Source organism: Acanthochromis polyacanthus, chromosome 15, assembly GCF_021347895.1.
Source record: "Acanthochromis polyacanthus isolate Apoly-LR-REF ecotype Palm Island chromosome 15, KAUST_Apoly_ChrSc, whole genome shotgun sequence".
Taxonomy (NCBI): Eukaryota; Metazoa; Chordata; class Actinopteri; family Pomacentridae; genus Acanthochromis; species Acanthochromis polyacanthus.
Window position 1 is genome coordinate 15,119,426 of NC_067127.1, and position 144,179 is coordinate 15,263,604.

A 144,179-nucleotide genomic window follows, 5' to 3' on the forward strand; every position below is an offset into this window, starting at 1 on the left:
AAGCCAGCCTTAAGATCTGCAATCACGTAGAAGATGATGTGATTTTTAGCATTGCATTGCTGTAGTATCAACAGTGTTACTACACTTTCCTTTAATCATAAAGTTGCTGTCATGAAGTGAAAAACCACGTGTATCCAAAAAGTCAGCTTTCATTTACTAAGAAGAGCATCCTTGTATCCAACCCTCTGAAGAGTCTTTCTTTTCAGCCATGTAATATTTTGGTTTTTATTGCCGGCCCTTAAAAGATCACCTAATACCAGTATGTACTAACAAATGAACATTATATACCGATAAACCACCTGCTGAATATTGTATAGGTCCCTCTCATGCCACCACACCAGTCTTGACCCATCGGGACATGGACATGGAACCTGTGGATCCTCATGTATGTGCTGTAGGTTGCAGGACGAGGCCTCCATGGATTGAGATTGTTCTGGGAAGCTTGACACCTTGGGCTCTTAGTCGTGTTCCTCAAGTTGTTCCTGAACAGTTTTAAAGGTGTGGTGGGATGATTTGTCCTGCTGGGGGAGGATGCTGCTGTCAGAGAATGCTGTCACTGTGGGGCAGGTCTGCAGTCCTCAGCAATGTTTGGGTAACTGTAGTGTGTCAAAGTATCGTGCACTAAGGCCAGGGTTCATAATTTCCCAGTAGAATATTGGATTGGAACGGTATCATCAATGTGATACACTTTACCTGTGGGTGGTTTTGATATTCAATTCAATTTTGTTTATATAGAGCCAATTACAGTTCAAATTGCCCCAAGACGCTTTACAGAACCCACATGCCTGAACCCCCACAGCAAGCCCAAAGGCAACAATGGCTAGAAAAAAAAAAGTCCCTTTTAACAGGAAGAAACCTTGAGCAGAATCTGGGACTTTATGTGGGGGGACCCATCTGCCACTGGCCACTGGGTTGAGAGGGGTGGGGAGCAAGGAATATATAGCACAATTGGATACATGTATGATAAGCTAGTTGATACATACAAAGTACAAGCTAACAATTTAACTGTTTTCAGTGTTAATACAGAAAAAGCTTTAGTTCCTCTATTCTCAGAAAGTCAGTGAAAGCCCCGGTGGGCCTCAGTGCCTTCACAGGCTGCAGCTTACAGCCTCCAAATGGAGGCATGGAGTCTCTCAACCACAGTTGAATCTGCTCTGAAAAATTGCCCAGTAGCAGCTCTACAGTAACCACTCTGCACCCCCCAGCTTCTCAACAGCTCATCCATGTAAACCTCGAGCAAAGCGCGCCCTGTCAAGTTTCTCTGCTTGGTGAGCACTGAAGCGACGCTCACTGGTTAACTGTTGTCAGAGATGGCAGAGAGGCTCTATCTGGAGTGACTGCAGACCTCCCTCCTAAGTCAACAGCTCTTTCTGTGTAATCAGTTCATGTATAATCAGACATGTTCGCTACATTTCCACAGTGTATATGCATATGCACATGAACAGTACGGACAATGCATGCGTAGGCCTTATGCTTTTTGTCAGACTGAAAGCAGTGAGTGAATGCTTCGTTAGGTCATCTTTGATGTGCCATCTGATAGGTGTTATAAATTTCAGATAAATAGAGTTTTGCTAGTCAGCGTTAGATTGCGTCCAAATTATACAGCCTCTGAATCACCTCGCCCACTTGACCAGAAAGGGTTGAGAGGATAAAATTTCAAAATAATTCAAGCACTATGAAGCTACTAAATGTGGTGTACTGTTGTATCTGCCAGTCCAAGCCACTGCAATCTGTAGGCACTAAAAGCAAGTAACTGACTTTCCACTAAGGCCTGCTTAAAGGGAATCAGAGGGGGGGAAAGGGGAATAAAGTGTGTCATTTGTGATAGAGTCCACCAATCTTTTACAAGCCAACATCAAAAAAACAACTGCTTATGTTTTGTAAGAACAGAGTGGCAAAAGCTACCAAAATAATTTCAAATGTATCACTGCTGTGCTGTAAAATGCTCAAATACATCTAGAATCTGTTTGGACTGAGGTTTTGGTGAGAAGAATAGCTGAGTGTGGCCAAAATAACTGGAGAGGTTACAGACTAATGAGGCCTACTGAGAATGTGTAGTTAATAATACATGCTAGTAATATCTGATCACAGTGAACATTTAATTTGAGGTGACTCAAACTAGATGAGGTACATTAACACAGAATCTTAATAAACCATGGGACTAAAATACAGATTTAGTCACTAATTTGAAGCTTTATATGTCATTTAGAGCTCTGAAACAAGCTGATTACAGTGCTACTGTTTTTATATATAAATAATTTGGTCCAAAAACCTTCAGATAAGTCTGAGGTGGGTTAACACAAAAAAAGGTGTACGTCTAGAATAATTGGTTAAGTTAAAAAAGACGCTTGTACAGCCCTATTTTCTATACTTCTAAAAATTCCAGAAAATAACCCTGGCAATATCGTGATGTAAACTTCAACGCTACATGAGGAGTGGAGCATCCTGGCTTTTTGGAGGTTAATTGAGTTTAGGGAATGTTGTTACACATCTCTCCATCTCTTTGTTTCAGAAATTTGAGAGTGCAAAAAGTGGTGGAATATCGCTTTAATAGAGCATCCTTTTACCTTTACAACTCCACCTGAGAAGCTATTAAATCTGTCGTACGTACATGTGTTCGAGACAAAACAAATAGTGAAAATGTGCTACCTGGACAAAGCAGCCACACTCATAACTGACTGTTCACATACTGTACTTTGTATTCCATATTTACAACTCAAAAACTTCACCACTGCCATCTAGTGGCCCTGATGAAACTTTCAAATCAACTTTGTGGGTGACCGCTTCGATCATCGTCTGGTCTTCATTTCCACAGAAAGCCTTTACTGCTATAGATTGTCTGCTTGCTTAAAATAACTGATGTGAAGAACTTCCTAGGACTATTACATACATTTATAATATAGCTAGTTCTGTTGGAAACAGCTTCTGCTCTGAGGACAAATTACAAGTCTCATTCTGAACAAAAGACCTCAAAACATCCTCAAACTCAACATTTAAACTGTTAAGTATTTTATTTGCTAGAATAAAAAAAATGACAGTGGTACACAGAAATCAATACAGTAAAATCAAATCACTGAAACAAACATGGCTCTCAGTTATGTTTGTGAATAATAAAGTCAATACCACCGATGATGAGGGCACCCTAACATCAAAAGAAACAATGATTTAAAAGCAACATTCATTGAAAATAATACAGAAAAGGCTCCTTAGGTCCTAAACGTTGAAATGGAATAAACATAATAAATACACAGTACAAAACTCTGCTCTGTTTAACAGTGTTTTCTTGTAATGTTAAGAGAAAAGCCCAAACACCCTTATTACATTTAAATGTGGTCAAAGAAGAGTGGACAAAACGAATAAGCATCCATGTGATCCATTAAAAATCAATAGCGTCTTCTTTCACATAAAGAACCTGTTATGATGGATGGCTGTCAGTTATACATAGATAAACGAAAATTAATGTTACAAAATAATGACAGGACATCACATCATCATCTGAGAATTAAGTCAAAACGAGCAAAAGGGCCCATCACACACACTGGCTTTTTAGCATTAGCTGATGGCCTGCAGCCACCTAGTGGCTATAAGTAATAATGTCACATGGATGTCAATCACTACGGCCTGATGTGACAGCTGGGAACATATTTTACCAGCTGCTACAGCTCCGCTAAACTGTTTCTTCAGATCAGTCTTCATTGCAGACTAACAGCACGCTAAATGAAAGTGCCAGCTCAGCTCTATGGATCCATTCTTCTGTCTCAGAGACTGTTTACAGGAGGGTGGGGGCTGACAACTGATATTCTTGACCACACGGGTACGGTATAGTTCGAGTGGGAGGGACCAGACTGAGAAGGTCACTCAGTCACTGTCAAACTTGATCGAGTTGACTGTTGTGGAGATGGCTCCACCACGGTAGCTTCCTCTCTTCTTCTTCGTCTTTTCATGGCGGAATGATTTGCCTTTTGTGAACCTGAGCACGTCGTTAGCTTTCTGGCCCCAGTCCCCATTCGCTCCAAGCTGGAATAGCAAATACAAATAGAGAGAGTAAATTATAGGGTCAACCCGCCAACCCTGATGTGCGAACACTTCAAGTGGATGCTGGACTCACCTTGGCGTCAAAAGAGTTGTCTGCAAGACGGGGATCCACATCTACTTGTTCCTCAACTATTCTGCGAAAGGGTATGTTGGAAGACTAGAAGACAAAGTAATTTCAATCAAATTCTGACAATGAGCTCATCGAGCAGTCATCAATTGTGCTTGTTTTGACATTAAATCCAACACAAAGTTAGCCTAGCCGCGCTAGACAACCCACGGCAACGAATTTAATTCTCTGCCAGGGTGGTTCTAGTTATCCCCCATAAGGCTCGAGGTTGGATGCTCCTAAAACTGGCCGGACGAATCACCATGAAGTGTAGAGTCAGAAGGCGGGCGTAACTAAGTGACGACAGAGGCGCGACGATTCTGACAGAAACAACCGGCGCACAATAAACAGTTATCTTTCGACTCAGCTTTGGCCACAGCCCTTAAAGATTTGAAACTAAAATTCAACTTGAAAGATAAACAAAGGACGGCACTTAAGTGTTTCATTGAGAAGAAAGACATATTTGGACATATGCCGACGGGATATGGCAAATCCTTAATATACCAGTTGGCTCCAACTGATTGGGAAGCTAATGGGACTTAGCCACAATCCGGCACTCTCGGAATTACGTCAGCCTATTTGTTGCACTGATTGGTTGTATACCTACCCAATTGCTGCAGAGTGATTTGAAAGACAACCTTTTAGCCCGCCTCCCTCCCTGTGGAGCGGTCCTAGACCCTTGTGTCTTAAGAGCTGGGTCTAGCGCGGCTAGGCTAACACAAAGTGGCAACTTAAGATTAGGTTTTTGTCCCTTACAGGTCTTACCTTCTTACTGGCTTTTGGGAAAGTCTGTGGTGTCGTTGTTGCTTTCTTATTTTTTGGTGTCTTTACTTCCGTCTCTTCCTCTTCGCTTTCTGATGATTCTTCATCCTTTTTTCTCTTTCCATTGGTACCTGCAACAATCAGCAGCTATAACAACTGTGTACCACTAAATCTAACAACACTGAAAACAACAGAAACGGTAATTATATTAGTAATGGTTGTTATGTACAAATATGTTCCCTGTTAGAGAGCCACGCCATGTTTAGTATGGTTGAAACTTACTATTTGTTGTGGGGGTGGTGGGTGCAGTGGCTGCTTTGCGCGGTGCTTCCTCCTCATCTGATGAGCTGTCTGAGGAGCTGCTACTGCTCTCTTTAGGTTTAGCTGCTGGGGTTGTCTTGGCTGATGCAGGAGGTTTTGGAGTACTCTTACTGGCCTCTTCCTCCTCTTCAGAGCTGCTGTCGCTGGATGACGACTCTGCCGGCTTTGCTGCAACCTTTGCTGCTGCAGTGGTCTTCTTGGGGGTTGCTGCCTTGCCGTTGGCGACAGCAGGCTTAGCAGGGGCGGTCTCCGTCTCTGAATCAGAGCTATCTGAAGAGTCAGAGCTGCTCTCCTCAGCTTTCTTTGTTGAAGCTGCAGGAGCCTTTGTGGCGCTAGCAGCTGCAGGTTTCTTGGCTGCTGCAGGGGCTTGTTTCTTGACTGCAGGTTTGGTTGGTTCATCCTCAGAGTCTGAACTGTCACTGTCAGAGCTGCTTTCTGCTGCTGCACCTGAAGCAGGCTTTGAAGCAGGAGTAGCTGGTTTAGCTGCTGCTGCCGGCTTGGCTTTCACTGGTTCTTCCTCATCCTCAGAAGAGGACTCAGAGCTGCTCTCTGCTGCAGCAGGCTTAGTTGCAGGTTTTGCAGGCTTTGAGGCTGGGGTAGCTGCTTTAACCGCAGCAGGTTTAGCCTTGACAGGTTCTTCGTCTTCGGACGAGGAATCGGACTCTGAGCTGCTTTCAGCTGCAGCCGGCTTCGCTGCAGGAGTCGCAGGCTTTGAAGCTGGGGTAGCTGGTTTGCCTGCTGCTGGCTTGGGTTTGCCTGCTGCTGGCTTGGCTTTAACTGGCTCTTCTTCATCCTCAGAGGAGTCAGATTCCGAGCTGCTTTCTGCAGCAGCAGCAGCCTTAGCTGCAGGAGTAGCCGGCTTTGAGGCAGGTTTAGCTGCTGTTGCCTTGGCCTTAGCTGGCTCTTCATCTTCAGAGGAAGAATCAGAGTCTGAGCTGCTCTCTACTGCTGCAGGAGCTTTTACAACAGGGGTAGCAGGCTTTGAAGCTGGGGTAGTGGTTTTAGCTGCTGGCTTGGCTTTCACTGGTTCCTCCTCATCCTCGGACGAGTCGTCTGAATCAGAGCTGGTTTCTGCTGCCTTGGCTGGGGCTTTAGAAGCAGCAGCTGGTGGTGGAGCTGCAGTTTTAGTGGAAGGTTTTGCTGGAGCCTCGTCTTCAGAGCTACTGTCCGAGTCTGGGATCAAACACAAATACTGTTGTTACTGAAAGTTTTGCAGACAAGAAATTACTGCAACACAGCAATGGTGAGCGTAGACATAATATTTAGGTCGTAACTGACAGTTCCTGTGACAGGTGTTGAGTACTAGCCTTGATCCCACCACAACTTGGTAGAACAGCCAAGAACAGTTCCATAAATTAAAGGAATTGAAAGTTATTACAAGAAATCTATCAGTCTTACAGAAATGCTAAGCTCAAATGCTCAAAATCTAGAACCTAGGAGTCTCCTACCTGAGCTTGAGGACTCGTCCTTCTTAGCTGGGGTAGTCTTGGCAGGCGTGGGTTTAGCAGGCGTCACTTTTGCTGCAGGTTTCTTCACCTCTTCTTCTTCCTCTGAACTTGATGAGTCTTCATCTGAGTCTTCTTCTTTAGCAGCGGCAGCCTTAGCTGGAGCAGGTTTGACTGGGGCAGCCTTTGCTGGTGCAGCCTTAGCTGGGGTGACCTTGGCTGCAGGCTTCTTGGCCTCCTCTTCATCTGAGCTTGAATCTGCACAGAAATGGGTGAAAAGAAAATATTTTTTACACATTGAGCTTTGCTTTAGACTGAGAAGAAACTGACAGGTATTCCTGATCATTACCGGAGCTCTCAGAGCTGGACTCCTGCTTCTTTGCAGCGGGTTTAGACACAGCAGGTTTGGCATTAGTCACTTTTACAGGTGTAGGTTTGGCTGAAAGGATTACAACACAATTAGATGTGCCATTAAAAACACCAAGAGTTCAAAGTGTGAAAGGTGGGAAACTCTTACCAGCTGCTTTCTTCTTCTCATCCTCATCACTGCTCTCATCACTGCTGTCTGAAGAGTCGCTCTCCTTGGCCTTGCTGGCTGCTGGTGCAGCAGGAGCTTTCTGGATTGAAGCAGGAGGTGGAACTGCACTGTACGCTCCTAACAAGACAAGTAGCGGTTTAAGCATCGCTACAAATTACACGGCATCTCAAAGCAACTATACAGCATTTTAAGCTTGGGCTGGACCAGGTGATCAGCTGATCATAATTAACCAAGCCTGACGTATGTCAGTGGGGTTACTGCATTCGCTTCGGTATCTGGCTGGGTAAGTATGTATGTGGGTATGTCCGGTCAGATATCTCTGCAAGTGCTGAAGTCAGGATACTCAAACTTGGCACTGAATATCAGTCTAAGGTCCCCTGCTCAGGTGTGGAGTCACAGGTCAGTAGATCAAGTAGGAAGGGATATACGTAGGATGATCAAAATTGATACAGAGTATCATGCATGGGCATGGTTCTGCCCTCTACTGGGCTTGTCTAGTTTAGTCTGCAGTGAGGACATACATTATAGAGAGTCATGGCCAGGACATGAATGGATGGAAAAATAATGAGTAAAGAGTGTATATACTGCAATTAATGTATTCCAATAATTCAACATATTTTTCTTGTAGCTGTTAAACTTGAGTATATCAGTAACAGGTTATAAACAAATGAAAACTTTGTTGATGACTGATGAATGTTATCAAATGCAATGAAACATCCCCTGATATTCATTGGTATCTATAATGCCTCACAGTGCTCTAATACAGTGCAGTGTCTAGCAACCACTGAGCATACAATGGTCAGGAAAAAAAAAGTACAAAACCACACCTGCTTTGGGTTTTTTGCTGGGAGGAGCCTCGTCTTCAGATGAGGACTCTTCGCTGCTTGATTCAGCAGCAGGAGTTGGAGCTGCTGCCTTCTTTACAGGGGCAGGTTTGACTGGAGCCTAACAGAAAACCGTGAGTAAGCCATTAGTCAGGGTCTCTGCAGGTTTCAACAAGCCAAATTTAAGACTTTTTAAGACCTTTTTAAGACCATAATGAATACAACTTAAGACCCATTTCACATTGATACTGGCAAAAAAGTACAAAAGACTTGAAGGAAAACTGGAGGCCTGGAATTTATTCACAGCTCTTTCACACTCGAATACAAAACACTTAACCCAACAAAAAAAAAAACAGAAACCTCTCTGTTGTGAACCAAGATTTGATAAGAAGTCAGAGTCAAAAAATATTGGTAAACTCTACAGCCAACAGCCATTGTGTGTGTGTGTGCCTGTGTATGCACACAAGAACTATCTAAGCTCTTGTCTCGTGGCTGCAATCTCCTCCACAATATTCTTGAGCTCTGCTAATTTTTCCTTGTAGCTCCTCCTCAGAGCATTTGATTTTGTGATGAGCTGGGCCATCTGAGTGCCCACCTTGCCCTCCGCCTCGTCTGCAAGCCTGTCTGCATTTCTGGCCAGACTTTCAGAAATCTCTTGGACAGTTTTCCTTTTCTTTTTTAGTTCTTCCAGGTGATCCTCTAAAGCCTTTCTCTTCTTTCCCTGTTCATCAGACGCCTTCTTCCTTCTCTCTTGATCAAGGTAGACACGGTACTTGGACCTGGCTGATGCTGCAGAAGTCAAGAGCTCTTTCGTGATGGGAATCTTGGTCACCCTGCCATGTTGAGTGACATAATTGCACACAAGCCTGTGCGCAACAACAGTGTCCTCCTGCATGTTACACGTTTCAACTTCCTTGTTTATAAGAAAAACCTCTCTCCACTGTGGCCTGTCCATGGGACAAAATGAGCAGCTTCTGGCAAAAAGACCAAAGTTCAGGATAGGGCCTTCTAAGGAAACCACTAGGACTGGCCCGAATAGTGGTTTCTGGGCTCCGAATATTCGTTCCGCCCCATAATGTCCGACGGCGGAGACGGCCCGGGGGGGCCGCGGTGGCTGCTGCTTGTGGCGGAGACGGCTCGAATATTCGGATCCGTTCGTCTGGTCTCGGATCCAAATTTTGCCTTCGTTTTGTCTTCAGTTAAACTGAAGAATTCCCGAACAGCGGAGTATTTCAGCATCTTCTCTTGTGTTTATGCAACGAAGTGAAAGGTGACCGCTGAGCATGCACAGCAATGCCTGGTGGTGTTCGATAAATTGTGGCCGGGCAGTACAGGTAGCCTACATTTAGTTCCGCTCTATAGTTGCGTTATAGCGTCCTCAAAAATCGAAACATTTCAAAGCGAGACTGAAGTTTGTGCATGTTTTACATATAAGTAACATCAATAGATTTTTAAGACCTTTCAAAATCGTATTTAAGACCTTCTATAAGATTTTAGGAGAATTTTAGACATTTTAAGGCCTTAAATTCAAATTATTGGATTTAAGACTTTTTAAAACCCCGCGGATACCCTGTTAGTGTCTGATGTACATATTTACTAGGGATGAGAATTTCGACTAATTTCCGAACCAACTAGTCGCAAATAAAATTTGCGACTAGTTGGTTCGGAAAACTTGCAATTTAACCCTTTAAGCGCCAAAGTCGCAATATTGCGACAAGCAACATTGCTGAACATAAGCCATAGCTTCAAATATACTGTCTCGTGTGCCTCATGTACTGTACGCCAGGAGATGGCAGACATCTGGAACTTCAATCTGAGCATCAGTTGTGGGCGCGTTTTCATTCAAAGTTTTGGAGTTTACAGAGTTTGAAAACCGAGGAGACGAGACTCGCCGTGGAAGCGTATCAGAGCGCAAGACGGCACATTTTAGAGTGAGAAAACTCACCGTACCGAGAGATCTGGTCAACGCTGACGAAGTGCTTTGTGAAGTAATGGCTTACTCATATTCTGAAGAGGTATATTCACCCTCTGATGAAGATGTTCAGTCATCCACTGAGACAGAAAGTGCCGCTGCGTCTGTGCACCATGACAGTCCAAGCAGCACATACTGGAGCCGATGCTTTGCTTCGGGGTGGCAGGAGGGGACGTGGTGGGTGTAGCTGGAGTGGTCAAAACACCGCTAATGATGAGGGGGATAGTGGGGGTTGAAAAAAAATGCGGAAATAGCAGCAGACGCGGGAGAAAATGCACTGATAATAACGATGGAGGCTGCAGTGGCGTTCACGGCCCCGTCGTAAATGACGATGATGATGGCTGGGTTTGCTTGACAGATGAGGAAGAGTTTCACAAGTGGATCAGACATTTTGATAAGCCTGTTGGGTATCACTGAGAGAGCGATCAAAGGAACCAAAACTGATTTAATGAGCCATTCGTAGTTTAACCGTACCGGCCGTGTGTACTTAGACTTGCATGGCTTAATCTGTGAGACAAGCATATGCTACTGGCAGGATCAACCAGGTAGCCCAGACGGACAGGCGGTGTAGGTTTGGAGAAATGAACGTGTCATCTGGAGGTCGACCGCCCCCTGCTACGTGTGCGTGGGAGGGGAGGGGAGGAGGAGCAATTCTCTCCCTGGCTGCTCAGCCTGTTTACAAAGAAGCCGATGCAGAGGCGCGAAGAACAAGGTGCATGATGCTTAATGCAGCGTTTAACCGACTAGTAAAATACTAAACGTTTAATAAATGAGTAGGCGGTTAAACGATTAAACGACTAGTCGTGCACATCCCTAATATTTACTATCTACACTTGGCACTGGACTCCAATTGTGCTACATTATTCTAAACTGTGGAGTAAATACAATCAATAACATGCTAATATAAAAACTTTTGACTCCTTGGTATACCTTGGCTGATTTTTCATCTTCAGAATCTGAGGAGCTGTCTTCACTGCTGCTGCTCTCCTGCTTCTTCTGAGCTGCACCCTTGGCAGGAGCAGCTGCTTTGGGCGTAGTGGCTGCACCGGCTTTGGGTTCTATCATTCAGAATTAGACAAGGTTAGATGACAAGCACGTTTCCATTTCAAGTTTAATTTTAGTTTATAAGAATTGTATTATGACATATGGCTATGAACTCACTTGGTGCAGCAGCTTTGGCAGGCTGTTCATCCTCAGAGTCAGACTCTTCACTGCTAGAGCTGCTGTCCTTTTTCCTTGTGCTGCCTGCTGCAGTAGCAGGAGGTTGCTTCACAGGAGCCTACATACAGAAACTACATTTTAATAGTAGCTCAACAATCAAAGTCTTGCAGCAAGGACAAGGTCTGGCAAGAATATTTTATTTGGATGTTTTCTCTTACCTTTACAGCAGCCTTTGGAGGAGCCTTCTCCTCTTCAGAGTCACTTGAGTCTTCACTGCTGCTGGATGCAGCTTTAGCAGCTGCTGCTTTAGCAGGCACTGCTTTGGCTAAAATGTACATTATAAAGACATGTTCAGTGACGATGCTGTTCAAGGTTTCTGAATGACACATTATTGGCAGAATCCAAACAGCTTTATCAGTTCTCTGTGTCCAGTATGTTGGTATTACCTGCTGGAGCTGCCGTAGCTGGTTTTGCAGGAGCTTCTTCATCCTCACTGCTTGACTCTTCACTGCTGGAGCTTTCTGGACTGGTTTTTGCTTTCTTGGCTGATGGACCGTTGGTAGCTTCAGCATTAACAGTTGCTTTTCGTTTCTTGGCTTCAGGAGACCTATTGAGTCAATTGAATTTATTTAGTCCAATTATTACAAATTTGCCCCAAGAGGATTTAACAATCTAAAGACTATGCAACACCTTCTCCCAGCAGAAACCCTTTAAAAAGTAGAAGAAAACTTTCAGAAGAGTAACAGAATTTCCCTTTTAAAGGAAGGAGAGTCATGCAATATTATGTTGTGCATACAGAACAGACCAACATACATCTTTGGAAATAATTAATAGACCACTGTTTTCTGTTTTGCTGAGTCCGAGCCAGGTAGCGAGGGGTGTCTTGCAGTATCCTCCTTTGTTAAGCACCAAGCCATTTTTGTCATAAAAGTTTTCTTTACTTAGGCAGTGCTGAGTGATCATATAGCCTAGATTGTCTGTTGACTTTACATACAAACATACTTCATGACTTACGCATCAAATGAATGGTGAAAAAAGAAAATTAAGTCATGTAGTGTAAATTTGATAATATTTACAATCTTAATAGATTATTTAAAATATAATTTATTGTGTGTAACAAACTGTTCTAAGCCTTATTTCATGCCTTTTCAGAAGGTTCACTAGCAGTTTAATAAATACAGTAAAATTCAATCTAATTTTTTTTTTTTGCTGAAGCCTGCTGAATAGATTTGGTAAAGAAAACAGCAGGTGGTTTAAAGACCATTTCCAAAGCTTTAATAAAATTACAAGACATTAAAATGATAGGTGTAAAACATATAAAGAAGATCTAGAAAAACACAGGGACATAAAGAGAATCTGCCCTAAAACAAAAATCACTTGTCATTAGCAAAATAACACTGATTATATTGTGTAATATACAGATGACCTAAACTAAGACAATGTTGATGTAAACTAGTGACAAATTCTGGAGCTAATGGGAATACTGATTTATTATTATTATTGCTGTATAAATCTGTTCTTTAGAAAGACATGCACATCGACTCATTAAGCTAACTTGACTATGTTTCCCAAGTTATATTAATATGAATTTAAAAAACACAAGCAATGAATTACAACTCACTTCACCCAGAAGTTGTAGATGTTGACGAGGCTTTCTTCATTTTGATCCTGTGGATTCTAGAGAAACGTGAAATATTTTAACCACTTACTTTCAGCAATTTCAAAGTTTGTTCAGTGTAACCTTCAGTTGAAGTAACCTACAATAGAGAATTTATAAGACTCCAATTCACGGTTTAACGTACGTAAAACATGAATTAGTACAGGAACACGCAGCAGCTTTGCACAACGTGTGCTCATACACGTGCTAACTTCACCGGTACGGTCTCTGTACGTATTTACCACGCGTGTACTCTGTCTTAACTTCATGTCATGCCAGCTGCTAAGACGCAACACCTACAACTGACCTTCAGTGTAAGCTACTTACGACTTTAGTCTGCTTCAGGAACTGCTCAGCCGCCTTGGTGAACTTGTTTTCCAGCAGAAATGAATATACACATTTAAATAGATCACTCGGTACAGACTTCTGCGCCGCCATCTTCACCACGCTCCTTCTAGAAGGGAAGGAAGCGCCCGAAATCGTCACTTGTGAGCATGCGTACAGGCACTTAATGACAACGTAAACGCGCTCTTCAGAAATGAGATGGTTGACTCCGTTTATTTTTTTTTTCATTTTTATTTTTTTAAATGGCCTACTTTCTGAACCAATTTTACAAGTTCATTTATCGAGCGGCCAAATAATTACGTTAACAATGTAGTTCAACAGAGTATCCTCGTTTGAAACAAAACGTAGTTTGAAACATGTTTGGATCCGATGGAGTCAGAAAATTGTGGTTGAGTGAGACCTCTGTCGCTAGCTCATTTTCTGGGATTTTTGGTTTATCCAAAATGAACATGTTTTGGTATAATAATTAAATAAAATATTGTAGAAATCTAATTAGATCTTCAGGGGTTTAAAAATCATTTTGAATTCACCGTGCTTCTTCTTTTTAATATTTAATTAGCCGTATTGCTGTTAAGACAGGCGCATGCTTTATACGTCATCACTAAAGACCTTTCCTGCCCCTCGTGTCATAACATGGTCGTCTTTGAATTGAACACTGTGGCAACGACAGCAACTGACTGTTAGGTGAACTGAACCTGCGACTCTAGGATAACTTTACCGGAGCCATGCCTCGGTACGAACTCTCTCTGATCTTGAAGGCGATGCAGCGGCCAGAGACGGCGGCGACTCTGCGGCGGACAATAGAGACTCTGATGGAGCGAGGAGCCGTGGTGAGAGACCTGGAGAACCTGGGGGAGAGACTGCTGCCTTACAAGATAGACAAACACAATGCAAGGCACAGCCGAGGATCTTACTTTCTGGTCGATTTCTACGCTGCTCCCAGCATCCTGACCAGCTTTCTGGATCACCTGCACCGAGATGTGGACGTGGTGAGATCCACTATACTGAAGAAGGACGAGCGGGTCTCCAGCAACAACTGCTGTGGTCCCCAACAATGACTGAATGTAAGGGAGGTCTCAGGTGGACACAGCCAAGTGTCATCAGTACAAGCCATGTATTTGGTTTAAAATCAAGCCCACATTTTGGGTCTATGAGCAGGAATTATGTTTTCAGGTTCAAGCAGACAAATGTAACTGTTTCATGCATGGATTTTTGGGCTGCTGTTGTATTTGTCATTTATTCGTATGTTGAATCAGCAAGTTAAAAAAATCCTCTAAAAAAAATGGTTATCATAATAAAACACATCTATCACTGTTGAAGAAGTGATTCCCAATCTGAAAAAATAGATGATGTATAGTATAAAAGCAAAATCATCTAACACCTCATTACATTTATGAAACCAAGGTTTTGCAGTTTATGTACATTTCTGATAAAAGTGCAGCCAAATTTAAGAAGAAGCAGTGCAAGGAAAGGGCCTGAAGCAAATCCCCCTAAAACATTTTTCTATGAGAAGCTCTTCTTTTCCATAAAGTATGAGGCAATTTGGACAGCCATAGGCTTTTCAGTAACTGATAAATCAGTCAATTTAATGTAAAACTCTCTGAAACTCCTTAATGTCCATTTAAAAACCATATTTGAGCTGCTACAAGTGTCACCGGTGCTGTTCAAAAGAACAATGAAAATGGAATTTACCTTTGAGATAGTTCTGTGCTAGGACTAATCTCAATAGTGCATCAATATTAGTGTTGGTTTACAGCGATGGGAACCTTCCTGTAGTTCTCGAATATAATTAAAATTAAAACCATGCTCTTCCTCAAACTGATATGTTTTGTCAACCAGTATGAACTTCTGGGGTGTATACACTTCCACCTTTTGAAAGAAATGAGGCAACTGCTCATTTAATTGAGCTCTTAGGCATCACGGGGCAGGGCAGCAAAAGTACTTCCTTGTAGCTGATAAGGTGAATAGTTAACAAGTTTCAAGAAGAAACAAAAGCTGGCATAGTGATTAAAAAAGACACTGTAGATCCTGACACACTTGTATTGATTTTATGACTCAGACAGCGAAAACACAAATCAGGCCAAAGACATATTTCACCACAGTGTCACGGGTGAACTCATGATTAACGCCAGTATGTCTGAACATGTGCCAAATGCAGTGTACCGTTATGCCAGAGTACTATGTTGACCTGGCACGGTGTATTGTTTTATATTTGGCTTAGTGCAGATGTGTATCATATAGGAAATTAACATAAATACAAAAAAATATTCTTCTGTTAAAAATTCATACATTCATATTAATTCATATTTCAAAAGGAATCTACAGATTTTTTATTTATTTTTACTGAACAATGTTTTTGTGTTTTTATATTACAAAGAACAATGCAAAATGCCATTTAAGTCACATACTGTACAAAGTGGATCTTTTTCTTCAACATCAGAATCACATCAAATGTAAATATAATGACAAAATGCCACACTTTGGCAAGCAGAGATATTTACTTTTTGGCAGATTTTTTGCAATTTTGAACATAGCACTTTTCGTAAGTTGAGGCTTTTTCCAAATCTCGTCGGCCCTGTTTTTTTTTTTTAACAACCGTGCAACAAAACCTTAGTCATCATTTAAGCTAAAGTGGAATTATACGGAATATTCACATGTTTATGTTCTTTGTAAAATGTTTCTTGCACAGGTCATATCTTTATTACAATTCTTGAAGACACACCTTTAGTAGATCTGAATAAAAATGCTATCGATTAAAAGCTGATATTTGACTTTACACATTTCTGAAATACTGACATTTATCAGTTGTGCTCTAAAATATTGTCAGTGCAGCCTTTCGGGGACCTCATTAAAATGTGTCCTTAACCTTCTGTTTATGGAAATCATGCTGTGTTGACTGTACAGTACGTTAACCCTATGTAACATGTGTTCCCTTTGTTTTACAGGTTCCACTGCTCATATCCAGGAGATTTGCCGTGTGATGCTTCCCCTTTTGACCCTTTTTCAAAGCTGTCGGCCTGCATTTGGATGTAATGACATATGTTGTAATAAAATACTTTTCCTGTCCTATTTGCAGGCTAGTTTTTACATTGGACTCTGCATCATGTAGTCATGCGACGGCAATTTCACTTCCTGTTTTCATTCCAGTTTTAGACTTGTTCACAGCCCTCTGACAAAACTTGGTTAATAGCTTACTATTGAGCTGTGACTTACCGTATTTGCTAAACTTTTATGATATGTCCTCATGAGATCAAATTAAACAACCTTGCATGACTTTAATATTTGAGGTTACCACGTTGTTTTTCCTTTCTTATGCTTGACGAGCTTCATTAGTTGTCTAAATCCAGGCTTGAGATGACTCAACACAACAAAAATGCCATCAATAGGATTTGTATTGTGTAAGTTAACCTTTGATTAGTCAGGCTCAATCCCAGCATATTAGGGACGGGTTTAGTTTTTAGAAACTGCAATTTAATCTTAGCCTTTTTGATTTGTGTAGAAAGTACATTTTATATTAGAAATGATCAATTGTACAGCTTAGGGTTTAGAGGTGAAAAATAAAGCTGAATATAAATCATTTTACACATTTATTTCAGATATTACAAAACAATGTAGTTTTACTTTAACTCTCACCTGTTACCAGACCTGGTAATCATATGTGTTTGAATGATAAATCGGCTTTCAAATGTTCTGACTTTATCTCAATCTTTTATACTGAGTGATCACATCGGCCGAGGGAGCAGTCACATGTCTGAGCAGTCAGCTGACAGTGAGACATCATAAAGGCACAAACACGCCTCAGTCTGCATTGCAGTGCTCTCAGTTCTCCAGTCAGGCCGCTTCATCCGCCGACGAACCAAAACAGACGAGCCGCAAACCAGCGGAGTCATGCTGCTCCTAGCCCTGCTTTTCGTGTCCTCAGGTAACAACAACGTGCCGTGAAGTTTATAAATGCTGCTTTGTACATTAAAAGCGACATGATTCGGACAGTTGTCAGCCCACAAAGAATGCTGTTTGGTTGTGTAACTAAGTGCGTTTCAACATCAAGACGCGGAAACGTTTCAAGTAGCGTTAGCTTTTCTAAACAAGTTAATTTTTAGCAGCGAACGCCGCCGTATTTTAACTATTATTTTATATAAAACATAAACCAGGTTCTTGTGTTCATTCAATTATTTAGCTAAATATGTGATAAATGTGTAAATATTCAGCGTAAGGTGACACTTCGACCGTGTGCCTTTTGAGGTTTGAAGGCGTTATTGTTGGCCCACTAGCCTCGGTTTGTGATGGCTGTGCTAACGTTAGCCTGCTAGCTAGTGCAAGTTGGCTAATTTGGCTAACTCATTGCTACTCATAGATAAGCCCTTGTTATTCTATCTGTCCAGAAACAGCACCGTGGTCTAAGTTATCTGAACAGAGAGTTAGCCTACATGTTGGAGGTAATTTGTGTTGTGTTTTCATATCGGTATCAGTTGGCGTTTATACATTAGACATGTCTTTCCACCCTTCGGGCTTTGAGCAGGTTATGTACAGTACGGCTTGTTTTGTTGACCTCTGCTTTGGTTCTTGGAGGAACTGTAGATGTGACCTGCTAATCCAAAAGCTTTCATTTCAGCCTTTCACTTAAATGCTGGTGCTTTTGAAAGCTTTGTTTCGGTTTTTGTTCCGAAGTAGTTTTTTTTGTAATGATACCTGCATTTGTCTTCATGTTCACCTTTGATATTTCTAGCTCTACAGCCCTGTTTTATGGTTGTGTTTGAACAAAAATGGGTCACTGATATGACCAAGTTATCTCTGCACTGAAGTCATGCATAACTCAAACAACTAGACTGTTTATACCGTTACATATTGCTTACTTGGTCTTGTGACAGTTGGACTATAGATCTGGAATGAATGTTTTTTTTTTGTTAATTTACCTCTTATCAGGGGGAAAGCTATATTTTAGAGCACATACTTGCAATATCATTACCTTAAAATCATCACATTTATACTTTGTGTACTCAGTCCTTATCTTCAGTTCGACTTTTGGTCAAAAATGTTTGATACAATGCAAAACATTCTTTGCACATTGTTGAATGTTTTGCTACAGACATTCCTCAGTGGTCTTTGTCTAAAGTTTAGAGCTCAGTCTTATTGTTTACTGTGCGTTCTTGTAATCTTTGGCTACTAAGTTGAATGAATGTGTAGCTGCTATATTGAAACTGTTTAATCTTGTTAAGGTGACTTGCTGTTCTTGAACAAAGCAATGTGAATCCTCTTTAAAGTCTTTAATGCTTTTCTGTGTCATGTGATGTTGATCACTCGCATAATGATTAGATTTCTGTTTCCGAATCACAAACATAGGAAATGAATCAAATGTAGGTTTCCAGATGTGACCACCATTTTTGCTGACTTCTTGTAAAAGTGGATTTTTTTTTGTCTAATTGTTTTATTTTTGTGCTGTGAATGATTATATAGAGCCCCTAAAAATATACAACATGTAGTTTCTGCTGCTGTATATTCCCTTTTTAAGCTGTAAACGGGTTGAGTCAGCCATACAGCCATGTGCAGAGATGTCCTCATTGGAACAAACGCTCTACAAGAGATCAGCTTGTTATTTTGTCTGACTGCTCATGTGACTCAAGTGTAGGGTGGGAGTGCCCCGCCTGCTCTGTGGTGGGTGATTGAAAGTTTGTCTGTACAGCCTGGCCTGCATTGTCTATTCTTGACCACAGTCACTCAAAGTCCACTCACTGACCTCGGGTTGCTCTTGCATCCTGATTAGTTCATATCCTGAGTGGGTAACTTTGTTTGTTTTTTTTAGGTTTGCTTTTATTCACTCTAGGACAACATCTTCATCTTAACAGCATTTTATCACAAGTCCAAATGTAGTTTTTGTTCTTAAATGTGGACCATTTTTCTTAACCGTAATTTGATATCTTTATATGAAAAACAGGAAGTGCTGCTCCAGACAATTAGGTGCTTTCCCACATCTCTTTTTCACTTCAGTTTTAATGGTGAACTGAATATTTACTGCTTTTTGTGCATTGATCCGAAAGACCACCATTGATACTCACTTCTGTAATTGTGATTCATGTGTGAATAACAAGTTCCCCTATATGTCTGGGCGTTTTTGACCGGTTTTGACAAGCTCTTTTTTGTTGGTTGGCAGTGGGAAATCATGCCATATTTAGAGGTATATGATAATTCAGATTGACAATTTATTTTAATAGGATTTGATGTTTTTACCCGATAGGAATTATAACTTAGAACTTTTTTTTTTTTTAATACCTTTAGAGATTTTCAGTGTCAGAATTCAGTGTTTCATGTTGAACAGACTTTAACTCTGAGGTAATGAACCAAGGCTGTGAAAAAACACTTTTTTCGTCAACAAAGTCAATTAGACAAAAAATTCAGCTTTTTCAAGAAGTCAGCAAAAATAGTGACGAGCTCTAAAACTCAAATGATGGATTTAAAGTTCCTCCTAAACAGAGCTGTTTTTAACATTTAACCTGCTGAGCAGTATTATAGTCAAAAGCAACTCCTCAGTAACTTCCTCCTTTAATGCTTTAGAAAGTCAGCCTTGAAATTCCCTATCTGGTTATGCCGGTGTCACCAGGCAAGTTTAATCAAAGATTTGTTGGACCCAAACTACAGTACTTTTAGGTGAACTAGCTTTACCAGAAAATCAAGATTGGAAAATGTTACTTCCTCTGAGTGTTATAACTCCAGCCGACATGAACATGTCTGTATGTTTTTAGGTTTTAGATTTTGAAGGTGGGTCCCCACGAAAGGACTTTAAACTGTTTCAAGGAAGGCTCAGTAAATGAAAATGGAAAAAAAACACATTAGGTATCAAATGGAAGGTACACTGAGTAGCCCAAAATATGTTATTTGATTAAAGAGAGAGTTCAGAGACCTGATAGTTTTAAGGATTTTTTGCTTTGTTGTAGTATTTAACCAAAATGCCTTAGAACAGACCTTTTTATGTATTTTGTGTAGCTATTAGTTATATCAAAAATCAATATTAGGATGTTTTGGTCAAGTTGCTGAGTGCCTATGAAGATCAAATAACATAGTCATGGTTCCATAAGCTTCCAGACATTGAGCATAAGTAAACTACTACAGGATGAGGGAGTGCCTTTTTCACATCATTTCAGACTTTGAAAAACCCTGTTCAAGATGGATTGAGAGCATGTTAATCTCTAAATATTGCCATAGTTCCCCTTAAATGAAAAAAAACAAACAAAAAAACAGAATATGTAATATCTGCATATGTCTTATTTTCCACGCAAGCAGTAGTAGCATATTCAGAAAACTATTATTGCCATTTCATTGCTATCTGAACTGTTTGTAAAGCTTTCTTAAAGGTATGAACTTTGACTTTTGTCTTCTTTGCAGCTGTCGCAACTCCTCTGCTCGGCACTGAGCAGTGTGCTCGTGGCCCCCCCTACTGGTGTCAGAATGTAAAGACAGCATCCCTGTGTGGAGCTGTGACTCACTGTCAGCAAAATGTGTGGAACAAGCCTCAGATGGTGAGAAACTATTTTTTTTTGTCTGCAAAAGTGACAAGTGCTTTTCATATACTTTTCTCATTTGTATTTTACAGTACTCTAAAAATACTTTTCTTTCACATGCCTTTTTTTCTGGCTTCAGAAAACAGTGCCATGTGAATTGTGTAAAGAGATACTGATCGTGGTTGAGCAAGCACTGAAAGACAATGCAACTGAGGTAAGACGGAAAAAAATCTATGTTGAGCTCATGTTTGATAACCAAATAAGTAAATTGCAAATAGATCAACATTTAAAAACAATGCTGGAAGACTGATATCTGCATTTTTATTATCACAGGCTGAGGTTCTTGGGTACCTGGAGAAGGCCTGCCAGTTACTTCCTGATCAAGGTTTAACTGCAGAGTGCAAGGAGATGGTTGATAACTACTTCCCCATCATCATGGGAATCATCAAAGGAGAGTTGGTGAGCATCGTCAGCTAAACCTGTGCAAGTCTTGGATGGTATTCAGTTTAAATATAGAAGGGAAACCTGTGGTGGATGTCCAGGGTTGTAACGATTGTCCAAAACCACTTTAAGTTTGGGCTGCTACAAGTTAACCTTTCAACTGCAGTGTTTGCATTTAAAAACATATCTGATGTCTCAAATATGCTGTAAATGGTTTGCAAAAGATCTTACTAAAGCGAGTTGTAGTTGAGTTTATCAAAGACTGTTAAGTAAATGGCCCATCTGCCCTTTGCTGGTGTTTTTTTTTTGTTTTTTTTTTTCTTTAAAGGAAACAGAAGTGGCTGTGTGAGCAAAGTGCAGCCAGCTGAATAAGGGCTATTGATGAGGAAGTGAGCATAGGTCTAAATGGGAACAGAGCAGTCATTGTGTAATACTGAAACTTATGACTAGGATCATTTGGTGTAGTTGTCTTTGTCTTAACTCTCACCTGCTACAGCAACTTTGGGGACCAAACAAGACAAATCTTTCTTCACAGTGGTTTTTCTAATTGAGTTATTTCTTAACTCAGTTTGATTGTGCAGGTAATACAGGCTTCAAAACTAGGTTATTTTATGTTATTTACTTCTGATATGTGTAGGATGCTTTTCAAAGTAAGGCAATGAATAAAGGGATTTTAAAAATTGGCAATTTGTGTGTTTTTAGGAGGATCCTTCTGTGGTATGCGGCGCTATCGGACTTTGCCAGTCTCAGCAGGCAGCCTTGGCTAAGGTTCACACCCAGGAGCAGCTCATGTCCAATGAAATACCTCTGGTTGACCTTTCCCAACAAGTGTCACCCTTCCTCCTCAATGTGCCTCAGCTCCTTTACCCTCAGGAGGGCGTGGAAGAGGAGGCTCCCAAGCAAGACGCTCAAAAGCAGGTATACTGTTTAACCCCTTTCTGCACCCACATAAACTGCATTGTGGTTAGTTCATGGTTTTGGATCTGCTAAACGATGCAGACTTTGAGCAGAGACAGTGGAAGTGCATGCCCGTCCATTTATACTACAAATTTAGGGCTTGCGTTTGTCTAGCGTGTGTCAAATTGCCCCTCGCATGAAGCACAGAAAAGGGGGGCACACTAGCGTTTAACCGACTAGTAAAATACTAACCGTTTAATAAATGAGTCGACAATTAACCGATTAAACGACTCGTCCGCACATCCCTAGTGTAAACATGTATAAATCATAACTACTTCAAGTGCAGCTCTTTAAATGATGAATGATAAAAATGTGGACAACCGCAAATTTTTCTGGACAGCTTCTCCTTGAAAGAGTAATATATTTTGTTTTTAACATGGTTGTCTACACAGGCACTTGTGGACTTGGGCAGATGACAAAAATAAATTGAACATATATTATTTGGTCTTTGTTCTCCACCTGGTGTTAAGTACTGTCTTCCTTCGGCCATTACTCTTACCTTTCCTCCCCGTAGGAAAGTGATGTGGTGTGCCAGGATTGCATCAAGTTCCTGACTGATGCTCAAGCAGAAGCCAAGGCTAACTCCTCATTTATTAACTCGCTTATTGCAAATATTGAGAACCAGTGTGACCTGTTGGGGCCAAGCTTGGCTGATATGGTGAGTGTCCTATAAGTATTGTAAGAAATTCCATCAAATGCACATTTTCTTTGTCAATAAAAAGACAATTCCACCATTAAAACAGTGTACATGAACTTTGTTATACCTTTTTGCAGTGCAAGCAGTACGTTGGCGAGTATGCTGAACCTCTTATTCTGCAGTTCATGTCCATGGTGAGTCCTTCGGCCCTCACCCATTAAATCCTTTACTGATTTAAACAAAGTTAAGAAACCGTTTTTTAAGTTTAAGCCACATTGTGACTTGGCTGGTCATTCTATTCTAATACTCGATGACAAGCTTTATGATCTAGTCATTGAAACTTCTGGTCCTCTGTTAATTTTTATGTGCTGGTGGTGCTAAATCCATATTCAATCTTACAACACCACCTAGCCTGCTGACTTAGGTTTTTTCCCAGCTTTAAATCACTTACCTCCTGTTTTAATTTTTTCCTCCTGATTTTTTTTTTTCTCGCCTGTGTTCCTACTTTGTTTTTCACCTCTCCATCATTCATTCCATTTCTCTGTTTTATTCCTGCTCTGGGTTTTGTATGCTGCTCCTCAGGAACAGGTAGGTCACTCTGTGTTCAGCCTGTAGCCTTTTAACCCTTAGATCTCGCTTTATGTGCTGTCCACTTGTAGCGCTACACACTGACACTGTGCATGTGAATGTGACATGATTATGAGCGAGACTATTCTACCTGAACGCTGCTTGTTTGGTTAATGACTTGACTTTTAAATAACTGTTGTAACACTGCGGAAATGGCCACATTACGATTTTCTTTTGTTGCTTCACATCAAAAGAGCATGCAGTCACTTATGGTATGCTTGGATTTTGTGACGTGTGCTTGAATCAATTCAGTTTCATTTATATAATGCCTCATAAGTTGTCTCAGGGTATTATAAGGGCAAGAACCTAACAATATTATTGAAACCCAACAATTTATTTTACATAAGTCAGCTAAGAGATGCACTAGTTTTTAGTGACACTGAACTGGCTGTAGTTTGATTAACACTGGTTGATGTTGGATGCCTCCTGTCAGCAGTACAGGAGTCTACATTTTTATCACTGTGTGTGTGTTTGGTACTGGTGGAAATCTGCACTAGGTGTTTTTTTTGTTGTTGTTTTTTTTGGTAGTATACAAAGTTCTGCATATTGCATGGGTGGCAATGTTATGAAATGGTATGCAGGTGATACACATTTTATGCTAACAGCATGCAATGTGGCATTTTTTTTTTTTTTTTTTCCAAAAATTTGTGTCTTAAAGTATATATCTTCTGTCTTCAGGATCCTAAGGATTTGTGTGCCCATGCTGGCTTTTGTAACGCTATGAAGAAGTCCATTCCCATGCTGAAGCTTGTGGCTGCCAAGACTGTGCCTGCTGCCAAAGTTTTACCTGCTGCCAAGCTTTTCCCTGCCACCAAGATGGACTCTGCTAATGAAAAGTCTACTAAGGTAAGCCATGGATTTTTATTCACTGAACTGAAAAATTGCTAAGAGGTTGTTTTTTTGTTTTTTTTGTAAATTCAGTTCTATAGCAATGTTTTACATACTCATAAGAGTGTGTCGGTTTGTGTTCCAGCCCATGGTTCGTGTTCGTGATTCCCCAGCATGTGCCATCTGTGAGTTTGTGATGAAGCAGCTTGAGAGTATGCTGGAGGATCAAGCAACAGAGGTGGGATGTGTTCCACTATACCTGTACGACCATAGAATTAATTTACAAAACTGTTTCTCTAACAGTGTTTGTGCAGTTAGTTCTGGTGTGAGGCTGACCTGTCTGTCTTGTATCAGGAGGAGGTTATTCAAGCAGTGGAGAAGGTGTGCACACTTCTGCCCTCCACGCTGACTGCCCAGTGCAAGGACCTGATTGAGACCTATGGCCAGGCCATCATTGAGCTGCTGGTGCAGCAGGCCGACCCCAAGACTGTCTGCACGGTGCTGGCACTGTGCAATGATGCCAGCCGTAAATTTGTGGGTAAGTTCTACTGACACCACTCCCTACACTTTGGACTACCCTGTCACACGGGAACCTATTGTGAATATTGGTAGTAAAATTACAGTCCATAAATGTAGATTTTAGTCTACACAACACAAATGTGCTAGGCTATTTTTTTCTGTAACAGATATTATCCTACATGAGGAACTCTAATGCCAGACTGCAGCATAATTTCCCACATTTGAACTGCAATCAGAGCTGTTATGCTATGCTATCTGCTCAGAAAATATTCTGTTAGGGCAAAGTTAAGTGAGGGATTTACATCCAAAGCAAAATGCATATTTGTATATATGGGCAATAACACTGCCAATTCTCTACAGCTGCCCTTGACCAGCCTCGCTTCAAGGCTGGAGGCTACTGTGACGTGTGTAAAATGGCAGTTAATTACATCGATGGCATTCTGGAGAAGAATGCTACTCAGGCTGAGATTGAGGAGGCAGTGAGGAAAGTATGCAGCTTCCTGCCTTCCTCTTACCGGACCGAGGTGAGGAGCTGTATTTTGTTACTTTGTGTAACCTTGTCTATCCTCATGCGACAGCTTAGCATCACCCCTGTGTGTTTGTCAACAGTGTGACCAGTTGGTTGAACAGTATGAGCCGGTTCTTGTCCAGCTGCTGCTCCAGATGCTCGACCCAGACTTTGTGTGCATGGTAAGGAGTAAATTATTTATTACCAAATATTAAACAATAATAGTAAGTAGTAGTGTCTGAGCTGGATTCCTTTGTGTGCTGCAGAAAGTGGGAGCCTGTCCTGAAGCTGTGCGCAGGCTGCTGGGAACAGAACAGTGCAGCTGGGGACCTGCATTCTGGTGCAAGAACATGGAGACAGCAACTCAGTGCAATGTGAGTACAGTAAAATTCTTCAAAAAGTTTTGGTAATATGAGTTAGCTTTAACTCTGACTCTTTAGTGACTTGACAGTAAACATCTGTGACAAAGGTTCCATCCATGCTAATACATTTTAATTTTAAAATGCGTAACTTTTGCATTTATGACTAGAATCCACACTACTACAACATCTTACAACCCCTAGTACAGAGACCCCCTTTTAATTTGAAATCTTTGGGGTTGCGTTTCAGTCTGGAACTCTATGGTCTTACTTTTCATCATTGCCATTCTTCTGTAGTATTTTCCACAACTAGCAACCAACCCCCTGCTTCACCGACACTAAAATTCCCGGTGTATGTGAATGGTTGTGATATTCCTTTTCAGGCGTGTTAGTATGCTTAGAGATTGATTTCAAAGCGAACGTGATACTGTATGCTTGTTCAGATGGGTGTTTTAAAGTGAAAATGCATTAGCGTGGATGTGGTTTAATGCCGCTGTATTGCATATCACAACTGATGCTTCCAAGTGATTGTGTAAACTCCTTTCACTCAGCGGTCCTTCCAGAAGCCTGTCTAACCAGTTGTTTGTGTCTTTCAGGCTGTGGCTCACTGCAAACGCCATGTGTGGGTATAGAGGAAGACGAGCGCACACTGACCTGGAGGGAATTAAAAGAAAATTACTGTAGTGCTGCTTTCCACTTCTAATTTTTGTCTTGTTTGCTCTTTAACAGACATACACAACTGCAATTTATGTTTAAATTAACTTTGATATTTTGAATGATGCCATGGTGGAAAGGGATTGGACCTTTGTTTTTTCCGGTGGGGTGGGGAGTGTGTGTTAGTGTTGGCAGGGGAGGAATGATTACATGTATATTGGCCTGCATTTCAGCCTGTTACTGCTTGACAGAGCAGAAGTCACAAAGCTGCATTATTGGGCTTTGCAGATTTGCATCATAAGAGCTGTACTTACCTGTGTCGCTTGCTGGTTTGATGTAAGTATGAACGCAAATTTTAGTTTCACAGTTTGAATAACGTAGACTAAGCATCAGATTTTTGTTATTCCAATGATTCTTCAACCTCCTCCCCAGCTACATTTTCATCTTCACCCTGAAGGCCTGATTGCAGATTTAGTGTATTAAAGACTGGCATTACTTTTAGCAGAATGTCTGATCCTTGAACAGATTTATATTTTGTAGACAGACTTGTTGATGTTGTTTTTATGAGCTGATATGGAGGTAACTAGTTGGACTGTACCTCCCATTGTTTGCACTCTTCCTACTGTTTGTAAATTAGTGTGTTTTTAACACACAAAGCTTCTCAAATTCAAATTCTGCTTCAAAGCCTGGGCCAACTGTCAGTTGATCTGTAAACTTTTTAACAAATAAAGTGACCCCAATCCACTCCAATTCTGTTTGTTTGTATGTTTGCATTTCCATCACAGGCTACAGTACATCATATCTTCAAAGAGGCACTTAGTTTAATTGATTTCACAATGTAAAAGCTAAAAGGCAGAGGATGCTCAGAAAGCAGATGTAAAATTGAACATTTTAAAGTGGCTTGAAGTAATGTAAATGATTCATTTGCAGTTTATCAAGGCTGTTTGAAACTGTTCAAGTGTTCAGAAGACACGGAAATCGGCAACATTTCAACAATAACAAAACTGAGTTAACATTTAACACTATGTACCACAACATATCCCAAACTGTCCTACCTAAAATCAAGAAGGCTTGTACAGCGGGTCTGTTTTACCATACAGACTTACGTTTAGACAATTAAGGAGCAACTTGAATAAATGAATGAGGCATCAACAGCTGCAGGTGCTTCCACACTAGTGCTCTGCGTGGTACAAATAACCAATTAACATCCAATCATACTCTGTTGCATTTATAAATCTAATTTCGCGTGTGATTTCAAGACCGGGTTCACTGCTGTGACACAGATGGCAGGAGCTTCAGTCACAAAGACTGCGCAACTGACCAGCATGTCAATAAGAACAGTGATTAAAGTGACATCTGCATTTAGATCTACGGGGGAAAACAGTAAACGGGGTCAGAAATTATCATTGACTGCGCACGTTTAATGACCATGATGCTTATACATTGGTGTGATGGTTTAGTAGTGTGGCCGTAAGTGACTTATTTTGGCCCAATGGGAGCACCTACCGCCACCCAACATGCACCCATGTAGTCTTAATCTTGATATAATTGTGATTATATTTGTAATTTATTAAGACTGCTACACACAGCTAAATAAGACTACTTTTACTGGACGTGGACTTTTCAATCATTGTAGCTGTGAAAATAAAAACTTCACCACAAATTATGTACAACTTTAGCAGCTCAGTGTTGTACAGTCAGTGCAGGTTTATTTCCTCGGAACACTTCTGACTCTCAGGATACATCAACAACCTGCATGGTAGTACTGCAAGGAGAAAGCCAGTGCTCTCTGTGAACAACAGTACTGCTGGACTGCACTTTGCAAAAATCACAAGGTCAAGCCAGAAAGGTATTAGAACATGTTTTTGGGCATATGACACCAAAAATAGAATGTTTAGGTCTAAATTAGAAGCACTATGTTTCGAAAAGGAACACACTAAATTTCACAAGCGCTTTAGCCCATCTGTGAAACAGTGGTGGTAGTATCATGGTTTGGGCCCATTTTGCTACATCCAGGCCAGGACAGCTTGCTATTATTGATGGAACAATGAATTTTGAATTACACCAGCAAATGTAGCTTCATCACATCAATGTAAACATAACATATTAATGTGAGGTATTCAAGAGTTAAGGCACGTTTGTAAAGTGTAAAATGAGAAACTTCTTTGGCACTTTCCCTCATAGCAACACATTGTTTTGAAGTTCTGGTACCCATCAGCATAGGATGCACTCACTATAGTGTCTTGCTCAAGTACACTGATGTACATGACTTGGTGGCTGTTCACCATCGTGATCAGATATAGTGCACGAGAAGTACAGAGAATGCAGATCCAAGAGCCAGTCCCAGAGTGAGAAAGAAAGTCATGACCACTCCTGTGGCCTCTGCCAGCTCCCTTGGTACCACTTTTGGGCCATAGATCATTGGCAGTGTGCCTAGGTAGCCATTAGAGAGACCTAGCAGGCAGTTAAACACCACAGGATAGACATCATGGCCAAACAGTACTGTGTGGAGGTGCTTCCTCGGCTGGTAGTTACAGAACATGAGAAGTGGCACAATGATAGAGCGACACAGCACCAGTGCTGGCAGGACCCGACTGGTGGGACCAGGGACCTGCAGCCAGGCTGTGGCCTGCCTGCCGCAAAAGTCAGCAAAGTTGTATAGGAGGAAGCTGGTAAGGGGCACAAAGTAAGTGGTTGTCCAAGGATTGCTACTGTCCTTTTCAACGGACTGGATCCCCGAGGATACTGCTGGGAACAGCATGATGGAGACAAAGAAGACATAGAAGACACTCAGTCCGAGCACCCATGTCTTCTGAAGGATAGGCTGCAGTGGTGGGACTGCACTTGCAGTACCTCCACCCTCATTCATCACTCCTGGATTGTTGTGTGTTGATCCCAGCATGTAGTGTCTAGAGACAGGAGAAGATGTGTTGAACCTGTCCCCTGAACTGGCAATATTAGACTGTCATAATGGCTGCTTCAAAGACAGCTTAATTTACAAATGGCTTTTAAATGTGATTCATCCATTTGTGTATAATTCATATAACAAATAATTAATTTGATTATGAGCATTGTTGACCTGAATGATATAGTAGCTGTAAAGTTAAACTGCACATACAAAATAACAGGCACAGGTTCAGAACACACGATTGTTTTACAGGGATTTAAACATTGAACTATGGTGCCATCTGGTGACTCACAACGCACACAGCTAAACTATCCGTAATCTATAGAATCTAGGTTCAATCACATGGACATTTTACTTGACAAGGGAAGGTGTTATGATATCCTACATCTGTAACTTAAAATGCAGGGTTAATAGGTAGTGTATGCATCCACAAAAGAACTACAAATCTTTGACTACTACTGACCTTGAGTATGCCAGCTGAGGCAGCAGAAAATATGAGATGATGCAGAGCAGAATGAAGACGTCAGCTGTCACGAAATAGGCCAGAGCGCTGTTTGTCACATCATTAGCTGCAGCTAGGTCCACTATTGATGCTACGGCACTCAGTGTGCCTCCCATAGCCTGACCTGAAGGAAAAACAGCGCTTTAGTTTTTCATTTCAGGAAACAAATGGCACTTGAGCTGCTAATGAAGAGGAGGAGAAGAGTGCTGAAATAAAATGAGGGAGAGATGATAATCAACAAAGTCCCAAAAATATTAGGAGTCTGAGCTTACTCCTGTTGCTTTTTCTTGTTTACACAGGACAAGAATTATAACTAATATGCTCAGTAGCTCCACAATTGAACACAATGATTAGTTTAAAAATGTATATCACTATAATGGTCTTGGACTAGAAAATGCAACAAACTTATCTTTAAGGCATTAAAGATTTACAATATTATCAGCAAGCCCAGTGTTTATATATTAATTTCCAAATATACTCAACATGTCCAAAATGAGGTCCTAAATTGGGACCATCTCTTCTGTAAGGAGAAACTATTGTGTTTTAATGACAGTTCTGTTCTGTATTCTGTCTCCTCTTTGTGTTCATAGACTGTGCCCACACACTTAATATTTCCCACACAGTGTGGTGGTGGAAAAAGGAATAAAAAGAGTGACAATAAAACTTTGTCAGATAAATAAACTTTTACATTAAGCAGCTAAACACTAAGCATTCTATGTATTTCAAGACTTCAGAAAATTTATTTCTAACTAGTAATATATAATGTGACAGCCCCCGTGTGTCTGTCTATTAGATGAACTAATGACATCTGTTCTCTTTAAGGTGCTGGGATTGGCCAGGTGTAATCATTAAGATGTGGAGCACCTGGGCCCGCTGCTCCACCTCAGCTATATATACTTGCTTCCTGTGATCTGTCTGGGCTCTCTCTGCTCCCGGTTCCAGTCGTCTGAGCCATATGCATCATTTATTTAGTTCCTTTTGTTAGTGCACCTTTCAACACCTTGCACCACATCATTTCCACACAGCCAACTACACACTACTGATATTACAGACAAGACACACTCCATGCTTACAGTTATTCTTGTTTTTCTTATCTTAATTTGTAATATATTATTTGATTACTTTTGGAAAGCGGACTCCTCCTGTTCCTTTGTCATGGCCGTTGAGCCGGGTTGTGACAATATGCAAAGACATTCGTCTGAATAAGGACTCTACCTGATATGAGGGCCTGAGAGATCCTCATGGGAAACTGTCCACTGATACCAAACATACTGCCAGAGAAGATGTTGGAGGCTCCACTGACGACAGCCACGCTGACCAGTGTTCCAGTAAAGAACTCCATCCTGCAGTCCGACACGTCCACCTTCACCAGCACCGTGGTAATGACAAACACCAGCAGGATCACAAAAAGAGACGACAGGATTCTCATTTTTGGAGACAACCTAGAATGCCACAAACACACAGGTGATTTGGCATTAGGCTGGAGATGATCAGAGATCAGTTCATCAACACCAAATGTGAAGCAGTTGCGTTATGCTGTTGGAATAAGCCAGAAATTGTTTGGCTACAGTCTATGTACAACATATATAATACATACATGTATACAATCCTGACTGTGTCCTTGCAAATGTGAGACTGTCAGGTTTTAATTATACAGACAAGGTCTAAATATAACTAACAAAGTCCAAAGATAGCAAAGAGGAACAGTCTTCAAGGTACAATGAGAAAATTAGATTACTGCAACCTCGGCGTCTAATGGCCTAAATAGGACAAATGTGGAACTGTACCATCGCAACATCCAGGGACAAACACCAAAGTCATAGAACACATCCCATGTGTGTGTGTGTGTGTGTGTGTGTGAGGGACAAACCTGTTAACAAAGACATAGTTGAGTATCAGACACACCACAGAGGGCACCGTGGAGGCAATGGCCAGATAACTTTCAAAGTAGTTCTGTGAACAGATACGGAAAAGACAGCACATTTTTGTTCAAGGATTCATTAGAACAGATGAGCATACAGTCAAACACTCGCATAGTGTCTCATACAAAACATGAGGAAGTGAGAAAGGGGAGGGGAACATGCAGAAATCAACTGAAATCGACCTCGCTTTTCTTTTTTATGACTTATGAAATCAGGTGATAATCTCAGAAGAGCAACAATTTATAGAATGTGTCCAGGCAATTTAACAGTTGTTTGTCTTCTATTGTTCTTACATATGAATGCAATACAATACAATGCTAACGAGAATGAGGCTTAGGGTTGTTGATGTCTTCTCTCGCTTTCACGTTCCAGCAATTCTTCCTCCTCTCTCCTTGTCATGTAAACCATTTTATCCATCACGTGTTTCTCATCTAACCTGTGAAGCCGCATTGCGTTTTATTTTAAGGATCAGCTTTGACAACAAACACACATGTAAACATGTTCATTGCACAATCACCAGCACACATGAACTTTTTAAGGTTAGCTGAGGTCACGTGGGACCACACTTTTACACAAAACAAACATCTTCTATTCTGTCCACGCTAACTGTGCTATTTCCTGACTCCTGCAGACAGACAGTCTTTGTTGGATGCTCAGCTATCATACCATGCTGCCACCATGAATCTGTCAGAGCTTCATAAAGGTTGAAGGATTATTGGTCTGGCCGATTATTGGATCAAACATTCAGAGTTTTTCCAATGATCAGTTTTACTGGTGTGTTTTTTTTTTTTTTTTTTAGCTGATTCCAGATAAGATAAATGATTTAGAAGTGCAGTGGTATCTGACCACATGACTGTCTGGCTGGTTGCCAGACAGTCAGTAATGGCCTGTCATCACTGAGGGATAAATGTTGAAAAGCCTCTTTGATGAAACACAAGTAAAAAAAAAATCAATAAACAAAGTCTTCTCATTTTTTGTGCTACTCTAAATTTTGACACAAAGATTTGGATTTTTCCATCAAATGTTTATTAGTTATCCATCTCCTTGATTACTAATAACATCAACCCTGAAAAAAGGCTTCCTATGTGTATATAGACATACAGACAGAATATCTGACCAGTACTTAGAATCCAAAGAGCTAACTACTGTATTTGGCTTGGCAGTTGCTTTCTTTCTTGTAGTCATACTGGCATTGTGTGGTTCTTTCAGTTGACTGCAGATTACACACAAGGGTCAGCCTCAGTGACACTCTTGTCAATTCTGCTTCTAGGAAAAAATAATTATTTAAACGATGAAAGAAGATGTACTTGACCGCTGAAACTCTGCTGCTCTCTGCCCTTATCTCGGTTGCCCTCAAGAAGGCTTCAGACATTTCTAATTGTATTACCGTGGTGTAATGGAGTTCTGTGAGATGTGAAAGGACACTCAGTCCTAGCATCTGTCACAGGATGGTCACAGTTCCTTGTGAAAAGCATGCAAAGTGACACAAATGCGCATCTGCCTGTGCGTGCACACACAAACGTACTGCAGCTGTATTTAGTAGCACTCACACTGAGGTCCGAACTTTGCTCCTCACCGCTGCTGTGGTCGGTGTTGTTGCTGAATTTGTAGAGCCAGTAGTGTTTGGCTGTTATGAAGAAGTTCCAGGGCAGCAAGGAACCAATGCCCATCAAAAAAAAGATGATGTACACCAAACAGTACGAGTCTTCTGGACTGTAGCGCACAGCCAGAGGCGCTGGGGAATTTTTGGGAATAAGGGACGCAGAGAGACTGTGGTCCTCGCTCTCCTCATCATCAGATATAACGTGGTCATCAAGTGCAGTTGGACGATAAGATGAGTTGAGACTTGACTGCAGGGGCTCTGTGTTGTCCATTTTCACAAACAGGGTCCAGGATACTCCCAAAATATAGGAAGGTTGAGGCAGTCACTAAAGCAGGACGTGTTGAGCAGAAAGCTGTGAAGGAGAAGAAAAATATATGAGTTAACAAAAATCACTGACAAAATGTTCTGTAAGAGGTGGGATATGTATGAGACTTACTTCTACGTCTGCTTGCCCACAAATGAAAAGACTGACTGTATTTGTTGAGAATCCATATTCTGGAGATGTCTCCGTGTTGGAGCTGGTAGAAAATAGTCCAGTGATCTCCACTCTGTGATGCTGAAACGTCAGAAATCTCATTTAAAGTCAGTCTTTAAATGCTGGGAATCAACAGGTATTTTGCAGAATTACATCTCTGTGATATGTAAACAAACATCTAAAAGAGATCTGAAAGGGAGAAGCTGCTCATTCTCAGAGGATGCTTAGTATGAAACACAGTGCAAAATTAAACAAACTCCCACTTTCTTTTAAATATGGAATGTCACAGGAACACATTAGCCAATTCTCACTGTGTGACTGCTCCACGATCAACAATGAAATGGGCCCCCATTTCATTAGTGTTTGGCAGCAGCATCAGGATTTCAACCCACTGCTCTCCCACAACAGGAATAAGTCCTCACATCTTTCCTTGGCTACTCAAACTCAGTTAGACAGAACAACTCAGCATTTGTTCATTCCTCTTGTTTTAAGACATGTGATTGCTTGGCCTTTAGTAATCACTGTGGTTTTATTCCACATCTCCTGTCTGACTAACAACAAACCAAGCAACTGAAAACCGTCACAGAATGCATTATCCTAAATAAAATTCATCATGCTGCACAATGATGTATCACAGTCACCTGATTCTGTCCTCATGTTCAGGAGCTTCATGTTTAACATCAAAACCTCACATAGTCTCTCTTTATCCTGTCTTGTGTCTTGATTAGAGTCGCCTTGCATAATGTTTTTTGAGCAGGCAAAAGAACACAGTGGGACTTAGAAAACAAATTAATTAAAGTTGTAAAGTTCACACATATACTCATTACATGTTGAGATTTTTCAAAATTCTGTTTTACCATTATTATATGTAACTTATGTGATTATATATTATTACATGTGTAATAGATATATGTAAACATGTAGTTCAAATGGCCTAAACATTTCATTTCATCTTTAGACATTCCATCTGTTTTGCAAACTACAACTTCACATGGAAAATGTGTAAAGCGAGAGGCATAAAAGAAAGCTCATAAGAGAGGAACAGAGAGCTGCAGTGTGTGAATCCTACCATCAGAAATAGAAAAACAGGCTTTCACCAGCTGCACTTCTTCAATATCATGGGGTCGTTACTCAGACTATCTAAGGAGACTAAGGAAAGGCTGACAGGACACCACAAAGCTGACTTAGCACCCTAAAACATGATGTGTGAGTGAGGAACTAGTATTCACATGATACTTAGCCAAGAAAAGGAGTTAAACTGACTCAAACTTCGGACAACACGAGTAGTGTATGTAGCTAGCAGCTGTTTGCTATTTTCACTCTTCACAGTAACAATGCATTCTAATATTTCTTCTTTCTTATTTATTCTTCTGTCGGTGTCTTCATTAGAAAGGTATTTAATTGAATATATGTGTAATACTTGCTAAGTGTGGACACCGCTGTAAACAAAGATTAGAAGCTAACTAGCTCAGCCTTGACAATTGTCCACAAACGTTGTTAAACCTAGATTTTCCTAGGCCTTATGATAAATCTATTATACAAAACAAACTTACCTCACTCCCGGAGACTCCCTCGCTGTTGCTTCTGTCTTTTCTCTCAGTGTTACACCAACACAAAAGTCCATTAACAGCAGACTTCATTTCTGGTCAGCTGACAAACATGTCAATGTCCAGGAGTAACAACAGTCAAGCTACCGGCTCGAAGCCTTCAGATTAAAAGCGGCATCTCAAGCTAAATAATACTCAGATACATTACATTACATTTACATTACTCATAGTCCGATTTCCGACTCTCCTGAAGGCAACTTCGTTGTCCGACTGCACATAAATGCACCAATTACGTTAGTTTGATCTTTTGATTGTATTTCATTTGGATTTGAAGAAGCTTTGTGTTCATAGCTTCCTGATGCCGGAGGAGAAGACGAACAGCTTTGTACCTTTGCGGTAAGAAGACTATGGTAATTTATTTCAGGTCTTTAGCGAACTCGAGACAGAATTGGCAGTTTTTTGCTCACCATTCACAGTCGAAGCTTCTGATGTGCCCTCTGACATGCAACATGAAATTATTATTTTGCAGTGTTATGTAGAACTGAAGGACAGATTTGCCTCTGTGGGCTTAGAAACATTTGATCAGCATCTCCTTCCAGGCTACCCTAAATTAACAGCACTGGCTGCAAAAATGTTGTGCACGTCTGGGACGACCTATCTTTGTGAGCAACTTTTCTCAGTGATGAACATTAATAATAAAACAAAACTGCACACAAAGCTCACACATAAGCACTTAACTGACATGCTGAAGTTGGCTGCTGCTCAGCACATGATGCCTGATACTGATGCACTTGTGCAGGCTAAAAGATGTCAAGTTTCAGGAGCAAATACGAAGCAAGAAAAAGTCCTGTAAAATGCTGCTTTAAACATTGTTGCCCTAGGGAAAAAAAAACAGTTGCTAAATGAAAACTTGCTGTAGCAAATACTGTGAAATTCAGTGTTGGTCATCAGATTCACTACAAAAGTGTTTGGTTGAGTGGAATATTATTTCTAATGGATGCATCCATGTTATGCATGTACTTTTTTATGTATATTTTACATATTATACATAAACAAGGCAGGTGACAACTTTACTTTCTTAACTTATATTATATTCATTCATTACACACAGACTGATATATTTCAAATGTTTATTTCTCTTAATTTTGATGATTATACCTGAATACTAATGAAAATCACAAATTCAGTATCTCAAAAAAAAAATAGAATATTACTTTAGACCAATACAAAAAGACATTTCTAGAAACACTGGCCAACTGAAAAGTATGAACATGAAAACTATGAGCATGTACAGCACTCAATGTTTAGTTGGGGCTCCTTTTGCCTGAATTACTGCAGCAATGCGGCATGGTATAGAGTCGGTCAGTCTGTGGCACTGCTCAGGTGTTATGAGAGTCCAGGTTGCTCTGATAGTGGCCTTCAGCTCCTCTGCATTGTTGGGTCTGGCATATCGCATCTTCCTCTTCACAATACCTCATAGATTTTCTATGGGGTTAAGGTCAGGCGAGTTTGCTGGCCAATTAAGAACAGGGATACCATGGTCCTTAAACCAGGTACTGGTAGTTTTGGCACTGTGTGCAGGTGCCAAGTTCTGTCAAAAAAATGAAATCTGCATCTCCATGAAGCTGGTCAGCAGCAGGAAGCATGAAGTACTCTAAAACTTCCTGGTAGACGGCTGCGTTGACTTTGAACCTAAGAAAACAGGATGGTTTGGCACCCCAAGCCATCACTGACTGTGGAAACTTTACACTTGACCTCAAGCAATGTGGATTCTGTGCCTCTCCTCTCTTCCTCCAGACTCTGGGACCTTGATTTCCAAAGGACATGCAAAATTTACTTTCATCAGAGAACATAACTTTGGACCACTCAGCAGCAGTCCAGTCCTTTTTGTCTTTAGCCCAGGCAAGATGCTTCTGATGCTGTCTCTTGTTCAAGAGTCGCTTGACACAAGGAATGCGACAGCTGAAAGCCATGTCTTGCATACGTCTGTGCGTGGTGGTTCTTGAAGCACCGACTCCAGCTGCAGTCCACTCTTTGTGAACCTCCCCCACATTTTTGAATGGTAGTCATTTCACAATCCTCTCCAGGGTGCGGTTATCCTTATTGCTTGTACACTTTTTTCTGCCACATCTTTTCCTTCCCTTCGCCTCTCTATTGATGTGCCTGGGCACAGAGCTCTGTGAACAGCCAGCCTCTTAAGCAATGATCGTTTGTGTCTTGCCCTGCTTGTGCAAGGTGTCAATGGTCGTCTTTTCAGGTCAGCAGTCTTCCCCGTGATTGTGTAGCGTACAGAACTAGACTGAGAGACCATTTAAAGGTCTTTGCTAGTGTTTCCACTTAATTGGCTGATTAGAGTGTGGCACCAAGTGTCTTCAATATTGAACCTTTCCACAATATTCTAATTTTCTGATATTGATATTGAAAGGCATTAGAGGAGATTTAATTTCCTACGACTTTGAACGTAGCATGCGCATGTGCACATACAACCTCTCCCTCACCCCCCTCTAACCACCCCCTCTTAACATTTACGAAGAAACGCCCCCCTCCAGACACTTGCGTAGGACTCGTGAATTTGTCTTTTACGACTGGGTCCCCCTGGATCTTTATCTGCCATTATGTAAAAAAAGATGAGCAAAACAAGTCGCCAGCTAACTACGAAGCTATACCAAAGCAACACATACAGAAAACACGTAAATCCAAGGCGTACGTAATCTACGTAAATAGGCCTGAGCCGGAAGATTTTTGATTGACAGGAAAGGGAGCAAACCAAACGCCTCGGTCCAAGCGCATTGATTGGCTGATGTTTTTCAGGTCCTGCCATGTCCACAGTTATTTTTTTTATTTTTTTATTTTTTAGAAACCATACATACAAGTCCACTAAAGGTCAGTATATTCATTTTGTGTGAATCAGACAAATTAAAAAAAAACAAAAAAAACATCCTCCATAACGGATTTGGGATTTTCATTAGTATCAAGGTATAAACATCAAAATGAAGATAAATAAACATTTGAAATATATCGGTCTGTGTGTAATGAATGAATATAATACACACGTTCCCTTTCTGAATGGAAGTAGTGAAATAAATAAACTTTTTCAAGACATTCTAACTATATGACCAGCACCTGTATATTTCATAATGAATAAAATTTTCTGAAAACAGTTGATTGCATTTTGGAGGTGTGTATGTGTATAACCAAACCATGTGAATTACATACTTGTGGAACTTGTCTTGGCCCAAAAAACAGGGTATGCAAATCTTGGCACATCCAGAATGTGTCCTGCCGAATAATGCATCCCCCTGTTAAAGTTGAAGCAGGAAGTTAACAAAGAAAGTTGAAAACCACCTTCTGATACCTGAAATCTCTGAGTTTTCACACATAGAACACCTTAACATGTCACTGTAAAAACGTCATAGTATGATGTGTTGCTCAAAGAAATAATGCCTGGATTTCGCTGACAGTTTTCAAAATTATACAAAATAGTTGCCACATTGTAATAGACTTATAGAGGGAGGAAGAGAGGGAGAGTGTGAACTGTTGTTTTAGACAATAACATTTTTTTTCCCCATAACTTATGTAGTTTTCTTATTTTGCACAGACAATGTTTACATTTGGAGAGCCTTGTTGCATTTGAGAATGCATCCAGTGGGGCCTCACAATAAAATTAGGCATGATGTGTTAAATCCACGGCAGGAGATATGTGATGTTACCTAAAATTAGTTAAATAACCCACATATATCGGTATCGGTATTGGTTGATATCGGAATCAAAAAATTGAGAGTTGGACAATGTCGGCATATTGGTTATTGCCCAAAAAAAGCCAATATCAGACATCCCTTAAATAAATAAATAAGCGAATTTAACAATCCTTAAAAATAGCAAAAAAGTCATTAATAATGAGGAGTAAGGAACTAAAGTGGACATTGCATTGTGCTATTGTTGTAGCTTACAGATAATGTGTTAAGGCTTGAATTTAGATCTGAGGTCAGAGTTATTGTTGCTGTTACAGAGGCACCACAACATCATTGTGACAAAGTGATTCATTAGGTTATATTTGAAAGACTACAGCCCATAGGACAGTAGCAAAAGACATTATTTCATTCGGTTTATCTATAAAATCCATCTGTAAATATTGTTAATTACAGTCTTAACAAATATATAAGACAAACCAAACACATACAATTATGTGGCTGCAAGAAAGTTTCACAAAGACGCAGACAATAGCAGCTGTAGACTTAAATAAACACACAATCAACCAAGTCTGTATCGGAAGATCACTTTTTGTGACAAGGCTTTTATTAAATAAAAACAGGAATTGAGAAAGTAGTGCATCAACGAATAATGAATAACAAAATAACTGAATATAATAAGCGGTCCATGTAGCACACCAAAGATAGACTGCTATAAATGGAGATTTTTAAAGTTATTTTTAGGAAAGAATATCAGGCTCCATGTGAAAATCACTGCAATATGGAAAAGTCTAACTGCTGCAGTAGCAGATCACTTGACTTCTCTTTTTGTTTCTTGAAGATGTTTCACTTCTCACCCTAAAAAGCTTCCTCAGGTCTAACTGAGCGATGGTTCGTCCCCTAAATCACATGACTCATGTCCCAAGAGCACCACTGGGTGGTAACGTTGGTGAAACTGTCTGAGGCCAGATCTTAAGACTGCATTATAGGTACCTGATAATTGGTGCCATGGACTCTCTCCTTTTTTTTTTTTTTTTTTTAGTTGTGTCTGTTTCAGTTTAATATAGATGGTTTTGTTCCCTCCTCTCTCAAACCATCTGTTTGAGATGGTTCAGAATGCGAACTTCTCTGTTCAGAATGCGAACATTTCTGTTCTCAGAGGAGTGTCCTGTAGATGCAGTTGGGCTGCTGATTCTTGTGTTGAGGATCTTGTTCAGTCTTCCTTACATATACTGTGGGTCGATGCACTCCTTGCTGCATTGGCCTTCGTATACAACACTGTTCAGCTTGTGTTTAGGTAGGTGGGTGTTTTATCCTCAGGCTGAACCAGTTTTGAGTGTTGCTGGGTCTGAAGTGCACACAACATGCTGTGTTTGGGAAAATCCCTCTAAGTTTCTCAGTCACACCAGCTACATTTGCTGTTCCACTTGTTCTTTTTTTTATGTTGTTCTGTTTTTTCTGGATCTTTTGCTGACTTAGCAAAGGCCTAGTCAGGATAGCCACAGGTTTTAAGCACTTTAACATGTGTGCTGCTTTTAATTTTCCCTCTGTCTTGGCAGAGAGATTCTCATCCTGGTGCTGTAAGGTTCTGACAGCTTTCAGCTTAACTTCCAGTGGGTGGTGGGAGTCAAACAGAAGGTAGTGGTGTGTTTATGTGTCTGTGTGTAGGATTCTAATACATTTCAGTGTTGAAGCGTGTGTGTGAAGTGTACAGAGCACTCTCCAAAAAATAGCAGTTTCACAGCCACTCACACCTCGATTTTGAAGTGAGAATAAATGCCTGGGAGTCCCCAGCAGTCAGACAGAACTGAGGAAGTATCTTGGATGAAAGAGGAAAGTCAAATTTTCCTCTGCTGAAGCACTTTATATTACGCTATCCTGGATATCTGAGGATCTATACAAACACTGTAGAAAGTAGGAATTTGCTTTGAACTAAAGGTAGGAAATGCATCTATATAGGCATCCTGCATGTGACGCCAACATTTAACACATGTAGATGTACACCCATACAAATGTCAAAACTGAGTGAAGGATGAACTGATGGCCAAACTACATCTGAAGAGTTCATTTGCAAAAACAGGTAACTCCGTTTTCAGAAAACTTGTTTTTTTTTCTTCATTTTTTACTTGAGATAATAATAATAATAATAACACTAATAATTTATTTTTTCTGTATTTTGCCATGTATTTTTCTATTGAGTCAAATCCACTCAACTTCACTTTGATTGATATTATCTCAAGTAAACACTAAAAAAGTTTTCTGAAAATTTATCAAAACGGAGTTATCTGTTTCTGCAAATGAACTCTTCATTTAAAGTCCAACTGAACCATCTACATTTTAGGGAAACTGCTTGGATTTTGAATATTGCTGCAAAGTCTATAATATTATTGAGAAACTGCCCTAACCACCTAACATGAATGTTCAAGTTACAAGACTGTGTGTATCCCTGTGTAGGATGTTACATTTTATAGACTCTGTATTGGAATTTTGGATTTGGATCTGACCTTAGGTTAAGAAGGTTTGGTTTGTTAGATATGTACAGATTTTTTTTTTTTTTTTTTTTTTTACGAAACTTAACATATTTTGCATTTTTAAAAAAATTAAATGTAAGACATTACGCAGTTGGAGACAAAGTATAAATTCTGAATGAGTAATGTCCAGTGCTCAGTAAATTATGAAAAAATAATAATAAATTCAAATGAAGAAATAAGACAATTTAAAAAAATCTTGCAATATTATGCAATTTCTAAAATGAACTTAACCTTCAGATATCATTATAATTACACATCAAACACTGCTGTTTATGTTGTTGTTCTTCTACTAAAAGTTGTGACACAATTATGTGGGCTAATGTAAAATGTATCCGCTAGTTTCCCATAATATTATTTTCTCTCTGGCACTAGCAATAATCTGGCCACTCACTGTGCCCTTTGACAAATATCACATTTATTATTCTGATAAAAGACACACAAAAACATACAAAAAAAAACCCCAAGTGTCTTTTATGCTATTGGCAAAACTAATAAATATTCAAAACTTCCCTCATATTATAAATCTTCCCTTGTTATTTAAAAAGTTGTCCAAACTAATTTTAATTATACTGGATAATTTTGTGTACTGACTTACAAGCAGCACACAGTGAAAAGACACCCGTTCCTCTTTTATTAACCAGGAGAGGGCAGTATAGGACAGCAAAAGGGTGTTAATGCACTTTTCTTGAATAGGAAAACAATTACAACACATGTAAAAAATGGAATCATCTCAATCAAATATAACAATTGGTGATTTCTGCGTTGCTGGCCGGAGAGAAAACCTACAGAGTCTTGGCTCTCTATAACACATAAATTGACAACACTGGATTAAACTAACCATTATCAGATGAATCACTGATCAAATATGGAGCCTACCCAACTCCCTGCTGATAAAGTGTGTTGTTGCCAGAGGGGAAACAGTGCAAAAATTCAGATACTCTTAGTCTCAGCACATAGAGGCATTTTTATACATCTTCCAAATAACATAATTCTCACTGTCAATTCATTCATTAAAAAGTAACAAAAACATCCTGTGCAGAGAAGGGTTTAGGTTGAAGTCCGTTCTTACACCACCGTTTTATACATAATAAAAGGTTCAGTTAACTCACGCACTGAAGGGTGAATCATCAGGCCTTAGTTAGCAGTACATTTAAGAAAACAGGTACAAAGTCTTCCCTGCCATTATGACCACACTACGGCGAACACTTACTGCAGATGACTCACTGGGATATTTGTTCTTGATATCAGATCCTCATCTGACAATTCCCCACACATCCTGCAGCTACAAAAAAAACCCTGAGGCTAGGCTCCTCGATCTAAACGCCTTAGTCAATCCTTAAAGGCCATTATTAGTGTCTCTAAGACCTTGTTAATGTGAAGGCCGGACAGTCTGCCAGTTAAAAGCTTTCAAAGCTAAATGGACCTAAAGGGAATTTTGCAGTGAGGTGTGAGGCAAAGAGGGACGGGTTTAGCGGGTCTGCATTTTCTTTGAAATGTGGTGTAGCTGACCAAACCTTTAATGCACTTCCAAACACAAAGTGTTAAGCTCCAAATAAGCCTGTAATTAGCTCTGTGCATTTTGTGTAAGCTTCTATTAAATCGTTCACTATTGCAATTAATTCAATAAAACACACAAAAACTGTTAAACTAAGAAATATAATTTATTGCATAAAAATTATATTTAGTTACAGGTAAGAAGGCTAGACATTTATTTACAATTGGTACTTTACAGAGATAAAATAATGTCACTGAATCCATTTAGTATTTTTTTCCTTTTTGTTGTAAAAATGTCTGACTTTGTGAACAAAGGCTGAATTTGACTCTTTGATGGGAGCAAGTTTGAATCCAGTACAGCTCCAGCATAAATTATCCAGAGTTATGGCCAAAGCTCCAGCAGACACTTAAGAAATCTGGACGAATAAACACTGCAGTCTACAGCTAGCCAGTCTCTGTAACAGGAATTGAAGAAAGAAAAAATGTCCTGCAGTGTTCTGGGACCCAAAGCACTGAACTGGCTGTGTTCAGGTATTTCTTCACGGCAAAGACCCGCAGGGCAAGAGTTCACGATGGTATGACAACTTGTACTGTGGCCATTGCACCACTTTGTCTTATTTTTCCACTTGTGATTTTTTCCGTAGTAGCTTCCCTGGTCAGTGATCCAATTCTTCCAATCCAGATGGAGAATTCCCACTTAAAATCACTCTTGAACCACTTTAGGATACAAAATCAAAACCCTGTCAATGTCCTGATCTGAAAAAATAGAATTACTCTTCCAGGAAACAAAAGAAGTCAAAATGCTTCACTTTTCTTTTGTACTTGCATAGCACTTACAAAGAGAAATGACAGATCTTAAGAATGTGCACATACTGTACGTGCACACCCACCTGCCCACACATACCCACTCACACGCGCACGCACACATGCACGCGCTCAGTTCATTCACGCAAAACAGTGACATGACTCACTGCTGAAGAGGAGGGATACTGCCTGTGTTTTGGTTTTTGTGGTTTCAAAGATATGAACACTTTTCTTCTTCTTTTTTTTTTTGCTTTGAGGGAGAGAACGACTCGGTAACACAGAATCTAAGTAATGATAATGTTACAGCGTGACAGCATTTCAATACCCGTCGAACAAAAACCGACAGGACAATATTGATAATGCAAACAGCTGGAGGACCCTGACCACAAAGCAGGCTGCTGAGTAAAAAAGGTCTACGAGATTTGACGAAACTAAGACGAGGGAGATAATAATGAGTTACAGGACGATGTATATGGACGTATGTAGACGAGTGGTGGACAGAAAACAGACTGTAGCATAATTCAATTAGCGTTGAGGTAAATTTCAAGGTCCCTTGTTGCCCATTTGATTCAAGGCGGTCGATTCTATAATCATCTCCGAACTGTAGAGTCACAACAAAGCAAAATGCACCCAAAATACAGCAAATTCACCAGGACGTTTGACCACCTCTAATGTCGTCTTACAGAATATATTTTACATTTTGAATAGATGCACAACATTCAAAAAATAATGTTTTTTTTGTTATTCACAACATCCACCGTGCACCAAACTCTCCCATTTGGCCTGCTCTACTAGCATCAAAAATAATACGAAGCATCTCAGTCGCCTAAACAAGCAGAAATGATAAAACAGGTTCTATATGATCGTAACACCAATGACAATTTAAAAAAAACACACAAACAATCCACAAATATGGATAATAAATTAAAGAGCGTTCCCCAAAGGAAACTTTTAAGGGATGATCGGAAAGCTCTCCTCCAGTTTATTCTCAACAGATTAGTGTGGCAGAGCGATAGACGAATGCAAGGAGAGATGAAAGAGAAACACCCCTGTGAGTCGGAATGATATGCCAAGGCTTTGAGGCATTTCTTGGTACAATATAAAGAGTCAGTCTAGTTTTTTTTTTTTTCGCCAATTCCATAAAAAAAACAGGAAAAAGAAAACTTCACAATCCACCCTCCTACCACAAAGAAAAGAGGCAACTTTTTTATGTTTCAAACCTTGAGGGTTCGATCCTTAGACGATTTGTCAGTCGAAGTGGTTGGACAAGAAATCCTAGCCTGTCTGATTCAAAGACGATTAATGACCATTTTGTCCGTGTGTGTGTGTGTGTGTGTGTGTGTGTGTGTGTGTGTGTGTGTGTGTGTGTGTGTGTGTGTGTGTGTGTGTGTGTGTGTTTTGGAGAGTGTGTGTAGCCCAGAGAGGCTGCAGGCTGGTCGGTCCTGCCTGTCATTCACTGCGCACACAGAATGAAAATGGAGAAAACAAAAGCCCCTACCATGAGGTGAGATGGTGTTAAATCATGCACTTTCATGCTGCTACTCAAACACGGCTAATCCCATGTTAGCGTCTGTGTTATTGTGCGTGCTTCAGTGTGTTGAATACATGGATTTTTCTTGTGTTTGTTTGTCCCAAAGCACTGTTATTTATATACAAGAATAATGCCATTTTCAGTTTTTGAAGAACACCACATTTGACAGATGACTCTAACACTCATTTTACGCCTTGATACCCTCAAATTGGTTTCACATCTTGCAGATGCAACATTGCTTTGGAGGATTTAAACTGAATCAAGTTAGCAGTTCGATAGCCTGCATGGGAATGGGTTATGGTGGCTACAGTGGCTGATTATGGGAAGGTGAGATGAGGCAGAGGTAATACAGTACATGTGAAGCAATCAAAATGCTCTGTGTGATTTGTGCCAGGTTGTGCATATTCATAGGCAGGTATTCTTATTTTCATCACGGGGGTGAAAAAAAATGTCTTGCTTGCGCTCTTGTTTCTTGACCAATCAACAATCGCCATCTGTTGTCATGACAACTAGCACCTCACTTTTGCCCATCTCCTCCAGTGCGGTCGCCAGAGAGACCAGGTCTGCGTCACCTTGGTGACAAGCTTCCCATAAGTCCAGTAGAACACCTGTGGGGCTGGGCTTTGTGGCAAAGTAGTTCAAATACCTGAGCAGAAGAAAGACAAGGCAAGTTTGTTTGAAGGAAGGGACAGAGAAGAAGAAGTAATCCATTACTGATGCACAAAATATTAAGCCATTAATGCTGCTGCAAACACTGCTGGTAAAACTTTATTTTGACAGCACGATATCGATGTCTAATTAACTATCATATTTCAGCAGGGTTAGCTAATTAGCAAGATGAAATATCCACTGTATTTTTTTTTTTTTGCATCGCACAACATGCATGACTGAATAATATTGTTGAAGTTAATATTCAAATAGTGTTTCTGTGATTGCAGTCAGTATGAGCAGGATATAACAGGTTTTTTTCACATTTGTCTGTCGAAATTAAATTCTTGTAAAACCAACTGTAAATGAAACTCTGAGTGTGAGCCCTTTTAAGTCACAACCTCACATGTCTACGCTCAAAGAGCATCTGCATGTTACATTTAACGCAGTTGTGATTTATTATTTCACGTGACAGATGGAACTAGAAAGCTGACTGTTATTTTGCAGCTGAAGCGTGACCAAGCTGCCTTTCACACCTAAACATGTGAGGCAGAGCTGACCTGTCAAAGCCCAGACTGCGAGCCAGTAGTCTCCAGTCACAGCCTCGAGCGCTGGGAGCATCCAAACTGGCACAGATCTTATGGCGGATGGAGTCAGGCAAGCGAAAGGCATACGGTCCCACTTGAGAGGAAGGTAGGCAGGAGCCTCCCGGGGGGAGCGGTGAGTGTGGTGGTAGAGTCTGGATTGACAGATAAGGTGAGAAACATTGGGACCAACGCGAGCATTTTGTTTGATGAGCCATCTTTCTGCCGCATGTCAGTTGTCACCATTACCTCCTGGATGTCCGTGAGCAGCTGGAATATCTGTCCCTCCCCTTCCACCTGTCGGACGCAGATCTTACAGGTGAGCTGCGACACTGCCAGGCTGCCTCTCTCCAGGCTGAAGGTGCAGTGCAGTGGCCTCTGACTGCCACTCCAAATATGATAGAACGGGATCTCCTGTCACACAAAGGAAAGTGGTAAAGAGGAAAGCTGTGAAAAGAGTCTCTACATGATTAAAGTAGCTTTATCCTCAGCGGCACAATCTGGAAAGATCTGGAATGCAGTTTCCATTCAAGGATTGTGCAATATGCTTTATTTTGATACAGGGTGTTTCCACCGACTTGAATCTCCGTGTGCTGGAGCACAATTTATTTCTAAAGCGCACTGTCCATAAATTAGGACCACTATCAGATTTCCTGCTTGTTTATTCAGAAAGGGTTAGGACTGCAATCTCGTTGCCGCTGCCAACAGAATGCAGGGGAGAGTCTGGATGTTTACAGCCGCAGTGAATGGTGTGAAGTCCACCAGCTGTATTATCTGAGAAAATGGCCATTAGACTGAAGTGAAATGAGTTTTCCAGATCATTATTTTTTGCGTATGTACTATTGCTCATTAGTTTTTAAGTAACACTGACAATGTATCTGTGCTCTTATTCTCTGAGGTTCTGATTATTTGTGCTTTTTTTTTTTTTTTTTTTGCAATAAAAACATTCTGCTCCTTTCTATATGGGAACAATCAGTCTGGATTCACATAAGGGTCAGATTATTTCCAAAAAGAACAAGGACATGGTCTCACATTTTAAGCTTTTGGTTTTACTTTAAAACCATAATCAGAAAATGTTATTTATCAGCAATGAGCTGGCATTTATTAAGCTGCTGATTCTTTGCCACATCTGCCAACTGATGACAGTAACTTTCCACATATAGAACTCTGGGTTTCAGATTGGACATCATATATATTGTACTACTGTACCTGATATTTGGCCAGAAGTTTGCTTCTCCAGTGAGAGTGAGGAATGTCGTGGATGGACAGGCGCAGATTGTGGTAACTATCTTTGAAGAGCAGCGGCTTGGGATCCTCCAGCAAAACTCCGCCTAGACTTCTCTCCAAATCCAGCACCTCCTGCGCAAAGGACGAGAGAAGACAGCTTACAAACACATTTATTTGATCAGACTTATAATGGGCTGATCACTTTAACACGTTTCAAAAGTGGTACTTTCAAAAAATGCTTAATTAAAATGTGTTGCGCATTCTCTAAGTTGTTGTTTCCAAATGGAAATGTGCGAGAGCTAACAGTTTGAAAGCTGTTTGAACTTTAGCAGCCAGAAATCATGTAATGTGATGCCAGCAAACTGCACACAGCACGCTCATATTTACTTCCCTGGCTGGTCTTTGAACACTTTATACAAAAGGGACTGAGAGAGGAAAAATATTTAACGTCAGCAAGTCCAGCTTTCATTGGATTTCATAGGACTCACTTACTGTTTAGTATGGGGTTTGTATTATGCCCTACTATTTTGAGTGTTTGCTTCTTGTGGGACATGAAGATACAATATATTGCTCCAAAAATTTAATTTGGAGAAGGTGGATCGGCAGGGTCGAGAGGGGATGGTGCTCCTCTATTGCCCGGAACCACTGTGGAAATAAGTTATATTAACTTTTAGTGGTATTAATAAGTGACATGATTCAATATAAGGCAAATATATGTCTGTGTCATAATCTATTTATAGTTAGTTTTATTTCACATCATGCTTTTTGACTTTGCATGTCCCTTTGCATATCATTTGCTTGGGTTTCTGTTTTATTTTATTTTATTCTTGCTTAGGCAGAACAAAAACAATCCAGGGTCTGTTATAGTCAACTGCATCTGATATAATGGAGGATTGTTTTTGGGAAACTTTATTTTAATTTGGTTTGAAAAAGCAAGTCATTACCATTACATTTCCAATTCAAATCATATTTACTGTGTTGAAGAATGTCCTTAATGCTGCCATTGCTTTTCAAAACGTTTTCTCTTTTAAACCACTCTTTCGTTATTGCATAAGAACAGCGAAATTGGGGAGATGGCTGATGTTTTTTTTAATACAAATTAAGTCTACAGGTACTTTAGGAATACCACTGCATATATGATTCTGAAGTGCTACGTTTTGACAAGGAAGAAGATGATAAATCTGGCTCTGCTGAAAACAAAATTAAAGGATTCCAATCCCAAATCAGTTCCCTATTATTATTATTATTCAATGAATATTCTTGTATTACCTGTTGACTCACATAACAAAGACATGAAGTGAGAAAGTTTGTGACGGAAACAGAGAGAAAAGTAAAGATAAACAGCAGCACAGGCAGACAGAGGTGTAGATACGCAGACACACACCGACACGGTAAACACAGGCGGATAAACACACAAGCAGCACCTTGAGTGCATGTGGGGTGTCATGGATACAGTAGATCCGGAGGCTGTAGTCCAGAGAGAGGCATGGTGCTCGGGGGGCGAACAGAGCCAGCTGCAGGCGTTTGCAGGCAGGTTGTGGAGGGCAGGACTGCCCCACAAGGCTGTATGTTCCCAGCTGCTCCATCAGAACGTGGCAACACTCCTCTTCCAGCTGCAGGTAGCACGGAGACGACAAGGTCTCCTCCCCGACAGTCAGCACCTCCTGTATGGAGACAGAAGGCGGGTTCAATGATGCCACGTCTGCCAACAAGACGGTATTCAACATTTTGGTACAAGTTTGAGGGTCATCTCACCTCCCATGCCCCCTGGTGTGTTTGTGTCTTCAGTGTGAGCGTCCAGTCAGGTGTAGGTGTGTCTAACTGGGCACAGTGGGGCAAGGTAAGGACCACGGGGCGATTCAGAAGCATACCAGATGGACCACAGCTCACCACAGGACTCAGTACAGTCTGACTGCCTTCAGAGGGCAACCTGTAAATATCACACATACAGCTGAACATCTGAACAACTGAGCTGTATTTATAGAAGTGTGGAACATGCTGAGGGCTGCACAGCGGCTCGGTGGGTAGCACCATCGCCTCACAGCTCGAAGATCTCCGGTTCGCATCCCATCCTGGGCCTGGGATCTTTCTGCATGGATTTCAGTCCAAAAACACTCTAAATTGCCAGTAGGTGTGAATGTGAGTGTGCTTGTTTGTCTGTATATGTGACTGTGCGATAGACTGATGACCTTTCTTTTACCCCAGCTGGGAAAGACTCCTGCGCTCCCACGACCCTAATGAGGATTAAGTGGCGTACAGATTATGGATGGATGGAACATGCTGACAATGCTGTATCTAATTCAAACTGAATATCAAAACTGTACAAAACTGGCAAGGAATCCACTTCAATTTTAAGGGAAAGGCTGGGGCAGGTTGTTCAATTTTTTATCCTCAGAAGTGATAGAACTTCAAGTGTTTCACAGTAGGTGGGAAATTGTCTGATTGAGGTGAGAATTAGGTTATTCTGCCTTGGGTTTGAAAAGTACAGTAGATGAGAGAAGTAGAGGAATAAAGATGAAGGGGCACTCACGTTGTTTTGTCCCATTTGTTGATAATGAGGTACATCTCGTAGAACTTCCCCTGAGGGATCGTACCAGGGGGGACCAGCAAACTCACACCTGAGGGAGAAAGTGCCATGACTTAACTTGTGTTGTGTTGTGTTTAATAAACTAAATATTGGTCACACTCGGAGCAGATTAATTCTGCTTAAAGACAGCTTCAGGAAATGTGTATTACCTGTATTGGGGATGGTAAGACGTCCTCCCAGATTTCCCAGGGTGGCGCTGGTACTCAAGCCCGGCTCTCTGGACAACGTGTGGCCGGGATATTCCCGCTCTCTACCCACAGTACCCACCGACTTCAAGCTGAGGATCTCTCCGTCACCTATGCACATGTCGGCGGGAAGCTCCAGGGATGAAAGCGTGGAGGAGTTATACACCTTGATTTTGAGGCTGGGCAGCGGGTCCAGCAAAGGGGAGGTGGTCATGGGGATTTTGTGGGGGCTGTCGTTGACCCCCTGCTGCAGGGAGAAGAGCGGTCCACGGAAAGCCCCCGCTGTGGCTGTCAAATCCGGAGGAGCTGAAGGATGCAGAGGGTGAGGGTTATCTGTAGACGAGAGGGAGGAGAGGCTGTTCCCTTATCACCAGAAATGACACAGGCAGAAGCTGAGAGTGCTAAAAGTGATGCGAGAGAAATGGATTAATGTTGCTAATTAATATTTGATGGCAAGAGCAAAAGAAAGGGCACCATGACAAATGCTTAAAATGTAAAAAATGTAATGCAGTACAGAATGGAGAACTGACTGAGAGGAGATAATGGTATATGAGAATTAATTTATGGGATGGTATAAATAGCAAAGCAGGCATTAAATGAACTGTGACTAAGTGTGTTTATGAAAGCGCGTTAAAAAAACAAGAATAGCTGTGAAAATCAACACAAAAAACCTCAAATATAAATACAAAAGATACACTGTGTGTTGTGCGAGCGTGTACGGAATAATGTGTGTGCGCTTGGGTGCAACGTGTGAACTCACCCTGTCTGGGAGGCTTGTAGTTGCCAGGGTGGAACGCGGCGGTGAGCGCAGACGAGGAATCGGTGATGTCTCCGTGGAGATGGCGGCATCTGCGACGGTATGCGAGCACTCCCACGCACAGCACCATTATCACACTCAGCAGCAGGGCCACCACCAGACCAGTGTAGACCGCTACACCCATACCTGGGGCCAGAGCTGAAAGAGGGACAGGAGGGATTACAGAGGGACACATCTGTGAACGCATGACTAATACTGCAAGGGATGCACAAGAAGGGAGACGACACAATGTATGAGACATCACATGATTAAACACACATTTGTGAAGTAAGAAGAATAAATTAGTGTAAGTCATTGCTGACAGTGCAAACTGATCAATTCATTAATCTGTCAGGCAATAAGCAACAGTCCCGATAATGTTTTTTTTTCTTCCAGCTACTAAAACAAGACATTGTTCTGCTTTCTTTGTTTTATATCATTGTAAATCCAGTAGTGAAGATGTCAAAGATTAAATTTTAAAGGCGCATTGCACTATATAAATTTTAATGATGATACTTTTGACTCCATTAAATAAAAATAATCAATAATTTATTGAGGATGCAACAAAATAACCAATGCTTACTGAACCTTTTCCTCACAAAAGCAGCCACAGTTGGAATTTGTTATCCTTTGATTTTTCTCTAAAAGCAACACCGGCACGCCCAAATATAAAATGCATGTAGTTACTGTAGTTACTCCTCTTGTCAATACTGGACCTGAAGAGATTCCTCCCTAATGTGATTAAAATGTAACAGATGGGGGTTAAAATCCAGAGTCCTCAGGGCAACCCGATGGCCTAATGGTTAGGGTGCATACCACATAGCCTAAAATGCTCTTAGCAGCTGAGTCCTCGGTGTGACTCCGTTACTGCATGCTATTCTGCCGCTCCCTCTCTCTCCCCACAACTCCTGTCTATCTCGACTGTGCAATTTCAAATAAAAATGCCCCCAAAAAATCTTCCAAAAGAGAACTCTTTGTTCTGTGTAAAAATGCAGTTCCATTGTTCAGGCTGAAGCTGACTTCAGCAGTCAGAGTAACTCAAATCAAGTTTTCTAAAAGTTACAGTCATTTTAGTGCTTAATCCCATATTTTCTGTTGCACTACTACAGCTCAGTAAAGAAGCTTAGTTGAGGAAACAATGAGAGGTAAAAGAGAGGAATTTGAGGAAAATACTGCTCAGATCTGATACGGTAAATCTGCACTGACACCAATACTGATGCTTTTGAACCGGATCAGGTATCAGCCATGATGTGACCAATTCACATTTAATGCACTGATTATGTCAACGGCATCATAAAATCGCTCTTTCTGCTATGAGTGACAGTAATGGTGAATCACTGACTGGGTTACACTTTCCTCTTTTTGCCTTACATAAAAATTGCATAGACTCTCCATGCAGTTTGTAGGGAAAAGAGAGCTCTGGTCTGTCAGCACCTGCAGACGGCTGTATTGGCAGAGGTATCAGGGGGAGAAAACACGGATTGGCGCATCCCTTGAATGCAGCCTAACCCTCGTTATAGCTTTGGCTGAAACTTAAAATGAATTTTTTCACAGAACAAGGATTTTGCTGCCCATCTGTTATACTGGAATCGCATCAGGGAGTGGACCACGTCACAGTCAGCGTGGGCAGCAGGAACGATGACAGTGTGGTCTTAAGATAGACTTGACAAAATGTCATCTTATTCTTTAACTCTGGCCTGATGCCTGTTAGGATGTTCCCGGTGTTCAATTTAAAGCTACATCCTCTTGTGGGTAAGCGCATCATCCCGGAAAGTCTCATCTAAAAACAGCACCTCCTTGCCTGCAGAGGGCGCATCTGACACTACAAGTCAGCGTGGGTAGAAATGAGGTGAAGGAGGTAGTTGGCCCTAACTTCACCTGCTCCCCATTGAGCTCCCTCCCTCTGCTCCTGCTGGGTGATTGGTTGTGACTGGTCAGCAGGCTCACCACAGCCTGTTTAGCCCAGAGTCCCCCAACGCTGACCAGAGCCAGACACAACCCGGACACGTGAGCCAGTCGCACCAAGTGAAGCAGAGGAGAAGACAAGGAGCAAAGTTGGCAGGAGACGAGGAAGAGCAAAACAGAAGAAGGAGTAGACAGGCTGGATATATACAGAGGAGGAGGAGGAGAGAGCTAGATGAGAGGCAGTCTGGCAAAAGGGACAGGAAGGAGTTAGATAAGGTTGTGATTCGTTGAGGGGACGGAGGGATTGTGAGTGTGCCGAGGAGGATGATAAGGATAGCAGTGCGTGAGGAAAGAAGGAAACCACAGACAGTACAGAGCCACAGTGAGAGTAGAAGAAAGGATGGAGGAGAGGAAAGCCGGAGGCAGACGGGCTGGCAGAGGAGAGCTCCAGTGCTCACGTGGCGCGATTGAACCAAATCCGACAGCCGTCCGCACTTATTACTAGAAACGGAACAATAGCGAATTAGGTGCATTACTGTGGCTGCTCTCCCCTGAGTCCACATCCCAGTGAGCTAGAGGAATTACCATCACTTCAAATGTAAACTATATCACAGATTAACTGAAAGTCAAGACAGAAATCAAATGTTCTGCTCTGTGCTTTTACCTCACAGCCAGTGGATCAAAGGGTGTCAGCTTAGGGGCAAATCATTTCACTCCATAACAGAGTCTGCAGAGCGGTCATGGTGGATTAACACCAGCTGAACCATTTTGGGCAGTTTGTCTAATTACTCCAACATTTATTAATCTGTTTGTTGTAATTATATCCATTTTTTTTTCAGTCTACAAATGTAGCAAGCTGTTGTGCAAATGAAGTGATGTGCGAACGCTGAGTCAGCTCTGAAAACCTATGTTACACTTAGTCAACACACTAGACAAGAGAGGATAACAACACTCATAAGCAGGCTGGACAAGAAGGTGAGGTGTGTCTTCACTGAACTTGATCGGAGATGACACGAAAGTGTAGCTGCACGGGCTCAACACAAAATGCAGCACGCATTCAACTCCACGTGCAAACACAGATGTTAGGCCTCCTAACCTGTATGAGCACACACGGACGGACAGACACGCACACATACGGTACAAAGACAAACAACGTGAAGCAGCGAAGGAGCAAACTCGTGGAAGGTGAACTTACGATGGCTTGCATGTTCAATAGAAATCTTTTTATCTGTTTGAACAGAAGAAAAAGAAACAAGAGAAGAAAGAAAAGGGAGGGGGGGGAAACATAAAAATGGATGGACTAGTTGATATGCAAATGAAAGATACAGCAACAATACAAAGCAAACACGGGAACGTAAACAATAACTCATCAATATGAAGATAGAAATGCAAATGCAAAAAAGCACGCTGCAAATAAGAAAACATAGTTAATAACTTTTAAAAAAAAATAATAACCTCTTCTGGAAATGTGTGTGAATGCGAGCCGGCGTGGAATAAAGTTCAGCATAATTATTTATATCTTATTCACAGAAAAATAACAGCCTAATAGGAATGGTTGTGAAGAAGATTAGTAGAATTTGGATGAGAGCGGTGAAGTCAAAGAAAGTTTCCAAAATGGACGCTGGTGTTTGTGTGACACATGAGGGACCCAATGTAGATTGAATCCATGTCTTTTATACATCCCGCAGGATATGTTATCGCCTTCATGCTTTGACAAAATAAAAGAAAAAAAGAGAAGAAAAACATCCCTCCTGACGGAAGCAGTCATTTCCAAGATAACACCAATGTGAATCATCACTGAGAGCTTTGAGGAATACCGAAATCGTCTTTCAGGATCGTGTCACTTCCTAGATATCAAATCAAATAACCTTCTTTCCAAAGCATCATCAAAACACCAAACGGCTTCCTTTGGCTTTGCCGTTCGTCCAATAGCAATTAGCATCAACCGGGATGCAATTAAGATGATGGTTTGTGGTGTCTCAGAGCATTTCACATTTACGACATGGGTATTAAAAATGAGTGAGATATTAGAGTGAGCTTCTGCCATTCGACTGTCAGGAGTGTGTGAGGAATGCAAAGAGTCCTAATATCATCAGGTGTGTTTGTGACCACAGAATAATCAAATTAACGTGCTGGGAAAATAAATAAGTCAGTCAGCAACCTGTAGTTTGCCAAGTGACACATTTACAGATCTCCTGCAGCACACGGCTTCCCATCTTCCCCCTCTGTGAGAGCCACTTGAGTGCTTGTTCTCCTGATGGCCTCCTGAGAATGCCTGGCTCTGTGCAGCCAAATCAGACAGTGTATTTGTCTAATCTGGCTGCACTGTGGAAGTCTGTTTGTGTCAGGACTCACATGTGTGTCTGACAGTGTCGCTCCTCCACACTCTGCACGTGCATATAGGACATTTGTCTGCATGTTTTGGCGTGTTTGTGTATTTTTTTAAGTGTGTACTTGAATGTATCTCACTGTCTTTGTGGATGTGCATCTCTAAGATTCTAATGCGCTGTCAGCTGGATTCCTCCCAGCTCATCACGGGCTGCACATTGGGTGTCAGTGTGAGTCTGACTCACTCTCATATGCTCTTCCCTGTGCTAATTTTTCAACTTGGCCGTGTCATGCCTGCTTCCCACTCCATGCACTCCCTTACACTGAACTCGTTCCATCTTTCTTTCTTGCTCTCTTTCCATCTGTGCTTTTTAGACGTGGATCAGTTGCCTTCTCTCTTTGTGAACATAAATTTTCCCCTCGCGAAACATCTGTCAGAGATTTAGCTATTTTTACTTTCATCTCTCTGCTCGTTCCCGCTGTCATCATGCTGCAATGGCTAAACACCTCGGGAATACAGTTCCATGCAAAGCAGTTTTGAGATGCGATACACCTTGTAAAACTCTGAAGTCTGAGCCAAGAAATCACTGCCTGCAAGATTTTCAATTATCAATTTAACAACCACCTGAAGCAGCAAATTTGCTTTTGGAAATTGGCCTCTATACATACAATAGAAACATCATATTCTTTCACATATTAGACAGTTCAGCATTTGTGAATTGAACTCAACAGATATCTTTGTATTAAAGGGAGGGGGAAGAATTAGGATTCATTACACGAAGAAATATACATAAGGCAAATATTTACTCTGATTTGACATTAAACAATCACTGCACTGCAAACAAACTGGAGACTTACTTCGTGCGCACAACCCCTCGGTGCAGTTTTTGCTCTCCATCATGCTGCCACTGCAGTGCTTTCCTCCGTTTATGGGTGGGGGGGCTTGGCACTCACGGCTGCGCCAGTGGGTGCACTCTGTCCCACAGGCCGACCACTTTGCCCACTCTGTCCACCCTCCGTCCACTGGAAGGACAACATAGACGTGAGCCTTTCTACAGTAAATAATTTCATAGCTCCAGGTAGAGAGGGAATTGGGCAATGATGTTATAATGCAGCATGATGCAAATGTAATGACCTGAAGTGCATAATTTGGCAATTTGCAAAATGGATTGTGTGGTTTGTTTTAAATGACCGTGGAGTCGAGGTGGTCTGGCACACAGGGCAAAGTGAAAAATGGCTAGAATGGTGTGCGACAGTAAAACAAAAAATGATACCGTGCTCCTCATGTAGCTACAACAAAAACAGAGCGGTTAAATAAAAAGCAAATTCTGTTCTGTCCTGGTTGCATGAAGATGGCTCACAGTTCTGATGGGTGAACAGCCTGGGTGACTGTCAGGGTGAACCTTCGGTGAGGGAACAGAGCTGGGAACCAGTTTATGGGGTAGAAGTTCTCAAAAATTTTCATTTTGGCACTTCCTGCAGCAAATGGCTCATTTGGGAAATTTCCCGAATTTCCAGTGCGTGACTATTTTACCCGGAGATGTTATAAATAATACAAATGAGTATGTCATCTTCACCTGGGCACAGTGTGGTGCAAGTTACTCTCTGGACGGGTGGGCCCTCACAGAAGGCTCCTCCATTAAGAGGAGCAGGATTGGTGCAGCTGCGTGTTCGACGCTGCCAGCCCCGCCCGCACCGAGCATTACACTCTGACCATTCAGTCCAAGAAGACCAACCTCCGCTCACTGACAGAAAGACACACATAGACAGGCAACAAAAAGATTTAGGTATAGAGCTGCTTATACAGCAGTTTTTTTCATTTGCAAGTCACCTACGCTACGCGACATAAAGCACCGCTACACCATGAGACACAGACGATGATTATGTTGCCATAATTCTTCTAAGTTTTGCATCAAAGCTTTCATCTGCCATGAATGAGATGAAGTTTATTCTCATGCGTAAGATAATGAGAAAATGAAGAGGCAGGAAATAGGTGTGCGTTACCATAAACGATGAGAGTAGCTGTGCTGCTGCGTCTTTTGGCCACCACGTTACGAGCCACACAGGTGTAATTAGCCGTGTCCGACAGTCTGGCCTGTTTGATGATCAGATCGTGATCGATCGTGATCAGGAAATTGGAGTCCCGCGATGGATCTATGACATCCTCATTCTTCAACCAGTCCACCTGGAGATAGGCGAGAATAGACAGACACGCCAATGAAATAATTTTCAGAGGGATCAAATTAAGTTAAATTTAATAGAAAATACCACTACCTTCTAGATGAGTAAACACAGAATCCAAGAATTTTGCCTTTGCACCTTCAGCCCTCTGTGTAATTTCCGTTACCAGAATTTTTCCTTCTTTTGCAGGTATTTTTTCACATAAATCACTGTAGAAATCAGCAGGTGTGTATGCATAAACATGAGTCAGCACACCACACACAGAGCCATTCAGTAAACACTATAAACCTGCAGAGTATTAAGCTGTCACAACACACGGTGTTGATCAAACACTCAAACTTTGATCATTTTTGCCTGCAAGAAAACCACAAAGTTGTTGCTCCTTATTAAAACAACATTCTCTTTCACCCATTTTTAGATTTAACACACCTTCCGTACTAATGGACATAACATCTTAGCTAACGACCACAGTCAATACAACTGGCATTTATTATTAAACATTAAACACACTTTGAAATTGCACTTTTATTCTCTTCTGCGATCGCATAACATATGCTTTTATTTTGCATTTTTATGATGCTTCCATGCTACATGCTTTTTATGTGACATAATAACTGTGTTATTAGGCCGCTAAAAAGAACAATACCGCTTAGCAAAGCATAAATATTTACTTGAGTAATAAAACTCTACATTCATGAATAATTTGTTTATCTTTCTTTAATGTATTGCCATTTTATGAGCAAAATAAGCCCCTTTGATGCAGCGTTGTCGTTGGAGCAGCGTGGTGTCAAAACATGACCGCAAAGTGGATTTAAGCTTTTTGAGCTTTGTTGTTTAAATAACAGAGCATATATTCACTGATGTTTATGCGGTTCAGTGGGATTTTTATTGATCACGTCAAAATGTCAGCGACTCATCCTTTACTTTCTTCCCTTCTGTTTTATGTTGTTTGAGACTGCCGTGCATAAATTTGTGGGACTGATTGCTGGTTAGCCAGATCGCTGCTTTGCTGTCGTCCTAAAATACTTGCAATTGCACTGAGCAACTTCACACAAGAAACAGAGATGAGTTGCATCAAGAGCACAGATTTAAGTACAAAAAGTGACCAAGAAATGACATGGTAACGTGATGAGGAGGAAGACGGGTACCTCAGCAGCGGGCATGCCCTCCGGGGGTCGACACTGCAGCAGCACCTCCTGCTCGAGTCGCACCTCCCGCCCCAGAGGCTCCTGCTCAAAGTTCTTCCTCAGGTCTACAGAAGGGCAACACACATGTAGTCAGCAGTTAGTGACAGCTGGCCCACGAAAGTAGAGTGACACCCTGTTTGTCTCAGTGACACTGGCTGTCACACAAGCACACACACACCGGGCAGAACCCCAAAAAGCCTCCGACAGTCGCTTTTTTCATTCCAAACTCTCATAAACACGCAATGTGTTAATCACACTGTGGCACACATTACCACGGGGGACTAAGATGGAGTGCTGAGACAAATTTATTTGCATATATACTTTAGTTGACACACATGACAAGCAAAATGTCAGAGACATTTGCCCTTCTGCTGTCCCTCCTCCTGTCTCCCTTTCACACAGCTTAGATACTGACATGCAATGCGAACGTAGGCACGGTTGCTCTTAGTGGTGCCAGCTGAGCTCCAGGCCACACACTGGCACCAGTAGTCCTCCAGCCCGAACAGTTCCTCCACCTGGGTCCTCGAGACCGAGATGTCCACTTCCCTCACCACCAGACCTGTACAGAGAGAGAGGTGGGAGAGAGTGAGAGAAGCCAAGAGAGAGAGATTAGTGAGGCATATTTTTCACAGTGCATATAAATAATGCATTGGCTGCAGGCCAAAAGCAGTTAAAGTGCACATAAAATCCTATAGGAGCTAATGGATTATGTAGTTGAAAATGATGTTGGTAATTGAGTATGATGTTTATGTCTGTAAAATACAAGGTGACATTACTATGTGTGTGTATAATTGTGTTTACAGTACACCTCTGTGCATGCCTATGTGTGTGTGTGTGTGTGTGTGTGTGTGTGTGTGTGTGTGTGTGTGTGAGTGTGAGTGTGAGTGTGTGTGTGTGTGTGTGTGTGTGTGTGTGTGTGTGTGTGTGTGTGTGTGTGAGTGTGTGTGTGTGTGACAGAGAGTGTATCACCTGTAATCTGGTCCAGGCTCTCTCTGGTAATGTGATCGTTTTGATTGACCCATTCTCCATTACATTTGAAGTAGATCTGAGTGGCTGGTGAAGCCCGGCAGCGCAGCTGGACTGGTCGGTTCTTGACGATGAAAGCGTCCTCTGGTTCCAGCAGGAATTCTGGGAGAGGTTCTGCCGGTGCCGATGGGAAGGAGTCGGGTAGAACCTCGGCCTCGCTGTAGTCGCTGCTCTCTGGAAACACAGAAAAAACAGATTAGAGTGACCGTCCTTCAATGGGAAGACCGGAGTCTTCATCAAAGCCGGGGGATGACTGCTCTGCTGCTGATCCTGGACTCTGACCACAATGTTGATGAGGTAAGAAACAAGCAAAATGACAAATTTGTCCCTCGGGGATCAATACGCTATCACATACCTGGAGGGGGTAAATGTGTGTGTGACAGCTTGTCTTATGTGTCTCAATATAGCTCTGGGGTATTAAGGCAACCCTGTTAGTGTATTTCAAGAAGACATTTAAGGCGCTGACAGTTTGCACTGTAAGTGGAGGAGCACAGTGACATTTTTGCCTTCCTGTATTGCCGGCAATCTGGTCAATGCCGGCCTCCCGCTCCGGTCTCTCTGAAAGAGTCCATGCTTCTCAGCTGGAGAGGAGAGCTGCTGACCTTCCACAGATAGGTCCTGTTGATCGCACATTATCCCATGACATTTGCGATGTGACATATCCCTCCTGGCAAGAAGGACACAGTAGCTCTGACCTCTTCAGTTGCTCTTGTTACTCTAATAATGATGGGTAGACTCCAGGCTGTATATCAATGCTGCACTGTTATTGGCTGCTACTAGTGCTCATAACAGCAGATAGATGTATGTGTCTGACCGAAAATTTTGCTGTGTATATAAAGTTTAGAAGAATGTTAAGAGTCAGCATGTTTGCTATGCAGATTATGAAGTCCTTTTGGACAAATTTGTGATTGTGGTGTACATAAATTAAAGCCACTTGACAGTTTCAAGAGTATTATAAAGATGCATAATGATATAGTGACATAAAATGTCAAACACATCACTATTGTATTTACTCCAGCAGCACTGAAGTCAAAATTTCACTGTCAGTAAGACTTGTCTATTTACAGGGCTGCAGGGGCAACAGACTATGCATGATGCAAGCCAAAAGCCTGCAACAACTCGTGTATCCATCAACATCAACAACGATACAGTGAAGTAGGACTGTAGTATGGCTATAATGGTCTGCCTGAAACCTGACATGGACAACACAAAATAGCACATATACAACTACACATCTTGTTTAGACATGTTTCAAATGCTGCTATATATAAGTCAGCAGGTGCTAGAAAAGTTCTCCATGTTCCATGGAATATCTTAACATCATCTTCTGCTGAACTTGTTCCAACACTGTCTCTTTTTGGTAAATCCATGTTCTTATAAATTGTTAATGGCTCCAACGTTTCAATAGAAAACTTTGTTCTGCTTATGAAAATGATCTGAATTCAATAAGCATTAAGTGGAAGACTGGAGCAGAGTGCAGGGGATTGACAATGTTGGCTCCAGTCTGGAGAATCCAAAAAGCGTATGAGCATATTCAGCTCGGCGCGCTTTCTTCCGCTGACACACACACACACACACACACACACACACACGTTTTTGTACTTCTATCTTAGTGAGGACATCCATAAGCGTAATGCATTTCCTGGAGCCTTACCCTAACCTTAACTATCACAACTGATTGCCTAAACTTAATCCTTACCCTAAGCCTAACCAAACCTCAATTCATACCTGTTCTCTAAAAACAAGTCTTCACCCTCAAACATGGTTGTTTCAAAGTGAGGACCGGCCAAAATGTCCTCACTTTGTAAAAATGTCCTCATTTTGATAGTTAAATGCAGAAAATGGCCCTCACAATGTAGCAAGTACAATAACACACACACACACACATGCGCGCGCACACACGCACACACATGCGTACACACGCGCGCACACACACATACACACACACACACACACACACACACACACACACACACACACACACACACACACACACACACACACACACACACACACACACGTGGGAATAGCTCATGGGTAACTGTGCTTTTCTCACACAGCAGCCTCACAGTTCCTAAATCTCATTTTCTACATTCAACGGATGAAGACCGATGTGTGAGAGCAAATACAGCCACTTTTATAAAATGAGATTTAAAACCGGGCAAATTTGCAGTGTTCAGTTTTCAAAATGTATCGAGCCCGACCTGATCAGCTATTCTATATCAGGGAACAAGAGAAACTACTTAGTAAGATACCGTCTCTTATTTTGGGAAAGCAAGCACTTCCCTACTCCCATCTCTGATCCCTTTGACAGATTCTGTCTGAGGCATTAGGGAAAGCAAAGAGGAACACAACGCATGAAGGAAGCAGAGGAGAAAAACGTGGAAAGACTCAGAAGGCCAGGGAGGATTTATTGGATTCAAGAAGTGGTACCATCTTCAGGTACAGCGACAATACCACAGTTTGACCCAAATCTTTTTCACTAGAAAAAGGCTGGCTGGGCTAAAAGAGGCTGAAGCCGCACTGCTCATAGCTCAGAGCATCGTAGCCAAAGGACAGACAGAAAGGGCAACAGCTCCAGCAGGCCTCACACAAATCCAGGGTGGAGCCGTCATCGTCTGTCTCTGTCTTTCTCTGTTCTCTCTCTCACAAACACATCCTTGTTCTTCTCCAGTCACCGACAGCTTCGCTAACCTGTGACCTTAGACTGACCCCTGAACACGCCAGACGTCTGGTTTCACCCACCTTGACCCCGGCGTTGTACAGTAAGAGCAAATACTTACTCCATTGATGAGTGATAAGAAATACAAATATAATTTAATATATATATATTTTTAGAAATATACATTACCAGTTAAAAGTTTGGACACACCTTCTCATTCAATGGTTTTTATTCAATTATTTTATACATTATAGATCAATACTGAAGACATCAAAACTATAAAAGAACACATATGGATTTATGTTGTAAACAAAAAAGTGTAAATCTTCAGTTTTATATCTACAATGTAGAAAGTAATACAAATTTTCAAAAAACATCGAATTAGAAGGTGTGTTCAAACTTTTGACTGGTTGTGTACAGAGTGGTCTTACACCATATCATGGTTCATTTTTCGCGGTCTCACTGTATCGCAGATTTTTCAATATATCGTGGGATTTTACGGTATGCAGGTACTTTTACACATTTATCATTGTGGCGAGCTGCGTTAAAATGGTGCTAGAGAAAGGATATCTGCCTTTGATGCACTCTGCAACTGGTGGATGCTTTCATTTTGACACAGACACAGAGTGAAACTACATAAAATGTGACAGGAAGTGATCAAACACACTACACTTGTCACAGTCCTGACAACATAATTGCTATAAAACTATAATGATGTTATGTCGGTAAAATTCTTCAGTGGAGTCCTGACTATAACACTTAACCAAACTAACTAGGCCGACTAAACCACAAAAGGACAATAAAACACTAAGACACTAATAACACCGTAACACTAATAGAAACTACAATAATGACATTTAAACTAGGGCTGCAACTAACGATTATTTTGATAATTGATTAATCGGTCGATTATTTTTTTCGATTAATCAGTTTATGCACTTACATTTTAGTTTTGCCTTTTTATTTTCCAATGTAAAATATTAATAAAGGGCCTATGTCATTCCACGTATATTTTAAGAGCTTTTAACCATGTTACAATGTCCGAAATTCTTCAAAAACCTATCCAGAGTTGGATTTTAGTATGTTTCAATTAGCAGCAATCAAAACACTGACTCATCAACACATACATACTCAGACAACCATCCAACGTCACAAGATCTTAAATGAAGTTTCACCAAGGCAACATTTATACTTTAAAAATTTCTTTCCATTAGAGAAGCATTTTCTGGGCACCCATGTATTTTAAGTTATACTACAATAATATCACAAGGGCTCCAAAAGTAGTGAACTAAATTTAAGGTAGCAATTTGAGAACAGAAAGAAAATAAAAACAATTTTGCTGTTAACTGCATTTTATTTTTTCCAAAAAAAAACACAGATTTCACCGGAGAACGAGTTTTATAGCTTATTAACATGCTGTGAAACTATAAACAATACTTAAAATAAAGTGCCATTTCAGGATCCTAAATGGAAGTCACATTTTTTAGAGTTTAAAAAAAACCCTGAATATTTAGAGAAAACAAGTGCATTTTACAAACAATGTAAACATTATTGTAATGAATGAATCACGAATTTTGCATTGCAGTGCAAAAATGTTAGCATGTCCACATGCTCTGGGCTAAGGCCAGCTTTTTAGAGGCTATATTCCCTGCTGCAGAAAACTAGCCTATCCGCACTAGACAACCCACGGCAACGAATTTAATTCTCTGCCAGGGTGGGTCTAGTTACCCTCCATAAGGCTCAAGGTTGGATGCTCCTAAAACTGGCCGGACGAATCACCATGAAGTGTAGAGTCAGAAGGCGGGCGTAACGAAGTGACGACAGAGGCGCGATGATTCTGACAGAAAAAACCGGCGCACAATAAACAGTTATCTTTCGACTGGGCTTAGGCCACAGCCCTTAAAGAGTTGAAGCTAAAATTCAACTTGAAAGATAAACAAAGCCACGCCCCCTGGCTCCCCCAACTTTAACGATTTATTTAAAATTCAGTATTGATTTATTTTAAGATCGGCCACCTGATCTCTCATTTTGACCATGAATACTAACGGGGAAAAAATCCTGAGCTGTAGAAAATCATCCATCCATCCATCCTCTATACACCGCTTTATCCTCACTAGGGTCGCGGGGGGTGCTGGAGCCTATCCCAGCTGACTCAGGCGAAGGCAGGGGACACCCAGGACAGGTCACCAATCTGTCACAGGGCTACATATACAGACGAACAATCACTCTCGCATTCACACCTACGGGCAATTTAGAGTACTCAGTTAACCTCAGCATATTTTTGGACTGTGGGAGGAAGCCGGAGTACCCGGAGAAAACCCACACATGCACAGGGAGAACATGCAAACTCCATGCAGAAAGATCCCAGGCCCACCCCAGGATTCGAACCAGTGATCTTCTTGCTGCAAGGCAAAAATGCTAACCACTATTCCACTGAGCAGCCCCTGTAGAAAATCAGTCTATCAAATTTTCTTTTTTCCAAAAATGAATTGGGGTCTATGGAGCAAAAGCTTTTTGGAGCCAACCCTAGCAGACGGCGTGATATTGCAAGTTTTTGACACTTCCGGGTGGGTTTCATTTTTGGAGCCAGATGCTACGTCCATCTTTATATACAGTCTATGATACAGACAGACAATCACTCTCGCATTCACACCTATGGTCAATTTAGAGTCATCAATTAACCTCAGCATATTTTTGGACAGTGGGAGGAAGCCGGAGTGCCCGGAGGAAACCCACGCATGCACAGGGAGAACATGCAAACTCCATGCAGAAAGATCCCAGGCCCAGGCCGGGACGTGAACTGGGGATCTTCTTGCTGCAAGGCGAAAGTGCTAACTACTACGGCACTGTGCAGCCCCGTAACGGATTTTCTCCCTTGGAAACTGGCTTCTCACCGAAGTATGTGAGGACCTCCTGTCGGACTTTCCCAGTGAGTACACAGCCTCTGAACGTGAGTCTATGACACTGAGTGAACATCACGTGACCTAAAGCAAGGCAACCTATTGGTTGTTTGCTTCTTCTCCTACAGTTCTGGTTGCGTAAAACCTACACTGGCTCATGACTTCCACACCTGGTCACCGCGATTACAGGCTGGCTTAAAATATGCAGGAAACATGCCACTTACGGTAAAAATAGACTTATTAACCAACTAATCGATGACCAAAATAGTTGACAACTATTTTAATAATCAATTATAATCGATTAAATCGATTAGTTGTTTCAGCTCTAATTTAAATCCCCAACACCCCGTACTCCCATGATGCATTGCAACACAACAGTTCAGTCATAGCTATCGAATCTGTGATCGCTACACTATTTTAATTATTTTGCGGTAAAATAACCATTTTGCAGCCTAAAAAATGAAAACAACATAAAAATGTATAAAAAGTAATAATTAAAACAGATTAAAAGAATATTTTATTGAAATAAAATGCCATCTGGCCTTATCCATTTCACATAGACGTCTGATCACTGCACGTACTGTTGCTGTGCGGTGTGTGGAGAGGGTTTATAAAGCCTTAAAATATTTAGAAATAATAAAATAAAAAATATGGTCGCTACTTCGCGGATTTTCATTTATCGTGGGGTGGTCTGGAATGTAACCCCACAACAGATGAGGGACCTCTGTTTATTTTTAAAATCAGTTGATACTGTTACATCACATTGTTACATTGAGTTTTTATGCTTCCGTGCCTGTGACAGCCAAGGCTGGAGGCATGCTTTAGTGTTTGGGTCTTGTGAAAGTGATATTTCTTAAAGACCTGGTGGGAGTTTCTTCAAACTGGGCACAAATGTTCGCTCTGACTCAAAGATAAACTGATTAGATTTGGAGATCAAAAGTCAAAAGGCCAAGGTAACCACACAAAACCCATTTTCAGCCATAACCCAATAAAGACGCTATCAAGAACAACTTGGGGGAGTTTCTACAATTTTAACTAATCATTATAATAGACTCATACATTCTGGAGTTGTCATTCAATTGGAGACAAGAAATGAAGTCATCTGGTGGCCATTTCCTGAACTTGTTTGAAGCTCCTATTCATAATGTGGACGGACAGAAACACTCTTGACAGCAGATAATTGTGGCCTCACCCTTAAACTGAAAGCTGTTCTTAAATCTTAAAAGCTTAAAAGCTCTACAAGTGACTACATTGTGTTAAAAAAAAAATTTGACATGAAAAACTCAAAGTAGCTCTCACAGCGACTGCACAGAGCAGTCCCTGTGAAACATACCGTATATCCATGCAGGCTAAACTAAGCACACTCCCTGAAACAAGGCACATTGTTGCTGCTCCAACAGATTACACCGTGGCAGGTGCCCACACTTTACGCCACTTATGTTCACTCAATTAAACAGGTACAATTGGGCACGCAGGTACAAACGCAGGCAAACACAAACAAATAACACTAATAAAAGTTAACATGTCTCAAAGTAATGCATAACCATGAACATGAGTCGCAATCACCAGCTCTCACAATCTTCTCCTTCCCCTCTTCTCCTTACTAAGCTGTCGCCTCCGGTCTTTCAGAGTTTGCATTCTCTGTCAATAACCAATTGTATTGCCCCCTCTCCGCCCCCCCAACCTCGCTCTTTCCCTTTGTCCGGCATCGATCGGTCGGTGTTCAAACATCGGCTGAAAACACAGCCTGTCACTCTTCAGGCGCGATGAGAGGGGGCACGGAGCGAGAAGCAGGAAGGCAGGAGGAAAAAAAAATAGCAGCAGAAAGACAAACAGAGAGAGACGGCGGTTGAGACGGAGACAGATCGGGAGGAGGGCCATGCGTATTTGGATAAACCTCCTTCTCTCTGCAGCGTGTGTGTGTGTGTTCTAAGGCCTGCAGAGAGGCACAGTTTAATTAAAACACTTTTTGGATGACAGGGGTAGGAGACAGACAGACAGCTTCTCTCTCTCTCCCACTGTCTCTCTTTGGGATAATGGAGCTGGGGGTTTAAAGTGGAACCTGTGTTTTTGGGCCAGCATACAAACATCCATCAGAGCTCAGCAGCCGGCAATTTGCGCGGAATGGAGGAGCCTTAAAGACAAGAACTCCAAGCCGTGCAGCACAGCAAGTCTTTTATTACTCTAATGATAGACAGCAGACAGCAAGGCAGCAAGCACAGGCTTCTGGGTATTCTTTTCTAGAGCACACAATCGCGTGAACACACACACACGTAGAGCCAGACACTGGGCGAGAACCTGTGCTTATACAGTGCATTTTTACCCACTCTTATTCATGTATGCGACTGCAACTGACGGAGTCCCCCCCTTTCGTGTTTAGATGTGCGTCGAAGTGCGGCGTTTCAGTGCAGTGCTGCCGAGAGTCGGAGTGACAGCAGCGGAGTCGGGCTACACTGGAAGGAAGGACTGCGTGGGAGACAGAGAGAGAGAGAGAGAGAGAGAGAGAGAGAGAGAGAGAGAGGGAATCTGGACAGAGGTGACAAGACGGGAAGACAAAGAGAGCTTTCCAAAGACAGGCCAAGAGACACTCAAGACAAGTGGATGGAAGAGAGACAATGCAACACACACACACACACACACACACACACACACACACACACACACACACACACACACACACACACACACACACACACACACACACACACACACACACACACACACACACACACACACACACACACACACACACACACACACACACACACGGCAGCAATAAATGAGTGGCAAGCAAAATTAATCACAGCAATGTCTCTCTTTTTCTCAACCAGACTGTGAACTTTTCTCTGTTGTTCTTGCTGCCCTCTGTCTTTCTCCACCCTGTCTTTTGCCTCCCATTCTCACACACACACACACACACACACACACGGATGACTGTAATTTTCTTAGTCCCAGCGCCTCTAGCCAGAGTGGAGTCTAAAGCGTCTGTACTTTATCATTACCTTTACAGAGTTAGTCATTACTGTCCCCTCCAGTGCCCTCACTATCCCAACACGGCACTCAGAAGTAGAGGGGGAGAGCGAGCAAAGAGAGAAGAAAGCATGGGAAGAAGAAGATTTTGAAGCAGCCAGACAAGAGAGAAACACTATAAAAGACACGGGGTCAAGTTGTGTTTGGCAAGATCAGGAATTTATCTTTCCTTTTTTTTCTCAAGGCATCCTATGAGGTCAGAAACAAACAACAGCGCCGCGTCCCACCTCCTCCCTTCCGCTTTCCAGTTGGGCGTATGACATGGGAGTGCTTTTCTTCTTACCCTCCTCTGACTCCAAACCTCCTTCCCTCCTGCCTGCTGGATTCAAAGCACTTTGTGCAGCTCCAGTCAACTTCAAATGACATCCTACAGCCTTAAATGCAAACACGCACGCACACAGAGATAGAACCAGCGCCCAGAGCTATGAAGCGCAACCGGCTCGCTGGGCCCACTAAGGACAAACAGCTGTGAGGACAGACAGGCAAATATGACAACGCTGCTGGTGACAGAGGAAACAAGGCCAGTTAATATAGTGATCAAAAGCCATTATCTAACATTGACTGGCTGACCATATACATCACCCTCGCGCTATCTTCCTCATTATCGTCATTCTTGCGAGGAAGCCCCGAGGAACGAGCAGCACACGCCACACACACTGAGGCAGGTCGAAAGAGACAGAGATGGATGGAGGGAGACAGCCTCTCCTTGCCTTCCTTAAAGGACAATTACATTGAATGATTGATATTCAGACTGACCTCATCCTCATCAGCCTGAAATAAAAAAAAAGTCCTACAGGAGGAGGGAGAAGAAACCAGTGAGGAGGGAAAAGATGAAGTGTAGAGATGTGATGACTGAAAAAAAAAAAAAAAACGTGTTGAGATGTAGACGAAGGGATTTGATGGAAAATCACTGGATGTGTGAGCGGGACGGTCTCAGTGTGTGTGTGTTGGCATCGAGCGAGGCATGAGGCGACATGAGTGCAGGTTGGAGCGACACAGCATCACTTCTCACATCAACAAAGGCAGACGGAGTGTGAGGAGTCATGTGGTTCACCCATCTGACCGAGCACACACACACACGCACACACACTCGCTCGCACAAACACTTACAGTATAAGCAGCACTTTGGAGCGCAGGCAGGGGCCAAAATTGGTCATCTTTTAATAGGAAATGTCATTAATTCACCAGTGACTAACAGACACACCATTATTTTCATTTCATCATGATCGCTGTGAGGCAACAGGAGGTAGGAAGCAGAATTTGCCATCCTGCTAAGAGTGACACGGATCCAACTCTGTTCTCGCCCATGAAGCCTTCGACACATCGGCCTTGAAGGGTCTTGATTGGGTATTCTGATACTACCACCAACATGTACACCTGTGGTGGCTTCACATGACTCTGCAGCCTGTTTCTTTGTACTCCCCATGGTTACTCTCTAACTAACAGGCTTCATCTCTGAAACCAGCAGGAACACACATTCCTCCTGAGGTCCTTTGCGATTCTTATTTACCTAGTGTTTCTTACTGTGTCTTTTTCATTTTTTCCCCTGTCTAAATGGCAAAAGGGACTTTTTTTTATTTTGAGAGCTATAAGTTGCATATTGATAAGAACAAAAAAAAAGCACTTTCCAACAAGTTACACATTTGAATCTCTTGAATTTCTTGCTGAGTCACTGCTGTCTGCTGTGCTAAAATCCCTGGCAGTCGAAATGCCAGATTTCTTTAGTAAATTAAACAATTACTTATCCAGTGCACCTGGTGGTGTTGTGTGAATGAATGTCAATACACAACTCCATCTGCATAGTACCCTTTAAGCCACAGCGCTACATTCTCATTGTTTTGCATTTCATACTATGTATTCAATTCAACAACAGAGAAAATATCTAATTACGAGTTTTCAACGGATATTGAGATTTGATTTGTGAGAAGATGGTTTTGAAGTCAAGCTTGAGTTCAGTATTCACTGTGTATTAGATTGACATCTGAGGGAGCATTACTACATGGAGACATCGTCAAAAGGTCACACAAGGAGGACAACAGGAATTTTGTAAAACCACTGATGGGGCAGTTTAAACTCCGGGTCAGATGCACTGCAGAATGTACAAGATGTGGATATTAAATAATGTCATTTGTCACCACATGCATACCTGAACCACGTCAATGAAAGTTTCAATCTGCACGCAAGAAATAAAAGTCAGTCTCATTATTTAATAGCCACACCTCACATATTCTAAATTGCAGCCTTTGCGATCTGCTAATTGCACCGTTTCAAATTGTGATTTCGATTTGAAATCCTTTAATTGTTCAGTCCTAATGCTAACTTGTCCTAATTTATTTTATTGGACCCTGTTGTGACAGTACTGACTTCCCAAAAGAGAGAAAGAGAGGGAGCAAGAGAGGTGACAGGAGGCTGGAAAGCAGATTGGCAGAGGGGGAAGGCCGAGCAGGTGACAGAGATGCACAGTGACAGAAATGCTTCACTTGTCCATCCGGCATGTCCGGGTGGCAGGAGGAGAGAGAGCAAGCCCGAGGACATGGCAACACATATGCACACACGTGTGTACACGCTACAAATGCAGCGGTTTGCAAGACCTCATTTGCAGATCTGCCTCTAAATCGAGCGTTAGCCCACACTCCTGGCTTCAAGGTGTGCTGCCCTACAACCCTCTAACTGTAAATGAAGTATGACCTGCCCTTTCTAAAAGCACTCACATACTGCCTCGTTCTCCCCCATACGACTTTGGTGTCATAATAACACGTAATCTGCTCTGTTGGAGGGCATGCTGGGCGCAGACACACATGTAAACATGTCATCTAAGTACATGGTCACAGACTGTAAATAAATGAGTGGCAGTCGGCAGTGTTTTCCACTGATAACAGGGTAAATACTGCAGAATTTTGTGGCTGTTTCTCACAGACCCACACTACATTCAAACTATATGTGTGAGAGGCTGGGCGGGTGTGCTTGAAACAAACTATGGATTATATTTACCCTCTGTATATGCAACGGACAGCCTACTCTAAGTGAGATGCTGTGACGGTGTTTTTGAACGAGTGGGTGAGTGTGACAGTTAGAGTAGGAGCGCTAAGAGGATTTGCGGTTGTGTTGTCGCTGTCAGCCCACTGCTGCTACTGGTGCATTTGAATAGACAGAGGACTGGGAGGGGGGCGGCCACATCGCGACTGAAAGTGTGCTCTGTCACGGCTAGGGGGCGCCACCCCCCACGGAGCTCATTAATCATAGCCCATCAAAAAGTGGCCCTGTGCTGTTTGTGTGTGCCCTGACGACCACCTACTGCATGGGAACACAGGCGTACACAAGCAGCACTATCAATCACTATCAGAAGTGGCGAGGGAGAGCGCTGGAGAAGGGGTGAGGAGGCAGGGAGTTAGAGTGGGAGAGGGGTGGATGAGACAATGCTGTTTTCCTATTATCCTCTTGAAATTACAGGCCAATGTCACAACCATTACTTGGAGGTCAAACTCATATGGTAGGACGAGACTCTACCCCTTCCTGCGTGAGTGTGTGTGTGTGTGTGTGTGTGTGTGTGTGTGTGTGTGTGTCGACATAACTGTATGTGTTGAGCGTGAGGCGCCACTGCTTGTCTGCTCCACCACTGCGCAGCTGCTTGATGAGAGTTGCGCAAATCTACCCGGAGTGGCTGGTTGCCATGGCGGGTATTCACATGGAGCCGTCTCCTCTAGAGGCCCGCGGTAAGTATGGTGCGCACATACTGCAGCCACACACACACACACGCACACACACACACACTCATTGTCTGTAGTCTGTCTCTCTTTGTTTTGCCACCTCACTTCCTCCATTTGGAAGTATTTTCTGTAAAAAAAAAAAATAATCTGTCGTCTGTCACTGTATATCTCTCCACGACTGCATGTATGTGTGTGAGTACGGATAGTGAATAGGTGAGCAGTACAGTGGGATGAGTGTTTGGAAGCTGGGGCCGTTTAAATGGCCGTAATTACATGAGAAGATGAGCTGCATTCCTTCCTGAGGCAGGCTGATTACAGGCCTCTCCTCTCTGGGCCCCTGTAATTACCCACCCTATCCTGCCTACCCTCCCCAACCCTCCATCCCACTGTACTTGTATCGGCTCTGCTCTGCCTCGACGGGGCTACACAGTCGTCGTCCCCCCCCCCCCCCCCCCCCCCCGCCTCCCTCCCCTCCCGCCCCATGTCCTCTGATCCACCTCTCTCCCAACTTCTGCAACACTCCACCTCCCCTTCCCCTCACCGGGTCACTCTTCTGTCCTCTCTTATAGCTCCTCGAATTGATTACTCGTGGCGCACATATACACACAGCGAGAGACCACTCTCAGGACAAACGGCACATGTGACATCATGAACAGTACGCACAGTGCCTTCAAATTCTCCAAAAGATCGCTCGGAGATTAAATCTTTCTTTAAATTTCACAAAAAACGAGACATGATCATGCATTATTAGCAAAACACTTCAAACTCAACGCCATAATGGTCAGTTCTGCAAGCATATTTCTATATGTATGCAAATATGCACAGGAACAGGGGGTTGATGTCAATTGCCTGTCACTGCTGATGGCCCCTCCTTTAGACAAGACAGCTCCTGTCTTATTAGTAATTCCCTCCTCTCTCTCACACCACTTTTTGTGTCTCTCTTTCACATACACACAAAGTAAGGGTGGGGTTGAGTACATGACCTCATGCAAACCTCAACAAAACCAGAAAGTCCACCCTAGTCGGGAATTACGGTAAGACTGGAGACACACAGACAGTCAAATTACATATCCCTCACCCAAACACCCTCAATTGTTGCACCAACCATCAGTCTGAGTCCATGCTGCCTTCTCATTTGTCTTGAAGCACACAATCAGCAAGGAACTCATTTACATTTTGTGCATTTAAGGGCTTGATGGCTATAGATGTGTCTCAGTTTGAAGATAAAAAGTCACTTCATGTTTGAGATACAGTTCATAATGTGTGTAGCCACTCTGACTGTGAGAAGAGTTGGGGAAACTGACTCACAACATATGTGTTTTGTTATTATTTGATATGACAACTCAGCTCCCCGGAGACACGAAGACAGCCAGATCAAACTTCCTGTACAAATCACATCAGACACCCCGTGCAGGTGATAATGAAGGGAAAGGAGAGTGTTAGGGGGCTTATATAGCTGGAGAGAGAGAGAGAGAAATAAAACATCAGCGCGAGAAGACAGACGGATTAAAAATGAAAAGTCTCGATCTCTTCGAGCGTGATGAAGACAGAGAGCAGAAGGGAGGGAGACAGAAATAGAGCCAGTCAGGGAGAGAATTTCAGGAAAAGGACGAGAAAATGGGAGAGATGGAGGGTAAGTACAGGTAACCCGACTTGTAAGGCAATGATGGAGGGAATTACAGGGGGGAGGAGGGAGGGAGATTAATGGCGAGGCTGTAAGTACGTTAGTCATGCAAGAGGGGAAGGCAAGGAAGGGGGAGGGAGGATGTGTGGATTGAAAGAGCAAGGTAGAAAGAAATCGAGAGAGATGTAGAAAAACACTCCCTGGGTGCAGATTGAGTGCAACTCTTGATTGGGTTGAGTGTGTGAGTGTGTGTGTCCACTGTGGGCATTGGCTATGGTTGCCACGATTGCCAGTGCTATTAGAGATGCCTGCTGCTGTAATGTGTTGTGACAGGGGCTGATTCTTGTTGACTAACTGCTTTGGCAGGAGAGCTCCTCTGTCATGCTAATGAACAGATGAGGAGATGAGCCGGATTGACAGCGGGCCATGCGCGTGACCTCTCTCTCTCTCTCACACACACACACACACACACACCACACACACACACACACACACACACACACACACACACACACACACACAACACACACACCACACACACACACACACACACACACACACACACACACACACACACACACACACACACACACACACACACACACACACACACACACACACACACACACACCGAAGAGCAGAGACGGTCCGTATGAAGAAACGAGCAGACCTCGCTGTCACAAGTGTGTAGGTACATGCCACACCGATGCACACATCTCCACTCACAAATAACTAGTTACCAAGGAAGTGTGACAGAGGTGACAACACATGAACAAACAAAGTGTGATGGAAAAAAAAACAAAAAAAAACATGTGCCTGCACAGAGGCATGATCACACCCCACACAAACACAGCGGGGTTGGCGTCACTCTGCTCCTTCATTGCGTCCCCTTGCATCAGAGAAATCCCTAGATATGCAGTGCACAATAAGCTCCGTGTGTGTCTATGTGTGTGCATGCCAGAGGCAGACATGGTTTGTGAGCTTTGTAAATTTGGCAACAAAATTGCGAAATGAACCATTCAATGTACATTTGAAATGATGAAAGTGCATTACTGCTCTGAAAACAGGCTGCAAGCAAGAATATTCATACAGCTAACTCGAGGAAAGGAAAAAGTTAAATTCTGACAATGGTATTGAAATGCTGGTGAAATGAAAAATAAATGGTTGGATAAGATCATTAAGAGGGACATTTTAAAAACAAGTCTGGCTTTAACAAGATATTGAAATTAAAATGAAAACGATAGAGATGGAAACGGATAACGAGGAGAGACCGAAAGGTAGACAAGGAACAGAAAAGATTAGGGCACTAATAGGCAGAAAATCCATGTTGGAGGAGATAGATGACGAGAGGTGATAGCAGGGGAGGACAAATGGAGAGGCAGAAGATAGAGGTGAGATTCAATCTCCTCCCTCTGCAGAAGGTCAGGGTCTTGCGAGCAAAAGTAGTCCTGTGCAGAAGCTAATGGTTGTTTTATCCTTTTGATCTTTTTCCTTCATTCGCTTTATACCTCGCTTCATCATTCTCTCAAAATAAATTTCCCTCCCTGCCTCTGCTCGGACACAGTCGCTCAAATCAGGCCAAAAGAGAAAAGGCTAAAGAAGAGATTTTCATCCCAACTTCTTGCTCCAGTGAACAAAATATGGCTCTTCTCTGCATGTTTGTTATCACATTATTCCTTACGTTTTCAAATCCTTCTTGCATTTTAGTTATTGTTTCTCCAATCAAACTGAAGCGAGAAAAAAATTGAAACCCAGCGTAAGTTCACAAGGAAATGTGCAGTTCAAGATAGGAGGGGGAAAACACAGCACACTATGTGACTGCCAGGTAATCTCAGCGAAGTGTAGCATCAAAACATAAAAGTAATAACCAAAGCACAAGCGTCTCACAGACTATCACTTTTAGCCAGGCCAACTTTTCCATATCTGGCAATCTTGCTAACAGATTGTGAAACAGTGAGAAGTGATAACTCTGCACTGCATGAAGGGAATGAGAACATCTCTGCAACCTGGACGGCCTGTGCGCATCTCTGCTCTTCTCCACAAGATGTAAATCTTGTTACGTTTCAGGTCAAAATATTGGGTTCTTTCCCCCTGTGTGATGAGTCAGCACTTGTGCATCAATCATTCATGAGCCTTTGGTTCCTGCCTGATGTCAAAATTTTTCGCTGCTTTTCACTGCAGCTGTAGGAACGTGTCCTTGACCCAAAGACAGGATGTGGGGATTGAACCGGAGCAGAAAAGAGGACATCCCAGGGCCTGCAGCCAGGACCAGTAGGACTGGACTGGCAGGAATGGCTGTGATGAAGAGAGCATGACAAAAATCCCCTTGGCATTGACAAATACAGTAGGCAACTGCAAATGAGAGAGAAAACTTGCTTGTGTATGTGTGTATAAGTGGAAAGAGGGCGAGATGGATGGACGGACGGAGAGGCACCCGCCAGACGCCCAGGGCCAGCACAGACTGATGGTGACACTGAGTGGCCGGAGTGTGTGACACTCTGACAATAATGATGAGAGACTCTTTCCCGATCTCTCTGGCTTCTTCTTCTCATGTCCGTCTCTGCTCCCTCTGATGCCCTCTGCAGTGGGCCGGTGCTTTGATTCACATTGTGACCGTGTGCCCTCCTCCTGGCCTACAGGTCTAATCAAGTTGGCAAGCAAAATCTTTTCGAAACCCGACTCACGTGGAACTCCCGAGACGTCAGAAAAAAAACATCAAAAAAGTTTTATAGATTCTACTGTGCAAATATCTAAAATGTCAGGAAAAGAAATGCATTGATTGGGTACTGTTGCTTTAAAAAAATGAAAAATTGAAGGTTGGATCAGATTATTGAGATGCTTTTAGGCGTTGTGATGATACATCTCGGTGAGAATAGACAGTCAGAAATGGAAAAATCTTAAGTAGGTTTTAGCACGTGATCATTTATTTTTACAAGACTAAGATTCTACAGCCATTCTTGGTAATTATTCAAGCTTATACTCAGGCACACCCAATTTCCCCCACTTAAATAAATGCATTGTTGCTGGATAAAAAAAACAACTAATATGGTGTTTTTGATAAACCTTTAGAGTTGCAAATGTTACTTTAATGGGTTGGGCTGACACAATAAGGTTGATGTGTCATTTTAACTGAAATTCTTGCATTAGTTCATTTAAAAACTAAATTAAAGCTGATGTACACACGTGGACAAAATGTTGGTACCCCTCAGTTAAAGAAGGAAAACCCACAATTCTCACTGAAATCACTTGAAACTCACAAAAGTAACAATAAATAAAAATTTATTGAAAATTAAATAATCAAAATCAGCCATCACTTTTGAATTGTTGATTAACATAATTATTAAAAAAAACAAACTAATGAAATAGGGCTGGACAAAATGATGGTACCCATAACTTAATATTTTGTTGCACAACCTTTTGAGGCAATCACTGCAATTAAACGATTTCTGTATTTGTCAATGAGCGTTCTGCAGCTGTCAACAGGTATTTTGGCCCACTCCTCATGAGCAAATAGCTCCAGTTGTCTCAGGTTTGATGGGTGTCTTCTCCAAATGGCATGTTTCAGCTCCTTCCACATATGTTCAATGGGATTCAGATCTGGGCTCATAGAAGGCCACTTTACAATAGTCCAACGCTTTTCTCTCAGCCATTCTTGGGTGTTTTTGGCTGTGTGTTTTGGATCGTTGTCCTGTTGGAAGACCCATGACCTGCGACTGAGACCAAGCTTTCTGACACTAGGCAGCACATTTCTCTCCAGAATGCCTTGATGGTCTTCAGATTTCATCGTACCTTGCACACTTTCAAGACACCCTGTGCCAGATGCAGCAAAGCAGCCCCAAAACATTACTGAGCCTCCTCCATGTTTCACCGTAGGGACAGTGTTCTTTTCTTCGTATGCTTGGTTTTTGAGTCTATGAACATAGAGTTGATGTGCCTTACCAAAAAGCTCCAGTTTGGTCTCATCTGTCCAAAGGACATTCTCCCAGAAGCTTTGTGGCTTGTCAACATGCATTTTTGCAAATTCCAGTCTCGCTTTTTTATGAGTTTTTTTCAGCAGTGGTGTCCTCCTTGGTCGTCTCCCATGAAGTCCACTTTGGCTCAAACAACGACGAATGGTGTGATCTGACACTGATGTATCTTGGCCTTGGAGTTCACCTTTAATTTCTTTGGAGGTTGCTCTGGGCTCTTTGGATACAATTCGAACGATCCGTCTCTTCAATTTGTCATCAATTTTCCTCTTGCGGCCACGTCCAGGGAGGTTGGCTACTGTCCCGTGGGTCTTGAACTTCTGAATAATATGAGCCACTGTTGTCACAGGAACTTCAAGCTGTTTAGAGATGGTCTTATAGCCTTTACCTTTAAGATGTTTGTCTATAATTTTTTTTCGGATGTCCTGGGACAATTCTCTCCTTCGCTTTCTGTTGTCCATGTTCAGTGTGGTACACACCTTTTCACCAAACAGCAGGGTGACTACTTGTCTCCCTTTAAATAGGCAGACTGACTGATTATGAGTTTGGAAACACCTGTGATGTCAATTAAATGACACACCTGAGTTAATCATGTCACTCTGGTCAAATAGTTTTCAATCTTTATAGAGGTACCATCATTTTTGTCCAGGCCTGTTTCATTAGTTTGTTTTTTTAAATAATTATGTTAATCAACAATTCAAAAGTAATGGCTGTTTTTGATTATTTAATTTTCAATAAATTTTTATTTATTGTTACTTTTGTGAGTTTCAAGCGATTTCAGTGAGAATTGTGGGTTTTTCCTTCTTTAACTGAGGGGTACCAACAATTTTGTCCACGTGTGTAGCTTAATGAAAGTAGCTTGATAACTACATTTCTCTACATTACAAGTTCCCTGCCCTTACCTTAACATGTTTAGAAAATTTTAGACCATTAAGAGTGGTAATAAAAAATACCTTTGATTAAAGAAGAAAACCCGATACATAGTTTGTTAATTGAACATAATTTCATTAGAAGTTGTCATAACTCAGTAAGACTGACGCAAATTGTTGCATTAATCTTTTTATTGCGGGCAAGCATTACTATTTGAGTGTATCACAGGGATTTGAGTTAAACTTCTGAAATGCTTACAGCGATAACAGTAACATGATGACGTTTAGCAGGTAAAATCAATCAAATAGTGTAGAGTGCTAATACTTTAACATTTGCTACTCATAAGAGTGTTAGATGAGCTGAAAACTGGACCTGATAATGTCCCAACTGAAAGTCTCCAGATTGTCAAAGTTAGTATCGATACAATAGATCCTGAGGAGTAATGAATGCGTATACTAAAATTCATGAAAACTATCCAATAGTTGTTGAGAAATCTCTCGGATTCATCTTTTATGTACCAAATTCTACAGAAATCCATTCTGTGATTTTACAAAATACAGTAATGGCACTGGAGGAAATGTCTGAGCATCAACAATCGCCTCTGAGCAACATGAATGTCTGTACAAAATTTTGTAACAAGCCACAGTTTTAAAATATTGCAGTTTGTACGAAAGTGGCTGAAGAACCATCTGACAGACTGAGTGCCATTACCATCCTTTGAACATGATTGGTACTGTGATGGTCTAAAGGTTAGAAAAGTGGGCTTCAGTACCTGAACTAGGAGGAGAAATCTGTGTGGAAAATGTGAAAGAGCAGGGCTTATCTGTCTCTCATGGCCCTTATTCCCCCACTGCTCCAATGGAGCTGCTCAGTGGTCAGCAAATCAGTTTGTGGTTTTATTGGGCGGCTTCCAGGTGTGAAAGAGTCTCGAAGTGAGGAGGGCTTTGAAAAAGAGCTGCCTTTTGAAACTAAACCTGAAAAAAATAATACGTAAAATATTATTTGTGTGATATCTAGGTGTGCTTTTCAGTTGCAGGCATTGCTGTTTTTGCTTTTCTTACATTAAAGATTTATATGTGTCATGAAAATCAAAATGGATTGAGAACACCTAAAGTATAATTTGAGATATTTGAGGCATTAAATGTGGATCTATGCTGGTGGAAAGGGGGGGCTCATGGCCATAGTTCCAGTGGACAGCAGCATATTATCTCTCTGTCCCAGATCCTAATGGCTGCAGCCCACTGAACCTCTCACAAACCCAAAGCTGTCCAGAGTCACGACTCCTCCTCTGCAACTGACTCCCCTGTAGTATTGTTTTGTTTACACTGTGCATTTTTCTGACCTGTGCTCCAGTGTATGTTTTCAGTGTGGTCCTTGGTGTGTGTGGGCCAGCTAGTCACTCAGTGCTTCCTCTCTCTCTCTCTCTCTCTCTCTCTCCTTCTCCATGTCTCTTCGGGCTCGCCCTGCCGAAGCCAAGGCAGCAGTGCTGGTTAAGAGGTTTGTGTATCCCATTAGGATGATGAAGAGGGTTTTCATCAGTACACTCCCTGCAGCCAGGCGCTGACAGGAGCTTTACCTCGACAAGCCTCTCAAACACACCGCTCGACAGGAGACAGCACCCAGCGAAGAAGTCCGCAGGCGGTACACGTACTCACTGACAAACACTCACTGCTGCTCACGGATACAAATACACACAACACACATGCAGAAAGACTCAGGGCAGAGGAAAAAAAAGGCTTAGACTGGAACATTTTGTTGCTAACTTTTCACTTTCAATTTCATATCCATTTCTAGCCAATAAGAGTTCAGGTACGAGGAGGGAAGATAGGAGGAGACAGGCGAGGAAGAAGAAGAGTCTTGACTAATTCTGACTCTGATCTATTTTTAATCACTGCCACACGAGGACTAATAGAGTAACGGCCGTGCAGGGCTCCGTCCAGATGGGCAAAGTCATTTTTCAGAAAGGGGAGAGCAGGAGGAAGAAGACAGAACATAAGGATGGACGAGGGAAAAAATAAAGAGGAAGAGAAGCAGAGAAGAGGACGAAAGTGGAGAGAGAGCTGTAGTGAGAATAGAAAAGAGGGAGTGAGTAAGAGACAGAGATTGATAAAGACAGAATGGTGGAGAGAGAAGAAGAGACAGATGAGCCACAGGAGCCAAGATGACCTGGATTCATAGGACCAGTATTGATTACTTAAGGATGAAAAGCCAAAGAAAGAAGCCTGCTTATAGACTAGATAAATGAGCTCGCGGGCAGAGACGTGGAAAGGCAGAATGGGTGAAAGTAACAAATAAACACCCAGAATCTAACCATTGTGGGTGCTTTGACTTAAATCTAACGGCAGCTTAATGCTTTGCTGTGATGGATCAAACTGACGGATAGAGGAAAAAAAGCACGACAGGTAGAGAGCGAACTGTTTGTGTGTAGGCTGGATTTAAACAGAAACAGCTCTAACAATAGAAGTGTATATGAGGCTTGATCTGACAAAATGTTGCTCCATTTTATCGAGTAATCTATGGAATGTGTATGTGATGTATGGGGGAGTTTGTAGCCACGCAAACACACACATTCACATACACAACAGAGACGCGCATCTCCCCTTCAGTAGTCTGGATTATACTCCGCATAGATTAACTCTGTATAATCGCCGCTGAGAATTTTGAGCTTAAAAACACTGACGCCGCCCAAAGACGCAGCATCGCAAACTTGCAATAAAATGAAACACAGGTGGCAGATAAATAACAACATGTTTTCCCCCCCAGCTCCACATACCAAAGCATATGGCGGACACGTTAATCCAAAGAGCCATATAGAACCTTGCGATTCTGTCCATTTCAAAACTGGCAGTGACAGTTGTTGCATTGGGAACATATAAAAAGCTTTTAAGATAAGATGTTTTCTAGTTTCACTGAGAGTGAAGTCGGTAAATCGCCGTCATGAGTCACACCATTTCCTAAGTCTATTTACACATAAATCCATAAATAGATTCTCACAAGAAAAATGCTTTAATTGTTGTTTTGCTCCTCATTCGCAGCAAGTAGAAAGCTGTAAATACCACACTGACATATTATCATGTCAAAAACGCCAAACAGTTGCTGGTATTCACATGCAGCGAATATGGAGTAAGGTTAGCATTGACCTGGAGTCACCTGATGAATCCACGTCCAATATTTCATTTCACAACAGGTAGCATCTTGTGGGTGTTTAGCACTTTTTTTTTCTTTTTTTTTGCTGAAAACAGCTGTCTGCTGCAGCTGGAAACAATCCTGATGGGAATGGTTAGTGTCAACCAAAACAGTAAAGCTGTGAGCTAAACATCCAAGATGATAAAATGCTCTGTTGTGCTGAAGAGAACTATAGAGTGTGATAATAATGCTCCGCTGATTTATCACTATGGGCAACCCTGTTACATTATTTGATCCGTTGTCTACAAAAGTACTGATTATAGTGGCTCTAAATAGAAAGTGCGAGAGTGATTGCAACCATAGTTCAAAGTACGCAGGAGTTACAGCAGTATCAGTAGGAAAATTTCTCATTTCTTCCCCGAGATGTCTCTTGGTTCGGCCTTTCTCAAACTTGTGGCTCACAGAGCAACAACAGTGCAGCTCTTAAATAGCCACACTGGACTGGAAACTGTAAGAATAGAGCAGCTTGACCCTCATATGGCTGCGGTCACTTGGGTCATTTGCGAAGCACAATGGCAGGCAGCGAACATAAAGGTGTTTATATTTTTCCCCCACAGTTTACAATCTATTCAGCATGACTGACTTCACAGGTTCCACAGAAGCAGCGTGTGTGCTTCTGTGTTTGCAGCGCGTATAGAGGAATCAGCCGGAGAACATATAGGTGAGTGTACCAGATTACAGAAACCATGTGAGATGTTCGCTGTTCTGTTTGTGCAAGGACGTGCATCGTCTGCAACACAATAAGACTGCTGTTTGGATAGTTAACATGCCAGCACCAGACCGAAAAGCAAACAGCAAATGACTGAATGAAATGAGACAGTGTGTGTGCTGCTTCTCTACAAATATGCATGAGGCGAATTTTATGCCAGACACCTTTATCAACTCCACAGCATATTGAAGCTAGTTAATGAAATTCAGTATTCATGTTGGCGTTTTGTTTTTCCTGTTATCATAGCTCACACTGGTGCCCTCACAACGTGTCAACATGAAACACTGCAAATTATCAGCACAAACCTGTAGGCCAGAGGTCAGAGCCTTCTGTTAGCTCCATATACAAGGCCTCCCTGCTCATTAATATAATACCTTCAGAGTTCTGCTTCACTAAGAGTTCACACTGCACTGATAAAACCTGCAAAGCAATCAGGGCGGCCTATGAAAGGTCTCTCTGCATGTGTGTCATGGCTTTCTGTGACCCTTAACCTCTCACCTCATCACATCTGTGACGGGCTCCTGACATCCTGATCCACAGAGAACACAGCAATTCTGCATATGCATGCGGGAAAACATCAGATCACAATCTCAATTTAATTACCCGACACAACGGCTCGCTACTGTGTTTTCTCCCCATGAAATATTACAGCACGCACAGCTAAACTACTCTAAAAGTACAAGCACATTAATATACATTACGCAGTCTCCAATCATTTTAATGGCTGTGGAGACACTGAAAGCAATCAGTGGAGCAAATAAAAAAAGAAGGAAAGAGGAGCAGAGAGACACGGGGAAGCAAAGTGGATGGCATAAAGTGAAGCTACCTGTGTACTTAAGGAGTGTGAAGCTGAAAAAGAGAGAAAGTTAGCTGAGCAGAAGAGGCAATTTTGGACAGCGTGAGATTCATCATGCCGTCTTGTCTTAGACTCATCATGTTCTGAGGTGTTCCATATAACAAGGTGTGGAGATCAATAGCATCCATTTACCGAGGTGAGGCTCATCTAATCATCTGGCGCTCTGCTGCCCACAAAAGGAGCTGCGACACACAACTGGGCCTCTGGAGGAGAGCAAGAGAGTAATGAAATGTACACTGCAGCCAGGTCCATCTTCAGGTCCCCAACAGCTAGCACAAACACAGCGCCCATGCCTCCCCCTGCCTCACTTCCGTCATCTCCTCCACCTTCGCATATGAGCAATAAATCCAAGCTTCACCTCCTCTTCCCTTCGTCTCTCTTCCTCTAACGCACATGCACAAGCTCTCATACATTTGGCTTAAGTTGCATATTGTGTGGTCCATTAGGAATCTGAGGGGTGTAAGGCACAGAGACTAAAATATCCACAGCACTCTGCCTCTCTCTGCAACTCATTGACTGAGCGCCTCAGGGTAACATCACAATAAGCGCTCCTTGTCCCTGTTCCCCAATGCAATTCTATAATTCATCTTAATTGAGAAAAACAAGCAGGCTGAGGGGTGCACTGGAAGTGGAGGTTGTGTATTTCTGGGACTGAGGGACCCTGTGTATGTTTTGTGTCTGTGAAAGGTAAATGTAGGTGCTTACTATGGCAAAAATGCATTCAGTCTCTTTCCCTCTGGCTTTTTTTTTATTTTGTAAAAGTTACTTAAAATGTTTTTTTTTCCAGATGACATTGAATACATAAGAGACACAATGGAAGCAAAAACATCATAATGGTAGACTTTATGTAATGATTCACTGTCAACTGGCTCAACTGTCACATTAGCTAAATAAACTGAAATCAGCCACAACATCATAACCTCTGACAGGTGAATAAAGTCACATTGATAATCTTATTGCAAACCAATACTCTGCAGGGAAACCCTGGATCCTGGCACAACGAAGAACAGAGAATGTATTTTTATCCCTTGCGCTCATGCATATACTGTAATTTATTCAGGGGTTCTCTAGTTAAGATTACCGAGCTTAGAGGCAGAGGTAAAAGGCAGATGGTGTATAAATGCTGTCTTGAAAATGCAGACTAAACATGACGTCTGAATATCAAATTGTTGAGCAACTTTCAAGACAATATGGCAGACTAAATACAGATGGAGCTGCAGTTTTTACAGCACAAATACGGCCTTTCTTGAGGTAATTAGATAAGAATTCAGGTTTTCAGTTCACTTTATGGCTGTTAGACTTCAAAGCAAACTCCTGGTGGCTGATTGGTAAAGACAACTGTTGTGTTTCAGCATACTGTTATACGTTTCTGAATACATTCCTGCTTTTCGAATGTTGGATCGATGCAGGATAAATGCATGCAAGGAGGATTTCTACATTGACTCCCGCTGTGCGTAGCATGTACTCCCACAGTTCTATTAGAGAATACATGTTTTCAGAAAATGCAATACTGCATCATTTGTGTTTGCTTTTATTTTATCATCCACTTTCCAGAGCCTGTGCTATCTAGGGCAGTGGTCAGCAGTTTTAATCAATTTTCCAAACACAGGAGCACTGCGGCAGTCAGGCAATCCCAGCAGGACAGTGGGGAATGGACATAGCAATAATAATAACACAAAATCTAATCTGAATTATGCTCTAAAGAGATTAGGTCAAAATAATCCCCAGAATAAACACAAATGGGGAGGAGGGGAGGCCGCTTGTGATCAAATGCTGGGAGGGGAGCTGCCTCTCCTCCGTGTGGATGTTTTCATTCGTGATAGTGGGATTTGTGTAAAGTTGTGTTTGATTTTGGGTGTAAGAGTGATGATGGTGTTTATTTTGGGAAACAACAGCGTGTCTGAGGCTCAGAGACTGGCTATTATTAAAGTACAATAAAATGCTTCCGATTGCTTGCCCAAACAGAGACTGATTCCCTCGATGTTATGGATTGCTGAACATTTTCAGTTAAGAAGCCCAACTGGGTAAATTCATTTCCAGATCGGATCCAGATTTACTAAAACACATCTCTTCAAAAAAAGAAAACGAGGGCAGGAATTGAGAGTTAATAGATGCACTGTCACACATTTTACACTCCGACAAAAAGATGCAGAACTTCCTGAAAGTTCCCTAACTGAAAAAAGTTAAGAAATAGCTCAATATTTTTTAGAAATGTAGTGCGTATCTAACAGCAGTGCAGAGATAAGTCACAGGCCAAGAAATTCTATCTCTGGTCGGTAACTACCCATAAAACCACAGCACATTCAGAGGTGTTGAGAAGGGTATTCCTTTTGAATCTTTGCAGAGGCTAAGCTAAGCTAACTACCTGCTGGCGTCCACATCTCTCCAGAAAGCCTTTTTCTTTCACCTTTAATTCCTGGAATGCCAGCCACTAGGAGCCACATTGCGTAAATGCGCTTACAGCTCAAAGCTGCGATTTTTGTTGATTTGCACAGTTTTCTGCAGCTCTCAGTGGCTTTCTCTGTGCTGAGTGTGTGCCGAGAGGTTTCAGGGATCAGAGTAGACGGGGCCGGGGCACACCTCGAGGTCACCGGCTGCCTTTCTGCTGAGCAGGCTATTGTCCAGCAGCTGCATGACTACACCACTCTGGGCCTATTCAGCAGCTTCAGCTAAGTGCAACAGAAGACCTGGCTCTATTGTCTGACGCCAAATCTGTTTGAGCAGCAGAGGAACGCTCACTTCATCTCCCAGTAAGTTCAGAGAAACAGTTAAGTCTGGATGAATAGAGGCGGATTTACACAAGTAAAAAGACACGTTAAACACATTCAGGCCAACTCCAGCCCTCAAACAGAGAGCTGCTTGACCCTGGTGACCAATGCAGAATGTTAGATCACACTGTATGACCTCTGCTTCTCTTAACACAACAATCTATACAATACCTTTACATGCAAACAGAGAAGAGGTGGTTAAGGGGGGGGGGAAGAAAAATCCACTACCTTCATCACAATCTATTACCTATTTCTGTAAGCATCTCATCTTAGTTGGCTTTATTTGCATCTCTCTTCTGTTGCAGGTATGTAATAAGCAGCAATAAAAACATAATGCAAAATGGATAACAGGAGACCAGAGACGTTGCTAGCAAGTTAGCTACTCCCCAAATACTGGCAAAGTGTATGATCATGCACACAAAATGGCCATATCACACTCAGTAAAAAAGCCATCTGGAGGTATCAGTACTTCTATGAGCAGAATTCATTCAGAGTGCAGTGACTTTTTCATTTAAAGTGCCTCCAAAGAGCCCCATTATTACCTTCCCAGAATGCAAATGTGCTTTGGGCCAATTAGAGGTTGAGCCAATACCAATGTAAGCCCATAAAAATCCGCCCTTCCATAATCATTCAACAATATGACTCATGGGTAGGATTGGAACACCAGCCTGTAAATGTGTCATGATTATGACTCCATACTTAAAATGAATGGAGGAGCTGTGTATTTCATTCCCGCGGTGCTGGAACTGAGCCACGTATGTTAGTGTCAGGGCTTCTAATGAAATAAATACACTTGTGATAGTACTTATTAGGTCTGCATAAGTGGCAGGTAAAGACAAGGGCCCTGTGAGGGATCAAAGGCAGTTAAATGTCTCTTTTTAGATCTCCCCCTATCAAGAGGTATTTAAAGGGAGGGGGGGGGGGTTGCTTTTTTGTTTGTGGAGACAGACGCCCTCATCCAGGATGTCTCTGTGTAATTACACGCCACAGAAGACCTTCATTCCTCTCCTCTTCACAGAGAGAGATGAAAGACAAGAGAGACAGAGGCATGTAATCGCTCCTCTGACTGAAAGAGGGGGAGAGGAGGTGAGGGACACAGAGAATAGAAGGACAAAAGGATGGTGAGCAGTGGAGAGGTTTTAATAAACCTCCTCTGTCTCTTGTTTACTGAGTCTCTCCGGCCTCTCCTGAGTTCTCTCTCTCTCACACACACACCGCTACACAGTCTCTCTTTGACTGAGACTTTCATTATTCTCAGAGTTGCCTGTTCTTTTGCCTCAGGACAGATGTGTAAATTGTTGTGTTAATGTAAGGCCCACTGTTGAGAGCTTTAGAGGGAAGAAGATTTACACACTCCACACCAGTGTATAACCGTCACTCACAAACTCACGCTCACAGGAGCATAAAGACGGACGCCATGAGCGACGGTGACACACACTCACAAGATGACGTGCACATATGCAGGCATGAACACACACACACACACACACACACACACACACACACACACACACACACACACACACACACACACACACACACACACACACACACACACACACACACACACACACACACACACACTCTAATATTGACAGAAGCGTGGGTGGACGTTGACACACACGCGTAAATGTTCCATTTCCTTCTGCCATTCACCGTCTCCTAACCTAAATCTAGCAAAAAGACTCTCTCATCTCATCACAAAGGGCTTAAGAGCTGAAGCAAAGTTTCAATCTGTCGCTGTTTCACTGTAAAACTCCCATATTTTTCCATTACAGGGATTATTTACTCTCAGGGGCACAGAGGGCCAAATACCAGAAAGGTACCCGTTACTGATCTGCCTTTGCTTCTGCGTTCAAGTTGAGGTGATAATTGATTTTAATAGTTTGGCTGCATCTGTCGTTCAGCAAAGTGCTCACCATACATTTAAAGCATCGCCAGAAAGTGACAATGCGACAAAAGTCACACAGTTACACATAAAGAATGTCACAGTTACACAGGATGCTTTTCAGCCATGCCATTCTTTTCCAAAAGGATTCTACTTTAATTAATCAACTTTTCTCTTCCCAGACAATTGTTAAACTTCCCTGTCTGTTACACTAGAAATAGGGACTCACATGACTCTGGCAGAAGGTAACAAAGCCCACTGATCAACACCTTCAAAGCTCACTAATTCCCACACTACATCCTATTTGTTTAATTATCTACGAATCTAAGCCTGAAAAATGACATACTATGCTTTGACAGGAGGTTATGTGCTCTATTTCTTGTGCTAAGTTATGCTAACCAGCTGCTGGCTGTAGTTCAGCATCAGTCCTTTCATCTAACTATGGGCGAGAGAGCAAATAAATGTGTTTCCATAATTGTTGGAAAGATGAAACTATTCTTTTAAGTGATACATCAAACAAAAATGGGAGACATTTTACATCAAGTTTTCATATTAGAGAATTTGTTGCTTTTCTTTGTTTTATGACACTGAATGTCTTTGATTTTGGACTAATCATTGGACAACACAAGCAATTTAAATGAACATTTCCGGCCCTGGACAACAACAATAACGAAAAGCTAGATGTCTCTTAAAGAAAACAATCACCATATTCATACGGTTCTGAACATATTTCCGGTGATTTGTGACTGCAGGTCACAACTCTATCTCTCTCTCTCTGTGTCTGATGGCACAGAGCACCCAGAGGAGCTGCAAACAACCCATCTGTCCTGGAATCTGGCCGTTCGTCTGTCCGTCTGTCTGTCTGTCTCTCCACAGGTATGTCTGTCTGTCCCTACATGATCCGTGTTTCTTTTATTAAGCCATGGAAGGAGAGGGCAGGAGCTGCCTGCAGCGTGAAGGTTGAAGGTATAGACAGAGAGACACTGCTCAGTGTTTAATGATCCACTATAACTATACCTATTCATCTCCCCCAGCAGAGCAGTGAACTGCCATGGAAATAGTCCTCTGCTGGAGATAGTGCATCATGCTAAACTCCTAACTTTTGAGCAGGCACTGTGTTTTCTACTGCTTTTCACATTAAAAAAACAAATATAAAAGTTATTTCAATCAAGAAGCAGTTAAATATAGTGACGTCAGAGTGAAAAAAAAAAGACACTGAACTGCCTCAACAAGCAGAAACTTCAGGCTCACATCTATCCTCGATCAATAAACATCTATATGGCTTTCCTTTCCTTTTCTTGTGTAAGGTGCTTTCTCCACCTGCCATACCCCCCCCCCACACACACACACACACACACTCACACATTCACACACACACAAGCCCAGTCTTGTTGCTGAGAGGATTGGAGACAAGTGGAGCTGAGCAACAGCAGCAGCAGAGTCAGAACAGAGACACCCAGAGTTAATGAACCCTCACCAGTCAGCATGGCTGTCCATCTGCTTTCATAATCCCCATAAACAGCAGGCCACGGGCGCTGCCCAACCAGCTACGCGTGCACACACACACACACACACACACACACACACACACACGCACACGCACGCGCACACGCACAGCATATCGTCATTCTAAATATCCGACGTGAAGAATGAGGTGTGTGCATGTGCTGCGTGTGTGTGTGTTTAGGATGGTGTGGGGGTGGGCTGCTTCATATGTCCATTATAATGCCCATGTGCTTTAGCTCTGCTCAGCAGCTAATCTAAGCGGAGTGGTGGGGAGAGGTGAACGTGAGGTCGGCTGTTGAGCCCATCTGGTCAGCAGCAGGTAAGAGGCTTGAAACACACACCCGCTGACACACTTGATGCGTGTGTGAGCTCATACACTTAAATCTAACCTTAATTACATGCAGGTACATCTGCCACATCAGGTCAGATCTCGTCCCTGTATTTCACACATGGCGCCTATTTAAAACGATTCCTAACTCTTCAGCGGCTGATGCCTGGTAGCGCTTTGTAGCGTACAAAACACCTGGCATGGTGAATGTACCAGGAGAATAAACCAGGTTTCCTCCTGTGCAATCAGAATAGCTGCCAGAACAAGAAAGACGGGCGCGTGTAAGAGCTGTGTCCTGATTGAGACTGGGAGTGTGACCCATGCAGAAAAGAGTAATATCTAAGCACTTACACACATGCACGGCAAACACACAAAGCCAGCCGAGACGTGCCTGTCAGCCCTTGATTAAGACGTGCATCCAAGGCGAGAACAGAATCCTTACTGTGTATTTGGAGGCTCCTAGTCAAAACCTCTAGAGGGGAAGTAAGAATTAAGTCCGGGAGCTGGAGACGGGTGGAGGAATTAAAGGGTGGATGAGGCCAGATCTCATTCTTTCACTCTTCTCTTTGCTATGGTTGCAATCCAAGAGCGTCTGAGCAGAAACAGGGATTATTGCAGTCATGGCGGATGTTCGAATGTGTCTGCATATGTTTTTGGAATAAAGCTAGGCTCTCTGCATAGCAGACCTTTGAGAAGAAAGGAAAGGGTAGGTAAAAAGAAGCAAAGAAGAGTCTGGATCTGCCCTTGTTGACCCCTGATTAAGTGGCCAATCAGCGCCCCATGACTGACAGAAGCAATGAGCTCAAGAGACAAACATGATGCTTTAACTCAACAGTCCTACATTAAATAACACACTGCTGACATGCAGCCAATCACACAAAATCCATCAAGCCTTCCCCCTCCCCGCTACAAATACACACACGCACACAAACACTCATTAAGCATCTTTCGCCTTGATTTAAAGCGCAAAGGAGGAAAGAAATTGTAAGTTGTTTGAAAGTCCTGCTGTTGCCTAGCTGCGTGCCATGCAGACAGAAGGATGCAGGATCATTTCCGTTCCTTTTCTCAGCCAGAGATATGCGCACATACGCTCAATACGCTCGTCTCTCCCGGGAGGTCTATGTGTCATTCCCCCACTTTAGACACACCAGCTGCTCGGTGTGTGCTCTGCAGTGTTAAGAGCCCCTTCCCACCTCGCACAAGCCCCCAGTGGCACACACATCTACTTACACACAGGCATGACAAGGCTCTCCTCGCTCCCCTCCTTTACCCACCCTCGACAACCCAAACATCCCCCACATTCATAAGTACCTTGAGGGCAGATGGGACCCTAATAAGCGTTACACTCAGAGAAATGGGATTTTTCACAGTGCCTTCTAAAGAGCAATTCCCAAACTCTGCCAGAGAGCTGGTGAGAAAAAAAAATGATGGAGCGAGAGAGATATGGATGACAGAGGTTGGTATATGTGAGACTATAAAGCTATAAATACGCCTGATGAGACTATCAAGAAACTGAGGGAAGAAGAAGGGGAAATGGGGACAAGTGATAGCAATTTATTAACGTTGATGTGGAGGAATGTGGCTTTGTATGCCGTATTCATTAAAGAAACTAACATTAAGTGCCTTTGCCTTCTCTAATGCAGCACATTTCCTCCTCTGATGGAAAGTGTATTATTACCACACTTTAAGCAGAATTTTTTTTCTCCAGTTAGCCAAGCCTACATGACACACACACACAAACAGACAAAAACACAAGCATTAACAGATTGACTGTGGTCTAAGCTCTTAGTGGACTTGGCTCAACTGTCTTTTGAAGACAAAAAAGCCTCCGCTAAGAAGATGAGGAGAATCTACATGGTCTGAAAAACCATCCATTTCAGACAAGAACACACGCAGAGCGTTGGACCACAGCACAGCCAATCAAACGCTCAAAGTGCCTCTGATCTATAGACCTCGGTGGAACCACTTCTACCATACATGTGTGTGTGGATGTGTGTGTGTGTGTGTGTGTCTATCTTAGGGTAACGGGGTTGCTCTGGATCTGGCACGACCCCCCGTTGTGAATCCTGATCCCATTGGTCACGACGCCAAGAGTGCCGCTGGGATTTTAAATGAAAATTCCTTCGCTAACTCACTCACTCCTCCCAAGTGACCCCACAGGTCTTCTGCTATTATACACATAAATGCTACCTCTTCATCAGAGGATGTGGCTCCACTTTGCATATGCGCGTGGGTGGGTGCTGTCTTTTCGACGTTTGATGTCACCGAGCTTGTTCTTAGCATATCAACTGAATGTGAGATATTTGAGCTAAAACAAGCAGGTGTGTTTCTCTTTGCATGAGTGGTTACGCAACAATAACACACTTCTAAAGCACACACTCATGCAAGTGTAGCTCCTGGTGAAGTTGTGAATGAATGTGTGCGTGTGTGAGTGTGTGTTCTCTTGCTGTCCCCCTTTACCCCACACAAAGAGGCAGAAAAAGCTTTCTGGAGTCTCCTATTCAACTGCAGCACAATGGAACCCCACAGAGGTTTTCTTCCTGTTTCCCTGTCTGCTCCACCCATCTCCCCCCACAGGGCAGGATGGAGGGGCAGGGGGTACCCTGTCCTGCGGGCAGGGCAGAAACTCAGCTCCCATCTGCCACCAAAACTATCCCGTCCTCCACCCCCAGTTCATCCATCCATCCATCCATCCATCCATCCATCCATCCATCCATCCATCCCCCCTCTTTCACTCCAGCCTCAACTTTTTTCAATCCACTTGTTGGCTATTTCAAAAACCTCTAGCAAAAACTTCATATTTTGATAACCTTCTGAAGTCAATGACAGAATAAAATTAATTCTTCTTTTTATTTTGTGTCTACTAAAGAAAAATAGCTAGCCCTTGGGATAAACACCTCGGTCAAAAATATTTTTAAATTCCAAACATGAAAAGTGTTAAATGCTTGGTTAAAATTGAAACATTCCTGTACTTCATCCCTGTTTTATATGAAGGCACACAGCTAGGAAAGACCATCTGCTACGAGGTAAACAAGATGGTCTCCAACCAGAATCCAAGAAGGCATTACATGAAATATTTAAATACCTTCAGCTGGTGATAATTATATACTGTATTTTTTGTAAGTTTTTTAAATAACAAACATTTTGAAGAAGTTGGCAGGCTCTACACTATTGATTAAATCATTATTACCCCAGACTCTAAATACTTTGAGAACATATTGTCTTTGCAGAGGAAAATAATGACCAGTGCTTAAAACTAGATTCATCTCACGCCTGCCAATCTCTGCTTGAAACTTTCTTCTGCTACTAATTCCTCTTTCAGTTCTTTATAGTCAGCTCCCTCCTCCATTTACCTCGCTGTTTGGCCCTCCTACAGAGCCCTTGCTGTTTGCTGCAGATTTATGGTTCAGTCTAACATGCACAGTATTGGCAAAGCATTAAACATGTCTACTCTTAATACTGTGAGCTCTCTCCATCGATAAGAGCCTTAATAAAAACGTCCCCCTAGTGGATTTGTGTGTCTCTTTTCACTTTCAATCCTCCACCTCTCTCCTTGACATCCTTCTTTCTTAACCACTGTTTCTTCTGCTGCTTTGCTAGCTTTAACCTGACGCTGCTGCACATCTCTTGCTCTCTCCTCTCCCTCTTTTCCACCTATTTTTGCCCCCACTCACCACCTCATTGTCTGGCCTGTGCCAGAGGTTTAATGATGCTTGAATGCCACTGCTATGGAGTTTTCTTCTTCAGTCTTTTCTCATAAAGGATATTTAAAAGCCATGCCCTGAGATCAATCTATCTCAATGTGTCTCTCACAGATTCATTTCTCTTCCATCTCGTCTTTCTGTTTTTTCCTCTTCCCTTTCAGATGGATAGCATTACCCTGCATAACCCCTCGCCTGTTTGGTTCACACGCATCATCTGCAACGGCTCCTGGCTGCAATTGGCACGCTTGCTCAAACTGCCACTCTTTTATCTAGTCTATAAATGCCTATTGGTACCCTAAAATCCTTCACTACGTCCCGCAGCCATCCGGGTCAGTTACACCAAAGTGAGCCGAGCAGCTGTTCCCCTCCCACTTCTGTCTCCTTTGCTGTCTCTGATGTCAAGAATTTGAGCATCATAAGCACATTTTAAATATTAACAAAGACCACTTTGCACGTATGAATAATACAGCAGAGAGGGCAGTGGCTGGCCAGCGATCCCATCCCCTGCCGCCTGACGGCCATAAAACTAATGCACTGCCTCGGGACAGAATGTGGCCCGGTCTGGTCTGCGAGCAGGACTTTCCTGTGGAACTAGTCTGGCTCATGGCGTGGCCCAAACAGAGCTGTCTGTCTGTTTATTTATCACAGTGCCAAACCACCTGTCCAAATCTCTGCAGATGCAACAGCCTGGCAGCACTTTTGTTATGGCTACATGTTTCAGAGACACTTTAATCTAATCTGACATCTCAATCTGTTGAGTGTCTTTGAAGAAAAATCTACTTTGGTTGTTTGAGGTTAGCTTTGTTGTCACATTCCTTTCTTTTCATGCATCTAAGAAAAGAAAACTCTGACTCTGGCTGTCAGAAAATGGCAGAATTCCTCTGACCAGATTGCAGAGCGGGGGGGCAACAAATTTCCAAAGCCTTTTACTAGCTCACATATAATATTAATGAATGTGGGTCTTCTCACAGACGCTGCTCTGTTATTCAGGAGCAAGAGGATTCTCACACGTAACACAAATGAGACAGCACATCCTAAAAGAGTGCCACTATTCATCCAGTCCTCTATGGGAGTGTCTGACATGCTACGCTCCCTAACTCTGAACACTCACTGGCTTCACTCTCGCTCTCCTCCTGTCTTGACCTCCCAGTCTGGACACTGGTGTCTTGCTTTCACCTCTCGAGGGTCCCTGGTCCATCTCTGGGTCATTAACGCACTTCACGTATGTCGGGTTTCTACTTCTGATGAAGTCATTAATAACGGCACACACAGAGCGAGGCGGCGGACAACGGGGTAGTTACCCCAGACAAGTTTTCCTGGTAGGCTGGGTAATTAATGTGTACGTCAACACAGAAAGAGGAGCAGCACAGCAGAAATGTGAGCTCAGCACATCCACAATACAGGCAGAAACCGAGACAGGAGGGATCTTTGGGGGTGGAGGGAAGGTTTACACACACAATGGGTTTAGAAGATAAATGCAATCTGTCTGTCCCGTCATGCATTCCCTAAATATATCTCAGCCCGTCTCTCTTTCCCAGACAGAAACTTTACTGGGACACACTGTGCTGCTGTCCCCCTGCTGTCCCCCTCCACCTGTAAGGACCTCATCGCAGCCCTCAACTGCTCATATCAATGTTTCTCATTCAAATATTTCAGAATGGTCCGCAATTTCAATAAATGTAAGCTGCTTTTCTGCTCCGCCTGCTCAGGGAATAACACACACACACACACACACACACACACACACACACACACACACACACACACACACACACACACACACACACACACACACACACACACACACACACACACTAGGACCTTTGGAGGTACAGCAGGGGTTCTTATAGGCATTCAGAGAAATGGTCACATTCTTGGCAGACAGTCAGTGTGTCCTCTACAAAGATTACTGCTGTCATTAAGTGAAAAACTGAGTTCCTCACAAGAGGGTTAGCTGTATTTCTTGTCTTTTAAGCAAAGCTTGTGTAGCGTCTGTACGCACCGCTGTCCGCATTGTTCTTTTTTGCCTACTGGAAACCGAGCTTAATCCACAATCCACTAAACCCCTCAGATTTCTGCCTTGTATTTCAATCTGATCTGGCACAGGGAGGGGAGCGAATGTCCAGACTCGCCCAGCACCAGGCTCCACTGAAACAATCATTTATCTAACAGTGGAGATGAGAGTGTCACCTTGGTGTCCAGGTCCTGTCCCATTGGCTCACCAACAGCAACCTGTCCTGTGTGCCAAGCAATTTCATCTCCATGAGGGCTGGCTCTGGGCTTTGATGGCATTAACACTGGGCAATCCACTGATAAAAGTCTGCTGCACCCCAATCAAAGCCTGCTCTCTGCAGCCTGCAATACGTGGTATGATAAAATAAAGATTTAAAAAAAGGTATAAATGCTTTATGATGTGGAGTTAAAGCATTTCAAAAACAACTTGTACACCCCGGCTTAAAACAACAGCCACTAAATTTAGATGCTGTATCTTGCAATGAGAGAGAAATTAATAAATAAAAAGAATCTCTTCCCCTGCTGAAGCACTTCAAGTGTTCTGTCTTACTTTTCACAAGGCTCTGCTTCTGTTTTTTTTTTTTTCCGAGAGGCCAAGAAGGCATGGAGCAAAACCTTAATTACTCCCTGCGCACCAGGGGAGTTTGATTTTTCCGCTCCAAGTAGAAAAGAAAGCTTTGAGCTCAGGTCTACTGTAAGACTGAGACTTTGCTGTGGGTAAAAAAAAAAGCACTGGTCAGCAGGCGACCCCAGACCCCTGTACTGGTCTGGATATATATTATAACCTAAGGCATTTTGAAACATTTCCATAGACCGCAAGCTCAGAGGGTAACGTTGTGGTGTAAGAATTGTTATTCAGTTATTTAACTGAATAAAATGAATAAAAAACGAGCACTCTGCGTGTGTCTGGGACCACAAGTCAGTGTGTGTGTATGTTGAGTTAATATTGCGCCAATATTTCACTTTGATTACAGTTCAGACTGATGTTTCAATTTGAAAACTTACCAGTGCCAGACACGACATGCCCCCCGACCAGGAGGAGGAGAAGAACCAGAGGACCGAGACCTTGGTCACGCTGTATCCGAGCAGAGCGCATCTTTTCCGGCTACGCCGTCGCGAATCGTCCCGGGTGGTTGTCCACACCGCGTAACCTGCGGATCTTTTGATACACCAAGGCGCTGTTGTCCAACAAAGTCTGAATGATTTCTCAGGGTGAAAAAAAAAACACAAACAACAACGAGTCCAGTAATTGAGGAACTGAGTTGGCGGCTGTTGTTTTGGTAAATAGCTGACTCTTGACTGTTGACGCAAACAAAATAACCGCTCAAAACACATCCATCACCAAGCAGCGAAAGGCTGAAAGGGTGTAATTTCCGTGCGCAATCAAAGTTTGAAAAGGTCCGCGGGTATCACACCCTGTGAATATAAAGAAACAATCTGCCGGGACTATTCCTGGTCGCCTTCATATCCAGCTCCACTTGTACCCTGCTTGGCTGGGAGTGCAGAGGTGCAGCGAGAGTCACCAAAAAGTTTGACGCATCGCTGCTCTGAATGGAAGCTTCAATCAAACGAGAGGGTCCGATTCCCCACTAAGAAAAACTCGGTTTAGTTTTTAAAAAGAAAAAAAAGAAAAAGAAGTACCACGGGGTGATGCTGTCAGGTAGCCTCGAACACCACAGACTGGACTTCCCGACTTTGCTCCGGGCCCCTGTGTGTCTTGCCTCTTCCCCGTCCGCAAGGTGTAAACATGAACACGGGGATCAACGCCAGCCTCTCAATGCCAGCCTCCGGACTACCAGTCCCCGCCTGGCCAATCATATATCAGCCTCCTCCTCCTCTCAGAGTGAAGGCTGAACAAGTGAAGGCAAACTAGTAGCAAGCGAGGAGGAAATAGATGTGAGGGGAGAGATAGAAAACCCGGACCCCAGAGCGCACAGATCCGCTCTGGATTCAGCAGGAACCAAGGACTACTGCAGAGATAGATTAAAGCTGTAATCTCATTTCCAAATTATCTATCTATCTATCTATCTATCTATCTATCTATCTATCTATCTATCTATCTATCTATCTATCTATCTATCTATCTATGAAATTAAACTAACTTTCCTCTCTTCTCCAGCCTAATATGAATATGATACCTGTCTCCACGTTGTAAAACAAGTCCAGCAGCACCACTATTGCTTCATAAGAGCTTATTATTTCCTGTCAATCCATCCTCCTCGCTTCCCATGGGTCATATTTTACTCTCCTCCGCCACAAGAGAGCACCCTTTCATAAAAGTGTCCATCTGCAATGAGGACAGACCTGACTGGATCTTCTGCAGCGTCGCTTGCCTGAGAAAGTGGTTTCCTGTTTGACTGGATGGAGCCGAGAGTGTCTGATGTAGACACCACGGGGATGATGATGAAGAGGTGAACATTGCTTTGGCATTTGGCACTAAATCTGTTTTTTCCCCCCATGTTGTTTGTTTTTCTAAGCAGTGACTAAGCAGGTAATGAAAGACTTCAGCTTCCCAGCACAAGGAGGGAGTGGAGGTGTTTTAATATTGGCAAAGTCCTTTATTGATTCATATTTTCTGAGGTCTCCTGCCATTTCAAACATGGTTTTTAATGAATATGACATGGCTGGTGTTTGAGTCTTCGCAGGTAATTCTCTTCTGTCTTCCCATTCAGCCATGGAGACAATCATCGAATGCTGACTTCTAATTCCTTCTTGAGTTTATTAAAAACACGGTTCCTATAAGCTAGAAACACATCATTTTTTTCAGCATTTTCAATAATCGAAAATGAAATCGCCGCACAATATTTGATTTCACAGCAACACACTGTCACTAACGGTGCATACGATGTACAGATGGACAACAGATTGAATGGAAGCTCAGAATAAATGAGTGGGTAATCGTAACAAGTGCAGATACTTCCACAGAGTGCGTGAGGGCTCATTGGATGGTTTAATGGTGGTGAAAATGATGGGAATCGTATGCTGCGGCCTTCACAGTCACCAAATCTCAGTCCAGTTGAACATCTATGGCAGATTTCAGCCTCCAGTGTCATTATCAAATGAGGGAAAATCTCATTTTATTTAATTCCAGAAGAGCCTCAGAGAATCTACATAGAAGTTGCTCTAAAAACCTAATCTTGGTTTTTCTTTTAATTCATCATATGTCTCCCATATGATTTCATCATGAAGAGAATAAAAACAGGATTTTATTTCTTTGAAAATGTCAGATTATTAAAATAGTCTCTATGGTGAGTATTACTGCTAATTTTCATTCCTTCTCTTCTGACTCACATAGTTGGTCAATGAGGAGAAGATTTACCCTTGCATGACTTTTAGCTCAAGATTTGACACCCTTAAGTATAAAATTATGAAATAAAATATGTAAGAGTATCAGGGTGAAGGCCAAAGTTTTAAGTATGGGGTGAGACAGAGAGCCAGTATGCTGCTCGGCCTAAAGCGAGGCAGAGACGTGACAGTAGCTGGCAACAGAACAGCATTGCTGTTCCTTTCTAAAATCCAACTTCAAAGGTCATAATCCATTCGGACAAGTGATGACTCCCATTGCCTCCCTCCTCTGATGACAATTATCCTGTTTCCTGAAGCACAGAATACACTCTGGGTTATTTATTTTTTCTCCACGTCTTTTCTGCGACTGGTGAGAGAGAGCAAGAGACGTAGGAGGAGAGAGAAAAAAAATGGAGTTTGCAGGTTGCTTTTGAGGCACATTTGGCTCGTGGAGCTGCAAATGCATTTTCTGTTTACATGCCTGTGCATGTGGTAGTTTCTGATTGAGTTTCTGTACGAGTTTTACTTGTCTGTCCTATCACGTAATAGCTCGGAGCTCTGCGTGATGAGTATATTGAGTATATAATTATATGACACCATCCCCTTTCATTTTCAGATCTTGTCATATAGCAGTAAGTTGTGAGAAGCTCATTTGACTCGTTGACACTTCTCCTGCCACGACGAGGTCATGCAGGATGTTAGCATTTTGCAGGCTCTAATTAGACAATTGTCCCTATTTTCTTTTCCACCCCCAACACATATGCCTAGTTATTACCGAGATGATGGCAAAGTTAAACTTGTTATTATTTTGTTCTGTCCTTTGCTAAGAGTAATTGAAAATAGAAGTCAAGGACATCCAATGGAAAACTGAAATGGAAAACTGGGAAAAAGCAGCGCTATAATGGTGCACCATACAGAGGAAGAGACAATAAGAAAACTCGGGCTATTATCAAGGCATAATAGGTTATCCGCCGAGGACTGTTTAGCACCGCTGACTCTCCGCTGCTTTGTGTTGCAGGCTTGACATAAAAAGGATCAAACTGCCTATCTCTGTAAAACAGAGGGGGGCCTAAAAATAGGAGACATGCTCTAGAAGTTGCTGTGAAGATAATTGAATATTATTTTCAGGAATGATTAAGTTGACCTATCCAGTAGACTAATTATTTCTTGCAGGCCAGAGGAGAACTTGTTTAATAGATTCTGGTAGCAGTGAATAAGGGAAAATAAAGCAGCCAATCTGCAAGCTTCCTGCTGACCAAGAAAACAGTATCTATGGAGAAATGAATAATACCCATCATTAGAGTTTGGCTTTGGGAATGATCACGGATTAATCTTGCAGTATTTCCAGAGCGAGCGGTATCCTCTGTCGCTTCAAGAAGGAATGTCCTACTTAATGTAGATCAGTGGTGGAAAGTTACCGTATACATTTACTCAGGTATCGTGTTTAAGAACCATTTCCAGTCAAAAACGCTTTTATTTCACCATGCATAACTGGCAAATGTTGCACTATTTACATCCCATTTGTATGACAGCTGGTGCTGTTTGTTATTCCCATATGATCATATTTCCATACAAAATATTAGAGACATATGGGACATATGAACATATCAGACATTGGCACAAGCTGTAACATTTGGTGCTGTTTACTGTTGAATCTGGAATAATTTATGTATAGTATACAGGACAATACAACAACAACAAAAGGCCATTCTGTTGTAGAAGGACTACATTTTACTTTAAGTACTTTTAGCTAATATATTTTCTGCACTTTTGCTTCTGTTAGATTTAGAATTTCTGACTTTTCCTTTCTTTTTCACCATCAATATGTCTTGTGTTCAAAATGTGTCTACAGTGAACACTGTTGATTGTTGATAATATTTCTTTATTCGGCTTATTTATTCACATGTAAATCCTTAAGAAAAAGGAAAACTAACTGTTGGGTAAGATGAAATGTGACCACCTGCAAACTTGTTATACTGAAGTTTATTGATGTGTTTGTGTACACATTTGGAGTCATTGCAATGTGTCCATGTGCAGTATTCTCATCGCAGGAAGTGCAACATGAAGCAAAGCAAATTAACTCAAACACATCATGGCACAACTTTTTTGCTGTCTGATACAAAAACAAAACTTGCATGGTTGTCATTTTCTGATAGAGTCTGTCTGAGAGAACATTATTTTCTTCGATTTAAGGACTCCTGGATACACTGAGTTTTTTTTTTAAACTCTATATTCAAAACTCAGAATTTGTCAATATACAGGCTCCACTTGTGCACAGAAAAATGAGGGGGAGAGAAACACTTATGAGAAGATTGTACTGCAAATAAACACAACATTAGCCTTAGAGTTAGGAATATAGTGGAATATTAATCACGGTCACGATTTTGGGTACTTATAGTCAAATGAACATGACTGACTGCAGTGTTGAAAAATAGCCACTTGGTTTCAGCTTCGTTGAATCTGACATGTTTAACGCCTTATGTGACTCCTTTAAAGTAATTTTTTGTCACATACTTGTTGGAGCTGGGTGAGCTGCACGAGCTGAGTGGGAGACTAAAGGCTTCTCTGTGTACAGCCGCCCTACAATTTAAAATATATTTATAAATATTAATCCAGCAGGGATTTACACAACAACTTATCTTTTTGCTCATCCCAGCTTGTTTGGAAGCTGGGGTCAGGGCACAGGGTCAGCCACACTGCAGGGCCCTTGGAGCAGACAAGATTAAGGACCTCGCTCAAGGCTCGGCAGTGGTGGGGCTTGAAATGCTGAGCTGCCATTACCTTCAAAATGGAGCACTCTGTGACGTTCAGAAATGAAACCTGGGGCAGCTGCTTGGAAGTCAACTATGCCTGCATTTGAAGATTTCAGGGAACATCTGTAGTGCCAATGAGCAGATGTTCAGCATTTGAAATGCTCTGCTATATTTTGGCTCTAGGAGATGCGAAGAACCTTGTTTTAGGTGTTATTACGGTGAAGGTTTGCACATTAGCAGGAATGTAGCACAACATGGAAATAAAGGCAGTCCTCTGTTTATGGTAATGTGAAAGTGCAAAAAAAAAAGTCTAAAATCAATAAGCATTTGCCATAAATACACTAATTGTAATCTTTAAATTGATTGCAGAAAATAATTGTGATTATTAATTTGCCCATAATTGTACAGATCTAGTCAGTTGTATGAATCATGAAACACTGGATAAGATGTTAAATTATCCATTGTGCCAGTAGATGGTATGCACTCACATAAGGTATACCTTGATGTGGGAGGAGAGTATGACTTGGGAAAGATGTTACTTTCGGGACACATCATCAGTAGTGTGCCTTTGAATTATAGGGTGTTTCGGCCAGGCTGATAAAGCCTCAGCTTGTGTCCGTACCAAATCATACTTCATTAACCTGGGAATGTCAGAACAGGGAACAAAAGCCCCAACTATAGTCCTTAAATGACAGAAAATGCTGTGGAATGAATGGCATGGGATAGCCCAAGGGGCTCTGCAAGGCAGGGGCGTCCAACTCCCTGAACCAGCCCCTAAGCTGGCCGCATACCTCAAGTGAATTATATTGCTGTTCTATGAGAACAGCAAGGGTCCTTCGGTTTGATCCATATCCACTGACTGCCGCTTCAGAGACTGATCTTATCGTCTGCCGCAGAGCCTGTCTGCGGATGCCTAGGTCCTTCAGCAGCCTGATGAACGAAGCAGCCACAAATCCTCCCTGGCAGTAGAGTCTTGTCAATGTTTTCCAGACTGTTGGTCATGTCCTGCTTTAGCTGCTGTGCTTGGTCTTTATCCTTGAGACTTGCGTTATACCATCTGCCTAAGCTTTTAACAAGTTGCTCAGACACTGTTGGTATTGGGTCATCACCAATGTAGAACTTAACATTTTTAAGTTCTCCCTTGACTATTGAGATGCTGCGCGACTTGCTTGGTTTTATTTTCATCTGGGCCCACTTGATGTTCTCCTGCAGTTTTCCGAGTAATTGCCTGGTACATGCTGCAATAGTGGTCAAAGTGGTCATCAAATCCATGTAAGCTCAAATAGGTGGAAGGCGGATCCAGTTCATAGTTCGTCCACCCCCAACCACCCACTTTGAAGCCCTAATGATGACTTCATGGCCACTGTAAAGGCCAGGGGTGATATCGTACAGCCTGCCATTATGCCTACTTCTACGCGCTGCCACGATGTTGTGAACTTACTTGTTGTAAAACATAGTTGCAGGTCATTAAAGTAAGCTTTTACCAGAGAAGTGATAGATGGCGGAACATGGAAGAAGTTAAAGGATTCCCATAGAAGGTTATGGGGAACTGAGCCAAAGGCATTGGCCAGGTCAAGGAAAATGACGTGGAGGTCTCATTTATCCCTCTTCGCTACTTGTATCTGATGCCAGATCATACTGGTATGCTCTAAGCAACCACAGAACCCAGGAATACCAGCCTTCTGTACAAATGTATCAATATACTTATTCTTTTCCAGATAAATAGACAGCCTCCTCGCTATTATGCTGAAAAAGATTTTCCCCTCAACATTAAGAAGGCTGATTGGATGGAATTGACTAATATCTGTCGCACCCTTCTCCTTGGGAATTAGCACACCTCCAGCCCTTCGCCATGCTTTAGGTATTACTCCCTTCTGCCACACTATCCTCATGAGCCTCCAAAGATGACGCAAGACATCTGGTGCATTCTTGTAGAGCTTATATGGTACTCCATTCGGTCCAAGGGCAGATACTGACCTTGCATGCCGTACCGTCTTCTCTACTTTCTTCCATTTTGGAGGGTCAGTCTCCAGGTTGAATTCAGGAGGTTGAATAGGTGGAATGTCATATGGAATAGTTAGCTGTTCATGTCTTTTTGTGTCCTGGTGGACCTTTTCCATATAATCTTCCAGTTCCTGCCTTGGAGTTTTCAGAATTACACTTTTTTTCCGAAGCGGAGAGGTCTTTTGCAAACTTGAAGGGATTTTTATAGAACTGAGTTCTTGTGTGTTCCTTCTTCCTACGAAGTTTCCTCACGTTCTCCGCTCTCCGCAAAGTTGCCAACCGACACAGATCTAGTCAGTTGTATGGAAATATTTCAGCTACAGAAACAATGGTGTTGACCAAAAACTACTGGCAATATCTTGCAAATGTACCCACTACAGGAGACAACACAACTAATGTGTTTTACTGTTTAAATCAGCACCACAAACCTCTGCATGGCAGTTGTAAAGCCAGATGTGTAAGCCAACCAAAGCGAAACACAAAGGTTGGATGCCTTTGCCAATGTTAATACCAGTCAACAACAGTTTGCACAAAAAAGTTCCGAAAAAGGTAAAAAGCCATTTTCAGCCCCCACAAAATTACACCCATTATATTCTAGAATGATTCATTCTTTTCAAACAGAGTTATTCAGGTTATCTGGTGAAAATTCCTGTATTTTTTTATATTACAGTAAAGTACAATATTACAAAGTCTGATTTTTACAACTTCCTACTATGAATGTCCATGCCTGTCCATGGGTTTGTGTGTGTGTTCCTGTCAGTGTGCGTAGACTTCACCTGCCCTCCACCGCTGTAATCCCTGGACACACCTGGGCCTTTGGGCTTCAGGGCTTTTAGCAGATTGCATGTGTCAGAGTTAGGACAATTACACTGATTGTTGCCCTAGAAACTCTGCTGTCCTTTTGCTTCTGGGGGGTAAAACGTTAATAAAATTAAAGGTGACAGAACAATGTGGAAAATGAGAGAATCTGTCCGCAAGCTGTTTTTAATATACATCTCATTTTACCGCAATGAACAGAGGCAGCACCTTGACAAATAAATGAAAATGGTTTCCATACACTGAAATGGCAGTTATGTCACTGCCTAATGAATTCAAAACTTTTTACCCGAGTTTATTGAAACTTAGAAGGGCTGATGTAAACGTAGACCTGTCCTCTCATCATCAAAGAACTCCATAAAATAAATATCTCTGAGCTGAAAATTCATCAGTCACAAATATCCTGAGTTGATATGATTGCACTGTTGGATGTAAAAAATTGTATGTTGATATTCAGGAAAGATTGGAAGCTTAATGCTCATCTTATTCTCTAATGGCCGTGATCAGATTGGGCTCTCCTCTCAGCCATATGCAGGCATCATTAGTAAACAGCAGACTGAAGAGCAACAAGATCGTTTGTGCTGAACACTTGGGCAAGTGTGTAGAAAGAGAGACCAGTCCCCTGAAGAGATTACAGCAGACTCCTATCTCCATTCTGCAAAGATAAGGGATGTAACTATAATGTGCAGGGCTGAGGCATCCTACATTAGAAAAATGAGTGATGCACGCTAAGAATTATGGATCATCGTGACATAAAGCTCACCAACTACAGATCCTTTGGAGCTGCGTCTTCACACAGAAAAAAGGAACTCGCAGCAGGAAAAGCACTGGTTGAACTAATTTCTCGAACAATGGGAAAGTTCTGTCAAGTTTCCCAGTAAACCGTAAGCATGAACCAGTATGAATAGCAGAACCCTGAGATTAGCTCACCTCAATGGAACACAGTTCTTTTTATTGCTATCCATTGCACTTATGTCTTTCCTGCTATGTTCCGCCAAAAGACGGGCTGCAAAAAAATGGTCTGTAGAGACACACAAAGGAAGAGAGCGTTTGAAACGCTGTAAGTGTAGAAACGGAGAAATTGGACAACGTGCGGAAATGCTGTAAATGTGTTGTTGTGAGGTGCAGAGACTTGGAGCTGCAGCGAGGAGTAGGTGTGAACAGCAATTAAATTTAACATCTGCTGAAAGTAGCGACACTGACAGCTATCAAGCCAGCAATCAAATCATCAGCTGTTAGAAACAACAATATCTCTTTCATATTGTATCAAACAAAAGGCATATTGTTGATTCATGGGGGGGTTGAAAGAAAAAAAGCTCATCCTGCGTGCTGAATCTAGCCTCCGGTAAGCTTCGTATGTAGGAGTTTCTTACCCACTGTGGGCCTTTGTCAGGTAATGTCTCAGTTTATTAGTCCTGATATGAACTATAAACCCAAATTTTGTTTATGATGAGGGGCGTCAGGGCATTGTTGAGTGATGATATTTCATGAGGGAAGCATTATGTACACTTCATAATATTGGCTGCTCAGCACATTCACTATGCTAGTCCAGTCCAGACTTGTTTTTTTATGGTTGCACTGGGCTTTAGGACACTGTAAGTCAGGGTTTCATCTGAGAGCAACATTATGGCTTCATTTCTGTACGTGGGTGTGTGGGTGGATGTGTGGGGGTGTCTTGGTCTTGTGTGTTTATGTGTGTAGATTAATGACCACTGGCATAAGAAATGCCACCGACTAGTGTTTTACACAAACAACTTCTAGCTTTGTGACGATATAGGGAAACGCCTCAGGGTGGAAACACGACTTCTGCTGTCCTCTGTTACTCCCTCCGTCCCCCTCTCTCTTCATCATCCATCGCTCCTGTTCACCTGTGCCACCTCACTAATGATTGCTCAGCGGCTGTGAGCCTACCATGCATCATTTACCAGGGGCTCCGGAGAGGCAGCAATAAAGAGAGAAAGGGGAGAAAGAGAAAGGAACCCTCTATTCATGCAGGTAGGGAGGCTGAAAAGGAGCAATGGCGATGTCCAGAAGCAGAGAATAAAAGCGGAGTTGTCAGGGGTGCAGACACTTGGAGACAAGCATGTGCGGCAGAAGCCATGTGAAGGGAGAAGGTGAGAATAAGCTGGAGGGGACCAGGAAGCCCATTTTATTAATCACAGCCTTGATCTGGTGGGAAACACTGACAGCTCTGGATGGAAATAATACACAATTTGCCGCCACTGCAGTTCTGACTGGCATCAAGAGTGGGTGGTGACTGAGGCGAAACAGAACCATGTCGGCCTAATATGTGTGTTATTTATGATTAACATAATTGTTGGAGTTGATTATTGTTATTGAAACAGTAGAATATTGCAAATAGCTTACATAAGAACTCCTTAATATTTAGAGGTGAGATTTGCAAAAAAAAATGTTTTGATTCAATATGTCAAACAGCTGTCACAACCTAATGTCTATTAATTTATAACTTTCAATATAGCAGGAGAAAAGGACTGCCTCTCTGTTTCAATAAACTTCAGATTTGTGATTTTAAAATGAAACAATTGAGTTTCACATGACACATTTGAGTGGTTTTCAGCAAAACAAATCAAAAGCAGCGCTTCACGCTTACAAAACTGCGAGATGTGGTGGCAAAAACTGAAAGTCGCACCTCTGCTCAGGTACTGCAGCAGTACATTGTGAAGATTTTTCTATCGAATGCACGATGAAAGACTTGATTTGCCACATGTGCAGCTCTCCTGGACATGACTCGGTTACATCCCATGATGCACAGCACAGCAGGGTTGCACTGTGGTGTGATTTAATGTTACAATTTACCTTTCCAGGCGTGAAGACTGAGAAAGTCAATTTTTTCCACATTCTTCATGCAAGCTGAATGGACTCTATAATTAGGTGTCTGACTAGACGGCCAATCAAGTTGATAATAACAGGTTGGATTTCTGCAGACAGGGGATGGATAACACAGGAGCTGACCCCGCAGTACAGCCATCCAGCGGTCATCTTATTAGCCTATAAAAAGCTCCGGTGTGGGCGTGCTTTGTTTGCTTGCACATGGTCTCCCATCATACCAATATCACCTCTTTTCTGGAGGTGGGAGTCAACACTGGAGGGAGGGGGAGACGGGGTGAAGCAGACTGAGAGGAGCAGGAAGGGATGGAAAATAGAAAGAGGGGAAATAGCAGCTGAACATCTCAACATCTCTGATGAATACGACTGCACCTGACAGTGATAATATGGTATGTCAGGTTTGTTATTAAATGAAATCCAATATAGATTTTTCTGCTTTTAATAGAAGTTCTCCTACAGGATTTTACGCTCTGAGCACAGCAGCAAATTGCACGTGACATCTGTAAATGAGGATAATCAATGTATCAGCAGGTTGTGAGTATCCAGAGGCTAGAAGGGCAATCACGAGTTTAGCTTGTTTCCAAGTCTTTTTCTCTGACCTTTGTGCTCCTTTGTGCAGTGGAGGTGGTTTTTCTTTTCAAGGGATGCAAATCCTTCCGTGGTTACCAGTCAAATCTATGTAAAGCAGTGAGTTGAGGCTGAATCCACAGAAGCCTCAGATCGGGAAGTGGAGCTTACGCTGCACTGACTAAAGAGGTTATGTTGGTGAGATGGAAATTTGTCTGCTATGAAGGTCGAAACAAGGATGAAAGCTTTTCAGTCAAGGTCATTTCAGCAGTGATTTGACTGAAATATCCCTTTGTTTAGATCTTCTAAGTAGCTATTGGAAATACCAAAGGAGCAACACAGTGGGCTTTTAAACAAAAAGGACAGACTGCACGGTTGAGATTGCACAGAATATTATTTTTATCCAAGTAAAACCGTGACATATGATCCACTTCTGATGCCCCATCAGAATCCTAAATAGAAGGCAAAGTAGCAGAAAGAAGCATGAGATTATATACCATCTCACTAAAATGACAGAAAATTGAACCTTAAATTCTAGTCCTGTGCCTTTTTTCTGTCTTCTGTGGAAGAAAAAAACAACAAAGTGATGGTGCAGTCGACAGACAGACAGACAAATAGGGCAGCAGCCTGCTGAGGTCTGAGGTAGGTCATGACCTGAGATGGAATTAATGAGCAAGTATCACACCTGCTTATAGAGAGCAGACAGGGGTTGGAAAAGTTGGACATTTGATGCCGCAGACACACCTGCTCCTCTCATCGTCCACATGATTGTTATTTGAAAAAAATCACAAGGTGGTGGTGTTAGTTGGATAAAAACTCTGTCTCCACGAATTTTGACTTCCCTCGTAGTGCAGTCTCACAAAGTTGCCTATAGAAAGTAGCACAACAATGCGGAGAGCAGCAAGGATATGAACTTAAAAGTATCAGACCAACAGCGCTTCTCTTGTCTTATTTCCCGTGTTCAGGCTTTAAAGCAGCTCCTTCTGTGACTAAAAGAGACAAAGGAACAATCATACAACTAACTAACACTGCGAGTGAGCATGCTCCCGGGCTCTCACGTTCCCTTTGGAGGGCACACCGCAGCCTTTCATCTCTGCTCCCCTCTCTGTATCTATCCTCTCATCTCTCTGCTTTATGTTCTGCTTTCTGAGCAGAGTTCAAACACTGGGGACCAGTTTAAATACTGGAGGTTCCCACTGCAGTGCTCCAGTGAAGTAGAGCATATAGTGAAACATAAAAAGCTCCGGCTATCATTCCCTCTCCTCCCCATATTCTCTTTTAAAGGTGTTAGCCGTTTATATGAATAATCTTCCCCTCTTTTAATCAAGGCATGTTAAAGACTGTAGTTGAGTATTTAGCTTGACATGAGGCTATGAAAGAAAGTAACTGGATGGACGCAAAAGGACACAAATGGTCAAACCTAGAATATGATATTCCAACACTACGGGATGCAGCTTTTCAAATACACCAATCAATATATGAAAAAAAAGCGAAATAAATGAAAGGAAGGAGGATGTACCTGGGTCGATAGACTTTCAGGTGACTGAGAGGAAATGGGAGCCTTGGTGTGCTTTGTGTTTGTGTGTTTAGGTGTGTGTTTACACTGTGAGTACATCAGTTGCTATGGTCAAGACCTATACTGTAAAACTGTGCTGCACATGTGTATTGAGAATGTGACAGTCTTTCTTGTGGTATATCTTGTGGCTACTCATCTTCTTGTTCACTATCGACTCTGCCTGAGTCTTCTACAGGAAGTATTTTCCAGGAGAACAGGGAGAGCTCCTCGCTGCCAACAGGCCTCGAAGCCCCATCAATAAAGAGAAAGAGAGGCCAGTGGAGGAACAGCAGTGCAACAGAAAACCCCGCTGGAATCCACAGACAACCTCCAACTAGAAAGACAGTGTTGGAGACAAAAGCGAAAATCCACTTTTCACACTCCAAAAGAATTCTCAAGTGAAACATGTGCTTAATCAATCATTTTATCATTAATTGGATGCTAGCATATTAATCTCATGCTTCTACAAATACAATTATATGGATTAGGTAAGAAGACATAATCTGCTGTTCAATCCTCATTACTATGGTGATTAATCCACACTGATTACTTCATTTTAATTAACATAATGAGATACTCAGAATATCCATTCCGCCAACAGTGAGTGTGATCTTTGGGTATGTTTTGTGTATCCTGAAAGCATTGTTGAATGGGTCCATGTGTGTGTGTGTTGGTGTGTGTGTCTCTTGGTGTGTGTCCTACCTGGCTGACAGGGACGTTTGGCTGGATGAAATTAGATTACACAATCACAAACGTCCCAATCAGGACTCATGCATTATTCATCCCCCTTGCTTGGCTTTCATAATTACTTAATTAATTCCCAGCTCTAAGGAGATAGGCCGGTGCTAATCCTCCAGCCTCCCCTGGGGCTTCCCAGGACTGCTATAGATGTCCTGTCCCAGGATGCACTGCAGCAAAATACAGAGAGACATCCCAAACAGTAGTGTGGACTGTAACCATGGAGCTAAATCTGCTCTCTTAGGAGACTTCTCTTTGTTCTTCTTTTTGCTAATGTAGGTTGGGATTCGGGACTCTAACTTCCCTGTAAAGCTCCCAGCTGGAGTTGTGTGCAGGCAAACTGTTTCCATCCCACTCTGAGAAACATCTAGACTTTGCACGCCTTGCATTTCCTCCCAGAACAGACAGAGCAGCTTCTGACGGATCCGATTCACTGATGAATTGGGAGACGTACCTCCTTGCATGCTTTCTCAAGCAACATGTGCTCAGCCTGTTTTAGCTGCTTCTTCATGTCTTGTTCTTTCAGTGGAGTATCATGACGTCTCATGCACTCAGTCTGAACTGGAGACAGAGGGGAAAACAGAAAGAAAGTGCTTCTTGTGCACTCTCATAGTCATGTATTTGAACAGCGCTCCACTATCCAACAAAACCAAATTTAAACTTGTATTTTATGCTTTTCGTAGACTGCTTTGATATTAGCTAGGGTGGCATATGTTGTAGGAAGCAATTACTTTAAAACTGAGGAGAAAATGCTGAAAGCCATATTAGCCATAGAACAATTAGAGTATGTTGAATCCAACAAGTTCCCTTTGGATCTGTGGGGAAGGACAAAAAAAGGATTTTAGAGAGAAACAAAAGTCACATTAACGGTCATGACTAATGCTAACAGTCATAAGCTGCACAGCAATAATTCCCTCTGGCTTTTAATGTAAAGTCTAATGAACCAGACATAAGATTCCTTCTGGACCAGGAGCTAGTTAATCGCTGATGAATGAATATAAGCAAACATGGCAACACTTATTTAATCACCCCTGCACAGCCTCCATAGTAATGGCAAATAACATCTATTACTGGAATTATGTTGACCCAATATGAGAGATACCACAGCCTTTCTTCCCTCGTTCCCATATGAAAAATATTCTGTCACTTATTGGCCTGTAATTAGTAATTATCTGAAGAGTCAAATCATTTTTAACAAATTAATTACGTGTGTCCACTGAGAGACAAAATCACCACAGTCGGGGTCATGTGTCAACACTGTGCAGTCGGACCGGTCACCTGCTGCTACTGTGCTGCATTAGTCTCCACAGCGGGACTCCACTGAGTTTCCACAGAGAGAGCGCGAGAAAAGAAGTGGAGACAGCGAGAGACCAAAGACAGATTGAAAACACTCCAATCAATCAGTGATTTGACTTTGGGCTAAAGCCACGTTGATAATTAGCCAATCTGAGCAGGTTGGACAGTGGGTGCTCGCCAGGCAGGTGCCTAGAGGCCCTCAGGGGACCTGAACTGTCTCTTCCCTTCATTAACTCCTCTCGTCCTCTCCCCTTGTCCGCCTGATCCTGCGAGCGGCTGGGGCTGCTGGGTAATTCAGTCTCCAGTCTCTGAGGTGACCCCACGCCGCAGGGCTGAGGGAGCTGAGGATACAGCACTTCTTTTTAACCTCTCTCTGACTCTCTTTTTCTCCATTTCCAGAACCAATACTGCTTCCTGTTGTTAGCTCTTTGTTCCTGGGCTTGTGCTGAAATGGGATAAATACCATGACTTTTTTATTTTTGCCTGACCTTCCACCCAGTCTTAAGACATGGAGGTCAAAGAAAAAGATTGTAGCTCTTCTCTTTCAAATTTTTTTATCTGCCTTCTTCTCTTTATGTCTGTCTGCTGGTCCGTTTGTCTGTGTAGAAATGCAATTTCCTCCCATCTCACTATTTGCTGCACTTTATGGTGCCTTTATTGCAGTTCTTAGCTGATTGCTCATATTTATTTACAACAAATGCAGTTATGAGGTGCGGATGTGAATGCAGTGGGCATATAAATTCAAAGCTCATCTCCTGTTAGCTCATTAGAATGTACTGCGTAGCTTTCATCTGAACATTTTTTTCTTTTGTCTACATGACTGCAGTTTTGAACCTCCCATCATCTTCTGCTAGGTTAAGATTGTCAGAAACAGTAGCTTTGTGTTCCAAAAAAAAGGAAAAAAAACCCAAAACAAAACAAAACACAAAGTGCCTTTAAAGATGAGACCCAATCTTTAATATGTCTCAAAAAGGGAGTTGTCATAATATCCAGCTTTAATAAGGAATGTGCAGAGATCCTTGTCTCACAGAAATCCACCCACCCGAGCATGCACACACACATGCACACGCGGTAATCAGTGTGACTTCACATTATGGCTTTGCACACTGCCATTAAAGCCGAGTTACAATGTGATTATTGCCTGTGACAAATGAAGAGGTTATATTCAAACTGTTAAACAGCTCATAGCTTTTGATAGGAGACATATATGATCAGTTAAAGGGCTTCAGGCAGAGAAATGCTGTCTCTCTAATTTCCTTTCTTTTCTTGTCTTGATCTCTCACTGTAGCACAGAAAATAGATATATTTTTATATATTTTGAGTTATGTTAATCTGCAGTTTTTGAAGTTGGGAGGAAAGAACACTGCAAACACTATCATCAATTGTTCTCTTTCGCCCGTAAGTGCAAACACAAATGTCTGTGTGCATGAACACAAACACATACTCGCACATACACTACCAACTAGACAGGAACCTGTTAATCTGTAGGTTTTGAAGTGCCAGAAAAACCTGCATCGAGTGAAATTATAATGCTGAATTCATGCAGACACAGGATTCCTTCAAAAAGCCGCATAGGGGAAACCACTGACTCTTTTCATAACATGCATCTATCAATACAAATGCAGGTAAAATAACAAAAAGACATGCACACACAGAGTAGGCGAACGTGTGCACGTTGTGACACACACTTACAGATGACAGGTGCAGTGCGCTTCGCTGAGCAGCTTTGGTTACTGACAGATTTGTGAGCAGGTCTAAGCAAAGCAATGACTGTCACCTTTAATCTCCCAAAACCGCATGTGTACACACACGTACATGAATACACACAAAAATCCTCCCACCGCGCCACAATATATATAGTTTTTTTCCTGCTCCACACCCTGCATGTCTGATAGCTATCCTGTCTGCTGGGGACCGGGACTACCTCAAGGGGGAACCAGCGACTAAACCGATCTGCCCCTCCTTAGGGACCTCTTTTCTCTTCCCCCAGTGCACACACACCCAAAGTGCTGCTGTCGTCCCATCTCATCCAGGCCAGGCCCGGGCAGGCTCCTGCAGGGCACGCTTTAATGACTTCCTCTCCCTTCCCCACGCTGTGTATTTAGGTGTGGCTGAGATCTAAAAAGAGGTGGGGGGTGGTGGGGGGTGGTTTGAGAGATTAGCATATCAGGGGTACAGATTAGTGCCTCTGTGGTGTGTACATGTACTGACAGAGGGTGGTAATGAGAAAAAAAAAAAGGACCTCTCTCCCCCCGGTCCCAATCCCAACCCCTGATTTAACCGAAGGAGTTCAAATGGAACCACAGATAGAGATGCAGGACCTCTTTATCTCCTCTTTACAGGTAGAGGGAGCGGCCATGTTTTCTTCAGTTTGAGGCACAATGGTCAGATGAAGAGTTAGGGGATTAATGGGATCAACAGAGCCAGCAAACATAATAGAAACAGAAAATAACCGGGCTCAAACTTTGTAGCTTTAGATATATAAATAGTATTATTCATCATAGTACAGTATTATTTTGTATTTTCATGTGACCACTATTTCAATGAAAAGCTTTTTGTTTCTTTTCTAATCTGAAAAGCAAATGTTCTTTCCATCTTCTCAGGCCGCGTCCTGCTGGTTACGTTGGTTTTGGCTGTTGTCCAGCGGATCCAGAGCTGCCCGCTGCCACCCAGTGAGAGGCCCGGTCTCGGTGTCACTTGCGATACGACAGCCTGACCGCTGGTGCCCTTTCTCTGCCGCAGGGCCGAGGAGCTCCTTACCCCCATGGATTTTTCATTTGCGGATCTTGCAGAATCAATGTTCTGTTTTTGCCTTCCCAGACAGGGACCATGGATCAGCATTTCATTTCACCAGCCCTTATCTCTTTGTGCTTCTCTGTGTGTGTACCTGCACGTTTGCTTATTGTTTATTTTCCTTAACCTCTCCCCACTCCGTTTGTCCTGAAGAAACACCTCTTTGCCACCACTTAATCATCTTCTGCTTCCTTTCCCTTCTTTCTTTCTGCAATGCCGTGGCACCAGCAGTGTAAGGATAAGGCCAACTTCCAATTTATGTTTTTTTTAACCTAATCAGTCATCCAATAGGGTATTTAAGCACCGAGGTATTTATTTATATAGACAAATTACCATCCCTGGAGCCGTTCTCATCTCAGCAAAGGTCTAGGTGCAGCACAGGGAATAGCTAAAGATTCACAGAAAGCTGGGGAAAGTAGGGCAGGAGTCCCTCTTTGACAAACTAAATTGTTTGAACTGTTCTTTAAAGCACAGCATGGGGCAGTTACTGAGCTTCACTCCTCCACCTGCTCTCAGTTGGATGGAGGAGTTTGGTAGCAGGTATTTTTTTCATCACTACCCGTGGCGCATTTCTTCCTAAGAGACTCTCAGTCATTGTTACAAACATCGCACCTCACTATGACAGTGACTGTGCAACAAGGAGTCTAACTGAGGTTTGCCGCCCTTAGGTGCTTCACTGCACACAATGTAAATAATTTCTCTCTTGTGCTCCCTCAGTTCTGCTGCCCATTGGACCATCGGAAACAAATAATGAATTGCATTTCACCCTTCCACGGTGGCACAGAGCAGAAGCGAAAGTTGACGCTTTATGGAACTGCCTTTACAAAATGTGGACTCACTACAAAATGCTGCTGCTGCTGCTCACTACACAGATGACATCCAAGTACAAGATGGAAAATAATTGCATTCTCACCACACTCTCAGACAAACACTCCCCGCAGACATTTGGGTCAGTTAATTGGAATTTCACTTAGTGCCAGCGAACCATCGGGTAAGGCACTGGGTTTGTGCTGGCCGCTGTTCATATTGTGTTGCATTAGGAATTGAAAACCTCCCACTCTGCTCTAATTACCAGTCTCTAGACAGTTTAGGAGGCACATGTCGACGAGTGAAGGAAAGAAGCGCTGGGATGGATTTAACAATTACAAGAAGCCGTCTGATTTAATAAACAGGATAAATATTTCATTTATTTAAATGAATCACACCCTATTCATGCCGTGTACTGTGATCACTGCATTTGCATTTCTGATTTTCACTTTCTTATCTCTTGATAGCACATGAGTTGTGGTGCGTATGCCATCATTCCTCTGGAGTTAGAGCAATACCAACAGTGCACAGTGACCTTTCAAACGCTGTAATAGAAAAATACTGAACCACAGAGAAAATGTTTGGGAGGGGAAGGGATGCTGGAGCACATCCTCGGTCCCATCTCAGCACAAGAGGGGGTTCAGGTTTGCCGGTTCACTGAAGAGAAGGGACACAGAGAAAGATGACTTTGTACCGTGCGATGACTTTATTCAGGCTTAATATGTAACGTCTAGACTGCGCCGGCAAGGTGTAAAAATACATTAACATTTACCCAGGGGTGACATTCTTAGTGCAATCCTTCCCTTTTCATATTTTGGTCCTGCACCTGGTTGAGATGTTCACATTTTTGTCTTTCCCTAAGGTGTGGCCACTCACACAAACTGCACCTTTCATCATGCTCTCTGCCTTCCACGAAACACAACTCCTGATTATTTGCACATCTCTAGTGAGCATTTCATCACGCAGTATTGTCATGTCCCAGCAGTTACATAGTACAGCCAGATAGTATCAGTGTCCAGCATTATTTCCAAGACTCCTGCTCCGGAGCCAGGGGAAGCGTTAAGGGCAGGCAGAAAGCCGCGCAGGTTTCACCTCCTCCTTCTGCCTCCTCCACCATATATTAAATCCCACCCACTCCCTCGGAAAATCAAGGGGCCATAAAAAGCTCTGCAAGAGGGAGAGGAAAGGAGGAATCATTACGTGCAATTTATAAACCATTAAGAGCCATATTAAAAAGGCTGCAATCTAATTCACCCAGCGGTGGGCTCTGGCAATGATGGTGGCTGAGGGGGAGAGGAGAGTTCATTTAGAGAGTGTGTTTTGGCCACTCGGAGTATGTGTGATGTTAATAGGGTCCAGGGGGTCACCTCTAGCCAAGGGAGGCTTCTTACCTCTGCACTGATGCCCAAGTCAGCAGTGGGAGGGTGGAGGGAAGGCTGACACTGAGAGAGAGAGAGAGAGAAATGGGAGGAGAAGGGATAAGAGAGTTGAAGAGGTTTGATAATGCTCACCCGTCTCACCTAGTCCAGCTGGTCATCTCTTAAAAATAATTGTTATGCGGTTTCACAGCTGTAACAGTTTAAACAGGGTATGCTGGTGAAATAAAAGTAGAAATTTGCCTCTTCACCTCTTTACCTCTCAGTGGGAACATTATTACAACTTTATGCTGTATGGACGAACAAGATAGAACTTCATTCTAAATTGCGGGGAAGAAGCCAAAAGATATCAAAAAATGTCAGGCTCAAGTACAAGGGAATGCGACATCTAAAATTTTCCATTTCAAAGAATAGAGCAGTCATAAAAATGTCATCTTTGGGCTGAGTGTTTCATTTAATATGCACAAATGAAGTGCTGGAACAAGAAGGTCCTCAATATGTGATGGTTCTATATCGATTATCAATACCCAGTTATTTCCCAAGATACCTGACAGCAAAGCTTTTTTCAATACCTTTACCGTGTATGCAAGGTTTAACACAAAAAAGATCTGTTTTTACTCAGCAGCATAAGCCACATCTCCAAAATGCATCCAGTTTTAAACCAACGGTTCAATATTTTTCTAAAGGGTTCTTGATTTGTTTTGATAACGAGTTAGATAAGAAGATCAATACCACTGTCATATTTGTCCATTAAGTAAGGAGCTGCAACCAGGAGACATCATTGTTTACCTTAGCTGATGCGGTTGTGTCCAACATTTAAAAAAAACAAAAAACCAATGAGGTTCTTGAAAGTTCACTGAAAAGTGAAGCCAAATGTCAAAACCTGTAGTTTCTCTAATGGTCTCCATAAACCTCTCTGTTAAGATGTCTGACTTTACAACAGAAGTACACATGTACAAAAACAAACATTTTTGGTCTCTAATTTCCACATTTATGGCAGCTGTACAAGATTAAATTTAGATATAACGCACCCATTTAAAAAAACAATTCAGAACATGGTCACTTTGAATCACGAATAGGATAGTCACCATAGGATAGTCACCATAGGATAGTCTATGGCAAGCAGACCTCTTGACCCAGCACCTCATCTCCACTCACATTGTTTCTTTGCTTATTTATGGATAGCTGGGAGTTAGGAGGAGTCAGGCGCTGCTGCAAAACAAGAGCCACCACACCAAGCTTCAAAACTGCAGCTAATTAGACCAATGGATGATGTTACAAGAGGGTTTGTCAATCCAAATGTATGTTAATATGTTGAGCTTTAGGGGTGTTTGAATGTTGAGCTGAAGTTTTACAATTCATGGATAAAAAGTTTGAGCTGGAACCTAAAAATCCAATCTGTGTCTTAGTAGATTTACAGTAGCTTCAGCTGTAATTTTAGCCACTGTGATACATGCTTTGTGAGGGATGTACCTTGAAAGTAAAAAGTTCTGACCTGTTGTGTTGTCTTCTTTGGTTTTGTAGTAAACCTCAAGTTCGCATCTTCATTATGAATTTCTGTATTTACAGTTATCAAATTTTCATTTAAGTAAAACACAACATACAATTAAGAGAATGTATGATTCTGAATGATGATTATTTTTATAAATGAGGCTGTATTTGGTCATGGAATACTTGAACAAAAATAAAGAAACTGATCATGCATTCAATGCAATAGTACTTGACAGTTTTAGATACTTGGAGCTAAAGGAATAGTATAGTATATATAATATATCACTATTTAAAAGGCATGTAGGCCCAGTACACAGCTCTAATGGGAACGCTATTTGAGAGAAGCATTATAAGCATTCTTGGTTTTAATAAGAGTAGACTGACTGGTTCTGTTTATATCTCTGCAGTGTTGATACAATACACTGGGAGCACATAGACATTCCTATATTGCCTTTGTAGGGAGAAGGTCAAGAGGGTCAATAACTGTGGCGTTGAGAGCGTCTGCTCGGAGCCCGAGGCCCTCTCTCACCATATCACAACAACACCACAGTCAATACACTCCAAATTGAGCCCTCATGCAGAACACTGCACAAATCGATATTCTTAAAAAGGTTGCACGTCAAACTATTAAATACTTTATTGATCCATATGCAATATGTAGTGCTTATATAGAAATCTATAGACATGTTATCCCTATCCTGTGGCACATAAGTACGAAATATCTGTCATTATTTGGATTTCTTTGTGTCACGTAGCAGTATGTGTGGGAAAGAAGCAAATAATTCTCATTCAGTTGGCCACATGCCTCGATAACTGACGCTCTTTCTTTTGAGAACACCCTGTCAAACTCAGTGCCACAATTTGACAGTTAAACAATTCCAGCACACAGTTTGACATGATGTTCTCTCTCACACAAAAACAGAAAGAGGGAAGGCAACATTTAATGGGGCTACCTATAACTCAGCTCTTACATAAGTGATGTTAAGAATATCTCAGAAAACAGGCTGAACATCCCATTTTGAAACATTCATCTTCTTTCTTACGGTTGTCAGCGCTTCGAGAGAAAACTCCTCTGGCTGAGAGAGCATCTCTCTCATCAAGCCCAACTATCTCGAAACCTAACATTAACTTCTTTTTCACATGCCAGCCGGATGTCTTTCAACTAAATGGAGCAGCTGCACCAGGATCACAGATTGTACAATATACCTGTCACAATCTGTATTTGTAAGATGGGAAATTAAAAAACAAAACCATATGTCGGTGGGGACGGAGATTTTACTTGCCAGGTGTAAATCTGGCAAATTGGAGATAAGAGAAACAGGAGAGAAAAGGGGGAACGAGACAGATGGATGGTGTTATGGTGAGCATCGAGGTGAAATGTAAAGCATGCACTGAGAAAAATGCAAGATTGTAGGAAATAGTCAAGAATCAGGTGCCAGAAAAAGAGAGTTTGTGCTCGAATAAAGCAGTATTCCTCGGATGAAAAGAAATAAAGCTGTATGATAATGGATGAGAACAAAGTATAGAAAAACTAAATCTGAAACAGTTAAATCACTCAAATGTGAAAAAGGGAGTTTCATCTATAGAACCATGAGTGGTGAATAAGAAAACCATAAGTGGTACTCTCAGGGTTGATGGTGTTTTTGATAGCTACTTGGACCATTATAGCAGGAGAAGTTAAGAGGAACATCACATCAGGGACCAGAACTGGAAAATATTGTAAGGATGCAGAAAAGCACAGGGACATAGAGGAGAAATAAGTGACCAGAGGCGGTTTATGAATGCACAGTCAATAGAAAGACAGAGAATAGGCAGGAGAGGAAAAATCGAAAAGGGGCACAAGAGAGTAAGAGAAAGTGAGTGGGATAGAGAGAAAAGGGACTGACAGTGAAGAATGGAGGCAGTTAAAGATATCTGCCGAGCGATCTGTTATTACAGAAAGAGGGAGACAAACAGCTTCTTTCTTTCTATTTTTTTTTTTTTTACAGCGAAATAAAGACACTCATCAATTTAAATCAGCAGGGTTTCTGGACCTCACCTTTTCTCTGTCAGAGGCTGGGTGGCAAAGGCATGTTCCTCCCTCCTCTTGTCCATTCATCACACAGAGGAAGAAGACGCCCCTCCAGGGGCATCCTGGGTAATCTTGCGTGGCCGGAAATGTGGCGATGGTGAACGGATGGCGGCGGGACCCTTTGTTATTTACTGCTCACTTAGCCCCTCTGCACCCCGACACACACACAATTTATGAGGACAATCGTCGGACCCGCCGCGCTCCATTGGAGCACTCCCTGATGGATGTACATGGAGCCGGGAGAGGAGAGAGAGGAAGAGAGAGTGGAAGGGAGGCAGGGAGAGTCATAAAGACAAAGATTGAGGTTGATATGTCATACTGTTTTCATTACTGTAAATTAAAACACTTATTGAGCATCACAAGAGAACATTTCCTTTCAAAACAAAGCATAACAAAGATCATTCAATCTTAAAACAGTGTGCATTAAGTTGAAAAGATCCTTTAAGACACGTACCCCACTGCAGCAGCTTGAATATCTTAGGGGGTGTGAGTGGTCCCATCTTATGCTGGGAGAGATGAGAGCTGAGCTACCTGCTCGTATGTCTTGCCAAATGCCAGTGACGCACCAAATGTCACCAGAATGTCAGCAATTCCACCGTCTGTGTTTTGAGCTTTTATTTTGGTGCCTTCACTTTAGCAGATACCTCTGTTGTGAGCCTCATGCCTGCCTCCTTCATCCTGTCTGCACATCCCCAATCATCACCCTCTGTTGTCCCTGTGCTCTGTGATTTTGTAAGGCAGCCGGCGCACGCGACGAAAAGTGTTCAATCATAACAATCCATTAGAATAATCACTGATAACAAGTCCATTTTCATAAAAGAGGCGGGAGAGGGATTAATGAGCTTAACCCTACTTATGTTCCATCCATTTTGTGCTGTAAATCAATAATCCAGTAATAATGTTCTTCAGTAGGGCAACAGAGCCCCAAGAGCAGCATCCTCTCTCTCTTCATGAGTTATTTGAGCTGCCCTGCTATCTCCTTTGTTCTCGATAAAGTTGCCATTTGGGATTGCCAGGACCAAACACATATATTTTTAGTATTTTCTACACAGTCTGGTGTGAAACAACACGAGGGATTGGTGAGACTCCAAGTAGCAGAGAGCACACAGACTGGGAAGGGAGGGGAAAGGAAGGGGAGGAAGAGAGAGCAAATGAGCAGCGAGGAGGAGTGATGGGGATGAGAGAGCAGGGGAGAACATGAAATGCATGGGAGGAAGTAAGGAGATGGAGGAGACAAATGGTGGTGGTGAGGTAGAGAATTTTACAAGACTCTTTTTAATCAGCCAAACCTCCCTCTGCATTGCTCTGCTGTACGGTATAATCGCCTCCTTTCCTCTCTTTGCCTTTTGTTCTTTCATTTATGCATCCTCTTAGACTTCAATTGCAGTGAAATCAAAGACTTTCAGTAGCCTTCTGACATAATTACTGGGTCAGATGCAAAGGTTTTTCCGGGCCAAAAACAGTTAAGAGAGCATTCGAAATAAAGCACATCTTTTTTCACTCACATGAACAAAAATCATGCCTCTTTCAATTATTTTTCATCTGTTCGGTATCTGTTCAGTAATTACTGATGTCAAAAATTGCTAGCTTGTACCCTGCCATAAATCTAGTTTTGATATGAGCCCTGTATTTTGTTTGCCTGCGGTGCTGTCATGAAAAAGTGAGGTATTTTTACCTACAGAATCTACTAGCGAGCAGTTTTCCTCATCACCTTCTGTGTTGGCACATTGTCACATGACCTGTGGGTCAATAAAACAATGTGAGATGAGAAAAACAAAGCATAGCTCCACAGCATGACTAGCGGGTAAAAGCTGTACATGGTACCTTTTTGCTAGTCCAGTGACCGTTTTCCACTTTCACTAAACAAAACCACTTCACTTCAGCTTTGCATTCCATGTGAGATCATTATTTTCGCCTTAAGTTTGGTTGGTTTTCATTCACTGCTGACTTTTACTTCCTGTTGGGTTATGTTTTGGGTACGACAACTACTTGGTTGGCTTTATGAAAATGGCGCAGTTTGGGTGAAATTTTTTCCCTTTGCGACATGTCTGAAGTTTCTCCTCCATTTTCTGGGTCACCAGAGTGGTGTCCTGCCCCATACTGGTTCACTGAAAATGACTGACAGCACAGGAATAAAAAACATGCAAAGATTTGTTGATCTAAAATGTGTTTGTGATATATGCACAAACTTAATTGACTGAAAAGATATTTCCATCTGGTTCTTTCACCGTGGTGTAGCTTGGGCTGAAAGGAATTTCTTTGATGGTAATACCATGAATGACCACCGGAAAAAATATCCAATATCTATTAATGAGTTGTGATTTTACATAGATCTAATGCGGTATACCTTGCCAGCAGAAACAGAGGAACGCAAGCATTCATTGTTTTAACCACCATCAACTTTGTCTGTCTACTGTGGATAGAGCAATGACTCTGACCTAAAACAGCAAAGAAATCGACGACTATAGGCTAAAATATGCTGTTGAGCGTAGGGGAAACCCAGAATTGTCTGTTGTTTTGTAGAAGATGACACACAAGTGCATTTTACAGCATTGTGAAATGTTATTGTCACATATCCCATTTGTGGTCAGAGCACTAAGCCAGTCATGGTACAGCACCCATGGAGCAAGAACAGTGAAGGACTCAACAATGGCAGCATTGGCGTTTGATCCTCTGACCTTCTGATCATCAGCACAGAGTCTTAACCATTGCACCATCACTGCCCCAACTCTGTTGTCATGTCTGTGAGTTCAAATGAGTAATTCCCTTCACACTCAAAAGGTTGTCTGATCCATTCAAAATATAAAGCACTGAATACAACTGAATGGTTAGGGTAAAGGAAGGGCGACTGAAATACTTTATTTAGGTATGGGAAAGAGTGCAGTTATGGATAGAGTTATGGATCAAGTCAGCACCTCTGACTGCCACGGTTTTCTGCTTGAAACCGATGGTTCGCTCCCTCTGGGTTGGGGGTGAGTTGCTGCCTCAAGCAAAGGAGTATCTTGGGATCTTGTTCACGAGTGATGGGAAAATGGAGCATGAAATGGACCGACAGATTGGTGCAGCATCAGCATCACGTGGGCGTTGTACTGAACGGACACTGAGCCGGAAGGCAAAGTCGATCTGTGTTCCTACCCTCATCTATGATCAAGAGCTTTGGGTAGTGACTGAAAGAATAAGTTTGCAGATACAAGCGACCAAAATGGATTGTCGTCATAAGGTGGCTGGGCTCAGCCTTAGAGATAGGATAAGGAGCTTGGGCATCCAGAGGGACCGTAGATTCACTGCTGTTTCAAGTCAAAAGGAGCCCACTAAGGTGGTTCAGGACTCTGAAAAGGATGCCTCAAGGGCAATTTCCTCTGGAGGTTTTCCGAGAACATCCAACTGAACAAGAACTAGCTTAAAGCATTACACATCTCATCTGGCAAGGCAACACCACGACAGAAGCTGGTAAATGTTACTGGGGAGAGGGATGTCTGGAATGCCCTGCCGCTGTGGTCCCAGCCTGGATAAATGGAAGAGAATGGATGGAAAAGTTATTAATTGTAGATGTGCGATTGGACTACCTTTGGTGGCATGGAAGTCAGACTCACTTGATATTCAGAACTGATCTGTCTGTTCAATCCATCATGTCAAAATCCATGAAAAGAAACTTTCTAGGGAAAATTGACATGAAAATGCCTACTGCACTACAGTTGTGTGTTTACTATTAGTCAAAATTTAATTTTAGCCTAGAGTGATGAAAGATGCATGCATGGCCATGCCTGCTCTAGCTGGAGAGGATGAAGGCAGAGCTGGGTGCAGCGTGGGGTTAATTTGAAACATGTTGGGAACATGAGAGTCCAGCCTGCCTCCTGTAGCCCCAGCTGGTGGCTTCCCCTCTCCTCCCTCCGTGTTCTGGCGGCTCCCATCCCCATGATGCACTGAGAGAGTGCTAAGAGAGAAGGAGCTGGCAAACTCTGTGGCTCATGTGCCAACGCCAAGCCCCAACACTGCAATGCCTGCCTCAGCAACAATCTCTGCAACAGCATTTAGGACAGGAGGTAATAGCCCACAACATAGCCTGACGCAGCATTTATTCCGATAATGTAGGCACATCTGAATGCAAGAGATCAACATTTCTTTCTTTCTGCCCCCCCCCCCAGATTTCAAATACAACTCTACTAAACATCCAACAGATCTCTGCTGCTAGAGTATTGCCCTCAGGTCCATATGTGTTTTAGCTGACACAGCATCAAAAGTTCTCAGGTGACATGTTTACAATCAAGCACAGAGAGGATGAAGATATTATACAAGGATGCAGTCCTCTCAGGTGGAATGAGATGTGAAAAAAAAATGTTCGTTTTACCCCTCAAAACTATTATCTTTACACGTTATGCACATCAAGCAGATTAGCAATTGGGTTTTCCTCCTATTATATAATATAAATGGGCAGGAACCGTGGAAGAATCTAAGACATGTTGTATAATTGGAAGTGCAGCTTCATTAAAATAACTGGTGCCATATTTGTAGGGATTTACAGTATACTACAAATGAAGTGCAGCATCTTAAGAGTGCAACACGAGTTCAGTATTCCCAGAGGGGATGAGGATAAGAGACTAGTAGTAAGAATGAAGAAACACCAGAGGCCATCTGCATTTGTTATTAAACTGCCCATCGCCTGGCACTAAATCCCAACAGTGGGAAAGAATCCAGCAATCAAAGCGCATATGGCCAACGACCGGTGCCTGAATTATCCTTCAGATGTAGGTTAATGAATTCAGGAGCAGACTGTGCTCATGAGCATCATATCTTTAACAACCTGACAGACACACCTGCCAATCTGTGGCAGGGCTCTCTGCAGGGAGATTACGGGTGAGGAGGGGGTGGGATCGATTAGCACCTCAGAAGCGGAGCCCGTTGGGTGACAGCACCACCAGAGATGCTGGGAGACTCGGGGCCAGTCCATTCATCAGAGACCATCAGGAGCTAATGAAACATGCTGAGAGAGTGATTAAGACACAGACACCTATTACAGCAGGGCCCCATGCCTGATGCATTAATCACAGCCACTGTCTGCAGATATCTGAACCCTCTCTGTTGCTGTGTGTGCGTGTGTGTGTGTGTGTGTGTGTGTGTGTGTGTGTGTGTGTGTGTGTGTGTGTGTGTGTGTGTGTGTGTGTGTGTGTGTGTGTGTGTGTGTGTGTGTGTGTGTGTAAACATGTCTGTTGTATATGAGCTGGATGTGTGGGCTTGTGCATTCGGACACACCTACAAACTGGTCTTTCTGTCTGGATACATGTGTGTATTTGTTAGAGAATTACCTGTGGCAAGTGTGGAGAAGGTGTTATTGTGCTTTCTGTGTTTGCCCTTGGATTTGCTCCACGACCTTTGTGGGCCGTGCCAGTAAAAGACACTGTTCAAACTTGGCCTAAATACAAGACACCGTTCTCCTCCTAAATTTTTGTGTTCATTGAATAAACAAACCTGGCTCATAATGAGCAAACACCAAAAGCAAAATTCGTGTTCTATCTTGGAAGGGCTTGCTCTGTCTGCTCAGCAGATGAATAATACAATACAGATGGTACAAATGTGATATAATTGTTTTGGTAAGAGACTTTTCTGCAGCTGATTACTCACTGCAGTCTGGTCATACATAAGTTTGTCACATGAACTTGGCTGCTGGGAGCTTTCGAATCTTTTTTGGTAGTCCAAAACAGTGCTGCCGCATTAAAGCTACACTACAAATTCGTTAGATGACATCCAAACACCATCTGTGGTGTCACCGTCGGAGAGAGAAGCTGCATATTGTTTATGACAGAACCAAGATGAGGTTTTAATACCCGGTTTTATTGCTTAACAAATGAAGACAGTCTGAAGGTGATTATTTATATCTATTAATTAAGTTAATTAAGATGACAGGATTTGCTTCCCTCTCCCCCGTTGTTAATTACATCTATGTCTACAACACAGGGCTGGTGCCACAAATACAGATGTCATCACCGCACAGTCAATGTCAGAGATTAAGCCCAGTGTGTGTTTGCATGTGCAGGCTTGTCTGCAGGTGTACGTGCAAAAACAGGTTAAATTATCTGTGTCACTATGAACATTGTATACATTTACATGCACTTAGCATGGGATAGGATGCAAAGTATCCCTAACACTTCTCACTTCACTCAGCAGCAGCAGGTACAGACAGGCAGTAAGTTATACAGTACAAATGAAATACATGTAATCCCTAGAAATGAAAAAGACATTATCTCTCATTGTGCTTCATGTGTCTTTGTCCAAAGCAGCCCAGATCGACCTGCGGAGTGAGCAAACCCGCTTTCTCTCCACTCTATCTCTTCGCCGTCTTCAGACTTGCTTCTGTTGCTGCAAACGGGACAGCGACCAAGGGGTCTGCACTACAAGCAGCAGATTAAAGGATTACCATTAATTAGATGTCAGGGACAGAGAGGGGCTTTGCCTGTCTTGGCCATGATACAATATCTGTTAATCTGCTGCGCTCCTGGATAAAAAGAAATCAGTCCATTGGCAGGAAAAAAAGAGGAATGGGGCCAGGGAAGAATTGAAAACAAGAACAAAGAGGCGAAGGAGTGAGGGGTGGGTTTAGAGATTGGAGGATGGATGAAAGGGGCGGAAAAAAGCAAATATGCTCATGGTCCACTTGAGTGTACATTGAGCTTTTTCTTATGGAAAGAAAAGCAGCTGGGAATAATAAGACGCACAAGGGTGTAAAAGACCAAAAGGAAGCAACAATGAGTTAATAAGAGGCTGATCTATAAAGAAACAAGGGGCTAAAGAGAGAGAGGTGAAGTGGCTGAGGCCTGAGTGGAGAACAGTGGCTCCAGAGAAAAATAAAGCCAAACTATTTAGGTTGACTTTTTGTTTTTCACTTTGCATTTCTGCTCAGATAAGGTTGGCCAAGTATCTCTCCCCTATAGGCGTCTGTCAGCTTTGACCTGCACCACTGCATCTATAGGATTTTCAAAAAAAGATGAAAATGACTGCACAGCTGCACTTCACAGATATAGTGTTACTTTGTACACATGTCATTCTTAATTGAAGACTCGGTCAGATGGATAGCAGGTGATGGACAGGTGACTGGTCCCAGTTTGATAAGGTACTAGTCCATAATAGAAGTCCTGACCCTTACTTTTAGTGCTATTAACCCAAGGCAGACGGCCTGTGTTGGCTTCATCTTTTTTTGACAACGACTTTGATACTTTGCCTGAGGCCAGGTGAGGACAGGCTATCTGGGTTCTGTTAAACACCCGCCTACTGCCCTGCTGATAACATTCACCCTACGGGTTTCCTGGTCTTCAGTACCACCTTTGCAGTCTGGCAGATCACCCACACCGAGCCTACAGATGTGTGAGTCTTATCACCAGCGCACGTACACCCAAGACAATAATATTTCTTATACTTCAGCAAACTAGGGTTGATCTTAAAATATACAACCATGTGTTTTGTTGAGTTTGTAGAACGCCTGAAGGAAAGCACAGGACAAGCAATTTTTTGCGGCAGCGAGTAGTACCTAATGTAAATTTGAGTTGTGAGGGGGTAATTGATGGAGAAGGGCTGGGACATCATTTTCTTTTGGCCAGGCATAGGGCATTCCCTCTATTTGAGCAGAGGGACTGTGGGTGCCCCTGTGAGCCCCACTCGCCTGAGACTCTAATTACTTTGGGGACCTGGAGAATTCAAAGGATTTAGATATGAGGAAAAAAGGAATTTCTAATTTACTGCACCACTTGATGTTTGTCTTCGTTTGTGGTATGACTTGTGCTTTGGAAAGCAAATGGACACAAAGTGTACATTTGTGCTTCCTGGTAAAGACGAAACATTATTAGAACGCTGTCACTGCTGTGTTTATCCCTGGGGAGTGTGTGTGTGTGGATAATAATCTCCTGGACAAACACACTGTAAAGCTCACCCCCCTCTGCTCTGCCGGCGCTATCTTCATCTCGCAAAGCTCAGCCCCTGCCTGTCTGGCCGCTGACATTTCTCCTCACGCTGCGGAGCCACCATCCCAAACCCTCTGAAAAAATAATGATGAATCAGTTTTATTTCTTGATTGAGTCGTATCTCATTCACTTTTATCACGCTGTTGTTTAGACATTTACACAGACTTGTGAAAAATTCTATAATCGAGTCACAGTTGGGAGAATGTTCTGCATAAGAAGCTGGATATGACTCCGCTGCATTCTGGACACTTCTATGGTCCACTCAGTAGATGAGTTGGTTACAGGAAATCATCGTTTCATTCCATGAGCGTAATATAATTATAATTCAGTAATTAGATTCAAATAGTAAAAAAAGCATTAAAAATATTCATTTTCATTTTTCATTAGTCTCCAGCTTAGATTACATTTTCACCTGACTGAGAACAGTCCCCTGTGGACTGTGGAAGGTGCTGTCTAAACTGTTTAAAACATGGCTTCCTTGACAACAGACCCTCTGAAGCATGATAATCAGAAACACATTTTGGTTATGAGGTCAACCGACAATAATTGCCTGGCAGGTTGGTCAATTAACACTTTTCCCCCACACGTGTTTGGATCTGCATGCACATGTTTATGCTGTACCTTTGTATAGCGCTTCAGAAAGGTGTTAATTTCTTTCCTTCCCATAGTTTAGTCAGTGTGTATCAGAGAAATGCAAATCCCATCCACGATATTACTACATCAGACAAAGGGAGCAGTGCGTGTTTCATACTTATTCAGCATGACGCGCTTCGGAATTATGAGGCCACAAAGGCAGTAAAAGCTTAATTTGAGAGGTTACACTGTCGCCGACTGAAAGCTATAAGAAAACTCAATGGTGAAATGAGGACTTAATAAAAAAATATTCCCAGTGATTCAGTTGTCATCAGCTGAGAGCACCCCTACGCATACGCACAGACCCATGACCAATGAAATGAGAGCGAGAGAGAATGGATGGTAAACTTTCCATCATCTCCATTCTTTCCTATTTAACTGGGGAATATTTTGCTCTCGCTGTGAGTGGCAGAGACCAGTAAAGCTGCGGTGTTTTACAGCCTCCCAGCTCAGAGTTGACAAAGATTGGGCTCCAGAGAGGCCTCCTAGAAAGTCACAAAGTCACGCAGGACACAGAGTGCAGGCTGGCAGAGTGTTTCTTCACTGACAGAATCTTATGTTATTAATGGTTTAAGGCATTAACGCCACACTTTCACACTTTAATTGAGCACCCGGTGAGCGAGATGTCAAACAGCAGGGCCCTCCAGGGTGACATATGTTGTCTAAGTTATGTGTGTGCTTCACTGTGTGTGTCTATGTACATTCGTGCTGGTTTGTGTGCGTGCGCACCTCGCCTGTGTGGGAGTGTGACAGACAGAATGAGACCTCTCAGCAGAAGGTGCTGGGGAGACAATCAATACTGCTCACCAAGGTGTGCGGCTGCAGCCCTCTCTCGTTATGTGCCATGAGGGATCCTGCTGCTGAGTCTGGCTGAGGACGAGCCAGGGGAGTACGGACACACGCTCGCAGAAGCCCCGTGACGTCGGGCTTTGCTGTCTTCTTTATGATACGTGACAAGATAATGAGTCTATAGCAGCCCTGAAAATATCCCCATCGGCGAGTTATCCTTGTGTATCTTTTCTGTGAAGGACTGTTACTGTTTTCTTTCTTAAGATTCACCACAAACACTGACACCAGCAGTCCATTCAAAGGCACCTCTATTTTAGATGCGATGATGTCCAAAACCAAGAGAGGCTATTTGTGGATATGCTGCACCGACTACACGGGGGGAGAAACGAACAGAAAATGATACCTACAGCATACCGTGACATTGGAATAAATACCTCACTGAAAACAATGTGGCCTATTATCTACAAATAACCAGAATCCCGACGGTGCTTTTGGATTAAATATAACTGCGAAAATAATGGGCATATTTTAAAATTTGATAATGCAACCCAATCCTTCTGGGCACCATTTTCTTGGACCAAGACTGTGGGACAGTTCTGACGAGCTGCACCCCATCCCCATCCATTTCTATGCATGCTGCCAGTAAGCTGTGCCAAAGTGCTGATACCCCTCATTAGAAAAGCGGGATCCAGGAAAGAGTCCAACTAATGCCTGCCCACACTGTCACAATGATGGTGCAGGGTCTCCACAGGAGATTTGAAGGTCAACAAGAAAAACAGGTTGTGGCAGATAGAAAACCATGGCCAGTGAAAACCAAGCCATTTAAACAGAGTAGCGCTGCTGTGGAATGAGATTAAGGGGAGTAGAGATGTGCTCCCTTTCGCTTGTTAACGCTAACTGAATTTGACTCCAGAAGGAAGCCGACATGCTGATGGAGGTGATTGTGTATGCATGTGGATCCAAGTGAAGCATGTGTGATTTCCATGCCAGCAGTCAATTTATCCACACACTGGGGGCCCTGTATTGCAACGCTCACAAAAAGTGTAGAATATTTGGCACTGATGAGGAAAAAGTGCAGCTATTCTAACAAGTCATTCATTATCTGGTACCGGTAATTCCCAAGATAATTCTATCCACTGAGCCCACAAAAGCCAACATTTATCCAGCCCTTAGGGCAAAGCCTGGGGAGGCTTGGCTCCAAGCCCGCTGGAATATGGAGTTGACACAGGTCATATCCCATTTCCCATACCCTTAGGCAAAACATGTATCCTCATTTTCAGCAATTCCACATATCACTCGTGTCTCATTATCTGTTTTATGTTATTTATCGCCATATTTTTTTCTCTTTAACTTGTGTGCTCTCTCAGGCACACACGCCACAGAGTGGATTCACACTCTGGTCTTATTTGAAAGCCTTTTCCCTCCTGCGGTTCTTTGTAAAAGCTCTGGGGTGCTGCAGGTATCATAAGGGCCTTTCTGTACCAGATAGGGCATGAGGATTACACCTACACTAGATTAAACCACCACCATTGCCTGCTGGGAATTCTAACAATTATCAGCCTTGTGCTCCAGGGATGTGGGACTGATGGCGGACAGGGGGTCTGGAGGCAAAGGAAGGGCCAGCCAGGCGTTGGTTGTTGTACGGATAATGTCTCCATCTTAAACACTGGTCTGCCACATTGAGATAAACAGTGCCTGCCAGGCAAACGTATTTTAAAACATCAGATGTCTCAAATGCATTGCTAAAAAGCACAGTTTGAGATGTGGCATCGACTGTTTTGTTTCATGTGACGGACTTAAGAATACCCTGCTGCTTATCTACTTTTGTTTCATTCTGCTTCCATGGCTGCAACGTCCGTCACTGATGCTGTTGTTGGAAACATAGGTAAATGCTGTGCTACCCACACAAAAGCAGGCCTCTTTGTCGTCTTGCTGCCTGTAAATCGAAGGACCCTTCTGAGGACACGGGGATAAGAAAAGGGGGTCTGTAATGAGAGCATTAAAACAACATATGCTACTCCCTGACACCTCTGCACTTAAGACAGGCTTTTATTTCACCCTTTTTCCCTCTATTTCACACTCTGCCCCCCTTCTGTTGAATTCCCACTTGGCTATTTTTGGAAAGTCATTGAGAGTCTTTGACAAAGACAGGCTAAAGTGAATGTGAAAGCGTGCCCCTGGCCTTGTCGCCTCGTAGTAGAGCAGGCCATCTGACCACCAGCAGTAGGTTGGGCCATGTGGGGCCATCACACCAGACCTGGGAGACCCATGCAGCCACCACTGCCAAGTTGCTCCACTCTCCTTCAAGCTTCAGACTACTCTGTGCACCTCAGCTACTGCCACCACCCCCTCCTCATTTACCCCTGCAGGTGCCAGCGCTTCCGCTCAGCTAGATCCCACTGGAGCACACTGCAGGAAAAAAAAATCCATCCAGTCAACCCCTGTGTCTGTGTGTGTGTGTGTGTGTGTGTGTGTGTGTGTGGGAGTGGGACAGTGATGTGAAAGAGCACTGGTGGCGAAATGGGACTCGTAAGCGGAGGTGTCAGAGGAGGTTCAGTCTCAGGAGGGCTAATTTTATATTGTTGTCCAGATGACCTTGAGCCGGGTACCATAGAAACATCTCTACCTGACTTTGCAAGGTGTCTTGGTGGCTCCGCGTTCATGTGGTGACAAAGCCCTCTCACCTCAGAACAGAGAGAAATCGCCAAAGGCAAAAGGCTGGAAATAATAGCACAGCGCCTTTGGTACTGAGGGAAGGAGAGTATTAGTAGGAAATCTTTTGAGGTGCCGCTGTTCATGCTCCGTAGCTCCTCTTCAGACAGGTAGCTGTATTTGAAAGCTATTGATGGCCTTGTTCAATCAATGGAATAACAAAGTCTTGAACCAAAGTGACTCTGAGGAAAGTGAGGGTAAGCGTGTGTGCAGGTGTGTGTGTGTGTGTATAAATGTGAGAGGAAGAGAGGACTTGTAATTGTATTTGGTAATGCTTGTATAAAAGGGCATGTGCATTATGGGTCATTGGAGCACATATGGAGAGAAATACAGGTGACGAAAGAAGCAATATTAGCTTGGAAACGTACTAAATGTCCATGTTTGTATCTGCAACATGGTGAATTTCTCTCAGCTAACACTATATTCCATGATATCCAAATGAAGCCAGCTGGAATACATTAGACCCCACATATCTATTTCAGGAATTAAGTATTATCAGGCTTTGACTACCAAAAACTGTGCCCGGGAAGGACAAGACAATATTTGTATGCAAATGATAAAAACAAAACCATACTGGCTGAAAATGCTAAAGAGGACCACAGTAATGAATGTTCTTACTTCGCCTAAAGACAAATGCAAAAAAGCTTTAACTAAACAAGCAAATATTTATCATTAGTATTTGCAAAATCATTTGATTTGAATTTTTTTGAATCACAGATTGACTGCAGATGTACCTGCCTAAGGTTACTTAGATTCCTTCAGAATGCCACGGTTCATTGTCACGGACTACAGCCGTGTGTTTGCAGAAAGAAGAATGGAAAGTACATGTATCGCTCCTTGTGCCAAACCCCACCCGCTGTCCTGCTGTCCCAGACACAGTCCATCTGCTGCCTCAACAGCTACAGTAAAAAGCAGAGTGTTTTTTCTTTTGACTGGTTCACTGTTCATGCTCATTCACATATTTATAACTTCCTCAGTCAAATTCAAAGCAGGATCTTGGGAGTGTGGTTGCACCCAATAGGCAGCAGTGATTTTGATTAAGGACTTATGCAAACAATGTCTGATGAATCATGTTTTGCTTGCTTCCTTCACCTCTTCAAACAATAAAAAGTTAGCATTTATTGTTAACATCAGTCTGAAAATATAAATAGTGATCTAAATGCAGACCAAAGGGCTGTGCGTCATTGTTTAGTGTTTGCACTGAGCAAGCATTTGTAGCTGGCATCTCTTTTCCTGTGAAGTACCCTTGGAACCAAGTCTTTTATATCTCAATTAAAGTGCTTTCCCTGAGCTCCCTTGCTCTGAGCATGGCCATTATCACCATGGCTCCCAACAGTCTAATTATGCCCACTCCCGACATCACCCCCCCTCCATATTCAAACCCCATGCCGCGCCCACGCTGCTCCGTCTTGAACCTCAGTGAGCTCACCTCAGCCTCCTTGCAGCCAGTCGTAGAGCAGCATGCAGAATCATTGGAGTATGCGACTGGCTGCATGGTGCTGGGTGTCTCTATTGGAGGCATTGATGAAATACCCCAGGGGAGACCTGGCACAGCAAGGCTGCTGCTAAACCCTGAACTGCCTGTCAGCAGCACTTTGTCTGAACATGATATGTTCTTGTTAAGAGGCAGCAATGCCATGGCAGAACCCACACCCCCTGCAATGTGCAGCAGCAGAGACCTCCAAAAAATAGCCTCATTTCTCAGAGCAGCCTCAGGTGTCTGGACAGCAGTGGTATTTTGGAATTCTATGTTCAGTAACCATTATAATTCTTCAAGTCTAATAACACCTAGGAGCTCTTTACTCTATCCGACTCTGATGGAGCTCAGAACAGAGACCAGTGTCATATTTGTCATTTTAATCAGAGAAACATTTAATTGTCCAGTTATTGAACTACCAGAAGTTTTGTTTTTATCCTCCAGCAGGTACATACTCTGCTGTCAGAACACTCAGGAAACCTTAGAGGTACATGGTAAACAGCGCTACACATTAACACTCCTCAAATGGAATAAAATAGGTGCAGACAGCAGACACTCCCCAGCAGACAGTGTTGCATTTAGCAATGAAAACCCACCCTCCATGCAGGAAAAGCTCTCAAGGTAAACCAAACATCCCGATGGACTGTCAAAGCACAAACTGAAAACGCGTGGGTGTACTGCCAAATATTTCAGCAAATATACAGCATGCAGGACAAAATATTAGCAGGAACTGGGATGTAGCCAAGCCAGAATTTTTTTTTAAAAAACTTACTTGTCCAGCGACCACCAACACAGAGACAAAGACTGTGCCCTGACTTGTCCATAGAAACAGGGGAAAAAAAGATCTTTTGCGAATCCTGCAATTATACCTGCATCTGTTTCTATTGAGGCAGTAAAATTATTGTTATTTGAATAACAGTGGGAATAGGCAGAACAAATCAAGTTAGTGACTAACATGAGCTGCTGGCCAAACTACCTCCCACAAACCAGTCAAGGTAAAGAAAATGATTACTGTCATGGTGTAGTGATGTGCCACATTTTGCTTCTATTGTAATCGTCCTGTGCTGCTCTTTTTTGTCTGTGCTCTCCACTTTCCTTTTGTTTTCCTATCATGTCGCCACAAACAGGTGGATGAAAACCATCCTCACAGCTATGAGGAGCACCATCTATTTGACATGTTCCTTTCTTCTTCTCGAGAACAAATAACATCTAAAAAAATTCTATTTGGTGAATACTGTATTTGGATTTGGCTCCACTCCTAAGAGTCATAGACAAACACAAACAAAACAAATGCAAACCCTTCTGTGATACTTTACCAAATGAAGGCCACCTCTCATTTGGTAAAGAGAGGCACCTAGAAGAAAGCAGAGAGGGAAGGCAACGTGACAAAGGACCAGAAAAGAAATCAGAAGATTCCATCTTTGCAAAGCGCCTCAAATTTTTAAATGTATTTTTTATTCATTTGATTTTGATCATATTTATTACTTGGTCAAATTCTGTATTAGTGACACCAATATTGGATGGATCTTCTGTGCTGCAGGGTTGAATATGTTTATGAAACATTCACGTCTTACAGTTTGCAGTTTCTTTTCAGCATGATATATAATTGAAGTATTGTCTGCTGTCAGCCTTGCACCAACTTTATCGGTCAAATAAACATGCAAACACATACTACAAAAATGACAGTTTTTCATTCTTCTCAGTGATTAGGGTCTTTACTACATAAATTAAATGAATCTGAACACGCGTGGATGTAAACTGTATCTTAAATGGTTGGGAGAGGCATGCAACCAGGAGGCAGTAATTATAGTTTTTCAGTGAAACAGTAAACGTCTTTGTTGATTCTACTTTTGTTACTCATCTTCTGTGGTTCTTCAGAGATCCACTGTGATACAACTTGACACGATCATGAAGTCTTAGATATGTTCTTGTGGAATCAGAGGTCAACTAGTTGGCTAAGGATGCTGGTGTGTTGTCTCACATTGTAACTAGGTTTGTTTAGAGCTTCCCTGATTCAGATAATGTATTGGATAAAGGAGTTCTATCATAGTTGCACCTTCTATACAATCTGTGCCCTCTTTGAGCAAGTACAAGGTATCTGCAGTGTTTTTATGAAACAATATCACACTGTACTATAGTTTGTGCGGCTTTGTTGTGTATATTCCTTGGTTTCTTTGTTTAGGGTGCAGCAAAATCTGCCTCAAAGAAACCTGAGGTGCTCATGTCAGTGGGGAGGCAGCAGAAAGCGACTCGCACTCTCCCCCAATACCCTTCTCTTCTCTACTCACCTCAACATAACCTCCAGCCAGGGAGAAGAAGAAGAGAAGGAGAAGAAGGCCGAGCTTCTCTCCAGCTCTGCCCACTGAAGAAGACGAGTTTCTGGTGGATCTGAGCAACTTTGCGGCCTTCCAGACTACTGTGGACAAACTGGTGTACTTCAAACTAAGACTGACCCGGAGCAGGCGCCTGTCTTCAGAGAGCTCCTCTGGGGTTAACTCTGAATTTCATCAGACCTCTTGTCAGGAGGGCATCTGGAGACTGAAGGAGCGCTTTCTCTGAGTGAAGCCCTGACAAAAGCCAAAGAAAGATTATCAGCTGTGATTCACATGTGGATACTTGACAGTTACGAGTCTGCTGAGGTCAACTTGTTGACTTGTTTTGTTGTACTTTCTGTTCTCTTCTGTCAAATTGAAAAAAGTTTGTATAACAACTGGATCACAGTTGAAGATTTACTATTTCTACAGTTTGTCAAGAAAGAATCATGCATGAAGTAAGTTGTTTTGTGGTACAATGGAGCACTGGGTTGGCTGATAATCGGTTAATGAAGTTTTAAAAGCAAATTCTGTTTGAGTATTGAATTTACTTTAGATGTAATCTGAGGTGATTTTGAGTTCTATGTTGTTTGTTCAAGAGTCTTAGTTGTTTGTACATAGTTATAGTTCAAATTGGTTGCTTTTCTGCCTGAAAAATTTAACTGTACTACCTTAAGAAAAGCCGCACTCAGAGATGTGTATTGTTTGATTTGCACTGTAAACCAAGACCTATTAATTGACTATCAATCTAAAACATATTAAAGTACTTTACAGTAGATTACCTTTCCACAACTGGAGGTTACCAAGGAAACAATGGACAGTTTTAGACCTTTCTTGCCAGTTTGTGGCTGACAGAAAAGAGCTGCAAAATTATGACTAATTGAAACTAAGTCAGGGGTTTGTTACTAGGCGCTTAGGTTGTATCATATAATGCCATAAAATTCATGTGATATTCTTACAATAAATCGAATAAACATATCAATCATCCAATTAAAGAACGGGCAATAAAATACTGTAAGCAAACCCAATCAAAACATCACAACCAATAACAAATTCCCTCTCCCAGAGGCTCCCAAAAGTACTTGGAGATTGAAGCTACATGTAAATTTCCTCAAGGTTCTAAATTTTAGATCAATTAATTAGATTCATAGAAAAAATGATTTAGCACAGCTCTAGACAAACATTTTCTGCAAAAATAAATAAACCTCATTATTATTTGAGAAAGTATGGATAAACCTCTGAGCTGGCACGAAATTCCTAATGTCAGCCTTAGTGGAACATTATTAATATGATAAACTACACCTGTGGTTACTGTGCTAGGTTCAGCCATGTGACCTTTAGTGCCACTGACTTTAAATACATCTAATATAAACCACTCTGAAGCAGGTTAGAAGAAACCAATTGCAAAAATAACAAAGACAAGTGAAGTGAGCTCAACCAAAAGGTCAATAATCATTTGCACAAAGAGTCTCGTTCAGTTTGTTGGATGTAAAAAAAAAGCTTGGCTGTATTTCAAAAAAGATCATAACTGCAGGATGGAGGAGAAGCTCAAAGAACGAGACGGCTAGGGTTAAATTTGCAAAAGAGAAGCACAGAAAGGCGGCATGTTATTTTTGGATGATTTCAGCTTGATGGCAGAAAGTTAGTCTGCTGAAATCCAGAGAAAGAATTCCAACCAGAGTGCAGCAAGGATGCAGTAAACAGAAGTCCAAGTATGGAGGTGATTTCTTGCAATAGTGCAGGTGAACTTGTGAACAGTGGAATTTTAGATGCAAACTCAGAGACGTCAGCCAAAAAATGATGAGATATCATGGCTGAAACGTGGAGAAAACTTTCACCACAGTTTTTATATAAAATTGGTTGATTGAGTGCCAAGACACTGTCAAGCAGTTCTGCAAGTTAAAGGAAGGAAAACTAAATACTAAAACATTTTATCAGTTAATTTCAGTGAAGAGTGTCAAAATGCTTTTGGAGATTCTGTATATCTATTGTGTTGCTGATACTCTAGTTCTTCAAAATAAGTACCATCTGCTTTAACATTTTGATATCCAATGTAATGGAATTCCTAAATATTTATGCACGGTGTGTCAAATAGCTTTTTGAAACCACTTTAGCTTGTTTTTGTCCACTGTCTGTACCCACTCTATCCTGTAGAGGGTTGCTGGGGGTTGAATCCTATTCCAGCTGACACCGGACAAGAGGTGGGTACACCCTGGACAGTTTGCCGCTCCATTGCAGAGATAACACAAAAAGACAAAAAAACTATTCACACTTACTCTCACACCGATGGCTAATTAAGAATCACCAGTTAACCTGCCATGCATGTCATTGGACCGCAGAAAACCCACACAGGCACCAACGTTTTATCTCAAAACTTGAAAGAAGGCCGCCTGGATCTGCACCAAAATTGAAGAGGTTCTCCCTTTGCCCATCCTCCACCTCCTCACCAAATTTCAGGAAATTCAGCTTGGCAGTTTTTGCATTATTTTGCTGACAAACGCGCAGACAGACGGACAGGCAGACAGACAAACAGCACTGATCACATTCCTCCGCCTTGGCTCTCGCCTTGGCAGAGGAACAATCAATAAGCCATGCTGTTGCACTTAGCAAAATGTTCCTTTATTACTCTGAATATGGGCACTGTGGTTTATTTTGAATCACTCCCACACACACTGACCTGCTTCTGTCAGTAATCACAAAAGGACCAAAGGTGTATTGATCTGTGGTTGAAAATAATGCTCCCAAAACGTGCTATTTACTTTTGTTTGAGTAAGATTTTTCGAAAATCTTCACTGTTCAGGTGGTTTGTTGCCAATAACAAAAATCTCAAATAATCCTAACCTTTAATCGGACATTTAAGACTTCAAAAGATAAATGATTAGTAAAACTGCTGTGGTTCATTTTCAAGAGAAAGAGCAAACCAAATTCTAACTAAGACACGTAATGATGCACCTCTTATTCCTCCTGCAGAGACATCTGGCAGCAGTCAGACCTCGTGCTTCACACTCCTCATTGGTTTGATGGGCTTTTACACATAATTCACTTTCAAATGGAAACAGCAGGAGAAGCGCGCTACTGCTGAGACACGTATTTAGCCTTAAGATGTGGAAACTTTAGCGGCTTTTCAGCATTTATCTATAAAGACTTATTACCATAGGCGTCAGTTTAGGGGGGGCGGTGGGGATGTGTCCCCCCCACTTTTTGTCAGGGGTCATTTTGTCTCCAACACAATCAAATTCTTCACATGTAAGCCGTTGTAAACCCAGTTATTTTCAGCAGTATAGAAAATTCCGACGCTCCTGAACGCACCATCCGCACTCGGCAGAGAGTTGCACAGACATGCAGCACACCCTCGTGAGGTTGAAAAAACGTGCAGATGCTAAATTTGCGCCAGTGCCAAGTGGAAGCTCCAACCAGAGGCGTGCTGGGGCAAAATTTCGGCCCGGGAGAATTAGTACTATAGCGGCCCACAGACCCCCTCAACCTGCATGTACTGGTGGCTCTACAGGTTGAGCCTCCACCTTCGGTGCAGTGGTTGTGAGTTCAAGCCCAGCTTGTGGCATTTTGCCGCCATTCTTCGACATTTTCTCAAAGTGCTGTGGTCTCCTTCCCCCCCACCTTTAAAAACAAACTGACGCCCTTCTTATTACTACACATTTAAATGAGGCAAATGAAATTAAGAGCTGTTTGAGTTTGGGGAGACCTTCACAGGTTCGAGAGGAAACAGAGAGTTCTTTTGCCTCTGATAGCCAAACCTTCTACTGCAGAGAAAGGCACTGAAATATGAATTGCCTTGGTGACTTACAGCTTTCCATGGACAGAGTGGCAGCCTAATGGAAAATAAGAGAAAGAATAGAGCTGCCAAGTGACAAGTCCATAGAGCTACAAACAAAATGCTCCTGTTCTGCATAGAGAGCACAAATGAGACTTTGCTACCATAAATCACACACCTATAGCAGACAGGTACCTACTCATTTCTAGACTATGGGAGCATAGGAAGACTGTTGAATAAGTTGCTATCGTTTAATAACAGGCTAACCCCTGCAACATGCATCTGACATGCAGGAGGCAAACAAGGAATAAATGAAACAGTACAATTTACGAAAGCAAGTCAGTCTTCAGAGCAGCAAAAAACGCCTCATACTATGTCTGAAACTGTATACAGTGCAATATTAAACCATTCTTCAACAACGACAGGATCCAGTCTTAGAACGCTGAAAGAGGTGAAAATCTGCTCCGCACTCTGCACTTTAATACTCTCGAAGGTCCAATGATGTTTCAATCTTTTAAATTAAAAGATGTGTGACTTCTTCCTGGTGTTCACAAAACCATTTTTAATTTATTTAGCAGTGTGCATCACGGCGATATCATCTTCCTATAAGGGAATATCTCAAGAGAGCAGCATTTTACACCACAGGGTGCACTTGCTTGTGTAAAATAGCTTCATATTGGCTGGCTGTTATGCATTCATGCAGAGCAATCATCGGACCTAATGATCCCCAGTAGATGGCTGCCCCTACCATTACAGCTGCCATGTTTAACAGTCGGCAACGGACGCTGTGGGTTGAAAGCATCGTTTAGCTTTCTTCAGTATCTAAAGAGGGTGAAAGATGACTCATTAGATTATATTACCTCTCAGTGTGGCTCAGGATACAGGTTTGCTCCAGGTTATATGCGTTTGTTTGTCAGCCGTGGTGTTTCTAATAACAACTTCGCCAAAAATACCAGCTATGCACGGTAGAATGTGCTACAACGGCTTTAATTAATACTGCAGTAATATCTGAGGCTGCTCAGCAATCACTGTTTGATGCTTTGATAGTGAGCCTCTCTCCAGTGACACAGTTCAACCATATTTGACCTAATGCTGGCATGTTTTTTTAAGATCATTTCCCCTGATGCAGTTATTATGCTGTTTTGAATCTCTGCTTTCATTAACAGACTATTCAGCCAATTAGGAGCGGATTTTTTTAGCTTTTAACTGTAGCTATAATTTGACTCACACTAGTCTTAAAGTTTTCATTTAATTGCTTATGTGGTATGTTTTTTAGTATTCTTGCATTTTTTTAATGTACTAATAATCTCTGTATAATGTGGTCCTACAATGTAGATCTTTTTGATGTTATCTTGTAAAGAAAGTGCCCAGCTCCTCTATTTTGATGCTATAAAATAAAAGTAAATACTATAAAAGCTAGACCCTCGTTTCATACTTACCCTAAAACGTATTCTTTAATTAATTTATAAGATTGCATGTTTTTAATGTGCTCTGATTACCCTAACCTGGCAATAGCCAGATTAATAATTGTGTAGTACTTGATAGTACTCCACAATATCAATCTAGGACCGCTCCATGTAAATCCGTTCGGAGGAAAGAGGCACGGATTGGACAATGCAACAGTATGTCCCGCCTCTGACAGGTTTGTTTTTAGCCAATCGCGGGATCTTCACAACGAGCGGAGCCAATTGGTAGATTAAACTCTTACCAAAACCCGTAGGTAAAAAAGCACAAACATCTTTACCATCCAGAAATGCGCAAAGCGCCTCTCGTTGTTCTTCCTTCAAAGAAGCGATGGGAGATTCAGCTAAAACTGACTTAATAGCAGCATCTACACGATCGATGTCCTCCGTTGCCATGTTTGTTTTGATCTACTGGCGCTTGGTGTCGTCGTCGTCACACCCAGATATCCCGCCCATTATCCCGCCCCACACACGAATACTGCTGCGTGATTGGCCCGAACCAACTTGGTGCTGTACGAAAAGTGAAGGCGGGAGCGGAGCAAGATGGTTTCTTGAGAGATTTGTGAACTCACAAATATCGCGAGAAATCAACTAGCTGGCAAGGTTGTGCTATAGTTTTTGGTGACTGCAATTTCCATATCTACTGACCTGAAAATGTTGCCGCCCTACACAATGAAAATGAATGAAAATAAACTTGATTCACTTATGGAATTAACAAACTTTCTTCATTTACACATGAAAAGGGGACATGCGTTACTGTACAACTGTGCCACTGGTTCACATTCTGTCCCTGAGTGGTGCGACAAACCCTGCACCTGTTCTACTGTCATCAAAATGATTAAAGGTGTCCATTCAGTGCTGTTTTGACCTAAATCATTGTGTAGGGATATTATATGTAATACAGGCATGTTTTCAAAGTTCTAGAGGAAACTCTCTGTTGTCATAGATAATGGTGTGACGACACCTAATTGTCATTCTGCTCCAGGGTGAAAAAGCGCTCTTGTCAATGCAATTGTCACAATTTCCTTGGGAGGTGCTAAACCCAGGATGTAGTGGAATTACCCCTGCAAAATAGTAATGGGGGAATTGTTTGCATGTATGAGGGTAAGAACCAACAACAAAATGCCTGATTTAAAATTTTAAAAAAGCAGGCTCGAGGAGAAAGTTAAATGAACTCTGTAGCAGAAGTGGAAACCTAAAGTCTACATCTGGTGAGTCAGACAAACCTGCCAGAAGTCCATTCTGTTCTTCTTATACAAACTGCACCTTCTATGTATACTCCCCTTACACAAACTTTTTAAAAGCACTCTATGAAGGTTAATTAAATTTATCAACAGAATCTAAAGAAATAACTTTCTTTTACATAAAGTCACAGACATCTCTGTATTGTGTTGCAAACATACCGGCTGGAGTCAAAATGCAAACAAGTTAGTTCTGGCTAGTCCTGTCTCATAATACCACTTTGTACCTCAGTTGTCAATAGTGAGCCAGTGCAGCACTGAGTCTGCCTTCAGTCCAACATAAAGGGAAAAAGTCTAGCATAAGAAGAAAGAATAGAAGCTCTGTCCAGACGGCGTATTCAGACCTCTTTTCAAACATGCTGAAGGTTCTTCCTGCAAAGAAAAGAAGTGATAGAAAAAAATCGATAACTAACAATCGTGTCGCTTTCCGCTGCCTGAGACAGCTCTGGGCAAGTATTAGAATTAGATTAAGATACTAGAATGCTACTGACAGTACTAATACATTTGCTCGGTAAGCTGATTGCTGATGCGCAGTTCAGACCGTTTAGAATAATTGTATGTGACTAGCTCAATAACTTTTTGTTAAAGCCGAGTAAGTTTTACATCGCAAATGAATCAGACGCATCGAAAAACATTCCAATAGCACTGATATATGGTTTTATTCTTTATTTGCTATTCTGGTCTTGCTAACAACTGAGCTAAGTAAGCTACATGCTAATGCTTCGTGAAGAATATAAGACAAGAGTTTTAGCTCAAAGTGGGACCAAAGACTCTGCATTTCCTTGCTGATATGGTTGGACGCCTGCTCTACTTTCTGCTAATAGCAGCCCTTTTCTGTTCATTTTTGAATCTTACATTTTGCACCTTTAATCATTTCGTCTTCTCTGATGCCTTTCTTATTACAGGCAATTACATTCCTCCTACTCTTTATGTCAAATTGAAGTAGAGGAAACAAAGTTAGGTTACATCTCACTGAACTGCATATAACGGAAATATAATACATTCTTTCACAGAACAAAGAGTCTTGATTGAATTGACTGAATGTTCACAAATGGGTCTTTTTCAGAGAAGATAGTTGGACACATCACAGAGCACAGGAGTGGTTAATAAGGTGTTTGGATGTCATTTGGATGCTTCATTTTGAGGACCCTGTGTTATTGTGCTCAATGTTCTGGTGTCACCACTTACTAGGAAACTTAAATAAGACAGGGGTAGTGTTTATTTTCCTTATGCTCGTGCTTATCCTGCTATGACCAATCAAAGTGGTTTCTGTGCGTAATTTGATGAGTTTATAAAGAAAAAACGTCAGAATGATGATCAATATTTATTGACTATTACTTCTATATTTACAAACAGCAGCACAGGTGCAGAGTTTGTCATCGTATATAGGGACTGAAAGTGTAGCCTACAAGCAGCACTGGGAGCACTATAGCACAAGACCCACTTCTCATGAGTAAATGACTAAAGTTTCTTGTCTTTAATTAGCAAAACAAAGTTTATTTTCTTTAATTAGAGAAAAAAAACTAAAGGAGAAGCAGTGAAGGCATGTGTCAAAGTGAAAAGTGACATGAATGAAAACACCCATTTTTAGGGAAAAACAACATACAGCGAACTAATTAACTAAAGCAGCACTTCTACTTTACCCCTCTGTTTACACTACTGAAGGCTGATGACTGTCAGCGAGCACTGACACATATTGTTCCCCCACGTCAATCCAGTTAGCCTCAGTAAGGTCGCCTGCACACACTGCCAAGCTGTACATCACTCCTCAGACGGCAGACACACTGCACAGTTAAAGTCCATCCATCTGCACCAACTGTGTATTGCTTTCCCCACAGGTTATTGTGAATCACTGAAGAGGGAG

At 42.2% G+C, this 144,179-nt stretch overlaps 5 protein-coding genes and 1 long non-coding RNA gene across 10 annotated transcripts; 2 read left to right on the forward strand and 4 right to left on the reverse strand.

Moving 5' to 3' along the window:
• Nucleotides 1-2,986: 2,986 nt before the first annotated feature.
• nolc1 (nucleolar and coiled-body phosphoprotein 1) lies at nt 2,987-13,352 on the reverse strand. Its single transcript, XM_022192361.2, has 14 exons — nt 13,149-13,352; nt 12,786-12,841; nt 11,611-11,771; nt 11,383-11,489; nt 11,165-11,282; nt 10,934-11,061; nt 8,035-8,152; nt 7,187-7,324; nt 7,019-7,108; nt 6,673-6,927; nt 5,186-6,397; nt 4,907-5,034; nt 4,109-4,192; nt 2,987-4,017 (listed from the first exon to the last, which is right to left on the reverse strand). Exons 1-14 carry the CDS (start codon nt 13,257-13,259, stop codon nt 3,859-3,861), a joined length of 2,865 nt encoding a protein of 954 aa, XP_022048053.2. The 5' UTR covers nt 13,260-13,352; the 3' UTR covers nt 2,987-3,858.
• A 405-nt stretch (nt 13,353-13,757) lies between these two features.
• mrps6 (mitochondrial ribosomal protein S6) lies at nt 13,758-16,235 on the forward strand. The gene is made up of 2 exons (XM_022192370.2): nt 13,758-14,230; nt 16,112-16,235. The coding sequence occupies exon 1, from the start codon at nt 13,892-13,894 to the stop codon at nt 14,222-14,224; it is 333 nt and encodes a 110-aa protein (XP_022048062.1). The 5' UTR covers nt 13,758-13,891; the 3' UTR covers nt 14,225-14,230; nt 16,112-16,235.
• A 700-nt stretch (nt 16,236-16,935) lies between these two features.
• Nucleotides 16,936-26,939, forward strand: psap (prosaposin). 2 transcript variants are annotated; one of them, XM_022192367.2, is made up of 15 exons: nt 16,936-17,088; nt 20,544-20,677; nt 20,799-20,873; nt 20,993-21,118; nt 21,803-22,018; nt 22,572-22,715; nt 22,832-22,888; nt 23,277-23,282; nt 24,000-24,167; nt 24,295-24,387; nt 24,504-24,687; nt 25,029-25,192; nt 25,278-25,358; nt 25,443-25,550; nt 26,132-26,939. In XM_022192367.2, the coding sequence occupies exons 1-15, from the start codon at nt 17,055-17,057 to the stop codon at nt 26,165-26,167; spliced, it is 1,626 nt and encodes a 541-aa protein (XP_022048059.1). In that variant the 5' UTR covers nt 16,936-17,054; the 3' UTR covers nt 26,168-26,939. The 2 variants fall into 2 exon arrangements, with proteins under 2 accessions (XP_022048059.1, XP_022048060.1); XM_022192368.2 differs by lacking the exon at nt 23,277-23,282.
• Nucleotides 26,940-27,872: 933 nt separating this feature from the next.
• slc29a3 (solute carrier family 29 member 3) lies at nt 27,873-35,267 on the reverse strand. The gene is made up of 7 exons (XM_022192369.2): nt 35,153-35,267; nt 33,561-33,680; nt 33,072-33,476; nt 31,470-31,552; nt 30,815-31,041; nt 29,561-29,723; nt 27,873-29,098 (listed from the first exon to the last, which is right to left on the reverse strand). Exons 3-7 carry the CDS (start codon nt 33,393-33,395, stop codon nt 28,483-28,485), a joined length of 1,413 nt encoding a protein of 470 aa, XP_022048061.2. The 5' UTR covers nt 33,396-33,476; nt 33,561-33,680; nt 35,153-35,267; the 3' UTR covers nt 27,873-28,482.
• Nucleotides 35,268-43,008: 7,741 nt separating this feature from the next.
• Nucleotides 43,009-97,461, reverse strand: unc5b (unc-5 netrin receptor B). 4 transcript variants are annotated; one of them, XM_022192362.2, is made up of 17 exons: nt 96,574-97,461; nt 59,793-60,023; nt 59,239-59,382; nt 58,785-58,888; nt 57,460-57,640; nt 57,033-57,200; nt 56,314-56,478; nt 54,323-54,355; nt 51,187-51,381; nt 50,391-50,759; nt 50,185-50,272; nt 49,410-49,584; nt 49,079-49,318; nt 47,637-47,786; nt 46,677-46,841; nt 46,404-46,582; nt 43,009-45,841 (listed from the first exon to the last, which is right to left on the reverse strand). In XM_022192362.2, exons 1-17 carry the CDS (start codon nt 96,662-96,664, stop codon nt 45,676-45,678), a joined length of 2,844 nt encoding a protein of 947 aa, XP_022048054.1. In that variant the 5' UTR covers nt 96,665-97,461; the 3' UTR covers nt 43,009-45,675. The 4 variants fall into 4 exon arrangements, with proteins under 4 accessions (XP_022048054.1, XP_022048055.1, XP_022048056.1 ...); XM_022192363.2 differs by lacking the exon at nt 54,323-54,355 and having other exon boundaries at nt 96,574-97,459; XM_022192364.2 differs by lacking the exon at nt 57,033-57,200 and having other exon boundaries at nt 96,574-97,457.
• Nucleotides 97,462-115,712: 18,251 nt separating this feature from the next.
• LOC110949979 (uncharacterized) lies at nt 115,713-121,023 on the reverse strand. The gene is made up of 4 exons (XR_002595614.2): nt 120,422-121,023; nt 119,935-120,184; nt 116,421-116,471; nt 115,713-116,196 (listed from the first exon to the last, which is right to left on the reverse strand). It is a non-coding gene; the product is annotated as an uncharacterized LOC110949979 (long non-coding RNA).
• Between the last annotated feature and the right edge of the window lie 23,156 nt (nt 121,024-144,179).

Coding starts and splice junctions, on each gene's coding strand:
- nolc1 (XM_022192361.2), bottom strand. CDS start 13,259: ATGGCGGCGCAGAAGTCTGTACCGAGTGATCTATTTAAATGTGTATAT. Junction 12,842..13,148: donor TCCTGAAGCAGACTAAAGTC/GTAAGTAGCTTA, acceptor ACGTTTCTCTAG/AATCCACAGGATCAAAATGA. Junction 7,109..7,186: donor TGAGAAGAAGAAAGCAGCTG/GTAAGAGTTTCC, acceptor TAATCCTTTCAG/CCAAACCTACACCTGTAAAA.
- mrps6 (XM_022192370.2), top strand. CDS start 13,892: ATGCCTCGGTACGAACTCTCTCTGATCTTGAAGGCGATGCAGCGGCCA.
- psap (XM_022192367.2), top strand. CDS start 17,055: ATGCTGCTCCTAGCCCTGCTTTTCGTGTCCTCAG. Junction 20,874..20,992: donor TGAAAGACAATGCAACTGAG/GTAAGACGGAAA, acceptor TTATTATCACAG/GCTGAGGTTCTTGGGTACCT. Junction 21,119..21,802: donor GAATCATCAAAGGAGAGTTG/GTGAGCATCGTC, acceptor GTGTGTTTTTAG/GAGGATCCTTCTGTGGTATG.
- slc29a3 (XM_022192369.2), bottom strand. CDS start 33,395: ATGGACAACACAGAGCCCCTGCAGTCAAGTCTCAACTCATCTTATCGT. Junction 31,553..33,071: donor AGCAAAGTTCGGACCTCAGT/GTGAGTGCTACT, acceptor ATCTGTTCACAG/AACTACTTTGAAAGTTATCT. Junction 29,724..30,814: donor CTCTCAGGCCCTCATATCAG/GTAGAGTCCTTA, acceptor TTTTTCCTTCAG/GTCAGGCTATGGGAGGCACA.
- unc5b (XM_022192362.2), bottom strand. CDS start 96,664: ATGCGCTCTGCTCGGATACAGCGTGACCAAGGTCTCGGTCCTCTGGTT. Junction 59,383..59,792: donor GAGCCTGGACCAGATTACAG/GTGATACACTCT, acceptor CTCTCTGTACAG/GTCTGGTGGTGAGGGAAGTG. Junction 49,585..50,184: donor AACAAATGGGACAAAACAAC/GTGAGTGCCCCT, acceptor TGATATTTACAG/GTTGCCCTCTGAAGGCAGTC.